The sequence below is a fragment of the Mustela lutreola genome, chromosome 1 (genome assembly GCF_030435805.1).
Source record: "Mustela lutreola isolate mMusLut2 chromosome 1, mMusLut2.pri, whole genome shotgun sequence".
Classification (NCBI taxonomy): domain Eukaryota; kingdom Metazoa; phylum Chordata; class Mammalia; order Carnivora; family Mustelidae; genus Mustela; species Mustela lutreola.
This window is the reverse complement of record NC_081290.1, coordinates 65,867,434-66,007,379: the sequence shown is the minus strand read 5'-3', so window position 1 is coordinate 66,007,379 and position 139,946 is coordinate 65,867,434. Positions and strand designations below refer to the sequence as shown.

Sequence of the window (139,946 nt, the reverse complement as noted above, 5' to 3'; positions counted from 1 at the left end):
TAAGCCCAGGCTGCAGAAAGAGAGAGTCCTTCCTCTTTTGTCTCCCTTCCAGCTGATTAAGAAGGGGTTTGGATTTGAGTACTGGGCCTTGTTACTAATCAGCCCCTTGGGACCTTGGGGTTCGGGTCTCTAAAGGGTTCAACAGCGTGGAGGGGCTGCCAAAGCAAACAAGAGAGAAATCCGTGCATCGTACCACTGTCTGCAGCCCATGGCCCGTGACAGTCACCTGGGAAGAGAAAGGACAGTGTGGTTAGGGGTGCAGACCCTGGTCATCCCGTCGTCCTGAGAATGCACACTACCCAGGGCAGGCCCCCGGGTTTGATGGAGCCCTGCTCCCCGCTCTGCAGCGGGGGAGCCTGGTTCCCAGGAGGTACAGTGATTTGCCTAAGGAAAGACACCCAGAGCATGGTGTGGGTGGCACCTGCCCCCACCCCAGCCATGTTTGTCAATCACTGTGGTGTATACACCCCCATGGGGGCCCTTTCAAGCTTCTAGCAGTTGAACAACTAGTTCTGGCAAAATTCCCGAATATTTAACCAGCCTTTCCTGGAGCCTGTACCGCACTTGGTTCTACCCCCACCAGTAACTCTGACCCCATGTTATTCAAAACCCTCAAGAGTCGATGGACACCAGCTCCCTGCCCCCTTCCAGAACACTCTGCAAGAGTTGTGTTCCACAGTCTCCTGAACTGGGGAGAGGAGAACCAGCACGGACAGTGCTCCTTGCAACTATGGGCTCCCACGACGGCCCGCCTCGAGACCCATGCAGGTGGGCCCAACAGTGAGAATGATGGGAAGGCAAGGAACACCAGGCTAACTCAGTGCCACCCGCCAAGTGCCCTCTTAGAAGGTCGAGAGGGCTCTCGGAGCTCCAAGAGTGGGGAACAGATCAGGACGGATGGAAATCAGCATGAGAGGGCCTTGGCCTGGCAGAAGCCTGGGGAGGACAGGCAGGGTGAATTGCAGGAGTGGGAAACAGGGGGAAGGGGTTGCAGAGGGGAGCCCAGAAGAAGGCAGAAACAGAGGGAAAAGCTTGTGTTCTTATCCTGTCCCCTCACACAAAACCCAGCCCTGATCCATGAGTCTGGGAAGGGTGGTGGCCTCATCTGGCGACACGCCATGAAATCTGGGTGCTGTGAGAACTTTCCTGAGAGGACAAATGTGAGCCCCAGAGCGGAAGCAGCTGGAGGGTGGGCTCAGGTCCTGTGGGCCCGGCCAGGCAGCTTCCCTCCTGCAGGACCCTCTGCACATGGTGTGCCCTCCACAGACGAGGCAACCACAGCCCCTGATCCTGCAGCAGACCGGCTCCCAGCGTCCTCCTGGGATGGAGACAAGGCACCCCCTCACCGCCTGGATTCCACTCTCAAAACTGGCAACTGAGAGAGATCTAGGCAATCGTTTGACTAGGTGCCAAGGCTCAGTGGGACAGGCCTGCTGCCTGGGGACCTGCTTTGCCTCCCTGCCTGAACAACACGGCAAGGGCCTCTGTTTCCTCGTTGCATGCGGGCTTTACTCTATGCATGTGGGAACAACATGAAGGTCCTACGGGACAACCCATGGTCAGTGCCCAGCACAGCTCCATTACTGTTACATTTTCTAACACCCCTGAGACCACAAGCCAAGGGTTCCAGGCTGTCCTATGTGGCTAAAAGCGATAGACAAGAGGGTAATTTTCCTAAAATAATTTTTCCTGAATAATTTTCCTAAGTTCTGCAGACTCTAATGCCAACAGAGGGCTGTTGTGTGCCCACCCACACCCACCTTGGACCCCTGGTGATGCGTGTTGGGATGAGCCCAGTGGCAGAGGGCAAGCTCGAGGGACCCCAAGCAGCAAAAGCCACCTGCTCCCCTAAGTGTGCAGGGGAGGGCGTTCCTGGGCACGCCACCCGACACTCTGAAGTCTCTAGGGTCTAATGTGATCACTGACCCGCGCCCACCATCCTCTGCAGCATGAGAAGGGCGTCAGGCTGAACCAATACTTGAGGGGAAAAAGGGAATCCCAGGAAAGCAACCCAGGACCCTGCTTGGAACAGCATGCTCGTCTCTGCAGCTAACGGCACCGAGTTAATGACAGGACAATGGGTCAAAGCATCATAACCGTGCAGGGTCCTGTGCACGGGTGTCTGTGTCCAATGCTGACTGCTCAGCCCCAGGGATAGATGTCGTGACTCAGAGGGTCTGCTCTGGAGCCCTAAACCTCCCTGACAGACGGCTGGGCTGGGGACCTCCAGCTCCTCTGCCCAGAGTGTAACAGAGCCCCCAAGCTGGTAGACAGACAGTGACCATCCCATACCACTAGAGGATGGCAACCTGAAATCAAAGGCTGGCCGGCTGGGCCCTTCCATGGGATCTGAAGGAGGGTCCTCCCTGCTTCTCCCAGCCTCCGGGACCCCAACAAACCCTAAACTTGTGGCTTCACGTCCATCATCACGTGTCCTTCCTGGTGGGTCTGAGTCCCAATCTGTTCCTCTCCTAAGGACACCCGTCATGGGATTTAAGGCCCACTCTGAGCTGGTGTTGACATCCTCATGCTCCTACTTTACCTGCAAAGCCCCACTTCCCAGCAAAGTCACAGCCACAGGTATGGGGACTCCATTATCTCTTGGTAGGGGAACACAATGACAAGAAACCAGCACCAGTGCATGCGCCTGGGGTGAGGTCGAGGGGGGCATTGCTGCTATGGCCACAGGGGGCCGCAGGTCCCACTGAGCACTCCCGGTGGCCAGTCCCTGCCCACACCTGCTGGATGGATGACGTCCTCACCAAACATCAGACTTAGTACTAAAAAAAGAATGCAAAATATCTCATTCATAGTTTTTATATGGCCCCTAGGCGAGTGGGCACCAAAACAAGAGACTGGCTTTCATAAAACTGGTTTTTCAGGTGAATTGCCCCTGTGCTTCATTCCCTCTCCAGTGTGACCACTGAAAAATGTAAAAGTGCCACGGGGCTGGCATCCTTGGGTTTAGAGACCCCGATCCAAAGGCTGAGGCTCTTTGATAGCTCGCACACGCCCGTTCCACCAGGTGACCACAAGGTGTCAGCATGTCTTCAACGAGGGGCCCAGCTGACCTGGGCTGGCCGGCTCCCTCCCCGCCCTCCCTCTTCAGCCCAGGTTAGATTGTTAGTCCCGAGCCAAGGAGACCAACATCTCTTCTAACAGATGAAAAACCTAAATGAGGCCAGAGAGGGTGCCCCATCTGCGCAAGGCTACATAGCAGAGAAGAGAGCCCAGGATTTGAACCCAGACCTGCCTGGGCCCTTGGAGCATGAACCTTGCCACGGCCCATAGGCTCGAGGTGGAGGCCTCAAATCAGGCAAGGGACAAGGGTGGAGGAGAGGGTCCAGGCTTGCCCTGAGGCTCTAGGATAGGTACAAAAGGGGCAGGGATAGTGGTCTCAGACAGAGCAGCGTGGACACCAACTGTCCAGTCCCCGCCAGCGCCAGCCTGCTGTCAGGAAAAGCCATTTGGCTTCTGTGGACCGCACGTGGTCCTCTGTCCGGAGGGAAGACCGGAATGGAGCAAGGATTTCTTCTGGAAACAGTCCCCAATGCCACCTCAGGGCCTCAGCCAGAGCTCCCCCCACCCTTGCCTCAAGGTGAGGAAGGAGTGGTCTGTGCCAGTCTCCAGGGGATAGCTGCCTTTCTCCCTCCGAAAAGGACAGGTTGGGGGGATTTCCTGGAGGAGGGGACCATGGTCCCTGAAAAGCCTGATTCTAGACATTTCCTGCAGGGGAAGGTCGATCCGTGACCCAGTGAGAGTTCAGTCCACATCCCGCCTGTGCACCTGTGCACACATGGGCACACACGTATGCACACACACACACATGCACATGCACACACACATGCACACGCACATGTGCACACTTACACACTCTGCCTGGGCCTTTCTGCAGCAATAAGAAGGAGGCAAGGGGTGAGGGCAAGGGCTGGAGTGGGTGGCGGTGAAAACCCAGATGGCGAGGGAAGAAAAAGGAAAGACTGGCATCGGTGCATTTGAGAGGGGCGTTTTCTCCTGGCACATGCACTTGGCTGTGCCACCATGTTCTCGGGTATCCCCAAACCCTGGCCTTTGAGAGATGTCCAGACCCTGAGCCCAAAGGGACCCCCACCTCCGGGGACAGATGTCTGCTGCTGATAAGGACCCTAAGCACAGGGGACTAGATGCACCGACAACTCTGAACATGAGGGGAAACTGAAGTCCGCTCCAGGAGGGGCCAGAGCCCAGGACTACAGGTCCCCAGCCTCCACACCACACTCTCAGGTGAGATCACACAGACAGGCACACCCCTAAGCCCTTTCCCAGAGCCCTCCAGGCACACCCACTCCCTCCCCAATGACCACGCCCCCTCCCAGAGGACTAAGCCCCTTCCCAGGCCCTCTGAGCCCATTTCCAGAGATAGTGTTGTCCACATCACTTGCCCAAGGTGGCAGGGAGGGGTTAAGAGTTTGCTGCCGCCCATAGCCTTCCCCATTCCTGGAAGGAACAGGGACCTTGGATAGCCTGCCCCCTGCAAAGTGCTGGCACCTGCTCCCTCTGACCTCACGGCAGGACACCCCACCCGCTGTGTTCTGTCCTGAGAAGGACTCCCCTGGACAGCGCACTGAGCCCCTCTGCTGTCCCAGCAGCCTGCTGCACTCTGCCCTGGGGTTCCAGAGTCCCTGTACCCCTAGAGCCTGATGCCCCCTTTCCAGCCCACCAGGACGTCCAAGGTCATGGGCGTGCGCAGGATGTGTTCAGGCCAGGGGTCGCTGGCCGCAGGAGAAAGTTCCGGCGCAGGGTGGGAAAGTTACCGGTGGTCCCCCGGGCGAGCGGGCACCCGGGCCGGGCGGCGGCGGCCAGCGCGGCGAGGAGCAGCAGCAGCAGCGGCGGCGGCGGGGGCGGCATGGTGGGCGGCGGGAGTGCTGCAGCGCAGTGATGTGGCACTCAGGCCGCGGGGCGAAGGCCGCTGGGCTCCCGCCCCCCAGGAGCGCAAGCGGAGTCGGGTTACAGCGCGGCCCACACTCTGCGCTGAGGGATGCCGATGGGAGGGAGCAAGCGGAGCAGCCCGCTTCCGGCCCAGGGCCCGCCCCCAAAGCGGGAGCCCCCACGGGGCTCGGTCTCCCTTGGCCCACCTGAGGCCCCAGGGGAGCTGACCCCTGCGGATCCCGCCGAGAAAACCCTCTTTCTGGACAGGGCGGGTCTGGGGGCCAGGTGCTGACCCGCTGGCTGTGCACCAGGCCAAGTCACTCCTCTGTCCCATGAGTGGAGGGAGGCGTGACCAGCACCCCCACCCACAGAGCCAGACTCTGGGGGTTCCAGAAGAGCCTGTGGGGGATGATTAGGGACAGGAAAGGCAGGAGGCTTCTGGATGTGCTTGGGCAGCTCCTCTCTTCCCAGGATGGGTCTCTGAGCCCTGGGGAGAAAGCCCTTCCTGGTTGTTCCAGCATAGCCTGGGGCAGGGAGCCTGGCTCCAGGGTCCTCAGGGAAATGTGGCCGGCCTCACTTGGCTCATCAGAGGGGGCAACAGACCAACCCAGCTGTGGCATAAAGTTTCATAGGGGTGACCCCCCCTTCTAGCAAAGGAGGCAAAGGCAATTGGGGGTGCTGAGATGGTCCAGTGCAGACAGCCCTGCCTGCGTGACCCCACAGCCTGGGTGTGTGGAAGGACTCCTTCCCACTATCCCCAGGCCATGACTGCATCGTCCACAGCCATCCTGGCAGGAAATCGAGGGGCCTGGGAGGAAGGAAGCCCAGTAGAGTGGCCCCAGAGTCCCCAACTCACTGTCTGTCTGCCCAGAGCCTCTCTGTCTTCCCGGGACCAGGACGGCTTTGGGATTCAGCCAATGCCTTTGAAGCACCCGGTCCATGGAGCTCAGCAGGTGCTGATTCTGCCGTCCAGATGTGCACACATCTGCCTGCCAGCCACTTGTCAGAGCGCACAGCTGCAGTCCAGCCCCTGGTGTGCTTGCACCCTGGGCCTGGGAACACTGCCCACTAGACACCTGGGTCCACATCCCAGCAGGGTTCCCTGGACCTGTCCCTCCCCTGCTAGGCCATCGGCCCAAATAATCGTTAGCATCCATGTGCCTTTATGGGACTCCTTTACCAACTGTCCTGGGCGGCCGGGAGGCCTGACCCTGTAGCCAGATACCACTCAGCCCCAAGACTTTGGACAAGCCCCTTAACCTGGAGTCCAGGACTTGACGTTGCCTTCTATGGGGTAAAAATTGGACAAGAGCTTCAATCCATCCGTGGTCCCAAGAACGAGCAGCTCACTCCCACTTATCAACTCGAGGTGCCCTTTTCTGCATCTGATGTCCCATGCCGCCCTCTGTCCACCCAGACCGCAGCTGGTCCTTCCAGAAGTCTCCGGGCTTGCTGCAGCCCAGGAGTTCCTTTGACTTTCCCGTCTGGGGTCTCCACTCCAAGCTGGGAGGGCGAATTCAGACCCCACCCTTCCTGAGTGCCAGCTGGTGGGAGCCCATTCTCAGGGAGGGTTTTGCCCTCCTCCCCCACGTGCCAGCGGAAGGCATGTGAGTCTCCTTGCTGTCCCCTCCCGCGGGCAGGTCAGGTTCTCACGGATGTTGAGCCTGCAGCCCCAGATGTGGCCAGATTTGTGTGGGCATCTCCTATTACAGCCTTCCATGTGGGTTTGTTTTTCTGTCTGAGTGGTATATAAAATAATGATACTGTTTCAAACCAGTGGTTTCTGAGATTTGGGAAAGAGATAGGGTCATGTTAAGCTATTGTTATTTTTAAGGACCCGGTGGGTAGAATTCAGTAATCCCCTCTGGGACCTACCTCTCTCCTCCCCCAGTTAAGTTGGCAGGAACTGTCTCTCACCCAAGGCCTCTTGTCCCAGGGAGGATGAGGTTACGATGCCACCAAGTGGTCTGGCAGGGCAAATAGTCAGGTTAACCCTTTCCCAGGGCCAAGGGCTGTTCAAGTCCTCCCTGGCCCCCAATCCCTGTCCTGCCCAGCTGCCCCTGGGACAACTGACCAAGAGGGGCAGGGCAGCATGTGGCTGGACCCAGGAGAACCAACAGGTGCAGACACAGCCTGAGCCTGCAAGAGCTTGGATGCTTGGGTGGGAGGAGGAATGCACAGGGTCAGCTTACAGCACAAGTCGCTGGGGGAGAAGCCTCGGGGTGTCATGGAGAGAACATGGACTCTGCCATCCGGCATAGGTCACTTCCCCAGGTGGCTCAACCCTAAGCCCGTGAGCCTGGAGACCTCCATGGAGAAGATGCTGTTGCCCATCTCAGGGTTCATGATGTGGGGAATCCCTCTGCAGCTGGAGATGGTTCCCTTGGCACCTTTCCTTTGGTGCCCAGCTGAAGGGTCCAGGCCCATGGACACAGCACCCAGACCCCACCCCTCCCCAAGCTTCTTCTGGGACAGCACTCATCCTCCTGAACTTAGGGGGCTTAACTCCTCCAGAGAGTTCTCTGGAACCTGCTGGGCGCTAGGGAGACATTCTCATCATGCAGCCCCAGGAGGACCTAGAGTTGCAACTCTGCAGGGTGGGAAGTGCTTCCTGCCCTGTGGGGTCTCAGGCCCTCTGGGAATCAGATGGGAGCTAGAGACCCCCACCCCCTGTCCCACGGAAGAGCATGTGTACTGTGCTGTTAGCCACTGGCTCGTGACCTGTGGCTCGTGATCTGGAAAAGCAGAGAGTTTGCAGGAGGACTGAACCCCCATGGGGTGAGTCTAGTCCCACTCTTCTCGGAAACCCAGCAGGGACCCACTTTCCTGGTAGTTAGACAGCTGGCTTCAGGCTGCTGCAAAGACAGCACTTTTCCCTTCGCAGAGAAACGAGAGACCTTTGAATAAAATGTTTATTGATTCACACAGCGCTTGGGACATGACACCATTTTGCAATACATTTATACGCACATGGAAAGGATCTTTCAAATATTAAAAAAAAAAAAAAACCGCATGCTAAAGGTGAAAGATAACATGGGGAGTGAGAGAATGTTCTAGAATGCCCAGCATGAACACTAATAGTGGCCCTTGCCCAGGAGGCATCTGTGCCTGAGTGGTTTTCTGGAAAATTCCCTGGTGGCTTCAGGGAAGGCAGAACATGAAAGAAACCTTCATCCCCTTCAATGAGTGTTGTCTTGTCCCAGCCATGGCATTTTCTAGGGGACAGGGTACATGTAGTCCTCCACATGGATTTAGGGCTTCCTGGTAAGTCTGTGATGGTGGGCTCCAGCCCAGCTGCCTGGCGTGCTTCTCCCCCCAAAGAGAGGTTCCCGGGAAGGAGAGAGGGTTCAACCTGCAGGTTCACAGCCTGGCTCTGAGTTACATGCAAGGCAACAGAGATAAATTTCTTTTTAGCAAGCACTTGGGGGTGCCCGGGGGACCCCAGGCTCCAGGCCCACGTGCCTCCTGTGAACCAGGTCAGTGAAGCCCAGCCACCCCCTGCCCCCCGCACCTGCAATGGCCAGCCCAAGGCTGGAATGTGGCTTTCCTCGAACTGCCTGGGTGGGTATTTTTTTAACTGCTTCCTAACCACATACTTAGTTATTATTATCCCTAAAAATAATTTGTTTCCTTTGAATTGCACTTTATAATTCTTAAGGACTTAAATATATCCTACTGGCAGGGAGGCATTGGAGAATTGGCCCAAAGCAGCCAAAGGACCCCTCCGGGGGGTGGGAAGAACTTGCCAAGCTGGGTACAGCAGGCTGTAGACTGTCCCTGCCGCCCCAGTGGGCCCCAAGGAGTCTGTGTGTGTGTCTGCAAGGAACGGGCTCAGGACCTGGGCTGGGGGAGCAGTGCTGTGGGCTCTGTGGCAACCCATGGGCAGGGACCTCCCAAGCATCCATCCTACCACGTGCTGGGCCCCATCCTGCAGCCCAGCCCCAGTTCTGCAGGGGACAGCTGGGGCCCAATGAGGAGAGCAAATGGCCATGGAGAGGGAATGGTGCCCATTCACCCCTCATACAACACGCCCCGATGGAGGACCTACAACACGTGCCATTCTAGTTTTGAGGCACGAACTGTAACAGATGCACACGCAGGTCCCGGACGCTGTCCTGTGGGCCAATCTTGTGACAGGGACTGGGATGTCCCCCTGCCACCGCCAGCCTGAGGGAAACCCCAGCCTCTCTTGGCTCCCCCCGGTGTGGAGCAGAGTGGCTGCCGTGGGAAGCAAGCCCCACTCTTAGCAGCCAGTTGGGATGCCGGCCAAGACCTACAGGAACTGCTGGTAGAGCTGGGGGTCCATGCAGAGGTTGGCCGTGGTCCTGCTAGAGCTCGGGTACTCGCTCAGGAACCCCCAGGGAGGGCTAATGGTGACAAAGGGCACACGCCCCACTAGCCTGTCTGGTGGATGAGCAGGTATTTTAGCAGCAGTGACCACGCCCACATACATACCTGGGCTCTAGAGGTTTGGAAGGCTCTAGAACTGCAGAGAGTACAGACAACAACCCTCACCAGCTAAGTGGCTCCGTGCACGCTCTCTGAGCCTTACGCATGTGTCTCCAGTGATGGGTGTTGGGGGCGGAGCTTGGGGACAGCACAGCCAGGTCAGCGTGCAGAAAGTCTTGCCTGGTGAGCACCTGCCACGTCAGACACAGGAACCAAATCAGAGCCTCAGGGCCCCTCCAGTGGCTGGTGATTTAAGCCGTGAGCGTTCCTACACAAGGGCTGTGCTATTGCTCCCGAAAGAGTCTCTCTCCCCCTGCAAGGCGGTGCTTTTGTTCTGGTCTTTTTGTAATTGCTGCAACTGTTTTCGAAATCTTTTCTCGGGAGTTGTTTTCAGAACTGTGACCCATTCTTAGATTCTTCCATGGACACCTTGAAGGTGGATTTAACCCGGTTAGAAATAGCACAGAGTCCCCCGAGCCCCGCCGTTGTGGTATGGAGGGTAAAGGAGCTGGGGATTTGGGGACTTTCCTCTTCTGGTGCTTGGTCTTCGGCCTTGGGTTGTATTGAGTCAAACGCTGGAGTGGATTAAGGTCCCAGGTGTTCAGTATACTCACCTCCAGGAGTCTGCAGTCGGGGGTGGGGATGGGGATGCAGAGGGACACAGACCCAAGGTGCTGCTCCCCCAAACTCAGTCCCTTCCTACCCCTCCCTCTCTGGAGACACCCACCTGTCCCCACTGACCTGCAGTTCCTGCCATCAGAACAAAGAGCCCAGTGAGGCGGGACTGAACCTGGCCCAAACCTGCCCAGGAGGTGCTCACCAAACACTGAGTGAGTGAACTAGAGGCACCCCTTCGTGAGCACTCCTGGCAATCTGAAGAGGTTCTCTTATCTTATGCACGGTTCCCACAAAGGGCTTGGGGACATGCATGACAGACAAGAGGGTGTGAGCTGCCCACGTCCCCCAAGTGCACACAGCAGAAACCGGCCTTCCAGTGTGTGCACTGAGGCTCTGCCTCTGCAGCTCTTCTTGCTGCACACGTGTGTGCCCATGCACACGCACATTCCCATATACACACAAAGGTCTCACAACCAATATGACATGAAAGTGAAAGCTAGCCATCGACATAGAGTGGCTGGGAAATCCAGGCTCCCTCATTACTCATTTCCAATCTCAAAGCAAACACTGAACCCAGGTCATTGGAAGGAGCTCTTGAAACTCCAGCATCTGCCTCTGCACGTGCACACACAAACACACACACACACACGTGTGCATATATATGCATGTGTGCACACAGACACTGTACCAGATCACTTTGCCGGCTCCCGGGAGAGCAGCACGATTGGCTCTGTCCACAACAGCACACATGAGACAACATAAGAACATGAGACTACTGGCCAGGCTTCATGGGATGAAGCATGATGACATCTATGGTCTGTGAGAGATCCATGCTGTGCTGGGGCCAGATGGGTGGGGCTGGGGCGCCAGGAGCCATGTGATTCCAAGGAGCTCTCAGCGGGAGCTTGACCGGGAGGATGGAGCTCGCCTCACTTGGCATGGACAATCTGGAAGCCTCCCCCACCCGTGGGAAGCCTGGGTGCCCTCCCAGTCATGCCTAACAACCCAAATGACCCGAGGGGGCGGACAGCCTGAACAGACAAGTCAACTGCCCAGGGCATCCTAGAGCTGCCAGTGGATGCTTGCTGGAACAAACCCAGGAGCCTGGCACCATGCCCAGTGCCCCCCTGCCCCTTGGGTGGGTGGCCTGGGCCAGAGGCTGAGGATCTTCAGCTCCTTCCAGGAGCCACTTCCCTCAGGTTGTCCTTCTGCTTCAACCCAAAATGGGGTGTGGGGACCGCCCGGGGAGGTTGACTCCAGCAGGAGCCTGGCCGCAGAAAGAGAGTGCCACGAACCCCAGAGGCAGGAACACAGACCCATCACACTGGGCCCCTTACATGTGGTCTCCCCCAGTCTCCTACAAGCTCCAGGTCAGGATCTCCAGGGAAAGGGATGGGAGGAAGAGCAAAGAAAACACTGACTCCGTGTGACAGTGGCCTTGGCCTGGCCCTTCCCCTAGCATCTCTGAATCCATGCCCAGGGGATGCTGAGTCTGAGTTCTGAGTTGATCCCAGACCACCTAACTGGCTCTAAAAGCTTCCTACAACTGAAAAGAGTCAGACCCTAGCCCAGAGACCCCACACTTGCCTGGCCCAGCCTCAGCCTCTGGAGAGGGGCAGCTTTCTCATTTACAGCAAGGGCGTGGGGCTGCTGCTGTCTCCGTCCCGGGGCCTTTGACAAGACCTCAGACGAGGCCCTGGCTGCCTCAGGTGCAGAGGAAGGGCAGCTTCCCTCCAGGTCCCCAGTGGGGAGACTTCAGAGGCCTGCCTGCCTGCCTGCCTGAGGTTGAACCCACTTCCCAGCAGCTCCCAGAACAGGGGCCTGAGGGCCCAGACCCACCGGGTCACAACTCATGAGGCAAAGCTGATGATGACAGACCCGCTGAAGAAGCCGATCTGCCTGGCAGCCTCGGGCGGGAGTACTTGTGCTCACTGAGGCAGCGCTGGGGGCACGGAACAGAGGACAGAAGTTAGGGCACCCGAGGGTGGGGGTTAGAGCTAGCACAGATCCGAGAGTCAGCGTGGGCAGCTTCCAGGGGGACGTCCAGGCCAGAGAGCCCAGGGACGAGAGAGAGGAAAGACAATGGAAAGAGCTGTTTTGTTCGTAAAGGTGACATAATGGAGGGCTGGAGACCTGGAAGGAAGGGACGATGCCCGCCTCCTCCATAAGCTGCTGCCCTCCCCGCCCCACTAGCTCTCTCTTTCCCGGGGATAGAGGGTCTAAGTCAGTCCTGCAGAGGCAGGAGCACAGCTGGATCCTCGAGGAGAGAGAGGACCTGTGTCCTAAGGCAGTAGACTGGTGGGGAGATGGGGGAGGGGGCAAGTCAGGGGAGGGAAGGTGGGAGAAGGAGAGTCCGTGGGCAAATGCATGGCAAGCCGTGAGAAGACAGAACCCGGCAGACCCTCCCCAAGACCTAGACCCCACAGCAGGGAAGGGCAGTGGGTAAACAGGGCAGGAACTGGAAGGAGTGTTCAGATCCACACCCATCTGTCCCAGAAGAGGAGTGACTGACTCCTCCCATGGTAGGGGGACAACATTTGTTTTTCCGGTGGCTCAGACCTCACAGCTGGTACAGAAGCTCACTGTGGACACAGGCTCCACAGTGACTCCACAGGCAAACACAGACACTAAGAAGCGCCTGGTCCTTCCAGCGTGTGGACTCACTGGGAGTCCAAAGAAGCAGGTGCAGAAACCCGGTAGCAGCGTGCAGGGGAAGGCACACAGTGACAGAAGCCCTGGGGCAGATGCTTTGCCCGCAGGCTTCTGGGAACTGGCCGCCAGTGGGGAGCGCAGGAGCTGGGTGCAGCCCTCTGGACTGGGTGGGGTGCAGGTGCAGGAGCAGCACAAGCACCTGCATGGGGACGATGTCGAGGCGCTGGCAGTGGCCCTGTGCCACCGGCAGCATCCTGAGCCTGGGGAGTCCGAGCACCAGGAGCAGCAGCACAAAGCCGGCAGCGTGGAGCTGGCAGGCCATCGGTGGGAGAAGCAAGCAGGACACGAGGTTCCCCTGTAGAGGAGCCATGAGCAGGAGAGCACTGCAAACAGGAAGGCCAATGACTGTCCCCACACCTAGGCCACCACCAGCCACTGTCCTGCACTCAGCACCTCTATGCTTGGTGTGGAGTTGGACTCCAGGAAGGTGTCCAGGAAGCCCACAGCCTGGTTCCGCTGGGCCCAGAAGACAGCCGCCAGCTCAGAGTGCTTAGCAGCATGAAGGGCCTGTCAGACGCTGCCAGCAGCTGGTGGCCCAGGGACAGGTTCACCAGGAAAGCGTCCAAGATGCACGGGCGCATGTGCAGCCGTCTCTCTAAGTGCCGCGGAACAGCCCCAGCGACACATTCAGCGGCGCTTTTCCCTGGGCCCTGGCGCTAGCGGCTGGCCAGGCTCCCAGGGAACAGTGGCGGCAGGTGCCCGCGCTCATGGTTCCACTCCAGGCGCAGGCGGGGAAAGTGGGGCGGCGGACGGGCGCGTTCTTGGAGTCCCAGAGATCCACCGCACACGATCAAGGAACCACGTTACGGAGCGCCGCGCGAAAAGCGGTGGCAAGCACGGGGTCCCCGGCAAGTACGCAGCCAAGCGCGCTGCGCTGCGGAGCTGGCGGGCGGGCGGAGCGCAACGCACAGTTCACTTCCTGTGGCGCTGTCCAGGGTGCTGAACGCGCTTGCCGTCCCCCTGCCAAGGGCCAAGTTGCCCGCAGCACCATCCCGCAGCGAACCTAGGGGGGAGGGGGAAGGGTCCTGGGGTCACGGAGTTATCTGCAGTCGCCACATGCAGCGGCTGGAGGAAGCTCCACGCCCTTCTGTCCCACACCAGGAGGGTCCTTACAAGGGTCACACCTCCTCCTAACTCCGGAGGAATCCGGAGCTTCCTGGCCCAGCTGAGATGCTTAAAAGCTGTCTGCTTGTCCCTAGTTGTGTTGCCTTTTTCAGCGCACCTCCCCCTCTGAGCTGGCACCAAACTGGAGTGATCCAGCAGTCTCAGGGCAAGGGGAAGCAGGAAAGCCAGCGGCTGAGGGGCAGGAAAGCCAGTGGCTAAGGGGCAGGGAACTGTGTTGGATGGGCAGACAGAGCTACAGGAAGAAAGCCCAGGTGCACCTGGGTGGAGGTGCCCTTTCCCAGCCCCAGTTCAGGGCCAGGGATTGGATCTCTTGTTTGCTGAACAAGAAGGGCAGCAAGAAATGGAAATGGCATGGGAAGAGAAATGAGGGAAGGAAGATGAAGAAGGAAAAGTAAAGAGGAAAGGAAGAAGAAAGGGAAGGAGAGGTAAGGGAGAGAAAAGCAAAGAGGAGGAGAGAAGGAAAGCGGGACAGCCTGGGAGGCATGACTCCCTGCTTGGTGCAGTATGGAACCCCGTTTGGAGGTGAGCTCTGCCTCTCCAGGTAGCTCTTGGAGGTCCTGGGAGATAGGGTCTGTCTCTCTCTCCCCCTTTGCTGCTGCCTTTGGGCTCCTGAACCTGTAGGAATCTTGCAACCCCTTCAGTGGCCAGTTGGCAGGACAAGAATGGAGGGAAGACACTTGGAAGCTGCCAATTTCTGGGAAGCTTTTTGGCAGCCCTGACATGAAAGGAGCCAGAAGGCAGTGGCCCTGCCCTGTCTTTCCCCACTCACCCACTCTCACTCAAAGGTTCTGCAAATCTAGCCCTCTCCCAGGGACAGAGTGTGGCTAGTGGGGAGGGGGATCACCTTCATGGGGGTTTCCCTGGTGCCATTGCTATAAGGACTGGAGAGAACACAGGTGGCTGGGGGAATAGGGTGGACAACCTGCACTGGTCCCCTCACCCCAGCCACATGGCCTTGGACAAGTCACTTCTTGGGTCTTCTTTTCTAATATGTATAACAGGGATATTAATAATTATCAATCACACCTGACTTATGTGGTTGCAATTAGGATTTAACTAATAAATATATAGAGAAGGCTTCAAACAGTGCCTGGCACGCAGTGAGTAGTCAGAGAAATGTCAGCCTTTAGCATGACTCCATTTTATAGTTGGGAACAGGGAAACTTAGATAAGTCAAGTGTCTCTTCCAACCTCACATAACTAGAAACCAGGGGCTCTAAGAACCAAACTCAGTCCTTCTAGCTCTGACCCAACCTCCCGTCACCCTTCCAAGTGACCTCCTACAGAGACGACATCACACCAATTCCAAGCCCAGTCTCCATCCTCCAAAGGCAGTGACTTCCTCTCTCACTCTCTCTCCCACTAAATGCATTCAAATCCAAGAGAAATTCTCATCAGATCAGACCTTGTCTGACACCAGAGCTGTAACAACAAAGCTGTCCCTCCTGACTTTCCTGGGAAGAGCAGGCAGGTTTACAACCCCAGATGTCACCTGGGGCAGTGAAGGTGGCCATGACAACATGGCCGCAGGGGCTCCCCCAGTCCCTCCAAGGCTCCTGAGTGGCCATCTGTGGATCAGCGGGTCAGTGGAGACATCAGATGCTCCGTGGGGAGACTTCAATCCAGCCTGTGATAGCAGCTCCTGTGCCCTTTGAACATCTCCAAGGAGAGACAGATTCCAGGCAGGTTGCTTGGGGGATCAAGAGCAGCATTCTGAGATATGAGTGCAGGAAAGCTTTGCCCATCGGTGTTACATAAAGGCAAGCCATCTGTTCACCCACAAGGATTTCTGGGTGCCCCACATGCATAACGGACTATGTCAGAGAGGACACAGACTGTGGAGATTAATAAGATTTGATCCTCACACTTTGATGAGCAGAGAGGAGATTGGACAACATAAGACCTGAAACACAAGCTCACTGACCACCTATAAGAAATAACGATTTTGGGGCGCCTGGGTGGCTCAGTCGGTTAAGCGTCTGCCTTTGACTCAGGTCATGATCCCAGGGTCCTGGGATGGAGCCCCACGTTGGATGGAGCCCCACGTTGGTCCTGGGATGGCAGCCCCTCTGCCTGCCGCTCTGCCTACTTGTGCTCTCTCTCTCTCTCTCTCTGTGTCAAATAAATAAATAAAATCTTTTTTAAAAAGAGAAATGATGATCTTATTTTTTTAAGATTTTATTTATTTATTTGAGAGAGAAAGTCAGTGAGGGCAGAGGGAGAGAGAGACAAGCACACTGATCACGCATGTCCGGAGCTGAAATCAAGAGTCAGGGGCTCAGCCCACCGAGCCAGCGGGGCCCTACTGATCTTATTCTTTTAAGACAAACGAATTGTTTCAATTATAATGAAATACTGTCACTTGTGAACCAACTCATTTCCACAAATGTGCCTTGGAAGTTTGTTATGTGCACTCAGGGAGGGGGAAAAACATGTGTAAGTAGAGAAAAGAGCAAGTACTAACTGAGGGTATTAAATTTTACCTAATTTTAAGCGTATTTCGTGATTGCGCTTATCTCTTTTAACTGTATTTAGCTCCACCACAGCCCCCGCCCCCGGGATGGGTATTCCTGGAGTAACTGGTACTCTGTTGATAAGATCACAGGGCTCAAACCCAGGGGGAAGGGGCAGCCCAGGCAGTGAGATCTGAGCCCTGAGGCTCTGGGGGACAAGAAGGAGTGCAAAACGCAAATATGGACCTCGATCCACCAGCATGGTCCCTCCAGTCCTCAGCCTTCCAGGCAAGCATCCCCAAGGAATAATCCGAAATATCAGGAAAAGTGCGGGGAAATGGAAGGCAGGAAAGAAAGAGAAGTGGAGGAATCAGTGCGCAGCAGGAAGCCAGCAAATCGTTACTAGGTCCCCCCAAGGCAGAGCGGGCTGCAGCGGTTCACAGGCGTCTGCAGGGCTCAGCCTAGTGTGTGCTGTTTGGTAGAAATCACAGGAAACATGTGGCCATCTCAGCCCTAAGCAATGCCTGGGAAAGCCAGGATGGGATGTGCCCACCCACCAGGGCGGTCAGAGACATGGTGGGATTATGAGCACCTGGGGTTCGTTCTGCTTCCTCATACTTTCCTATAACTCCCGCATTTGCTGTAGAAGCAGGAGCTGCGTGACAATAGGAAATCGCACAGGAAGAAAGGTCCCATTGAAATCCTCTGTCAAAACTCCACACGGTGTTGTCCCTTTTTCAGCCTAGACTCTGCCCTCCATGACCAACTGGTTGGTCGGCTTTGGAGCATCTTGGTTTTATAAAACTGTGGTAGACATGATTGTCCCTGGAAGGGTAGGCAGGGAGCAGAGAGAGGAAGACGTGAGTTGAAATTCCCCAGGCTTGCAGAGGGGTGGGTGACCGGATAGGCACGCCTTGGACACCACGCTCATCATCATAAATTAACTTTCCAGTCAGTTCTTTAGTGAAGCACAGAGGGTCCCAGGGCCCTGGGGAGATGGCATCTGTGCATGCAGGACAGAGATAGGAACAAGCCAGAAACCGGACATGACCCTGGTGGACAGAGGCTGTGGCAGAGAGAGACCCAGGGCTCCTCCAGGGCCCCCACGCAGCTCCTGACACAGCCTGGGTCTCCCCAAAGTCAGGACGACAAGACTCTGGCCAAGAAGGGGCAAGTACGAGATAAGTGGATAACGCAGACAGGTTGGTGGGAAGCTCATGGCTGTGGACCGTGACGGGGACAGATGTGAGGAAAGCTCAATGGCAGACTGTATGAGCTAGGTCTGTCCCCAGGGCTGTAGGACAACGGCTGAGGGCTGTGGTCGGCCCTACAGGGACTGTTTGGATCTTTGGTCTGGCGGCCCTGGAGGCTTTTGGGGTCTTAGCCTGTGCAGCCTGGGTTCCTGCTGTCCGGAGCTCTCGGCAGAGAAGAGCCCCATCCTGAGTGAGGAACCCGGAGATGGAGGAAGGAGAGTCTCAGAGAGGTCCCGGAGGTGGCCTGGCTCCCCTGCCTACATGGGCCGCCTCCATTGGTCCAGAGACCCCAGAGCCTTTAGACCACACGAAGCCCTTTGCCTGGTTTTTCCGCTGAAGTCCTTGAAAATCAGGGTTCCCTGCTCAGATGCCCCTGCTCTCCCATCCCACCCCTCCTCCTGCAAGAGGCAAAAGGAGAGCCTCCTCTTTCCTAAAACACAGGAACGGAAGGATTTCCGGCGGGGCTGACAACCTGACTCAGTGTCAGCCGGGGCCCAGTTTGTCTTCCGACAGCGGGCGAAGGCGCCGGGGAAGGAGGTTTCTGCTTTGGAGCCATTTGAGCCTGGGCTCAGATCCCTGCTCTCGGGCCCTTCCGAGCAGGGTGAACTTAGACTCTCTGAACCTCTGTCTCCTCATCTGTGAAACGGGAACATGACGGGAACACCCTGAATGTTCGTGTCTCCAAAAGTCAGGCGTGGAAACTCTACTGCCCAGGGAGGTGGCCTCAGGATGCGGGGCCTCTGGGAGGGGCTCAGGTCCTGGGGCGGAGCCTCTGCTGTATTGCACATTCATTGGCACAGCTAGTCCCACCCACCCTCCATCCGTCTCCCAGAGGCCCCGCCCCCTGAGGCCATCACTGGGGCGGTAGGGTTTCCACGCATGACTTTGGAGGAAAAGGACGTTCAGAATTGTGCTCCCAATTTATAGATGAGGGGACTGGCCTCAGGACGGCTCAGGGTTCCCTGCTCAGAAGGGACCGAGCCAGGATCTGAGCACAGATGATGAGCAGCCCCAGGCAGGGCTCAGCTTGGCAGGTAAGCCCCAGCCAGGTAAGCCCCAGCCCCCGCTTCCGATGGTAAAAGCGGGGACAGCGAATGCTCACGAGCTGCTCTTTCCACCTCTTCCTGGCGGTCCAGGGAGGTGAGGGGCCTGTCCCCGTGCTCCCTCTGCTCACACCTGTTCCCACAGGGCTTGCAGATCGTGACCAGGGGAAGGTGCAACAGAAATCACTTGAAAAATCGTTAATGCACTTTACAGACAACAGAAGGGTCTTCTTTTCCTTGTTTTGGCCCTGGACAAATCTAGTCCCAGAGAGGCCAGGGCACTGGCCTTGGCCCGCCTAGCAGGGAGGGGCCAAGTGCTTGGACCCTGGGGCCATGATGCCGGCATGGCAGGCCCCTCCACTGCTCTGTGCCTGGTGGCCAGATTAGGGGGATCCTGCTTGCAGCACAGTCCAAAGCTTGGCCCCAAGAAGAGACCTCAAATTCCCTACCACTTTGTACATCATGGATCCCCCTGTTCCTTCTGTGGTGGGCACGGCTAAGCAGCACCTGAAATCCTGAAGCCCTTCGCCAGGCAGATACAGGCCCCTGCCCCAGGCAGCAGCCCCCACTGGTGACAGAGACGGGCACAGGTCACGAGCCCCCAGAGTGTGATGCGTGGTGTCATCAGTGATCAGGACTGCAGGGGCTGCCTGAGGGGAATAAGCATCCAGCAGAACAGGTGAGCCTGGCTTAGACACTCGGTGCCTACGTGGCCTCGGACGGAAGGAACAATGGGCAAAAACTAATAGAAGCACAGGACAGGTGCTTCCTAACTGTGGGCGCCCTATTCCCTCCCCAAGCCCAAGGGCGAGCACAGGGAGAGGTCACCACCAGCACATCCCGAGGTGGCTTGCGTTGCTGGGTAGGGGCGGAGAGGGTGGGCTCCCCACGCCATGGGAGTCAGCAGTGGCCTGTGGATCCCTGGAAGAAGAAGGGCCGGCTCCCGCCTACTGCTGCATCACTGCCTCATCCATGGGGCCCAGCGGCCAGAGTCCAGGAGGGGCAGCCAACAGACCCCTGTGCCCAGTGAGGCCAGGGTTGGAGAGGAGCAAAGAGGGGTCCCCCAAGCTCTTAGAGGGGATCACATCTAAGCCAAGAGCTGTGCTCGGATGGTTAGCCAAGTGAAGACCATGGAATGTTCTCAGCAAAAGGGATCGTGTGCATGCAGGAAACTGAGAGGCACCCTACTTGGTAAGGAACTGGGCTTGATTCCCAAGGTGGGGGGCTCCTTGTGCTGCTCTCTGTTGCTGTGCTGGCAGGGCACAGGGCACAAGCTACCCCACTTGGCCCAGAGAGAAGACAGCAGACCCCAGCCTGGGCCCCAGCAGGGAAGGAAGGTCATGGGTCCCATTTCACAGATAGGAAGACTGAGGCCAGCGGCGGCCTCTTCCTTCCTCGAGTGGCTTCGTTTGGATTATATCGACTTTGAGGCAAGTCATTTCTTTGTTTTCATACCAGGAAGAACCCTCTTCAGATTGAAATTCCTTCCAGGAACCCTGCTTTCTGCTTCCTCAGGGAGAATGGTCAGGCCACCCCCATGCTGAGAAAGGAGGTTTCTCATCGCTGTCCCCAGTCCCCTGCACCACTCGTTCACCCCGGGCCTCACTCCTGGCCCTTTCAACCAGCCTGACGGGGAGGAACTCTCACAGGTGCTCTAAAGGAGAGAAAAGGTCAGGGCAGGGAGCTGGAATTGCCGAAAGGGGGACTGGGGGCTGTGACTGTACCGACGCCAGCAAACAGAGGAGGTGACACGTTGTTCCAGCCTCCCAGCGATTGCGGCTACACGGGGAAGAAAGACAACTGAGTTCTGCACCCTTAGCTGGGAATGCAGCTCCTGGAGATCAAGGAAGGTGGGCAGCTCCTGGAGATCAAGGAAGGTGCCCTACACTGTTGTGGGCACTAAAAAATAGGCTGATTCGTTAGCTGGGGGACCCACCGGGTTCCATTTGGGCAGGCTTGGATCTATGCACCTGAGAACCCAGATGTCCAGGCTTCTTATTGAGCTGATGAAACGGAGAAGACACATGAGATGGCGTAGCTCATGTTACGTAGGGTCTTACTCTGAACCCGTGTGTGTGCACGTACCTGCATGCGTGTGCTGATAGGTGTGGGTGTGGGCAGAGGGGTGTGGAGGTGAGCATGTGTGCAGGTAAGTGTGGAGGTGAGCACGTGTGTATGTGTGCATGGAAATGAGCGGGGTGCAGAGGTGCATGGAGATGAACGTGTGTGCAGGGGTGTGTGGAGAAGAGTGTGTGTGCAAGGGGGTGTGAGTGTGGAGGTGAGCGTGTGTGCAGAGGGGTGTGGTAGCGAGCGTGTGTACAGTTGTGCATGGAGGTGAGCATGTGTGGAGGGGGTGTGGAGGTGAGTGTGTGTGTGCAGGTGTACATGGAGGTAAATGTGTGTGCAGAGGTGTGTGAGTGTGGAGGTGAGTGTGTGTGCAGGGGCACGTGGAGGTGAGCGTGTGCATGTGGTGGGGGGTGACTTGTGCGCCCAGAGAAAACATGACATGACATTCACCAAAAGATTCAAGGTGGACTTCTCTAGGAACAGGATTTTTGGCCTGATTCCTAAACATCCTATGTGATCTCCTGCCTGTATCTTTCTCCTCATTGTGACGTGCATGTCCCATGTCAAAAAACAAAAACTGCTCTTTTCCAGAGACTCCGCCGCAAGGCTGCCCTCAGTGGAGCTGCAGGAACACATGTCAGCTGTTTGTGGTGTTGTCGGTCTGGAAGAGCAGCCAAGGTCCCGTCCACTGGGGTCTGCATTGTGAGGCTGGAGGACCCTCTTCCTGCAGCCTCCCTCCAGGGGGCAGCCCGGCCAGGGGTCCCAGCCACCCCATGCACAGGGGGAGTTCTGAGGAACATGTTAAAAATTCATAATTCAGCCCACACTGTAGAGACCCTCGGCAGGAGCAGGGATGGCCTCTCTGAGGAGGATCCAGAGGGACCAGACAGGGAGCAGACAGGGAGGGGGGCATGCTCTGCTGAAGGAAGTGACACGGCAGGGCGAGGGGCCTCGGGGGCTCGCGGACGACCCACAGGCCCAGACAGTGGCCTAGCAGTGTGTTCTTGTCTCTTTCGCAGGACACGTCACCCACAGCAACATTATTTGCTGTTTGTGGGTCACAAGTCTGGGTGGCGCTCACAGTCCTACATGGCGGGGATGCGACCCATATCGAGCCTAGTCCCCTCAGCATCCAGGGTCACTCTCAGGCCTGTCCCTGGGACCCTCTGCCTCCAGAGCCAGGAGCATGGCCCATTCCCACAAATAAGCCCTTTGGGAAGAAGGGATGTTCCTGATGAGGTCAGGCCCACCAGGATGCCCCTTTCGTTAAAGTCAGGTTCCCGGCCTCACCCGCATCCTGGGTGAGACGATGATCCCGGCATGCATGCAGGGGCAGGACCCAAGGCAGCCGCCCTCTGCCAGAACAGTTCTAAGCACTTAGCCCAGATTAGTAGGGCTGTGGTCAGTGGTCTCGGTGTCCACTTCCGGCCAGGCCAGCCAGAGCCTGAGGGCAGTGAGCCCAGAGATCAGCAGGGGGCATGGTTGCAAAGCCACTAGCCTCCAGGCCCGGCCGAGGAGACCACGGCCCAGCGCCCTCAGGGCTGACCGCCCGCAGTCCCAGGAGCACAGGGTTGCCTGAAAAGCTTCCAGGCCATCTATTTGCCACCCTTCCCTCGCTGGAGGCCCTCCCGGGAGGGGCAGCTAATGTAGGGAACAGCTGGTGGAGAGGCTCATCCGCCCTGGGCTTGGCCGCTGAGGTGTGGCAGCTTGGCTCTGGGCCGTGGGACCCAGGCCAGGCCCCAGCTCAGCAATCCTGGGATGCCACGGCGTGCCCTCGGCCACGCTGGATCCTGTCACTCCTTTCACAACTGAGAAACCAGGGCCTGAGGGTTCTAGACTCTTCGTGCATTTCTCCCTCGATCTTCACGTCCACTCTGGGAGAAAGGGGGTATCGTCTGCTCTCACAAACATGAGGAAACCAAGCCTTCACTCAGGTGAGTTAGGACAAGCTTCTGGGTCCCTGTTACATTCAGTCAACATGCGTGGACTGGGCACTGGCTCCAGGCTGGCCCCAGCTGGGCCTGGGGGCATGGATGCAGATGTGCTCTGGTCCCTGACGTCCATGGCCCACGGCGGTGACGCAGGCACAGCGGGGAGAGGGCAAGGGGGTGAAGGGGGCCCTCGGCCTCACAGATCCTGTTGCCTGCAGGCCACATGCAGAACACACTGGGAGTTTCCTGGGGACCCCCAGGGATCCACCTTTTCTCACACCCCCACCAGCCTGCATGGACCTGCCAGGAGTCTGACTGGCTGAGGCTTGACTCTGCCCAGTGGCCCTGCTCAGTTACCCATGCCCCCAACCCCCCTTGTCCCCTTGCATAGCTCTTCAGTCATGCTCACTGCGGTGGCTCCTCCCCCTCCTGCTCAGGATAGATGCAGGTCCTGTCTATCTCCTTGGACAACAGCCTTCACTTGGATGCCTCCAGGAATGGTAAGGTGACCCATCCCCTATTCTAATGTTTTGGACATTCTTCCTCTTAATCTCAGGTCTTTGTGTAGGCCATTCCCTCTGGCTGGAGTATTGTCCCTGCTCCACCCAGTGTCCACTGTTCAGGCTGGCTCTGACCCTTCTTCAGGTCTACTCTAGGAAATCTCAGATTCTTCCTCAGTCGGGGGGACATGTCCTCCAGGGACCCCAACAGTCCCATGCCCTGACTGTGATGTCACCACTACATAATTACCTGCTTACATTTGGGGTACCCCCTCTAAGCTCTGGGGGCAGGGACTATATCATGGCACCACCATGCCCCAATGCCAGGCCTTAAGCCACACCCTTGAAGTCCCCATTATTAACTCACATTCTCCCCAAGAAAGCCACACAGGAAGTCGTTATTCCCAGTGGGAAGAGAGCCAGCTTCCCTGTAGGTATCCCCCTCCCCAGTGGAGTGGACATCAGTAAGTCAGGGACAAAGCAGCTGCTGGCCGCCAGCAATGCTGTCCTTCCAGCCAGTGTACTGAACAATCCTTTACCACCCCAGCCTTATAGATAGAGTACTTGAGTCTCGGGTTTTTAGTTGATAATGGAAATCAGCAATCAGGATTTGGCTCAGCTAGATGGGAGAGAAAACCCAAACGAGCAGAGAAATAAGGAAGAGTTTTGTCTCTCCCATAGTAAAGTCCAGAGGGGGAACATCCAGGGCAGAGGCAATGGGCAGTCACAAGATCATCCAACCTTTGGTTCCGTCATCCTTACAGAGCAGCTTACATCTTCAAGGTCACCTCCTGGTCCAAAATTGCCACTGGAGCTCCAGCCATCACATACAAATTCCAGGCAGAAAGGAGAAGGAAGGGGAAGAAGGCAGAAGGGATATATACAAATAGCCCAGTCCCTTTGAACATTTCTCGGTAGCCTATCCAAGCAACTCCTGTCACCTCTCTTTGACCACTCTGGGTTACAAGGGAAGCTGGGACATGGAGTCTTCCAATGAGCGCATTACCACTAGGCTGATTGCTCACCCTTTTGCTCTCAGCCTCATCCCTGCTCTGTATCATGGGGACATTTCTCAGGCTCCCAGGCCAGGTGGCCTTCAGGTAGGCTCTAGCGGTGGGAGATGTGGCTGGGGGAGGGGAGAAGCAGACTATCTGCTCTTTCCAGGGTCACGTGGGATCTCTGGACCCCTGCAGGAACAGCTGTAACAGCCTCGGTGCTGGTCCCAGCGGGCCATGTCTGCAGAACTCCACCAGTAGGCATGGACATGGGCTCAGCCACCGGAGCGAGCAGCCCTGATCTCAGGGCATCAAGCTCCTGCCACTTGCTCCCCCAGCCTTTACAGCACCCAGTGACCAGCACCTTGTATTAGATCCCGTCTGAAGGACCTGGATGGGCTTCTGTTTTCCAGACCAACAGTGGCAGGGGATGAAATCAGTTTGTATTGGGAAGAAATCGGAACAGCAGGCAGTGAACGGGCAACTTTCAGTGTCCTCCAGCCGCACTGGGGAAACAGGGTCCCCACACCCAGCGCCCTGCAGTCCCCATTCTGACTCACTGCCTTATTAGGACAGGAGGCCGCACATTGCATTTCATTTTGTTCAATTTATGGCTGGACCTAAAACAAGCAGTTTCCCTACCGTCGCAATTTCTGGTGTTCTGTGTGCTCACAGACTCTCAGGCCACTGCCCCTGCCCATGATAAAGGAGGCAAGAAAAGGAAAAGCTTTTCCCAGGCTCGTCGGCAGAGAAGGTGGCTCGGGCTTGGGAATGCCATCCCCGCAGTGAATTAACCAAGAACAGAGAAGTTTGTTTCTTCACAAGATGCCAGGCTGTGTAATCAGGCTCTGGGTTACCAACAGATTTTGAACATATCATAAGAAACCTCTACCTTCCGAGAAGATCTCCGATTGCCTGTAGATCCTTGGAAACCCCACAGCCAGCCCAAACAGAAGGGGGACTGTTTAATTGGTTGGATGCTCCCAGGAGTAACTGTCACCTGCCCATCAATCAGGCAGTGCCAGCACAAGCTGAGCTCTCTGCCCTGCTGCCCATTGAGGGACAGGCTGCAACCCTTGGTAACTGCACTGCTAGGTTCTTCTGCTACCTCCAAGGTAGGGGTGGTGAACCCACAACACATTTGGACTCAGACGTGCAGGCTGGACATGGGGTGGGGGACACGGGGCGCCTTGTCATCATCACCCGGCCACCTCCCCCTGCCAGGTGGGGGAGCACAAGAGAGAAGCTGAGTAAGAGGGAATTGCAGGGGAATTAGGGAATGAAGGACTGCTTGTGAGAGCCGCATTAGATAACTGCCGGTGCCTTCCCGTGCCCCGGGCCTCCTGCTTCCAAAGGTGCAGCAGGCCCAGTGGGGGCTGTTTGCCAACGTTGGGCCCAGGGCCATGCTGCCTTCAATACCGGGATTTCTTGAGGGTCTGGAAGAGCAGCTGGGGACCTTTTCTGGAAGGGGTCCGTTCAGCCATTTATCCTGCCGTTCAATACCCCGTGTTGGGTCCCCGGGGCAAAGTAGGGTGCAGGAAGGGCACAGACTAGGTGCTCCCCTGTTCAGCAGTGGGGTTCCGGGTGCCTGTTCCATGGGGCTGTTGATTGGACGAATGACAAAACCTCCCATTCCTACAGGGGTGTTTACCATCTGGGCCTGCACATCAGCTGTGCTCAACACGCCGACAGAACACAGCCTAATCTGAGATGAGCAGGTGGTCTGGGGGCAGAAGCTGGGCCGGGGGGGGGGCAAGCAGCACAAGGCCCAGCTGGAAGACAAGGTCCTAAGGTGTGGGCGGGCCACCTGACTCCCCTCCCTGGGTGGTGTGCTGGCAAGCCTGTTCCCAGGAAAACCAAGAATGAAGAGCCCTGATCTGTAGCCCTTGTCAGTTTCCTTGGCGCAAACCCAGCTCCCTTGGCTGATTCCGAGCTGGGGGTCATTTAACAGTTCCTCCCCGTGTTCCTCAGGACTTAGCATCTGTCCTCTAGAAGATGAAGGCCATGCCCCCAGCAGCATCCCCAGCCATTTGTCCAGACCATCCGTCCACCCGACCCCCCAACTCTGTGACACACAGCCCTCATGCATCCTCAGCAGCCAGGCTCCTAGCTGCCTCCAGAAGGCTTTTCCAAACCATGAGATGTCCCAGATTCCTCGAGGGGCCCATGTCACCAGAGGGCTGGGACCTCTGCTCAGGGCAGGACCTCCCCCCCAGAGGAGACTGTTTCCTTTGTGTCCCTCCTGGGTCCAACGGAAGGAGGAGATGCACCTGCACCAAGTCCCCCATGCTGTCCCAGGCCCCAGGTTGCACCCTCGCTCTCAGAGCCCATTTCACAGGTCAGGAAGTAGAGGCTCCCAGGAGTGAAGGGTGTCCACTTGGCCTTGATGGCAAAGCCAGGATCCCAGCCTGGGGCTCAGGGTCTTTCCTGCACCCCTCCGCCTCCCAGAGGGAGAGGAGAGCAGAGCCTGGGAGTGAGTGGTCCAGTTCTGGAGCGTAGCCAAGATGCACCCCATCCTGACCGCCCAGCCCACGGGCTCAGCCAGTCCCACAGTTCGACCCAGCCACCCCACCAGGCAGCTACCTCCACTCTGGGCTGCTTGGTCTCAGCAGTCGCTTAGGTTTCCACTATCATGCTGCCACCCCTGCCCTGACAAGGGTCCCCAGACAGTCAAAGCCCCCGTGTCCGCCACAGGCCAGAGCCTGTTGGGGGCAGCCCTGTTGAGCTACCTGCTTCCAGCTATTTCTGTTATGACCAAAGCCCTGGATGGCTCCCGGAAGCCCTCCTGGCTGAAGGTCAGCTTCCCTGACTCTGGGTGTCTGTGGAGAAGAGGGACCTGTGGCACAGATGCCAGGGCAGCAGGGGTCTCATTGGACACATCGCCCAGGGTTTACGGGCTCCATTGAGACTTTAGTTCTCCCTCACAAGCCAAGAGGCAGTGTTGCTGTGTGAGTGACCTGTTTGAAAAGTGTCACAGAGAGACAGGGCTCAGGGGAGCAGGGAGGATGACAGCGAGGCGAGAGTGGGGAGCAGGGCCTCATGGGCAGGCACAGCCGCAGTGAGAGGTCGGGAGGCTGGCTGCAGGATGTCTAGGAGTAGAGCCGGACGCTGTCGTGAGGATTGGGAATCGCGCGAAGCCACGAGCAGGTAGTGGGCTGCTGTCCGAACGTCCACTCAATCCCCCCGCTGCGCCCCAGGAAAGGGTTACCACTCTTGCGATCCACACAAGGCTTCGGGACAATTTCAGCCCCTCAGTCTGCAGGCCTACCTCCTTTGCTGTGACCTAGGCTGGTGGCCTGCTGCTGGGACACACCCAGCATGACCCCATGGAAGTAGGACAGGAGAGGAATCCAGACTCCTGGCACTGTGACCTCCATGTCAGCCACGGCAGGTGCCTAGGGTCTGACCTGGACATTGAGCCTGGAACCCCCACTGCCCAGCCTCAACCTCCAACATTCTCTCTGCCTGGCTCCTGCTGGGTGTCCTTTCAGGCCTCACGTGCTGGCCCTCAAATCCCCGGGACCCTGTCGCCGCCTGCCCACCCAGCACGTCTCCCCCTCCCACCGGCCTCCCCCTGAATGTGTTCTGGGCTGGACTGTTTACAAGGGCAGGTTTGCTGCAGCAGGGCTCCTAGAGGCCAGTGCTTCCAGAGGTTGGTGCTCCGGGAGGGCTGTTCTCCTGGAGGGCAGTGCTCCCTGAGGTCAGCGGCCACGCCTGCTCCCCTAGCCCAGGGCACCCCACAGAGCTGCACTAGGGCTGGCTCATTGAGCTCCAACCGTGGAAACTGCCCACTGCTTCTGTGCAGAAAGGGACAGAAGGCCTTGGAGCATCTCTGCTTGGCCATTGAAGAGTCACCTGAACCGCTGTCCATAGCTTGTTATTGAATTCCAACACAATTAACGAACAGCATTGTGTTCGTTTCCGGTGGACAATATGACGACTCGATTCTGTACATCGCCCCGTGCTCACCACCAGTGTGCTCTCCAGTCCCCACCACCTCTTTCAGCCACTTCCCTGCCCACTGTCCTTCTGGTGACCATCTGCTTGCTCTCTTTAGGTAAGAGTCTATTTCTTGGTTTGGGTCATTTTTCTCTTTGTTCATCTGTTTTGTTTCTTAAATTCCACAGATGAGTGAAATCACATGGTCTTTGTCTTTCTATGATTAACTTATTTCGCTTAGAATAATACCCTCTAGATCCATCCACATTGTTGCAAATGGCAAGATTTCATTCTTTTTGATGGATGTGTAATAGTCCACTGTGTGTGTATATACCACATCTTCTTTATCTATTCATCTGTTGATAGACATCTGGGCTCTTCCCTTATCTTGGCTATTGTAGATAATGCTGCTATAAATATAGGGGTGCATCTGTATTTTCAAATTAGTGTGTTAATGTTCTTTGCATAAATACCCAGTAATAGAATTGCTGGGTCATAGGGCTGCTCTATTTTTAATATTTTGAGGAAACTTTGTACTGTTTTCCAGAGTGGTTGCACCAGCTTGCATTCCCACCAACATTGCATGAGGGTTCCACTTTCTCCACATCCTCGCCAACATTTGTTGTTTCTTGTGTTTTTTATTTTAGCCATTCTGACTGGTGTGAGGTGGTATCTCATTGTGGTTTTGATTTGTATTTCCCTGATGCCGAGGGATGTTGAACACTTGTTCATATGTTTGCTGGCCATCTGGATGTCTTCTTTGGAGAAATGCCTGTTTGATACCTTCTGCCCATTTTTTAATTTGTTAAAAAATGATTATTTATTTTGGGGGTGTCGAGTTGTATCAGTTCTTTATGTGTTTTGGATATTAACTCTCTCTGGATATATCCATTGTAAATATCTTCTCCCATTCAGTATGCTGCCTTTTTGTTTTGTTGATTGTTTCCTTTGCCATGCAGTAGTTTCTATTTCGATGTGATCCCAACAGCCTGACTAGAGACAGAGGTCACATACCTCAGTGGTGGCCCTACCCCACAAGCCATGCTGCACTGGGGTTGGAACCTGCCATACGGTGAAAGCACATGGCCAGTCCTCCTGTCTGGCCCACTTCCTCCTAGTACCCACCTGACACAGTTCCCAACATCTGGTTTGCCTCAAGCATTGTTCTCAATTCCTCCGACAACCCATTGGGACAGGGATGCTCTGAGCCATCTCATGGGCTTGTCCTTGGTGCTGCCTGACCCCAAGACCCCTGTGTCCTTGAGCAAGGCACTCCCCTCCAGGTGGGGATGTGAGCTGGGCTGGACGCCCCTGTCCTGCCTGCCCAGCATCCAGCCCACAGCTCAGGCCAGACTTTACCTGGTGACTCATCCTCGCCATTGGCTACTACCTTGGTGGGGTATGGGTCAGGGACCTCCTCTTCCCTGCCTGGCAGAGAGGGCTCACAAGACCAAAGCCAGGTTACTCGCTGCTCTCCCAGGGTACTCGCTACTCCCGGATCTACAAAACACTGTGCACTCATAGTGAAACTGTCTCAGAAGTCACACTGAGTCACTCCCACCCCTGGGGTCCCACTCCAGCCCCGCCCTCCCACCCTCTTCAAAGCGGGGATCCTTAGCATCTTCCTGGCTTCTGTTAATGTCTTGATATGCTTCTAGTACATTCCACTTTGACTTAAGTTTTCCGGAGCAATTCCCACTATTTGTATTTTTTAAAAGATTTTATTTTTATTTATTTGATAGACGGAGAGAGAGGCAGGCAGAGGGAGAGGGAGAAGCAGATTCCCCACTGAGCAAGGAGCCTGATGCGGACCTTAATTCCAGGACCCTGGGATCATGACCTGAGCTGAAGGCACTTAACCGGTCATGATGTCTTCTCTGTGGGGTCTGTAGCTCTCATTTCAGCTTGCTCAACACCTCACATTGGGCTTGGACCTGTAGCTGCCAGAGAATGTGCCTTCTCCAGAGAAAAGGAGGGGGAGTAGGGCTTTTGTTGTGCCTCAGAGCCCTTGCCAGCACAACCACAGTCCTCAGGGGGGAAAGTCGGCCCTGAAAAAAGATGAGGAAGTAACAGCCTCCCTTTCCTCCCTATCCCCCTGCCTACTGCTCAGGCCTGGTCCCTGGCCCTGCTCCTAGAGGCTCCATGGGGAGGTGGTCCTGGGGAGCCCCAGAGGGATGGGGAAAGGCCCAGCCCAGAGCCTCTCTGTGGCCTTAAGCTCAGCTGCAGTCAGGGCCCACCCATCTGTTCAAGTCTCATCAACCATGATGCATCTCCACACACCTGACTACACAGACTTTCCTCTTTCCTGTTCTCAGCTGAACAACTTCTCTGTCAGGACCTTCCAAATGCAGTCCACCTGCAGAGATGGTACTGTCTTAACCAGCACCCAGGGAGGGAGGGGCCAAGGCAAGTGGCTGGTGGGTCTGAACAAAACAGAAAAGCTAGAAATTGGCCCCAGACACTCAGGTTCCAAAACCATTAACCTTAACTAACTCCCATGGATGAGGGAGCCATGGGACCCAGGAAGCAGCAGAGCCAGTCCAGGAGGGGAGCAAACACAGTTGCAGAAACCTGCAGTACAGCAGACCTGAGGGGCAACCTAGGCAGGGTGGAGCTGTAGGTAGAAGGCCCTAGGAAAGAGGTTTTTAAAAATGACCAGGAGGTAACCTGATACACTTGGCCACAGTGTAGGGAGTTTAGGGATAAGTTAGTGATAAGTACGTGAAAAAGCAAGCAAATGAAAAATACAAGGCAAGCGCCAACTCCAGGCAAGCGAGAAGGCTGGAAAGTCAATATAATCATGGCCTATTTCATGTCCATAGGTGAGGGGCATTTTCTAGGTCATCACACCAACAACACTGAACACTGGCTAAGCCAAAACTGTGCCGCAACTTCTGGGAGAGGACGTAGAAGGGAGGGAAAAGAAGAAAAATACCCCTCTTCCATAGGAGGAAGCCAGGAATAGTGTCTACAGTTAGGAAACTGAGAAATAGCAGCACTTTTCAAGTGGGGGAAGGAAGATGCCATGGCAGACACACAGCCAATTTTGCCAATACCCAGCAAGACTGAACATTTTGTGAGATTTTTACCAAGAAAAGCATCAATATTTTCCATAAACAGGGTGTTTCATTTTCCCTGTTTGGATGCTCTGAAGCCCCAAGAAGGAAGATGTGTCCTAAGGGCGCCAGACTAAAGTCAATAAAGAAATGGACAGTCTTAGCCATGAGCACAGCTTTCCTGGGGCCTCTGGAACGTTCTTCCCAGCATCCAGAGAGCCATGGCCAAGGGTGTGGACACCTGGGGACCATGGCAGGGCTTGGTCGTGAGAAGTTGGGTCTGGACCTGCTTCCTGATGACCCTAGTCTCAGAAGCAGACCTGAGAATTGGCCCCTCCCACAAACCGAGACCCTGCCTCATCCCACCTATCCAGGTTGCCCCTAGTAGGAGAAGACAGGTGGCAAGCTCAGAAGAGGCTCCCAGCTCCTGGACCTCACAACTGGGTGGAGGGTGTGGGTGAAGCAGTATGGGGAGTGGAAGAAACGTTTGCAGGTGGGCAGACCTGGGTCTAGCCCTGGCCCTGCTGGGGGCTGCCATGGGTCCCAGGCAACACTACTTCCTTCTGAGCCTCTTCTTTTCCTGATGTGTTATGGGTGCCCCCCAGGAAGCTACAGAGGACTGGAAGGGCTCGTATGGGTAAAGCCAAGCCAGTCCATGAGGAGCACGCAGCCTTTACATCTCTGCATCTTGGGTCCATCACGTTTCTGAGTTTGGCATCTGGAGGAACTTGGCAAATGTCTAATAAGCGAATGAATGGACAGGTGAGTGAATGAATGAAGGGCTAGAACCAGGCAGCCAGGCTCCTGGTCCAGGAATCTTAATGACATCCTTGTTGCTACCTCAGAAAGAACCTCCAAGTGGCTTTCACTTCTTTGATTGTGAAATTCTGTAATTTCAATGAGCACCATCCTTCAGAAATTGCCAGAAGGAAGCCAGTGCTCCCTGGCCCTCAGCATTTCCCTTGCACTATATGGCTGACTGCATCCAGCTAACTCCAATCTGAGAAGTGTGGGAAGATGCATGAGTTGTCAGTGTTCTGGATGAATCATCTGAGACCCTAGGTTGGAAGTGGGCAGAGCTCGCAAAGGCCCCAAGTCTACGGGCCCTGAGCACCACAAGCCATCCTGCTGTTGCGGTCCCCGCCCTTCTCTCTGCTCAAGGCCAGGAACCGGCTGAGGATTCACTCCTGCACTGAGGGTCTCCCAGCCAGCTGCTAGCACAGAGCGTGCTTCTGCTGCCTGGCCTCCCTGCCTGCCATGGAGGGGGTCTTTGCCTGGTGCTTGTGCCCATAGCCTCCTCTGCTTGAGGAGGAGAGAACCTCCCTGTTTCTCTTCTGTGTCATGTTTTCCACAAATAGGTCTTTCACTACACTCTTCAGAATATACGGAGGTTTCAGGATTGGCTAGGTGCCTGTCTGTCCCTTCTCCTTTAGGCCCATGACCGTGCTGTCCACACAGAACTCGCTGGGGATTTTCCCACTGGCCCTGTTCTTCCTTTCACCATTTTTACCTTTTTTTTTTTTTTAAGATTTTATTTATTTATTTATTTATTTATTTATTTATTTGACAGATCACAAGTAGGCAGAGAGGCAGGCAGAGAGAGAGGAAAAGAAGCAGGCTCCCTGCTGGGCAGAAAGCCCGATGTGGGGCTCGATCCCAGGACCCTGGGATCATGACCTGAGCTGAAGGCAGAGGCTTTAACCCACTGAGCCACCCAGGCACCCCCCCATTTTTACCTTCTTATAACCTACAAGTTTGACCATGTATCCAAATTCTTTTCCAACTCATGTTGAACAACTACACAGAAAATCTTGCCTCCTTCTGTCCTGGGACCTTGGTGTCAGTCTGTTGCCAAGAGATTCCTTGAGGGATTAACTCGGGCTTATCTTATCTTTTTTCCTTCTCCCATTTTCATATTTTATTTCTTCTTTACAAGCTGCTCTTACATCCCATGGCCAGTGACTTGTTTAGAGTCGTATTAGCAATCAGACCCCTGATCCTCATCTATCAGAGCACACATTGGGTCTCACTTTCCTGGGAGCTCAGCTGGGGGCCAGGCAGGGGCTGGCATCAGCAGTCACCAGGGGTCCCGGGCTTGGTGATGTGTGTGTCAACACCCAGCTGGTGGAGGGAGTGAGAGGGATACACACAGCTCTTTCCAGCTGCTCAGGCCCGACTTCCTGGAGCTTTCTTGTGCAAAGGGCAAGGAAGGCAGAGTCTGGCAGTGCAGCTTGCAAACCCAGCTCTGCCATTGTGAATCACTCCCTTAGATTCTCTTGAGCCTTGGTTTTCTAAGTGTTCTTCAGTAAAGACTGCAGACCCTGAGAAGTGATAGGGATGGAGAGTGTGAACTATGGTCACATGTGACTGAGTGCCATGTGGGCATGGGGAGGGGGCCAGGGAGAGAAGAGTGGATGGGTTGGAGGGAGAGGAGGGGAGAGAGGATTTGTGATGGGTGGGGTGGGAGGGAACAGATCCCTCTGGAAAGAGTCAGAAGCTCAGCCTGTCTCAGAAGTCCCACAGGTTGGGCTGCCGGAGGGAAGGAGAGGTGACAGGAAGGTAGGGAGTTTTCAGTCGGGGAAGGAGCAGCTTCTGGGGTTGGGCACCTGGCTGAGGGAGGTGGAGGGAGAAGGGGGTGCTGCAGAGGGGAGAGTGCCAGGCACCAGACCCCCATCTGTGCTGGCCTCTTGGGCTGTTTCCTGCTGTCTCCCAGGTGACAGGATCCACTGCACTAACAACAGGCCCCAGGAGCCCACAGGTGTCCCTCTCCCAGTCCAAGGAACCTAAGTCTCTGGAGCAAGAGACAAAGCTGATTGCTTGGTGTCCTGTCCTCCCACAGTCTGGCCCGCACTCAGCGTAGCTCCAGGAGATGTGCAGCAGGTCAGGCAAACCCAGACTGAAGAGAGGGCCCCTGAGAACCAGAAAGCCCCCAGAGACATCATAAAGAGGAAGGAGCTTGGATTCTGACACCAGGGGCTGTTCCTGAACCCCCAGGCCCACTCCTGAGCTGCTTATGTGTGCATCTGTGTAGACAGTGTGCTAGGACTGAGGACTTGGCTGAGTGGAGACCACCTCTCCAGACCCAGACTGGCCACTGGGTGGTGCACGCAGGACAAGTCACGTCCAAGACTGGAAACGGAGCCCGTGTTAAAGATATTAAACCTTGACCCAAAGAAACCGTGGGAGACTGTGGGCTGGACCCAGCTAGATCCATCCCCAGTTACTACAAAAATATGGACATTCTTCATAATATTTAAACAAGACCCAGAGTCATATAACGTAATACTCTAAATGTCCAGGATGTAATCCAGAAGTACATGGCATACGAAGAACCAGGAAAATTTCAATTTGGTGGGAGAAGATCACCAGCAGACAGGAAAGCCATGAAGACTCAGATATCAGCACTATGACAACTTGAAGGCAGGATCACAAAACTAACCCAGGAAGAAAGCATGAACAGGACTGAAATGAAAGAAATGATTTTTTTTCTTTTAAATCTCAGCAAAGAAAGACAAGATGTAAAGAGGAACCAAATGAAAAAAGTAAGGCTGAAAAATACAGGAATCAAAATTTAAAACTCATTGTAGGGGCTCGATGGTCAGAGAGAAATGACAGAAGAAGAAGCTGGCGAATTTGGAAATGGAGCAACAGAAATTACCCAGTATGAACAGAAGAGAACAAAAGAGGTTAAAAAAATGATTACAAAATCCAACGCCCTTTCATGAGAATAACACCCAACAAACTGGGCACAGGAAGGAACTTCCACCACCTGATAAAGGGCATCCACAGAACGGTCACCCACAGTGACCATCACACCTAACAGTGATAGGCTGGCTGCTTCCCTGAAGATCAGGCCACTTCCATTCAAGGTTGTACAAGGGCTCTAGCCAGGCAATGCAAGGAAATTACAGGCTCCAGTTTGCAAAGGAAGAAGTAAAAGTCTCAGTTGACGTGTGACATGAACTTATGTAGAGAAAACCCCAAGAAATAAATAAAAGCAGAGCTAAATAAACAGGAAGACATCGCGTGTGCCTGGACTGGATGGCTTTGCTATTTTGTTCCAAAGGCAATATTCCCCAGACAGAGCTACGACTTCTGGGAAATCCCTATCAAAAGTCCAATTGCAGAGATGGATACGCTGGTTCTAAAATTCATCTGGAATGGAAAGGGAGCCCAAATAGCCAAAGAACTCAGAAAAGGGAGAACAAAGCTGGAGGAGGCACGTCCCTGATTTCCAAACCGACTAACAAGCTAGCTTCATTGAAATGCTGCAGGGCTGACGTCACGATAGACACAAAGCCGGGCACACGCCTACATAGCTGGGGCCAGCTGATCTTCTACATGGCTGGTGAAACTATTCAATGGGGAAAGAACTGTCTTTTTAATAAATGGTGGCTGGACAATTGTATAATCCATGTGCAAAAAAAATCATAAATTGGGACCCCTACCTCACACCATATATAAAAATTAATTCAAAATTAATTAGAAGACTTTAAGGTAAAGGCTAAACTATTGAACCCTGGGGAGGAAACACAGGTGTAAGACTTTGTGAACTCTGATTTGACAAGTTTCTTAGCTATAGAAGCAAAGCACAAGCAATAAAATAAAGACTAGATCAATTGGACTTCATCAAAATTAAAGACATCCACTGCAAAGCATATTCCCAAGAAAGTGAAAAAGAAAAAAACCCACACAGAATGGGACAGACTATTTGCAAATCATGTATCTGATCAGAGTCTGGTGCCTAGATTATAACAATAAAAACACCAATGATCCAATTTCGACACGAAATAAGATCTGAACGGACACTTCTCCAAAGAAGACATATGGAGGGCCAGTCGGCCCATGAGAAGGTACTCACGTCCCTTGTCACGGGGGACATGTGGAAGCTCACACAGCATTACTCCCTGTAGCTAGGTGGGGGAAGCAGCACGCATGTGCACCAACCCACGGACAGAGCTTTTAAGTGTGATGCGTCTGTACAAGGGAATGCTTCTTAGCCACTGGAAGGACACGGGCTGCGGCCTTGAGGACTCCAAGGGGCTCCAAGGAAGAAGCTGGGCACTACAGGCCATGTGTCCCTGGTCTCGTCCACCGGCAATGTCCACACCAGGCAGATCCACAGAGACAGAAGTCAGACAAGGGGCTCCAACTCTGGGAGAGGGGGCTGGGGTGGTGGATCACAGGTATGACATTTCTTTCTGGGGTGGGGACAAATGTTCTGGAAGCAGACTGCTGACGGCTGCCCAACACAAGGAATGTACTAAAAACCATTACACTGTACATGTTCCAACAGTTTAAAGGGTGATTTGTGTTACATGAGATTCGTCTCAACAAAAAGTGTAATTTAAAAAAGAGAATTAGGGGTGCCTGGGTGGTTCAGTAGGTTAAAGTCTCTGCCTTCAGCTCAGGTCATGATCCCAGGGTCCTGGGATCGAGCCCCGCACTGGGCTCTCTGCTTTCTGCTTCCTCCTCTCTCTCTCTGCCTGCCTCTCTGCCTACTTGTGATCTCTCTGTCAAATAAATAAATAAAATCTTAAAAAAAAAAAAGAGAGAGAGAGAGAGAGAATTAGTGGTTCAGTCGGTTAAGTGTTTGGCTCTTCATTCTGGCTCTGGTCGTGATCTCAGGGTCATGAGATTGAGGCCCAGATCGGGCTCTCTGCTCAGCAGGGAGTCTGCTTGAGACTCTCCCTCCCTCCCTCTGCCCCTGCTCCTCCCTCCCTGTATGTGCACAAGTTCTCGTTCTCTCTGCCTCTAAAATAAATAAATCTTTAGAAAAATAAAAAGAAAAAAAGAAAGATGTGAGTACCACTTTGGAGACCTGGGGAAGAGCAGAAGGTCTCAGGTGTGATGGGAGAGGGGCTGGCAGGCGTCTGGAGGAACAGCGGCTGACAACTTGCCACACTGGGCGAAGGACACCCATGTGAAACAAGGCACATGTCCTCCCCTGGTTGAACGGAAAACCAGCCGGACCATGTCCCCGGACATCGCCCACCAGCGACAAATGGGAATGGCCCCAAGGGTCTCACGACGGTGAAGGAAGCTGCCCTCCAAGGCCCACTTTCTTCTCAGGCGAACTTCACGGAAGCTGCTGTGAAAAATTTGCCGTGTCTCATTCCACTCACATGATGTCCTAGGAGGACAGAGCCACCGGCGTGGGGTGGGTGTGTGGGGGGCATGGGGGCAGGCGTGAGTGCCGCGGACAGGGTCCCCCATGGCATCTGAAGGGTTTCTTTGGGGGGCGGGCTGGTGCACTCACACAAATCCACACGCATGTTAAAACCCACAACACCTGCACCCAAACAGCCACATGGCCTGTGCGAGAATTTGGAAAACAAAACATATAAACTTAACAACAAAATTTTCATAACAACCCAGGCTCAGAGAAGAGACGCCCCTGGGACCCAGATCAAGAAAAAGTGGGCGGTCCTCCTGGTCAATATTTCGTCCTAGGAAACATCATTTACACACACAGGGGACTGCGCAGGTCCAGAAGCCTGGCCTCCGCACCCACGGAGTCAGGTTGCTGCATCCCAGAGCACAGAGCAGAGCACAGAGCAGCTCCCAGAGCACAGAGGCCCAGACACACAGCCACACGCATGCAAACACACTCACACATGCATACACTCGCATGCATACACATTCACATGTATACTCACATGTGCACATGTACACGCACGTGTGCACACACGCATAGTCATGCACGCGCACACGGTCTCATTTGCTGGGACGTCACTTTTGTGACGTGGCTGCAGAGGGCTTTCCCTGGGGTGAGGGGAATGAGGGGGAGCTGGGCTGGGTTGGGGGGAAAATGGAATCTCTAAGCACAACCCAGTGCCTCGCCCACAAAGCCACCCCCAGCCCCCGCAGCCACAGGCTCTCTGCACGCCTGTTTCCTCAGCTCCAAAACTGGGAACAGAAAGTCAAGACAGAAAGAGGAGGTGTCCAGGCCGCAGCACCCAGAGGACGAGTATCAAGCCTCGGTGCCTGTCCTCACTGCGCCGTGCACCCTCACGCCCCCCAGGGGCAGCTAGACGTGACTCGCAGGAGCCTGGTCCCCACCCCTTCGCGTGCGTGCGTGTCTGCACAGAGCTGCGGGTCTGGCATGAAGAGGAGGGCTGCGTTCCAGTTCCCTGGCAGTGGTTTCTCCCCTAGCGGTCTGCAGATGAGGAAGCATCTCGCAGAGGACCATGTCCAGGGTCAGTGGGGGTGGGGCTCCCTGGATGTCGCCCCCCCTGTGCTGCCTGGGGCTCCCTAAAGAATGAAGTCTATCCCAGGGGCAGCCACGTAGACACAGCCCGAGCAGGGGTGAGTGGCAGGCAGATGGAGGCCCGCCCCAAATGTATGCCACGTTGGGTGACACTGGCGCAGCACCACCACCCTGCGCACACTCCCCCAAGCACGCCTTCCCAGCGCTGACCTTGCTCCTCCCTGGAGGGCTTGGCCTCGCCCGTGAAAGAGGAGTCCAGATGGGCTGACATCCCAGGAACACAAACCTTCCTTCCTCTGAAACTTGGAATATTTGAGATTCCACAGGATGCCCCAATGAACTTTTCCAGAAATATTTCCTGAGCAGCAAATTCTTCACCCTCCTTTGAAATGCGTCTTCCTTCTGCCCTGCTTTTCTGCTGCCCTTTGCCAATTCCATGGCCCAGAAACCTCTCCGGTTCACAGGGAGGCCTGCGTGCTTTTCAACTGCCTTTACTGGAGGGCCCTCGATGAAAGGCTGAGTTTTTAACCTCTGTCAGTCCCGGGGCCTCTATGGAAATGGATTCTGAAGGTGTTACCCACAAAGCACCTCCCACTAGAAGCCCTCCTGATTACCACCCAACCCTGGGGCAGAGACCTGGCTAGAGACCTGAATTGCCCTCTCCCTTCTCCTCCTCTTGGCCACCTCCTATTCATCCCTCAATACACAGCTGTGTTCTCACGGCTACCAGGCAGACTTCTCCCAGGCCAGGCCTGTCTTTGGTGCCTCCTCTGGGCTCCCCCAGCCTCTCTTCTCCCCTCTGTCACAGCAGAAACCACCCAAAAAAACCATCCAACAAACTGGGGTCAGTCAATACAGTTCAAAACCCTGCTTCTCTTTTACTGGGTGACCTTAGGGAGGTTCCTTAACCTCTCTGAGTTCAGTTTCCTTGTCTATAGAACAAGAAGCTAATATAGCCTCTAAGGATGTCTCAGGTGTTCAGTAAGGTTATCTTTACAAGCTTCCTGGCACTGTAGAAGGACGCTGTCGCTGACCATTGTCGCGGCTGCTGTGTTGGCCGTGGACGTGTGGCCGTCTCTCGGCTCCCCGGCTTCCCCGCTGCACCCAGTGCTCCTGGGGTCAGGAACCGAGTGTGGCCTGTGGGGCTGTTTGCATCTGCTGAGCAGAGCGCAACTGCGCTGCCCGGAGACAAGTCTAGGACACGGGGAGGATTGCTGGAAGGAAGAGCAGCTTGGACTTGGCGGGGAAACGGGGCTCCGGTCCACGTGGCCACCCCATTCCTTCCAGAGCATTCCTTTTCACAGTGGAAAGTCAGCCCTGGCAACCTCCCCTGCCGGAGGTGGAGGCACAAACACCGGCCAGGAGAGGGCTCCTCCAGATAGGCTGGGGAACATCTCAACTGCATCCTGGCCCAGCGTGCTCTCCAGCCCACTGCAGCCACCCAGACCCCAGCACGCGGGATGGGACTGCTCAGTGTGGGAGGCCAGGCACGCGCCGGGGACACAGCCAAGCAGGCTCTACAGGGGGGACCCAGACCAGGTACTTTCACTCCTGAAAGTCAAAACGAGGAGGTTGAAGACCTCTTTAACCCTTGCTGTGTCCAGCCCTCAACAAGACGTGGAGGGGTTGAGGGGGGCAGGGATTGAAGACCCAGCCCCTGCCGTCCAGCTGGAATACCACCCACGTCCTGCCTGTGATCCCATCGCTAAGATGGGAGCCGACGGGGCACAGGGGGCCCCCAAAGGGGTCCATCCTCCTCACCTGCACACCAGGGGCTGCCCTACCCCCGGCCTGCCACCCCACCCAGCCCTTTGTGTCGAAGGCAGGGTATCCTATGGCAAGGAGCCTGTCTATGAATGCACATGGTCCTTCCGTTCACTCTTTCTGGGCCTCAATTTCCTCATCTGCACAATGGGGAAATGAACATTACCCACCTCGCAGGGATGGTGTGTTGATTATCTCTGGGAGCAAAGAAGTCTTAATTAACTGTGCGTTTTTGCCCTGTCCGAGATCTGTTGCAGCCAAGCCAGAGACCAAGGAATCAGGCAGAGGAGAATGGAAATGCATTATTAGCTTGTTGGTTAGAAGAGAACAAAAGGTTGGATTCAGAAGAAGGTAGCTTGATTGTGCAGCAATAATCACTTCCTAATGGCAGGCCCTGGGCTTAGGCTGCTGCCCGGCCAGCAACAGCAGGGACCCCCAGCAAGCCTCCGCTACCAGCTGTCCCCAAGCCTGGCAGCTGGGAGGAGCCACCACCCTGCACACCTGGAGTGGCCAGAGGGTGCAGAAACTGCCTGGGTGTGAGGTGTCCTCCCTCGAGGAAGGATGCTGTCCTCTGGAGGGGGCCCAGCGATGCTGGAGGCCAGAGCCCAAGAGGATCCAGGAAAAGTCCCTCCTTAGGATCCTGGGTGTGGGAAGCTGCATTCTGCCACCCTTGTCCCGTCCATATATTTACACACACGGACAGGGTGTAGACAGAACCAGCTGGGGACTTGGGGCACAGTGACGGCTAGCTGTCATAGCGCTGGCCACTGGTAATTTGTCAAGCCTAAGTGCATGTGTGCCAGGGATGGGGCTAGAAGCTGGGACACAGGGGTCCTGCCACCTGGGCCTCCAGCCCCTGTGCTCCCAGCTGGGGGTATCCGGTGAGCCAGCAGCTTCCTACACCCCAGTTCCCTGCAGGGTCCTTGAAGGGATGCTGTGAGATAGTGCACAGCCCCATGAGCATCCCTTCTTTTTCCCCTACCTCGTCCAGTCCCCGGTCCCAGAGAATGGTGGGTGTTTGCAGATGTCTTCGATCTAGAGGAAGCTCCCCTCCACTCCTAGTCCGCTGAGAGTTTTTACCAAAAATAGGAACTGGTTTTGTAAAAGGTTTTTTAGCTTCTATTGAGATGATCCTGTGGTTTTTTTTTTTTTTTTCATGTTTTGCTTGTTAATGTGGTAAATTACTCTGATTGCTTTTTTAATGTTAAACCGACCTTGCGTACCTGGCATAAATTTGCTTCGGTTGTATTAACCTATTTACATATTATGGGATTCAACTTGCAAAATTTTGATTAAAGATTGACACCTACATTTATAATAGAGATTAGCTTCCAGGCGTCTTCTTCAGACGTGAGGTCGGCTGGGACCCCGGATCCTCCTGTTTCTGCTTTGGCGTACTCCGTGTGCTGTGCTGTGTGTGTCTTCAGAGTCACAGTGCAACTGCTACAGCTCCAACTAGCAGATCTGCATTCCAACCAAGAGGAAGGGAACAGGAAAAATTTGAAGGGGCGAGCACCTGGGGTCTGCCTCCCCCCATCATCCCTTAAGGAACATTCCTAGAGAACCCCTGGACCATGTCCACCTCCCCCTCATTGGCCCATGCCTGCAGCTCCAGCTGACCCTGCTCTTCCCCCCAGCCTGTCTGCCGGGGTCACCCCAAGCCCACCCCTTCTCCAGCTCAGCTCCACACCTGACGCCTCACCTCCCCACCAGAGGAAGCCTGGCTTCTTCCCTAATCAAGGTTCCCCATCACTTCACACATGGGGAAATAGAGGCCTCCAAAGATGGGGGCCCACCCAGGGGCACTCACAAAGTTAGTGACCCAGCAGGGCAACCAGGCCAGCCAGAGCCCTTGTAGGCACATTCCATCTGGCTCTCTGAAGATGACATTTGTAGGGGATGATGGATGTCTCTAGGACCACCCAGAGAGTTGTCCCATGGCCAGTGTGCCAGGCGCCCTGAGCCCTCCGGAAATACGGTTATTGTCTTACTTATAGTGAACACTCTCTTTCCCTCCCCACATGTTTCTCTGACCTGACGCAGACCAGATGTGGCTCTGAGCCTCGGCTTCTGTGAAGGTTCCTTTTATCTTCCCAGAAAGCACTGTCTGCCCTGCTGGGCTCTGGGAGTGCAGCCAGGCCACCTACCTCCTCCTCACCTGGGGCACACTAGGACACAAAATGGGACCTGAGGGCAAATGACATGATAGCATGGGCAGGATCCACCCCACACCCCTTGTCAGGGTTGCAAAGAACCAAAGGAAGCCTTTGATGCATCCGGGGCTGCCCTGTCTCCTGCCACCTCCTGCCCATTTGAGAGATGGGCAGCCTGAGGTCCTGGCTGGTGTGGCCAAAGGGGCCTGACTACGAAGCCAGCTATGAGAAGGGCCACCTGCCCCTGATGGTGCTCTCCTGGGCCTGGCTGTCCCTCCAGAGCCCTCACTCCCCCAGCCATCTCCCCTCTTGGGTTAAGGACCCCCAGTAGGCCCTCTGCCCCCTGCTGCCCTTACATGTGACTGAAGCCAGGTTGGCAGAATCAGAGCCCTTGCAAACGCCAGCCAGTGCAGAGAAAGGGTGCTTTCAAGGCAAAAAGTTTCCTGAATACGACTCAGTTCTTGGAAGTCACTTTTTCCTTCTCAGTCTGAGGAGAGGAAAGCAGCTCCCTGGGGGCCTGTTCTCCCTTGCTTCCTGCCAGAAGCCTATGCCTCGTGGAAACCCAGAGAGCATGGGCTGCCTCCCAGGCCAGGCCTGCTGCTGACGTGGCCTTGAGCCTGGGCCACCATGAGAGAACTCAGGAATCTTGCAAGAAGCCCCTGCTGAGAAGGGGCCATTTAGACCCAACTGCCTAGCCCCTTGCGGCTGGCCCCCAATAGATCATCTTGGGGAGCTTTCTGGGCAGGGGGCTGACCTGCCCCTACTCTCATTTGGCCCTTCAGCCCACAGATTTCCACCCCAGAGCTCCCCAACAGCCCTGCGAGCCCCTCCTTCCTTCCCTGGAAAGCCCAGAGGAACTGCCTTGGGCACCCACCTGGTACAGGTCAGAGCAGAAGAGTCTGACCCCAGTTACCCAGGAGTGCGTGGCTCAGCCCACAGCCTATACTCCTATGCAGGCTGCTCCCTCCTGTAGTGGAAGACAGGCTCAGCGAAGGGGCACGGCCCAGCAGACTGTCCACATCAGGGGACTCAGGGCACCTGGCCTGTGTACAGGTCTCATGTGGGGACTCAGAGGCCCAGGCTCTGCACACAGAGGGTTGGTGACGGGGCTGGGACATGCCTGCCACTGCCTCTAGGGTAGGAGGCCCCGCACTGCCCTTCCACATGGGGAAAGAGCCGCACCAGGGTCTGGATTCAACACGCCACAATCCCCACCGGAGAGAAATGAGTTTTGAAATAAATTTCTGGGTGGAATCAGAGCTCTGGGAAACCTTCAAAAACTTCCTGGGTCTACTGGAGGCTTCTGTCCTGTCTACCCTGTCCAATGGCTTCCTGCTCCCTTTGTCCTGAAAACCTGAAATAATTCAGGGGCTCCAGATTCAGCACCAATGCTGCCCCACGGACGGCTGCCTGGTGATTGTGACCAATCACTGAGGGCATGGCGCTTTGTCTTGTCTTTGTCTTGAAGTGGGGGGCGGCACCTGCATGGAGAAGAGGCTCGGTCTGCATGCCAGTCCCTCGCTCCGGGTTTAAAGATTTTTTTTTTTTTAAATTTCTTTATTTGACAGACAGAGATCACAAGCAGGCAGAGAGGAGGGCAGAGAGAGAAGAGGAAGCAGGCTCCCTGCTGAGCAGAGAGCCCGATGCGGGGCTCAATCCCAGGATCATGACCCAAGCAGAAGGCAGAGGCTTAACCACTGTGCCACCCAGGTGCCCTCGCCCAGGGTTTAAACTCAGCTCTGAAGAGACGCCCAGGGTTTAAACTCAGCTCTGAAGAGAGCAGACTCCAGAAATGGTGTGCGGGTAGTGCTGGTCACACTGTTACAAGGTTAAAATGTCGCAAATGCCCTTCAGGACCTCCAGGCAGGATCATACAGCCGGCAGGCAGGATCATACAGCCGGCAGCCAGGGAGCATGGAGCACGTGGGATGTCTGTGGTTCAACAAGCCTCTTGTAGGAAGGAAGGATGGACAGATGGGTGGTGTGTGACCAGGCAGGCCAGCTGCTCCCCTTGGTCTCCGAGTCTTCGTTTGTCCAGTGGAAGGGACTGCCTTGTTCACAGCACTGTCATGAGTGTTGAGCGAGAGGATGAGTGGGTCGGACTCAGTGGGGCAGCTGGGACACTGTGGGGCAGACTCACACTCAGCAGCGGGGTGGGGACCCCCGCCCCGTGTGCGGGTTTTTGCTCCCCGCCCCCCCCAAGGCCGGCCACAGCCCCCAGGAGAGAGCAGGGTGAGGCCCTGGCCTCGCACCTCCTGCAGGGGGCAGAGGGGTGGGGGGGGAATCCCAGCCCCGCACATGACGGCCAGTCACACAGCTTAACTCAGCACCGCTGCGCGGGCGACCCAGTAACCTGTCCCTTGGGAAACAGACAGACACATAGGTACACACATGTGAGGATAAAGAGAATCCTGCACTGAAGTATGTAAGCATGTGTGTATGTGTGTTCTTCTATAAAGGTAAAGTAGATATACACATCTATGCAATGCTTGATACAAGCCTAATATGCATGTGTGTATATGCATGTACACGTATGTTTATGTAAAGACATTAATTAATTTAATAAAAATATTTTATAATTTCATAATATAAATTATACTTACAATAAAAATATATTCATTATTTGTGCATAAAGGACTATGATAACATAGTCTTTTCTATAAATCTGTACATTGATAGATTCACACAAATGTATGTCCAGACACATGCAGACAAGAACCGGTAAGAAACATACACATTGGAGACACAGCGTCCTGCCTCCCTGACGGACCCTCAACAAGGGGCCCCTGGGTATCTAAATGTCTTTTGATTCTTTATCTAGAAAGTAAAACAAGAACCCCCTCGAATTCTAGCAAAGGGCAGCACAAAACGTAGTTAAAAATGGCCCAATCCATCTCATCGTTTCCAATAAAACCTAAGTTTATGTGTAACAATCCTCATCAGAATTAATTTCCCACGCACTTCCATTGTTTCGATCCACTTGGTTCTAATGACAAACGTAGGGATAACTAAATCCAAAAGATGATGTAAATAAAGCCTTCACATATAAAGAAGGATTGTAGAAATTTTCTTTTTTGATCTGTTTCAATTTACATGATTACATTTGTAACAGAGCAGCTTTGAGGATGGCGAGGCAGAACCGCACCGTTTCCAATTCAGCAACTGGGGTCTAGACATCACAGACTCAGGTGTGTACTTTCCTAGAGTGGATAATAATCAACCACATTTGTTTAAATGCCAACATTAAAAACCAAGCTTATTTGGCCATTCATCGCCATTTAAACTTGGGGTGACAGTGTGGAGACAGCCGTTCAACACTCACTTGGGGGACAGGCAAGAGGAAGAGAGGGAGCGCCCTGTCCCCAGCCCAGCCTGGCCACCCCTCTGGAAACTCCCACCTGGCCCCAGGAGCCCCAGGCCAGGTGGCCTCCTTTGGGGAGGGCACGTGGAGATGGAAAGGGAAGTCAGACCCCATTTGGTCTGGGGGGACCCAGACCCTCGGGGGACCCAGACCCTCGGGGACATGAAACCGGAAACCCTGCAGATACATGCCCCCTTCACTCCAGGCACATGGGGACAGCACTCTGCGCTCCTAGGAATGGGACGTCTGAGGTTCTAAAGGCCCTTTTTTGGAGATGAAGGAGCCCAGATCCCCCTTCACTTTCATCTCTGCCTGGAAATGACCTTCTCTCTGAGTGGCAGGGGAGGGTCCAGGCAGCAGAACACATAGCAGTCAATCGGGAGTGGGCTCTCAGGTGGCCCACCCAGAAGGGGTTCCTGGCCTCTGTGGGAGGCTGGCACAGTGGGTGTTAAAGTCTCTTCTCATCTCCCCTGCCCCGCCCCGAGCCCCGGGCTGTTTTCCTAGAGTTTGTCTCGTTAAGAGTATCTTTTCTTCTGTATGATTATTGATGGTTTGCAGGATCCTGTCCCTTATAGTAACAACCAAACCCAGAGCCAGGACCACCGACTACTGTACCTGTACGCCCTCCTCCCCACCAGCGAGACAGTCCGAGAGTGAGCCGCCCACCCAGACGCCCAGGCCCATGCTCTTGTAAGCAGACATCCCAGGAAGGATCCCCACCTGTACATGCGTGTGGCAGGGGCAGTGGGGAGGGGCCCATCCTCCACCCACTGCCCTGGCCAGATCCTCAACATCCTTGTCCAAGACGAGGTCTCTGCGCCATGAGCTGGAGCTGTGGCCCACACCCCAGGGCCTCTGTATGGTCACTGCTGGCCAGTGTTCTACGGCGGGGATCACTCCTGACCTGCCTGGCCTCTTCAGGAGGGAGCGCTGTGCCCTGCCCGGGAATACTTCAGCGTTCCCCTAATGCATCTTTCTGATGGAGTTAGCCACATCCATGGAAAATGTAGGATGGACTGAGCATGTCCGCAGTATGTGTGACCACATTATCATCATGTCCCACCCCCCTGAATATGCAACAGTCTTAAGGACCCAGAAACAGGCCACATTCCTCTTTAGAGCTTCTGTATCTGACATGACACTGGGGTCACAGTCGGCACTCAGCAAATGGGGGGTGGATGGATAAATGGAAGCATGGATAAACACATGGGTGGGCGGGTGGACGTGGGGTGGGTGGGGGATGGGTGGGCGGGTGGACGAGGGATGGGTGGGGGATGGGTGGGCAGGTGGACGAGGGATGGGTGGCTGCAGGAAAGGGATGAGGGATGGGTGGCTGCAGGAAAGGGAGGAAGACAGGACGGGTGGTCGGATGGGTGAGCCATGGAGCAAGCCGGCAGTGAAGGCTGAGCACGCCTGGGGTAAAGATAAAGGAGAATGAGGGCAACAGTGCACACATCCTCTTCACAAGAACGAAGTCCATTTATTTGCTAACTGATGGGAAATAACAGGAGGTTTGATGTGGAAACAGACTCGTGGACCCCCTTGGGTGCAGCCCACCCAACCAAAAAAGCCTGTGGGAGGGGTGTGTCTGGCCTCGGTCCCTCCAGACCCCAGGATCTGCAGGGGCCTGAATGCGGGTCTTAATGGAGACCCCTGGAGGCCATCGGTCCTTGGGGAATGGATTCTGAGGGCCACTGTGCTCCCCCACTCTGAGGAGACACACTCCATCCTTCCAGGACCAACCCACCCTGCTCCCTTATTCTGATGGCTGTCCTGGAGGGTCTTCATGATGCTCTCCGAAATGGTCTTTCACCTGCATTGCCAGTGAGCACCTGCGGGCATCCCACATTGACCCGGACACAGGGAGCCTCCATTCTCCGTTCCACGCCCCCAGGCTCCCCTGGTGTCTCCGTGGGGCTCCAGACGGAAACATTGCAGGGCCTAGAGGTGTCCTCCAAGACATGTCCCACGCCCCTTCCACCACCACCACCGCAGGGATGGCAGGGGACTGCGGACGTCCCTGGAGGTCAGAGGTGAGTGTGAAGCCAGAGGTCTGGTTCTGGCCCCAGTTGTGCGGCTAAGTTCCTGCACTTAGCTTTGGGCTGTCCCTTCTTCCGCAAGATGGGGGTACTGACGCCATGTCAGGGGTTCACGGTGACATGTCAGGGCCTCAATCGAAGTAGAACAAAGTGTTCACCAGGGCAACAGCACTCCTTTCAGAAGCTCAGAGCTTGTCCTGAGGTGTGTGCTCCCAACCCCTAAGACCTTGACCTCTAGAATGGAAGGACTGCCCCAGGTCCAAAACCTGACCAGCCTGTCCCCAAGTCTCAAAGTTCCGCCTGCCAGGTCCCACCCAGTGTCTGCAGCTGACCCTTCGAAGAGAGGCAGGAGTCCAGGGTCAGAGCCAGTGCCCTCCAACCAGTCCCAAACAGGCCCCAGGGAGGGGTTCAGCTCCCCTCCCCCACAGCCCATGTCAGCAGATACTGAGACTTTTATCTGGTGCCAGAGAGAGACTTCTAGCAGCATCTTGGTGCAGAGTGACCCCACAGGGTAAATGGGGCCAACCAGGGGCTGTACTTCCAATTTGAGCAACTCCCTGCATTCAAGTCAGACGAAAGCCTTCTTGCGCATCCAAATCCTTGAGGGAAATGACCATGCTGAGGGAGGGCTGTTAAGATCCTGTTAAGACCCGGCTTCCCCATGGAGGGTGCTGCCTCCCAGTCGGGAGCTCCAATGTTGGGCACACACCCTTCATGTACTCATCTCTCTGAGCCCGGGATTCTGCACCCGTGAGAGGGGATCAGACACACCGCCATAGGGGAGACCCTGGGTGTCCTGACCAGAGCTCTCCTCCCCCAGCAGCAGGGGGGCTGGCTGACTCACAAGTTTCCCTTCAGAGGAAAACTGCCTTCTGTCAGCGCCTCCTCTGAGGGCCGGCCCCACCCCAACCCGGAGCACATGCAGGCATGCGCAGATGGCTCCTTTCACTCTCCAGAGACCCTGGGTGGGGGGGCGGGGACCAGGCTGCTTCCAACAGAGACCCTGCCTCATCCTGAGAGCATCCCCAGCAAATCCTGAAGCCACAATCCTTGCCTCAGGCTCTGCTTCTAGGGGACCTGGGTGCAGAAAGAGCCAACCCCTGTCCAGGGTCTCCCCCATGCCTTCTGCCACAGCCAGCCCAGATGCTGCAGCCCTTAGTCGTCCTTTCTCTTGGGAGGGGCCTGGGGGCACCTGCCTTTGCCCCTGCTCTTTCATGAGGGAGGGCACCTCAGCATCATGCAGAAACCCAGCTCCAATGGCTAGAGTGGGATTGAAGATCCTATTGTGTTTTCAGGTTACTCGAGAGCTGCGATTACAGAATCTCAAATTTATCTGTGCTCTGTTTTCTGATTTCCATGGAAACGCCACAGGCTCTCTGTCATCAGCTGTGGGAGGAGTGGCTGGCTGGGTGCTCCCAGGCCCTGCCCCTGCCAGCCCTTTGGGGGAGCGTGGTGCAAGGAGAGGCCAGGCAGGGAAAGGGGTGGAAAGCAGGTGTCACCCAAGGACACCCCTGCTTTACAGGCGAACACTTTGAGGCTCAGGGAGGGGAACAGACTTGTCCCCGAGTGCAGTCTCAGGACCCACTGGGAACAGGACTCTGGGGACACGTCGTCAGATGCGTGCAGCCATCACCTCATGTTAGGGCCGATGTCCCCGAGTCCTCATTGCAGCAACCACACGGCCACAGTAGGGTCAGCTGGACCCTGGTGGCTGTGATCACACACTTGAGGGACAGGCTCCGTGAGCGGCTGCCTGCACGTGGAGGTAGCTCGGAGTGGCCCTCAGCTTGGTCAGGCTTCCCCTCGGGCTGGGGAGTCGGTTGAGATGCGGCCAGGAGTTCCTGTCCATCCCACAAGGCCAACAACGACCAGCTGGCTGGTGATGGCACAACTGCTGGGACTGTCCCCTGCCTGCCTCTCCCAGCCCCAGTTCTCGCCCCAGGGCTGCTTTGGAGTCCTGTGTGGACAGAGCAGATGCCCCCGACTCCTGAGAGTGTGCTGGGCCCAGCGTTTTCGGGACTAGACCTCCACCTCCTGGAGGATCCAAACTGGGGGCCAACGGTGCAGACCGTGGACATGCGGGCTCGTTCTCGGGCCCTCAGGGCCTGCGTGCTTCTGTTCACTGACCAACAGCCCTGCTTCAGGTTCTGAGTGGAGTGGACAAGGGCGGAACCCCAGACCCCCAGGCAGGGGGCACCTCACCCCCCAAGTTAACTCTTCCTGGATGTTGTAACAGACATGAACTCTAGTTTAGCCAAAAGAGAAAGGAGAGAGAGAGAGAGAGAGAGAGAGAGAGAGAGAGAGAGAGAGAGAGAGAGAAGGGAAGGAGGGAGATGGTGTCACAGAACCCACAGCCAAGCATGGCTAGGGAGCTCAGGGACCTTCTAGAACCAGGCAGTATAGGAGCCTATGGGACTCTGTTTATCACTTATGCTTCTCTCAGGGATTTGGCCTGGTCCATTCTAGGTGGAATCACAGGACAGAGTAAATCCCCACCCACGTGACCCCAGGGTTTCTGTCCAGCCAGGCCGGGTCCCTCTGTTGTGACTGTGTGGGCGAGGCATGCGGTGGAGAGACTGCCACTGGGTCCCGGAGCAGGCGGTGCCCCTGGGACAGCAGGGGGTGGAGGGGAGTGGAGGGCGGGGCCCCCCACAGGCCCAGGCCAGGCTGGGGGAGTCGGCATGGCCACAGGTGTCTATAGCGAAGTGGGTTCCAATGGGGAAGCTTTCTCTGGCTGGTCTCAAGGGAAGGCTGGCCACGATGTACTGGGGGGCTCCACGGAGGCAGCCCTGGCCCACCAGCCTCAGCCAGGCCCTCGGTGAGCCCAGACGGAGGGCAGGCTGCCTGGCTGACCAGGCAGCACTTCTCTTATGGAGCAAGATGGAGCTTGAGCTGTGGTTTTTATTCCTGCCAAGAAACGGCTCCTAGTCCTCCACGCTGGGCCTCCGCGGAGCCTGGCGGGGGGGTGGGCGCCAAACAGGCGAGGATCCACAGAGGAAGTGCACACGCAGCACTTGGCCGGCCCACAGGGACCCCCGGGCTGAGGGAGGGACCCCAGGATGGAGCAGAGCCAGCCCTGAGGTTACATCGGGTGAGTTGGCGTGGAGTCTGGAGCCGTGCCCTGGCCGAGCCCCGGCTGGCTCCGGAGAACCGTCCTGACTCCCTTCCAGCCTGGGCAGCAGGGCTGCGGGCTCTGTAGCTAGCACCAAGGTCTGGCGATTCCACAGGCTGGTTAGGAAACCGGGTGTTCCAGGCAATGCTCTCTGGGGTCCCCGAGGGTTTGTTTCACCACTTGGCTGGAGGACCTCTTTGCACTGAGCTCTCAGCGGGGTCCAGCATCAGGGGTGCCCCTCCTGGAGCTGTGGGACACCCCCCCATGGCTCCAGATCTCAGGGAGGCCCTAGGACATCGCGGGGACCCCATATCTTCATCTGGGACCCACGAGAGCAGGAAGAGCCCTTTCTCCTTCCCGTTCCATGTGCACTCCAGCGAGACAGCCCAGATCCAGCGCTGGGCTGCCATTCACTGTGTGGCCTTGGGCAAGTGTCTCAGCCTCTCTGGGTCTCTGATTCCTCCTCAGTGTAAAGACTGCAGGTGAGGACACCCTCTCTTGGGGGTTGTGTGAGGATGAAAGGCAACCCAAGGCAGGGGACCGGGTACATGTTTCCTGCCTCTCTGACCCCGTGACTTCAGGCCTCCCTCTACTGCCTCTCCAGGGCCACAAAGAAAGCCCAGGAGGGTTTCTGTCCACCACCCCTTTTACAGGTGAGAAAGCGCCAACCAGTGCTCCACCCAGGAGAGCAGCCCACGACCCACATGTACAGGGCGGACGAGTGCAGGTAGCAGAGGTCACTCCGGGGGCACGCCCTCTGCTCCTCTCCAGGGCCCCGCACATCCCTTCTCATGTGGACCACAAACTCTGCCCCTCTTGGCTTGGATCTCCACCTGAGTGAGTCTGGTGCTTTGGGCCGCTCCCTGGTTCAGGTCCTCAGGTGGGTCCCTTCGGGCACAGTTGGGGCAGAAGTGCTCCCTTCCAGGGGCTGTGGGCTGGCAGGTCTCACATTGTGATTTATAGTATGAAATATATATTTGGTCTTCATCCATCCTGGCACAAAGCCCCCAAAACTCTTGGGATCTCTCAAGTTCTGACAGTGACAAAAGTGTCTTGTTGTGTGAATGAGGTGACCTTTGAAAATTCCCCTGAGGTCCCACGGGGCTTGTTGCCAGGGAAACCAATCACGAGATTGGAGGGGGGTCCAACTCAGTATCCCCCTCAAGCCTCAAGGGCACAGGGGCTGGAGACTGAGGCCCAGGAGCAAGGCCAGGGATTGGATTAGTCAGGCTCGTGGGCACGTGGGCGAGCATCAGGGCCAGTGACCGCGCGGGTGTGCAGGGACGGGATGGCGCTTACATGGGGAGCCTCTCTCCCATCTGGGGGCTCTGAGCGATGTCCTCTTATCACAAATCAGTGACCCCCATACACGACACACTGGCCCAGGCTCCACAATGTCCTCTAGCCAATGGTCAAACCCGAGGAGGGGGCTGTGGGACCCCTGGATCCACAGGCAGGCGGTCAGAGTGCGGGTGACTGTGGGGTCTTAAGTGGGGAGGGTGGCCTCGTGGGACTGAGCCCTTCCCCGTGGGGCCTGAAGGCACCTCCAGGAGGAGTGAGTTGGGACTAAGTTCAACTGGGGGCGATCTCAGCCAGGGTCCATGGAGAACTGAGCTAATTGCTCGGTAGTACAGGAAACAAAACCTCCACTGGTCAGCCTGGGAGGTGGGTGGAGTGGTCGCTCGTGTCAACTTATGGAAGGGATCGGGGCGGGGAGGGGACAGCCTGCAGCCTGGGGCAGGGGGACATAGCCACGGAATCTGGGACCCAGGTCAAGCCGCACCACTGCTGATGGCTGAGGAAGCAGAGACCCAGCAGAAGCTGGTCACCAGGACCCATACAGGCCTAGGAGCATGTGTCTGCAAGGATGAGGACCAAAAGGCTTGTGCCCACCCACACTGGGGCACACATACCAGCGGCCCCGATGCCCCTGGCCTTCCTCGAGCATGGGCAGGACCTGCTCCTCACATATCACCAATGGGGTCCCTGGGGGGATGGGTGCCGCTCCCAGTCACGGGGCACGGCACTGAAAGAGGTCAAGCCGGGCTCTCTGCCTTGCTGGCTCTCAAGAAGCAAGTGGCCCCATCCGGAACTTGCCTCCTCGAGCCAAGCAAGGGCAGCCTCTGGCCAACAGCCGGCAAAGAATGGGGTGCTGTCAATAACCTCAGGCTTTAACACACAGATTCTTCCCCAGCCAAGCCTGAGCAGAGACCCCATCCCCTGCTGACTTGTGTGCAGCCTGGTGTGGTCCCGAGTGGACGACTCCTGCCACAGCTGACCCGGGGCTCCTGGGAGGGGACACATAAGTCCTGCTCTAGGCTGCTTGGTTCATGGCTCCCAGCCGTAGATAAAAGACAGACAGAGGGGTCCTTATTGTCCACCTGACCCGTCTGTGGGAAACACGCAGGCGTGGTCAACCAGTGCCACAGAGAGAAGTCAGGCATGTGCCCCGAAGTCATGAGGACCCTCCAGGGATACACTCAGGACTCAGGGAGTGTGTTGTAAAAACACGCCCGTTAGCCTTTGTGGCCAACAGACAGGACTCTGAATTTTCAAGGTTGAACCATTTTGGAGAAGACCATGGCAGACTTATCAGAACAGCCGGATTCTCTCTCTGAAGACAGCGTCAAGAACCCCTCTGTGGACACAGTGCTGTGTAAAGACCCAGTGGTGTTTCCCTCTAGGAGAGGTGGGAAACCCGGATGTCCGGCCTGGGGCTGTCCCACTGGCACCCAGAACCTGGGCAGGGGGCCTAACCCATGCGGCCTTCTGAAGCCCAGGATGGGGGAGAGCTTTGCCTGAAACCACATTGCAAGTTGGAAGCACGAAAGGGAGGAGACTCCAAGTCTCCACAGCCGGGTTTCACGCGGTCTATAGCTCCGCCCAAACACCTCCATTCCCAGACAGACTCTAAATCAAGAGGCATTCTGGAGTTCATACCCCCAAAAAATATCAGCCGGGAAAATCATCACCCAGCATCCCTGCCAGAAAATCCTGCAGCTTCCACTTACACACCCCTGGCGACAGGATGCTCACTACCCAAAGGCAGTGTGTTCTACTTCTCATCAGTAGATAGCCCAAAATTGTTTTATGGACTGGGCAGAAATCTGCCCCCATTCGCGTTCCTGAATTCCGTGAAGTCTCACAGTGGAGGGTGGCACAGAACACGCCATTTTGTCCTCCACTTGAGGCCCCTGGGATGGCCACTTCTCCCCGAGCTGAGCTCCTCCACCTAGCCCCAGCTACTCCTCCTCAGCACGGCTGCCTCCCCAGCCCCTCCCCAGCCCTCAGAATGCCCCCCTGAGCTGCCATGAAGGGTCAGGTCAGCAAGGGAGCAAAGAAGGAGCACCTTCCAGAGGGCTGGATTCCTCTGGGTTTGGAGACGTAGGAACTTGCCAAGCAGAGGGAGGAGCTTTTCCAGGCAGAGAGAAGAGCATGTGAAAAGGCGTGGAAATGCAGCATTTCCCTCCCCAACCCACACCACTGGACAAGTCAATCGCAGCTGCTGAGCTTGAAGGTTCCGCCTCAGGGGTTCTGTGAGCAGGCCCGCAGAAGCCCCATAATCTGCATTTCCGAGACTCCCAGGCCAGGCCCACACTGTGTGTCAGATCACACTTGGAGCAGCAAAGAAAGGACTGCAGCTCTCTGCATGTGTGGCCATGTAAATTTGAATCATAATTACTGAAGCTAGAGGGGCCGTTCCTCAGCTACAATGGCCACATTTCCAGTGGCTGGTGACCAGGCCGGCACACTGGACAGTATAGCTTGTGGGTATCCCCACCGTTGCAGAAGCTCACAGAGGGCCAACTCTACCAACAACAACTAGAAACCTGGTGCAAACATGTCTGAAGGCATCAGACAATGATCAGAATCAGGTGTGATGAGGGGAGGGGTATATCCCTGACAGAAGGGGTGCACATGGAGTGATGTACATTAAAGACACTATCTGGACCACGCAGCGCATGGGGGCAGAGATCAGGCAGAAAGCTGTGGTCTTACCACCCCAAGGAGTACATGCATGGGGTTTAGGGCTGCCAAAATAACTGGAAATTGAGGGGAAATCACCCCACAATCTGCATATGAACTCCCCTGAAACCCTGGTGGGAGCAGGCCAGAAGACCAAGAGGATCTGGATGGGAACTGGACATGCAGCTGAGCAAGGCTCATGCGTGCCTGTATGTCACGGGGGACACTGTGTGGGATTCAAGTCCTACAACTGCCCCCTGAAATCCCAGAAAGGCCCATCTTAGCAGGAAGGCCTGTCCCAGGACTGGAAGGTGGGCAAACCAGAAACAGATTGGCCTTAACAAAGCCTGATGCCCAGCCTCCACCAAGTCAAAGAGATTCACTGACAAATTAAACAGGCACTAAAACAAAACTCAGTACTCTTTGTAGGAAGACAACAGAGTTCAGGATCCTATGACACATCACCCACAATATCCATTATACAATAACAGCAAAAAAAAATTCTCGTCATATGAGAAATAGGAAAATGTGACTCAAGGTCAAGAGAAAAAACAGTCAATAAAAACAGACCTGGAGATGGCCCAAATGTTGGGACTGGCCAGAAAGGACTTTAACCCTGATGGACAGAAACTAAAGAAATGGGAAGTTTCAGAAGTTCAGAGTTGTTTTTTTTAAACAAACAAACAAACAAACAAACAAAACAAAAACTACGATATCTGAAATTTTGAAAAAATATATATCATTGAATGGGGTTAACAGTATATTGGATGCAACACAAGAAAGGACTAACAACTTAGAGACCAGTTAAGATAGAAGTTATCCAAACTGAGACACGTGTTAGAAAAAGGTTAAAAAGTAAACAGACTCAGTGACCAGGAGAGGTGGTGTCAAATGACCGGAAATACACACACTGGAATTCTAGCATCAGACACTGAGAGGAACAGAAAGAGCTGTACGGAATATTGGCTGACTTCCCCCCCTCCCCAAACTTGATAAAAAACAGCAACCCAGGGATTTAGAAAGCAAACCCATGCAAGATAAATAAAAGAAAATCACATCTCATGCACGTTACCATAACAGCTGAGAACCACAGATAGGGAAAAAATTCTAAAAATTAGCCACAGATGGAGCATTTGTTGCATACAGGGGTACAACAATGAAAACCACAGTTAACCTCTTACCAGAAACCTGGGCCAGAAAAAGATGGAATGACATCTTCAAAGAGCTAAAAGAAACACACTGTCAAGCCAGAATGTTATATGCAACTATAAAATACCTTTCAAGGGGCGCCTGGGTAGCTCAGTTGTTAAGTGTCTGCCTTTAGCTCAGGTCATGATCCCAGGGTTCTGGGATGGAGCCCCACATCAGACTCCCTGTTCATCAGCTCCCTCTCCTTCTGCTGCTCTGCTGCTCGTGCTCTATCACTTTCTCTGCCAAATAAATAAAATCTTTAAAAAAAAATACTTTTCAAAAATGAGGACCAAAAAAAATGTCATTTTTCAGGCAAACTAAAGATAGATGACTAGATAACCAGCAGACTCTTGCTGCAAGAAATGCTAAAGGAAGATCGTCAGGCTGCAAGGAAGTGATACCAGACGGAAACTGGTATGGACAGGAAGGAATGTGAAATACAAGAAATAGTAAATATGTGGGTAAATATAAAATTTTTTCCTTTTAATGTTTAAAAGTTAATGGACTGTTTCAGGCAACAGCAACAACACTGTGCTCCTAGGTTTACAACATGAGAAATAAAATGCCTGATTACAACAGCACAAAGAACAGGAGGCATGTAAATGGCATGACGTCACTGGGGAGGCTTCTGCCTATTCTAGAAGTGGCTTTAATATTGATCAAAGGTAGACAGTGACATGTGAAGGACATGAACTGTAAATCCCGACCAGACATTAGAAATGCAATGTAAGGGACGGTAGAGTGCATGCCAGTTTGTGACTCTTCCGGGAGCCCCTCTTGCCCTGCTCCCCCCAGCCCGGCCACCCAGGATGGCCTCTCTCTTCCTGGAATCCAGCCTGTCACTGCCAGGACACGGGGCCCTGCTCCAGCACTCCTGCCAGTCCAGCACCCCTTGGCCATTCTGGAAGGAACCACCTCCATTCCCAGTGCCAGCTCAGGGCATGGCCCACCAGAGGGGCTTTGTTAAGTGTTTGCTAAACACCTGGCCCAGGGAGATCTTTCCACTTTCACTCAGGGTGCGGCTCCTTCCCCCCACCCACAGTGTTCTCCAGCTGTCCAGCAGCACCCCAGCCATACTGGCCTTCTAGTGCCCCCTTCCCTGCACCATGTGGACGGCTCAGGGGGGAGACCATGGAATCACTCAAGTTGGCAGATGCTCCGCAGCCCCTCACCTGGATAAATCATTGAGCAAGAGTGGGGCTGGAGGCCAGCCACAAAGGTTGCTGTGGCCTCTTTGGATTAAAAGTCCCTAGACTGCTAATTACCCAAGAAGCCCTGGAGGCCAGGTCCTCTGGGAGCAACAAAGGCCAGATGGATTACTGTGTGGTTTCAAGTAGCCTCCCAGTTGTGGCCCTGAGTGATTCACCTCCATTCATTAGAGGAGCCACCAGGATGAAGGGCCCAAAGGTCTGGGGTTTGATGCGCCACCACGACTGACACACAGGAGCCAGGGGGCCAAGCTCCTGCTGGGAGCCTGGCCAGCAGAGCCCTCAACAGCTGCTCTCATGTCTTCCGCTGTTTCCAGACGTCTCGCAGACAAGGATGCTTCAGCACCGACACGGGGAGGCCAGCAGCACGAGCCCTAACTAGCAGATGAGATGCCAGTACCTGAGCAGTTAGGCCCCCAGGTGCCCCCTCCAGTCAAGGACCTTGCTAAGGATGAGCCTCCTGGAAGAAGCCAGAGCCAGGTTGGAACCCTGCTCCCAGTAGCTACTCACCATGACTTTGTGCAAGTCACCTGGCCTGAGGGACAGCCTGCTCGCTGTGGCACTGGGTCACTGATGCACGACAGCGTGGCAGGGTTTAAGCACAACAGTGGGTATACTCTGTCATCAAGAGCAACAGGGCTGGAGGCACCAAGGGGCCTTGCCAAAGCTGTGTGTCCCCACTGGACCCAGGGCCATGAGGACGGTGTACCAGGTCATGCCAAACAACCATGAAAACCGTTGCGGGGATTAGAGCCAGGTGACAAGAAGTCAACCAGGAGCTGGGAGACCCACCATTCACCTGACTTAAATATGTTTCTAATGAGCTGCCTCTCCCTGACCACAAAGCCCATGAGAAACCCCCCAGGGAGGTGCCGGCCCACTCTGAGCTCTCAGCCTCTCCAGGCTGGGCTGTCCCCCTGACACAGGGTCCTCCTGCGGGGGCCCTGGGTCAGTTTGCTGTGGCAGCTGTGCCCCTGCGTGGTGGCCCTCAGTGGGTAGTGGAAAAGAGAAGCACAGTGTCACCTTCCAATCCCCTTTGAGGGGGTGACAGGTCTAACAGGGAGAGGTAAGTGGGGGTCATCTCAGAGGTGGGAGTGGACCCCTGCTGGCCAGGGGGCACAGAGCAGGTAGAGGAGGGCAGAGAGGCTAGAGGCCACTCCCCTGTCCATGCCCCCAGGACCCTCCCTCGGGGACTCTTTGTCACTCCCATCCTGTAGACTCCAGCCACACAATCCTGTGGACATGTGTGCTGTGATGCCGTAAGAGTGGAACACTAGATGCAACAGTGACCTCTGGGCAGGGACACGGTGCCGGTGGCCGTTAAGAAGGGGTACCTGCAACCAAGAAAGGTCCGGGTGACACGGCTTAGTGGGCCACTTCTGCTGCCCAGAGTGGCACGCAGGGAGTCTCTGAGGCAGGGCATGTCCTCCTGCAGCACAGCACCCAGCCTGGCAGGACCCTTGGCCACCCGCCTTGGGACAGGCATAACCCGGGGGCACCTAGGAGAGCTGAGGTCATCCAACACCCACCCCTGATCCTAGCCAAGATGCGTGTTTTTCAGGGCAAAGCATCCACCTCAAGACTTTGTGGGGCCGCTCATTTCCCCAAGGGCCAGCCTACCCACTCTAAGACGAGCAGCTCCAGGGCTTGCGAAAGGGACAGGCGCACAGCCTGCAGGTCCAGGCTGCTGTGGCCACCATAGTAGCTCACCCTCAGTTGGAAAGTGAAGTGGACACATGTGGGCTACCAGAGCCTGGCCACCGGCAGCTGTGCGCCCTCAAAGGCCAGTCCCAGGGCTCCCACTTCATCCCTTAGAAGGGGCTCGGAGGGAAGGGGAGGTTGCCCCAGGTCTGAGCCCAAGGCAGGGCTTGTCTTGCGGGGAATCGTCCCAGAGGCATCAGGCAGCAAGTGCACAGGAGACCTCCACTCACCGGTGTCACGCCGATGAAGACCCCTGGTGGCTGTAGCTGAGGTCAGAGGCAGGGAGGCCGCAGCCCCAGCATGGGCTAACCCAGCTCATGGCCACCATGAGAAGCCGGGGACTTTCTCCTTCTGCTCAGCCAGCCACAGTTGCCCACACCAGGCATCCCCCACAAACATGGCCAGAGGGGCCTCTGCACCAGGCCCCCCACCTCATGGCTCAGAGCAGCTCCATGTGCACCGGTCATGCCAATCGTAGCCCAAGGGGCACCACAGCGGCCACTGGCACCAGGACTTTTTGCCGGGAGCCTCCTGCAGGGAAGAGGCTGGGGGTGAGGAGGACCACGCCCACCACACTGGGTGAGGGAGGCAGGCACAGCACATCCGCAGGCCCCACCTGGCTGCGGCTGGTCAGGCACTCCCGTGCTGCACCGAGCGGTGGCGCCTCTCAGGGAAAGGGAAAAGTTCATTCTCATGGTAACGAGCAAAGCGAGAATACCCACACCGCGGAATACGCACTGCGGAAGTCACCAGGGCATGCCATGCAGAAAATGAAGGGCAGGACAATGCACATCGACGTGACCTTTCATGTAAAACTGAAAAAATAATTTCAAACAGAAACACACAGGGGATTTTTTTTTTTCTCCAGAACAAAAAGATCCGCTGGCAGCACTTCTGGGAGGTCTAGTAGAGAGGGACGGCAAGGGGGTTTCCGCTTTCTGTGATCTTTAGATTTTCTGGCCTTGTTGGGTATCACTTAGGATTTTCTTTCCTATCACCTAGTACGACCTAGCTGAAGACATGACAGGACCGGCTGTGCTCCTGGGGTGAGCTCGCTCTCAGCCACGAGTCTAGCGAGCACGAGCCAAGCTCCCGAGAGAAGCTCCCGAGAGGGGCCAGATGGTCCCAGGCACTTCCTCACCTTCAAGACAATGAGATGTTCCAAGTGCTCCTGTGCTCTTTCTGGAATAAAGATGCTAAGCACAGGTGTGACCCCGTTTACAACACAGCACCAGCACTGACTCAGGGGCGGATGCAGGAGGGACACCAGCTTCTGCAGCGTCTGGTGTGCATGTAACTAACAGGCCACATTACAGGGGAATCCAGAGGAAGTCACCCGAACCTGCAGAGTCTGCAGTCCCCAAGGGAGCCAGGGTGTGCCCCTCGCACATGGCGGAAGCAGCTCACAGAACTGGCTTCTTCCTCTTGGGTGTCTGGGGCGGCCGCAGCTCTGCTGGCCCGTGGGCAAACGGGCAGCTGTCCGAAGGCAGAACACAGCCATCGGGGTGGTGACTGTAGAACCAGCACATGCGGGTCTTGAAAGCTTCCGAGCAGAGTCTTCGCTTTGCTTCCGAGTGCAGCTGCCTCTGTAGCTTCTTTTCTCTCCAGTCGCGAATGTGAACTCTCCCGTTCACAACTGTGTTTGGAACAAGGAGAAGACATGGCCCAGTCATTCTCCTCCAAGTCCACCAACTCACCAAGGCCTGGGGCTGCAGGCCCCTGACACCAGCCGTCCACGCCTGAAGGGTGAGCACCGTGGAGGCCGAACCTGGAGCCTTGGCCTGGTGGGGCGGACATGGGGGTGGGAGGGAAGGCCCGAGGGAACAGGCAAGGAGCAAGCTGGGGGAGGCTGGGGGAGCCTGGAAGGACCAGCGCCAGGGGTCTGGGGTCTTCAGGAGGCACACGCTGAACACCTGGGGCTGGGGCAATGAGCGGCAGGGGGTGCTGCTGACAAGATCCAGGCTGCAACCACGGACAAGTGCCTGGGGCTGCACTAGGACGGGCCTATGGGCAGTGACCGAGGGCCTGGGAGACCACGGTGTAAGAGCCACATGTGGTCCCAGGCTCAGGTGCAGCCGCAGTGGCGGCTATGGAGAGCCTCACCTCTGCATCAAAGAGAGAACAAGCAAAGCTCCCTTCCAGGCAGGTGAAGAGGAGGGTTTACTGGTGCCCAGCAAAGTCAGAGCCCCCAAACGCAAACAGTGTGGGGAGGGATACAGCAGCCCCATTGGCAGGGTGGGGGCTGCCACAGGACACAGGGACTGGGGAGTGGTACAGCCCCAGTGGCTGCCCGGGCCCCCCACTGGCCTGCCTCCTGAGCCAGCCACCCCCATTAAGGCCCAGACTCCACCCAGGCGTTCACCTGGCCATCTGACCCCCAGAAGCCAGCAACTCCACCGAAACATGGCCAAAGCAGCCACATCCATTCTGGTTTTCCCTGGAAGCTGTAAGGCCACCCGGAGACAGACACGCTCAGGGAGAAAGAAAGGAAGCTTAGTGAATAAATCTGGCTCTCCAGCTTCTAATGAGAACTTGAAAGCACAAACTAAAGCTTGGAGTTTGCTTTCAAACAGCCTCGTGTTGTGGCAATAATGAGACTGTCTCTGTGGACTGCCATTTATTAAACATTTTCCATTAAGGCAAGGAAAGGAGCTGCAGAGAGGCGCCTCACAGACGGAGGGCCACATGGACAGCTTGCTCCCCCACGGAGCTGGCCTCCTGCACTGCTCCCCACAAGGCCGACGCCCAGCTTCCTTAGTATGAGAGCTCAGGTCAGGGGAATATCACTAGGTTCCACTTGATGTCCCTGCAGAAGGACGTGGCCCTGAAGTGTGTCCCGAAAGAGCCCCGAGGTGAGACTCCCACCAGGCACCTTTGGTGTGTGCCCAAAAATGCAAGGAGCCCTCGGCCTGGTCCAAAGCCTCCATAGGGGTCCCCACCCGAGGAGAGGCTGGCCTTCAGCAGGCTGTCACAGTGGTCTCGTGAGTTAAATGGGCACCTCGTCACGTTTCTGGAGCAACACCTGCAGGGCCAGGGGACAGGGGGCCCAGGCACCAATGACAGAGGACCAGCCCTGGCAGAGAAGGTTTTTCCCGAGCTCTCCCGTGACACACTCCTGTGCACCCCCAGGTCCCAGGGAAGCTCCTGCAGTGCCCCTCCTGACACCCCCAGCTCCCATCCTGGGGAGGCCTGGGCCAGGCACCTGCACCCACTCCAGCCGGCCGGCTCACAGGTCAGAGCACCAGCGGGCCTTCCCAACCACTGTGGGAAACACACTCCCAATCCTACGGTGGAATCACAGGATTCTCCTCCCAAACTACTTTCCCTCCCACAATCACTACAGGCAATTTACCAGAACAGTGCCCCATGCTCAGGTTCTGATCAGATGTGACCTGGGTTGCCAGGCCAGCAATCTCTAACCAGGAGAGACTTTAAACAAGTCCCCACGTGAGAGGCAGCCACAGGTTCATCATGGCCAGCACAGAGTGACGGCACCTCAGGCACAGACCACTCGGCTACGGCCCCACCAAGCCCCTGCCCCCAGCACGCACCCACCCGGGCACTGGCCCATCCCCACAAGGTGCTCGGCTCTGGCAAAACTGAGGGCATCCAAAATCGCTCCAACCTCCTTGGCCCTGTAAACACGACCAGAAACTAGAGGCTCTTGTTTCAAACACCCTGGGAGATAAGAGCACACTCCGAGCATAGTTTTTGCAGACCGTGAGCAGAATGTTTACTCAGTGCTCAGGCCCTGAGCTGCCTACTCAGATGTGTTTCCAAAAATAAATGTGCTCCCCCTCCCCCGCCATGTGAACTGCATAGAAAAGCAGTCACATACATGCATATTTATAGTAGGGGGAAAAAAGCTACGATATCACAAAGTCAAATAGAAAGCCATGCTGGGAAAACAGAAGGGCAGCCCTTCTGGGTTGCAGCGGGTGTTTTCACGGACAAAGAGCGTGTGAGACGGAGAGCAAAGCCCAGGTAGCCATGCCAAAGCTGGAGTACAGCAGGAACTGCAGGTTCAGGAAGGCCGCTCCCGCCCCCCAGTGGCTCCACTCCCCAGCAGGAGGCATGACGGCCCACACCCCAGCCTCTGCAGCCACTCAAAACATGGAAACTCCAATTCAGTTTACAGGGCTCAATGCCATCATAGGCACTGCCCCGAGAAGACCAGGTTTAAATGAAAACAAAGTCTATCACTACCAAGGGTACCTGCGCCACCCAAAGGCTCGGTAAGCCTGCACACCTGAGCTCTCCCATGCACGCGTGGAGGGAGCCATGTGCATCCAAGCTCTGCTGTCCCCATGTGGGACAGCTCTCCTGTGCATGTGTGTGTGTATGTGGGGGGACTGTGTATACCTGAGCTCTCCCTTGCACACGTGGGTGGCTGCACACACCCAAGCTCTCCCATGCACACATGGGGAGGGGCATGAGCACCCGAGCTCTCCCATGTGCACATGGGAGCCATGTGCACCTGAGCTCTCCCGTGCACACATGCAGGCCTTGCTCACCTGAGCTCTCTTGTGCATGTGTGGGAGCCATGCGCACCTGAGCTCTCATGTGTCACGTGCACACACTGGCAGGGAAGATAAGGTGACAGCGCCCAACTCCCTTAGCTTTATAGGCTGGGAGTGGACAGATGCGCTCCATCGGCCATGGCCACTTGCCCCAAGTCATTGCCCAACCACTCTTCTCAGCAGCAGCAGCACCAGGGTGGGGGTGTGGGGACTGACCCAAAGGAGCGTCACTCAGCAGCTGCAGGGTGGCCCCAGGGGCGCAGGAGCAGCCCCTGCCGGTGGGGTCTTCTCCGGACCCCACGTTCTCAGCACATTTTCAGGCACCATCACCCAGAACCCACCACCTGTACGCCCTGCACCCACCTCCCAGAAAGAAGAGGTACTCAGCACCAGCCCATAGCTGGCCTTCCTGGGCCACCTCCCAGTGGAAACAAAATCAAGTGTGCTTCCCCAGATGCAGTCTGAAGGAGCCAGATGCTGTGCTGTGGGGGGACTTGCACTGGGCCCTGCCCTTGACCCTTGAGGCCCCCGATGTGGCAGAGAGCGGGTGCACAGATGGTGACCCCACAGCTGGCCTAGAGCTGGTCACAAAGGTGTCACTATTCCCCTGCCATCACGGAGGCCCAAGCCCTCCTTGCAACCACAGGAGGCTGCAGGCCACGCCCTCTCACTGCGCCCCAATTCCGCTTCTTCCCAGCACAGACCTTTAACAAAGGCTGTTCCTCATCCTCTTTACCAAGTCCTGGCCCAGAGATCATGTCCCCAGCATGGCCCTCCCGCCCCCCACCCTGTGGGAGGGTAGGCCTCCCTGCACATCACGACTCCGGTGGACACACACCTATGGCACGACGGTGATACCAGACACCAGGGGCTCTAAAGCCCCTCGCTGATGTACTCAGGGGTGATCGTGGGCAGGCTGGGATTCACTCTACAATACTTTCACAAAGAAAAGGGGGAGAGGAGCTCCAAGAGGGAAACAGGACAAACGGCTGACCGCGCTCTAAGTAAAGGAACCTCCACTTTCTACCCCGGTCCCCGTGTGAGTATCTGTTCTGCGTCCCCCTCCCCACCAGCCTGGCCAAGAGCAGACTGAGTGAAAGGGCACAGGTTCCTGGGCCCCTCTATACCACCTGGCTATCCTGGAAGCGTGGAGCATGGGGCAGGATGGGATTGAGAGCTTTGCTCCCAAGGGCCCGGGGCAGACACACAGGGCAGGGCAATGACCGGCATCGGGGCTCCCTCCTCTAACTGCTGGGAGCTCAGGATGCTTCCAGAATGCAGGCAGCCGAGGGCCAACACAAGTAACAACCCCTCCCCCACAAAGTCCTTTAGTGACACCCAGCCGGGAGGTTTTCAGACTTGCTCTTCCTTCCATGTGAGGCATGAGCACATCCCGGACAGGGGTAAGGCCAGACCTGGCCAGGGGTGCCATGCCTATGGGGGCTGGACTGGAGAAAATTGGACAAGAGGCATGGCCAACATCCCTTCCTGGTGGAAGGCACTCGGAGAGCAAAAGCTAGGCATGGGCAGGGGGGCTCTATCCTCTCTCTCTCCCACTTTCCTAGGTACCTAAATCTCCTCTAAAGCAAACTTCACTCAGGAGCACCTGGGTGCTTGGTTGAATTTCTGACTCTTGGTTTCAGCTCAGGTCATGATCTCAGGGTCCTGGGATCAAGCCCCACATCAGGCTCCGCACTCAGTTCTCTCCCTCTGCCCTTCCCCTCAGATCACTCGTATGCGCACACTCCAAAATAAATCAATCTTTTAAAAAATTTAAAGGAAAAATAAAGCAAACTTCACTTAATAGAAAAAGCAGGGACAGGGATGGCAGAATCTGTGGGGAAGAACCTTCTGATTCAGGAAATCTAGGCGTGTCCTCCACATCTGAGGAATGAGTGTGTTTCCGGGCTTGATCCCTTACCTTCAAACACCTGATGGTTGTTTCTGAGCAGCGTCTGCAGGCCTCCACACTCCCGCTTCAACCTCTGCAGTGTCTCCCCAGCCAGCTCATGGGCCACTTCCGCCAAGGAGAGGCTTCCTGTGGAAACCGGGTTTCCCCAACATAAAGGTCAATGGAGACCTTAAACAGGCATGATGCCTATTGCCCAGAGACAGTGCCAGCTCCTCTGTCCCGGCCCCTCACTCATGTCAGTAAGAGGAGCCGTAAGATTGACTGTGGCTCTGAGGCCACGCCACATGGAGTGGGAAAAACATGGCTGAGCCACCACCCCTGGGGATGCCAGGGACGTCCCACCCGCCAGGCCCTGTACCTGGGCTCTTGCGTCCGCCCACCCGACGACTGCGCAGGCCAGCAAAGACAGCCCTTCCTTCCAGACAGGGAAAATCAGTGCCGCCGTGCGGCCCGGCCCAACGCCCAGGGGAGCAGCCGTGCTGTACCTGGGATTCCATCTACAGAGCCAGCCACCTCAAACCAGTTCCGAGAGCAAGCGGGCCGTCTAAGGAGAAGGCTGAAACCCTTGCAGAGGGCCTCCCCTGCCCCTCCTGGGTCCGGCCCTGCTCCAGCTGCTGGCTATGGTGCTCATACACACAGCTGCATACGGCCTCCCCCTGGATGCTCATCCTCGGCCGTGTGTGTGTCCTGACCCAGCTGTGAGGGCAGGGGCCACCTCCTCCCACCCTGTGCCCCCTGCAGAGATCACTCAGGGCCTGGAGACAGACCTGTGCCTATGTCACACAGGGGCAGGCTGCGGAGGGGTCACTAAACTCCAGCAACCAGAAGGTGAGAAGACCACCCGAGGGCAGGAACCTATGGGCTAAGAGGCCAAGGGCACAGGTCCACCCCACTGGAGCACCTCAGGCCAGCCCCAGACACCGAGACTCATGTGGCACAATGGCCCCCCCAGCTCTGCAGGGGTCTCCACCGGGCAGGCAGGCCTGAGACCTGAGACCTGACGATCAGAGCCACCCACTATCTATATCGGACCCAAGAAGACCCAGGTGGTTACCGCTGGGAAAGTGCCGTCCCAAGCACAGGCATGGATCTCCTGAACTCAATCACTCCTGGGTCTGAAGGTCGAACTCCCCATTTTCAGATACACACACACGTCTCTGAGGCACCTGCCTGCCTACTTCAGGGACTCCTGGCCCCTCGAGGCCCCACTGGAAACCCCCCACCCAGCTTGCCTTCCTCTTTACTCAGGCCCCACCTCAGTAGGGCACAGCAGGAAGTGGGGCACCAACCCACAGAACAGGCCATAGCACCTAGTTACATGGGTGGTCAGCCACCCGCAGTGGGGGCTCTGGCAGAGGCTGCCAGCACATCCCTAGAGAGGCCCTTCGGTCAGACGCCACCAGAGTCAGTGATCCATAGGGAAGGGGAGCTGCTCCACAGCCCTGCCCTGTGGCACGTACACCAGAGCCGTGGAAGCTCTGGGCAGGACGACGTCACCGGTGGGGGAAAACAGGCTCGCCGCCTGCTCCTGGGCCTCCACTCACAGGCAGCCAGGCAGCAGCCCCAGACAGGCTGAGGTAAGGCTCCCCCGGATCCTCCAATGACTCCAACTCAGAGGCAGTCTCAGGCGCTGCCCAGCCCAGCCAGCTCCACAGCGCCCTCTGGTGCCGCCGCGCAGGAAAGAAACCAGCTTGGATGGGGCAGCAGCCTAGGACTGGAAACACTCACTTTACAAAAATAACGGAAGCCCACACTTGGTTCCCTATCTCTCCTGAACACCACTGATTTCAGCACGTTACTTATCCCAGGAGGACAATCAGATACAACTGTCTCCCTTTCACCACGTCTGAGTTTTGCACTTGGGGGATTTCAAAGAGAACCAGGTTATCTGACTACGTCTCCCAAGTGTTACCCTATTGTCAAGGCGACAGTGTGCTTTCCTGGCATTCAGGACTGTTTTCCATTTGGATGACCCCTATAAACTGAAAATAAAGAGCTCCACCCCCTGAGGCTTGGACAATTCTGTGAAGGTGAACTAAAAGTCTGAACACCATCCCTCTGCCCTCAGTGCCTTCCTCCGAAGGAATGGAGTCCTGCACATTAATGGGAACTGTAGGGAAACCTTTAAACAATCAGTGTCGGTGGCCCATTCATCCTCGATGTCCCTTTAAAATACACGTAATTAAAAACAACCACACAGTTTCAAGTTGGTCCTAAAGGAGAGCTGAGCCACCACCTGAAAGCCAGCAGGCATGTGGCTGCCGGGGGCCTACCTCCTCGGTTCCAGGCCTTGGAGCTGCTGCTGGAAGCGCTTCCTGTGTTTAACTGCTCTCCATTCAACAGCAAATGTGCCACTTGCAAAACCACTTGGTCAATAAAATCTCGAGGAAGGGTGGCACAGTTCCTCACGCGCTCAGCTTTCTCTCTAGGCTGAAATCCAGACAGCCAGAGTTGGTCGGCCCGGATCTCCGCCCTTCCTGTGGCAGCCCCGGTGTCCAAGGTCTGGTGCCCGTCAGGGTGACCTGCGTGTCCCACTGTGGCCCGGGGTGGAAGAGGGACAGACACCTCATTGGGTGGGCTCACGGGGCGGCCCCGCCTGCTGTTAATGTACTGGGTTCTCTGCTCATCCATGGAAACTTCTCCAGCAGGTGGGTATGTTCTGGATTTCCCGATGAGACAAACCTGTGTGTGTAAAACAGCAGGGTATATCACCAGGCTCCTACAGCATGGCCTGGTTTCCACTTAACTCTCTTGTTCTGCAGCACAAATTAAAAGCTTTAGACATTTATCATGAAAGAAATGCTTACTTTAGGAACCAGTATCAATAAAAATGTCCAGAATAATCCAAGAGCAAAAGCCCACGAAGAATCTCAAGGCTCAGACTTTGAGGGCCCTAACACACATGTAACAACAGAGCCCCCCACTGACCTTACGGCTGTGCCTGCTCTGAACACTTCACTTGTGGGAGCCTTCGTGTGACCCCAAGCATGGACGCTGCTGGGAAGCCAGACGTCTCCTAGGACCTAGGACGTCCTTCTGGACACCTGGTCCGATGAGGGGGGGCATGTGGCCCCTGCAGAGTACCTGGGGCAGCAGGAATGCTCTCTTTGAGCTTTCTCCTCTATACAGCTCAGAGGAAGGCGGCCACACAGGCATCCCCGGGGCAAGTGAGGCTGGTCTGGCGCCACCGCCCTAGGTACAGCATCTCTCAACGTCCTCCCCGGGTGAGAGCTACAAAACCAGCTTACAGGCAATAAAAGCAAGCATCAGAGCCACCCCTCACTACACTCCAGCTCTGCCACCTGCTCCCTATGTGATCGTGGGCAGGTGAAGTAACATTGCTGTGTGGGGACAAATGTGCCAGGTGCCCCCATTGAACAGTATGATGTGTGCACACCTGCTCTCGTATCTGCCCCCCAGTCCACAGGGTTACAAGCAAGCTGAGGCTCAGAGAGAAGCAGGGTACGTGCCCTCCAGCAAGAAAATGGAAAGACTAGTGCAAAAACCCAAACTGGGACCCTTGTATGCACATGACCCAAATCTCAGCGGTTCCCGGTGGGACTTGCTGACATGAGGGCACTTATGAGAATGACACCGTGGCTCAAAAACACAGGCCCAAAGGAAGCTTTCAGAGTGATCTGAGTGGTGACTGCACAGGCAGCAATGATGTACCCGAGGCCCCGGGGGCCCCACTCACCGCCACCACTGGGTGCCCACAACGAAGGCGCCGTGTTATCGCCTCCCCTCCGGAAACACAGGGACACAGGTACGGTTTGCAATGTGTGTGACAGTTCGCGGTGAGCAGGGGGCAGAGCCAAGAGCTCACCTCATATATGTCTTGGGTCCTTCTCACCATATCAAGCAATTAAGCAATCAAGCTTCTAATTGGGATATGATGGGTTTTTGTGTTTTGCTGGTCAAAAAAGCACACTGACAGCCACAGAGTCTGACAAAAGGAAGCTACCAGAGATTATCACAAACTGGTGGCTCAGAGGGTGAGCGGGAAGGCTACCCAGTCCACTCTGACCCCCCCCGGCGGGGAGGTCACACTTGCTGTTTTCACAGACTGGGCAAGGGCCAAAGGAGAAAATGGGACTCATGTGGAACTTCTGAACCAGACTTCAATTTGGGCCAGTCACTGGGGAACCCAAGGAGTCGGTACTCAGAGCGGGCAGCCACAGACAATACTCGGGCCACCGCTATATAAGTCAGGCTGACGCCTACTCTGGGCAGGTACCCGAGGGCCATGTGCAATTTCTGGGAAGGAAATGAAGACTTGGCCAGGGTCCTGCAAAGCCACGACGGGAGGGGCCGTGGGTACAGAATGAGCCCTCCGACGCCCACCTGTGGCTGAGACACTGAGATCAGCACAGGCAGCTTCTGGAACGCATCCAGTGTTGAACACCAGCAGCCCTTTTGGTTCTGTGATGCGACCCTCAGCCCCCGCATCCAGATGCCAGCACCCCACCGAAGACGGCGAGCCCATGGTGACCAGAACGCACCCTTTTGGTTGACGGGATGCGCAGGCAGTCCTCCTCGACGTGAAACCCGCAGGCCAGTCCCACTTCTGTGACGAAATCAAGGTACTCTCGGTACTGAGTCTTCCTGCTCTGCCTCCGGGAGTACTTCCCAGTGAAGTCAAAGAAGCAGCAGGGAAGGACAAAGAAACGGCAGCCATAGGAGGACCTTCAAAATCAATCCACCAAAACCGAAAGAAGATTCAGCAGGAGAACCATGTGGCTATCATGCCTTGGAATAAGACATGTGTGCTGGCAGCTGCTCATGTTTTCTGATGAGAACATGAATAACAGCTCTCCCTAATTCAGTTTCTAGAAACAATGCAGCATGCCATACTTTCTTCATAAAACATGAATCTAATTACTTTCATAAAAACTTGCTCCCTCGCAGCTGTTCTCCTCAACTGCAACATAAGACTTCCAGAAGCACGTGAGGCTTCAGACGGGAGGGCGGGAGCTCAGAGGCAGGCACGGCAAAGACTAAGACGTGCTCCTTGACCTACATTACCCTTGGAGAGCCAGGGCAGTTCCAAAGACCCTGGATGGCAGACCATAGCCACAGAACATTCGAGGCGACATCTCCTGAGCCAGAAGGGCCGCCACCCCACATGCAGTCCCTGGGCTGAGAGAGAAATATTGTTCCAAGGGTCACCTTGTCCACAGACTTTTCCTTTGTAGACCGGCCCTCACTGTCAGAAAACAACTTCCAAGAAAACACGACCTGTCTCCACACCGGCTAAAAACACCACCAAAGTCCTTGGTTTTCATCAGCGCTGTTGAGCAGAATGCCGTGAACCACATTTGGGAGCTGATCTTCTCCAGCCAGGCAGAATTCAGCCCCGGCCTGATACGCTCGACACATCATCCTTCCGACAATCTGAGCCAGCTCCATTTCCGGTGTCCAACAGCCACTGGTGGCCAGATGCGGACAGAGAGGGCACTCAAACCTCCCCTGCCATCCACCCTGCCGCCCAGGCCACCTGCTCACCGGGCTGCAATGACGGGTACCCACGGCGTCAGTTCATCGGAATGGTTACCAATCAACCAATCAACGTCAGGGAAAAGGGTCTTATCACTTGGGGTGATTGCACCTTCCTGAGAAAAAAAACACAAAACAAGACCGTGTGTTCAGTAAAGCAGCACAGAGCTCCCGAAGCAAGGCCGGCTTGCTGGGCATGGTCTCAGCCCCACCCCGGAGCCTTGGGGACACCGGGCGGGCACCTAAACATAGGGCTGCATCTGCTCCAGAGGGCGTGAAACCCAGCGGCTTCCAGCATCATCGCTAGAGAAACCAACCATGCCCTCTGAGTGTTCATCTCTTTCTGATCCGTACAAATGCACTTCTGTACGTCAACATACAAGGAGCTGCAAGAGGTGGGGCAAAGGAACCGTTTCCACACTCCAGAACATCAGAGCCACGGAGGGCTTTAAGAACAAGTGAACAGAACACAACAGGTCTGAAGTTGATCTAAGTGTGTAACGTAATGCATCACGCAACCTCACTCCTGCCGATCAACGTCACAAAGCACGCCCACGGCAGCACAGGGAAAGGTAAGAGACCAGAGCAGCTCACACACAGCAGAAGCCTCTGCTATCATGTGATATTTTTTACAAAATATTTTATTTATTTATTTGACAGAGAAAGACACAGCGAGAGAGGGAACACAAGCAGGGGGAGTGGGAGTGGAAGCAGCAAGCTTCCCGTGGAGCAGGGAGCCCGATGAGGGGCTCGATCCCAGGACTCTGGGATCATGACCTGAGCTGAAGGTAGAGGCTTAACCCACTGAGCCACCCACGCACCCCCATGCGAGGTTTTGTAAACACTCAGACACCAAGTAAAAACCCACTCCACAGGTAGGTTAACCATTCTGATAATTCCTATCATTAAGCTGAAAGCAGCTTGATTTTATGACTTAAGAACAGTCATTATGAATGACTGAAGTCAGGTTCCAACAGTGGGTCTGTCGGTAAAAACCGGAAAGATAGAGAGAAAGGACATTATACAACCACTCAAAACCCTACTCTTGAAGCCCCAAGGGAAGCAAGTGCAGCTGCCATTCCTTCATCAAAACAAACAGAGAAGACACTAGGACAACCCCATTTCCAAGGCCATTCCGTAGGACAACAAAAACCATGGGTCTTGTGCAGACGTGATGTAAATGAAAGTAGAATTTAAACTCCACGATCTTTCTGATTCTTACATAAGCATCTGGGCTTCTACTTACACACATACTAAAACACCGAAAACAGTACATGTCAACAAGCATATGTGTCATTTAAAAGCAGGAAAAACAAACCTTTTACAATATTCTCTATTCCCACCCCATCTAGATTTAAAGTTGCTTATTTCTCTTTAACAGCCTGCATGAATTAAAACACAATTTACAGCTGCTGTTATTTAAGACAAGTGGTTTTGCTTACAATCAAATGAGGATTTGGAAAGAAGCTGGAAACTCATGCTCAGCTTTTGACCATGCAGAGAAAGACAACCAGCCACAGAAGCAGCCGTGAACTCCCTTCCACGAATCTTTTTTATTTTTTGCGATATTATTCTCAACTTTAGAAGAAAGTGAGGCAGAAGGGATAAAAAGAGTCTCAGAGTCTAACTACTTACAGATGAAGTGGCAGAGCTGAGATTTGTTTCCCAAGAGCAGCGGGCAGAGTGGGGGCTACAAGAGTGGCTGTGACGCCCGTAGGCTTCCGGGACAACCACGTGCCTTGTGACGTCTGTGTGCTCTTACACTGTCCACAGCAAAAAGTGAACACAAGACGTCCCATCAGCACTCTGCCACCTGGGAGGACAATCTGCATCCTAGTCACACCCTGCGTATAACTACAGGACCAAGGTCCTGAGGGCCACCAGGGCGGCAGAGCCCCGTTGGGTGGAGGGAGGAGCTGTGTGTGCAGACCCTTGCCGCTGAGCCCTCCGCTGGCCGACTTGGAGGCCTTGACTGGACCCCAACTCCATAAACACTGAACACCAGACCTGACGTGGGACTGCTGCTCAGGGGGCCGGTCACTTCCTCCCTTGGGGAGACACTCCTCTCTGACTGGTACCAGGACAAATGAGCTAATCCTGAGCAAGGTTGCGGGGACCTGGGTTCACTGTGGCCTGAGGGTCATGGGCTCTGGAAGTCAGACCACTAGATGGCCCATAGGAAATGTGCGTGGCCCAGCTCTGTAGCTCCATGGGGCATCTGCACACCTGTGGCCCCACCTCGGTCCAGCTGCATTTTACCTTCCTCTCCTGGGCTCCTCGGCACCTGCCCTCTTGCTGGGAGGCCCTGCCGGCCACCCCCACACACAGCACAACCCAGACCCACAGCAGACCCCTCACCCCCCTCAGCGTGTACCACACCTGCCACCCTGAACCCGCTCTGTATGCATGGGTGCACAGCCTCCCATCACTGTCAAAATATCAGCACCTGAGAATACCTGGCAGGTTGAGGGCACTCAAGTATTTGGTAAATATGCAAACCTCTACTTTTTCTCCTGTTTTTTTTTTTTTGGGGGGGGGGTGCATCTCTTATAGCATTCCAAACTCTCCTTGAAAGTGTATTTGAGGAAAAACCTTTCTGAAAAGCATTATGACAACATCATCCAAAACATCTCAAGTTTGGCCTATGACAAATTTTTTTTTAAGTGGACTAAGACTGATGCACAAGGATTTACACAGTGTGACTTGTCCTCTGAAAAAACCACTGAGAACAGGAGGTGAGCCAAGAAGCAGGGTGCGTGTGTCCTGGCCTCCAAGAACAGTGGGCATGATGGGGGACCAACAGCTCGCACTGCTCGAGGACTAGCTAACATGCACGAGGCAGCTGGAAAGGTCAGCGCCGGGCACGCTCATGAAAACAATTGCCCCAGGGGGCAAGCACACCAAGAGCAGACAAATGAACACGGTCGGTACCTCCAAGCAAGTCTGTGGTCCATACATGTCCCAGATTTTTCTTCTCCGGACATCGATCCCTCTGCCTGGGTGCTAGAAGAATTTCAGAATGCAAAGGTCAACGTCAGTACATCATAATAAATGAGCAAGAATGCATTAAACTCTGCAGGGTGAGTCGGCAGCGTGAAGTGCGGGATCCCTGATGGTACCCACAGCTTCTCTTCTCAGCGACTGAGGAAGGTCAGATCCCGAGGGCTGCTGAGGGTCACCAGGAGTCTTCACCAAGGGGAAAGACAGTCGAGGCATGGGAACGGGTTCAAGGCCAAAGGCCCAGAAGACACACCTGGACACAGAGCTCCCTCTCATGGCCCAGAGTCAGGCCCAACCCCAGTGTACCCGCCCCTTCAGCTGGCCAGCCAATGAGGCCTGTCCCCCTGCAGCGGCTTCGCCCCCAGGATGCATGCCCGTGCCCATAGGCTCCCGCAGGGCAGCCATGCTCGTTTCCAAGTTGGGAGGAGAGAAGAGGTGCACAAGGTGCCCCGGCCTTACCTACCAGCCTGAAGGTCACCGCCCAATGTGCTAACACGCCCTACCCCAGACAACTTGTTTACAGCTATTACTGTCACAAACTCATTTTTTAACAAAGCAAATAAGAAGTATTACAACAACCCCATTTTAAGTCCTACAGCTGTGCACAGAGCGCCTTTCCCACAGGGCAGAATGCCACAGAAGTCAGTGGGGGTCACGGGGTGATAGTCACCTCCCACAGTGACTCCGAGGGAAGGCTGGACACCAGCTGGAAGCACAGAACTGGGAAGCTCATGGCTCACACTGAATCACTTGCTCTAAGCGACAGGGGCTGTTCTATCGCATCCCGCCTTTACCACATGGATCTGACACACCCCTGTCGCCAGTGCATACCATAGCGGGAATGTAATGGCCTCTACATGGGGATTCCAGCTTCTGGAGGACAGAACCCACCGCCGCTCCTTCCCCTTCTAGTGCCCTGACATGTCTCATTCCCCAAAGAGCACCCGACGGCCAAAACAGCCTTGCTGTGCGAAGTCGTCCCTAGGCACACCCACATGAGCCCTGTTCCAACCAACAGGATGGCCATCCTCTCCCCGAGCCACACAGGCCCCCACTCTCCTCAGTCCCAGCCCAACAGCCGGGCAGACTCTGGTTCAGCTCGAACCAGCAGTGAAAAACATCAAGGACCCTTGTCCTGGTCTGGGAGACACTTGGAAAAGGCACTAGGTGGGCCATGGGAGCGCCCTTACCCCCTCGGTGCTCAGGATATGGACGAGGAGACCGTTCCCGCATCCTAAGTCAATAAAGGACTGCTTGGCGGTCAAGCCCAGTTCAGCTCTTTCTTCTTCCCACAAAATCTAAGTTAAAATAATAATAATAATAATAATAATCAGTACCTCATTCATTCCCTCTAAGAATAACTCAAGACACAAACTCTGCATGAGTTATAAATCGCGTTTCCAGGACAGGTGGCCAGTCCTTGTCTGTGGCCCTGGGTCTGTGCAGGTGACACACAGGTGAGCAGAGGGGCTGCCCTCTGGGGTACCTCGGGGGTCTCGAGGCCGCCTGTCCCAGCAAGAGACCACATGGAAGTGGTCCTCTCCAGGTAAGAGCTTCACAGGCTACTGCTGGGTCCTCATGCCTTTTCTCTGTTCTTCTGGGCTATACCTTCAGATGAAAGGGAATGAGAAATCATCTGGGCCAAACATGTGCTAGATAGGAGAGTCAAGACAATTCCATCAAGGGCACACCCAAATTCCGGGGCTAGCAAGCTAGCCAAGGATGGACCCAGGAGTGGAGGGCAAGTGCATGTCACAGGGGGCCTGTCAGAAGCTCGAGTGGTGCCGTGGGCCCGTGGTGAAGGGGTGCTGGAAATGCCCAGCTGAGCTAGAGCCCCTGCGGGTTGGCTTCACAGCTCAGGCGTGCTCCTCTCCCACAGTCAGACGAGAGTCCATGCCACCAAGCCTGCACGTAGGCTTATGGATTTAATGACTGTTGCTCCCCACCAGCGGCGGAGAGCACGCCGCCCCCACCGCAGAGGGGCTTAGGCAACTGGACGCGCGCTTACCAGCAGGTATGCAGCAATAGCCACATCTTCATACACAAACTTCTCAGGATCGGTTACTTCGGGCCACACCTAAAACATTTTCCAGGGCATATGTAACTGTTCGCTCGTCACCCTGCCATTTCACGACACGTTAAGTAGCTGCATCAGCCTAAGTCAAATGAGACTAACCAGGCAGGAAAGTTGTAAAAAAACGTTCATTCCAAAGGCAGACACAAATAAAGGCTCTCTTACGGTAAGAGCATAACATAAAGACACACCAAATCTTTACTGCACGTGCATCACGGGACACGGCAAGAGCACTGCAGTCCATGGCAGGACTTTGCAACAGAAATGACGGATGAGGCTGTTTAGATGAGGCCACATCAAGGAGAATGCTCAGCTCTCCTTTTCCATCGTTCCTGTAGATGAGGAAGAGGAACAAGGAACCCCAGACGAGGAAAGCAAAGGGCTCAGGAAGCCGGGCCCAGCTGTCTGGTCTGTGGGCGCCTGGCTGTCATTTGTCAGGGGTGGCCCGCAGCAGGGGGTCCCCATTTCCCTCTCCGGAAAGCTAAAGCCTCCGCGGCCACATGGGACAACGAGCAGGTGCTCCGAAAGCACCGGCCGCTCAGACATAACGCCTCACTGCCCACACAGGCCACATGCAGAACAGACAGCTGGCAAAAGAGGAAAAACCCAAGACAAGGCAACACGTTCTGATGTCCATGTCTAGTCATGGGGGATTAAACAGGTCAGGCTCTCTCACTAAGGACAATTTCAAAGGCTGGAATAATAGATGAAGTCCTTTCCGGAAGTAAATGAATAGTTAGGAAGATAATGAAGGCCTCTCGGGCCAGAATCTGGAAGTGAAGGGGCCACCAGCTTTGTCGGCCAGGCTAGGACCCACACACTACAGCAAGAATGAAAGGGCACAGTCTCTAGCCTGTGACCTTTGGAATGTTCTGTTATACGATGATAGGTAACTGAGAAAAAAAACCACACACACATCTGGGTGCCTGGTGGCTCAGTCGGTTAAGAATCTGATTCCTGATCTTGGCTCAGGTCTTGTTCTCAGATTCATCAGATTGAGCCCCACATCAGGCTCTGTGCTGAACATTCTCTCTCTCAAGATTCTCTCCCTCTACAACCCTCCTCAAAACAAAACAAAACAAAATGCAGAACACACACACACACATACACACAAATGACAAATCATGGTTCCTTCCAGAAAGAGGGCCATACGTGGGCAAGACTACAAAAGAAGTTCAGCTACGTTAGGGAAACTTTATTTCTTCCTCTGGATGTGAGCACAGAGGTTTGCTGTTACTTTCCCTTTACATCTTAAATATAAAGTTAAGGACGTGTTCTGAAATTAACCTTCTTTCTGCAAGTATATGCTTTTTATACTTTAATTTTTCATATCTTTTCTTTAAACAGGTTTACGTTTACATAAGGAAATGTGGCAATTTCAGAACTAATATCCAATTATTTTCAATTAAGTACTTTGCTTTTATTTGCTTGCGAAAAAATTAGCCATGTGCAAAAAAAAAAAAAAAGAAGAAAGAAAAGATCCTTTTCCATGCGTCAACAGTTTCAGAGTTTGCATCCCTATCTATGTCAAAATACAGCCTACAATGCAGGCCCTTAAGTGGCGTTGTTTTGACTTGAGATCTGTGTCTGCATACATCACAAAGTTTACCGGAAAATGGCTCTTCCTGGCATAATTTGGTCAATGTCCCCTCATCTAAAGGAGGGAATCACCAATGTTTCCCCAGTTACCTTGACCATGTCTTTATACTTCTCCTTAAGCATCTGGTATGTTTTGCTGTACTTGATGATGGAAATGAGGGACAGGGTGCTTTTAAATCCGCTCTTCTTGCTCTCCACAGACCACCGGGCCAACCTGGCCAGCAGCTCTTCTCCCAGCCAGGCAGGCTGGGGATAAACAATGCCATCTGAATGCCATCTTTCTGGACAGAAAATTAAAATAGATATGAACCTTTAAAAATAAGAGAAATATGAATAAGCAGAGCTGGTTTCAATTCTTATTTTTAAATTAAATATTTACCAAAAGAGAGGACATGTTAAGACAGCTATAAGTATAAATTATTTGATCTGAAACCCAACAATTGGGAACTAGTGGCAGAACTTTCAACAAATAGAGAAAAATACATTTTTTCTAAGAGCAGAAAGAATTCTTTTCTTACAAATGCTATTAAAAATGTATTTACCCGGGGGCACCTGGGTGGCTCAGTGGGTTAAAGCCTCTGCCTTCGGCTCAGGTCATGATCCCAGGATCCTGGGATCGAGCCCCACATCAGACTCTCTACTCATCGGTGAGTCTGCTTCCCCTCCTCTCTCTCTGCCTGCTTCTCTGCTTGCTTGTACTCTATCTCTCTGTCAAATAAATTAAAAAAAAAAAAAAAATCTTAAAAAATGTATTTACCCATCCTATGAAGCCTGTCCAAAGGATGGACATGTAACAGAACTCCTCCTACTGTCTGCTTCACGCACTGATTAGCTGCCTTCCAGATGTCTCAGAATTCTCCTAACACTGTGTTTTTATGTATTTTCACACATGCAACTCAAGTGTGAGTACACTGGCTCACCAAATACTTCCCGGCCAGAAAGCGGAGCGCTCAGCCCCACAGCTAAGGATGACCACAGTCCCCATGTAGCTCAGGGCTGTGTGCGCTGTGTGTCTCCACCCACTGCTACCTGCCCCATGCCAGGCACACAGCGGGACCTCTCTGTCCGTGTGTTGAATAAGCGAGTAAAAGCTCACCCCCATAGACTCAGATCATAAGACACTGTCTGAGGCCATGATTCAGGCAGACCAATAAGGGGAGAATGTCTAGTCTGTCGGGTGTGGAAAGGCTATAAAAAGGTGGTGTTCCACAGCAGCCCTAAGACAAGAGGAGGCGTGGGGGACAAGGGTGCATAGGGGTCAAGGACAAGTGGGGGGCGAGGGTGAGAGGTCAGGTGCTCTGACTAGAACTAGGGCTGTCACGCTTTTAGCCACCGTGAGCCCTGGAGACACATCTCACCCCCTTTAAGTAACAGGCTCCAACTGTGCACTGAGAGGCACACCTTGGGAAGCTCACGCTGCAGGAAGAGCCTGGGAAGGACTCAGGCTGCCCCCTTCTACCCGTCCCTTCACCCTTTACCTGGGAAGCTCCTTGCTGGGGTAGGCACACCCTGTCAGACCCCTCCCCTGCTCGTCCTTGGGCCTCGGGCTCTTCTCCCAGGTGTCCCCCAGAGTCCCCATGGCCTACTTGCCCACCCGCTCAGGGCTTACCTGAAATGCTCCCTCCTCACGGGCACTGCCCACCCAATCTGTGTGGACATGACATGACACCGCCTTTGATACCGAGGGGCCTTGGGGACACAGACATGGTTCCCCTGCTTTCCGGCCCTGCATGGTCCTCAGCACCAGGTGGTGGCAGAGCGAGTTTGTGTGTGTGGCGCTGCTCCCGGCCCCCTGTGGAGCATGAGATGGGACAGGCACACACCGACACCACTGTGATGACAGAAGACCATGAGGAGCGCAGTGCACTACTGATGCAACCCTGTCAAGTCCCATTTCCCTTGTGCTCAGCACCTGGCCCAAGTGCCCAAAGGGATGTAAGGGACAGCTGCCTAGGGGCTCGAAGACAGGATATGCCAACCCGGAATGATGGGAGCAGGCAGCTGAGTCCGAGCCCTGAGTCCGTGAGCAAAGAATGGAACTGCCATGCATGGAAACATGCCATCGTGCTGCTACGACCATGCCATGCTGGGTGCCTGCACAGCAGCCCTGAGCGCAGGCCTTCAGGGGCTACCTGCCAGCTCTGCCATCAGCGCCCCCCACCCAGTGACTGCCACAGGAAACACGCTGTCCCCCAGGTGCCTGCTCCCAGTCCCCACTCTCCAACACAAGCACATGGAGGAAGGGCCCGGGGCCAGGTCCCTCGGGCAGTCTCTAGATAATTCTAAGAGTCTTCAGCCAGGCTCTAAGTCTTGCTATCAAGCTTCTATGCCTACAACAGGTCTCTTTGAAGCCTAGGCCCTCCTCAGAAGTTCAAGAATTATTAAACCCATCACACAGGTAAGGAGACTGAGGGCCAGAGGCCACGTACCCAGGGTCACACTGCTAGTGGGCAAACCCAGGTATATCTGCCTGCATAAGCAGGCTCTTCCCGCAGTATTCCCCTGCTTTATACAAGGCCACGTGCCAAGCCCAGTCTGATTCAACAGCACAATCCCCAAGGTTGTTCTGAAAGTACAGACCAGACATGGCTCTTAGGAAAACAGCAGCAGCAGCAGCGTGATGAAGTGAATGTATCCTTCCTCTGACTTTTCCATTTAAAAAACATCAAAGGGAAGTAAACCAAGTTTCACACTTGCAGTACAGGCCCAAAGCGACATGGAACGAAGGGGGCTACTGAACTACCACTTTCGGGATAAGAACCACTGACTACCCAATACATACAGAACGTGAGCCTCAGGAAGGAAGCTATCCTCACTCCCCATTCCCAAGTTATAAGAAAGAAAATAATAAGGGGATTTGCGATTACTCAATTAGGCTAAACCTATGTGCTACTCATCACCCTGGCTACGTGGACTGGGCAGAATACAGACTCAGGCCAGGTGCCGAAAAGAACCAAGACACGCCATGGAAAGGGCACCTAGAAACAGGAAACACATTCCCAACCCCCTTCACTGCCAAAGGGCACCTTCATCTATCTCTTCAATGACCCTGAGTCCTGCAGCTCCCCAGACATGGGACAGAAACCATACAGCTCTGGAAGAGGACTCCATTCTGGAGCTCTTACCATTCCTCCTGGCTCTGACTGAGCCGGATTTGATACACGTTGCTCGTCTCAACCTTTACATTCCCACTATCATCTTCTTCCAAAGGTAAAAAAGTTACAGTTCCATTGAGGACATCTGGGGGAAAAAAAGACAGGGATAATCCAGTAAAACTGCTCGGTTCAGTGTTTTCTAGAAGCAGTACTAAGAAGAGTCATGACTCAGGCCGACTTTGCTCTCCCAGGGCTTCCCTCCTCCCCACCCCACCCCACTCCCCCTTTATCACAGCATCCAGGAGGACAGACACGTTTGATGTCCTATTCACTGCTGCATCCCAGGCCCACACAGCAGACACGCTCAGCAGCAGCTGAAGGGAGAAAGCCCCAGTTGAGGACCACTGCCTCTCCCTCATAGGGAAGCCAATCTGGGAGTGCAGACGTCTACATCTGAAGCCCTCGGGGGCACTGACTCACCAACCTCTGTCTGGTAGAGGGGAAATGGAGATCAAACACAGGAGACAGAAACTGGAAGAGGTCCTAAATTTGTGTGGACATAACAGATGAAAAGAGCGCCTCCCAGCAGAGGGGACACGTGGGAAGAGCCTTGCAGAGGCAGAGAGGCAGACAGCGCTGGGAAGTGGGAGTGGGAGGGAAGGCGCCTACAGCAATTTGGTGTTGTGGAATGTGGTCCCACAGCCTCTCGAAGGCAACTGGCACCCAAATGCCCCAGGCTGTGTCTCTGCCATGTGACAAGGCACAGAGGGTCTCTGCAGATGTGACGAGGCTACAAACCTCAGGAAAGGGAGTACTTGGGATTAAACAGGTGGCTCAGGTCAGTCACAGGGGCCCAGATAAGCTGAAAACTTTCTCCAGCTGGAGGCAGAAAAGGAGGATGCAAGCATGAGAAGGACTGGACACCACTGTGGGCTCTGAGAAACCCCGATGGAGGCCTCCAGCAGCTGCTCATCTCTTCCCCTGCTAAACTCCTATCCATCACTCAACACAGGGAACGCCTTCACCTTCTCCTTCAGGCATTCCAGACCCCTCCCAACAATGACCCCATTCTCTACACTAGAAATACATATTTCTATACGTCCCTTCAAAAAACAGTAAAAAAAAAAAATTTTTTTACAACCTTCCTAGGACACTGCAAAGGTACTGACATAGTAACCGTGTGTGCCTCTTCACTGATCTGAGGTTCAACAAATGCTTTTTCATCTAACTGCATCCTGTGCCAAAGATTCTCTCTCTGACCCAACTCCAGCCCGCCTCCTCTGCGCCCCGTCTCAACGAGGCTCCAACCTGGCCTAGAAGCTTCACTCAACCCTGACACGGCTCCTAATAGCTCAAGGCTGCAGCCCTAGAATGACCCAAGCCTCCCCCAAAGCTGCCAGGACCGTATCTGCCCTGACTTGAAGGTGGGTCCCGCGCCTCCGCGTCCCGGCGTCGGGGGGAGGAGCCTAGGTTCCAGGAGCCCGCTGAGAAATCCCGCTTCGGTGAATTTCCACCTCCCTCGTTCCGCCCGTCACCACGAGACAGGCTCCTACCTTGCACGACTAGTTCTCTCCTCGGGACAGCAAGCGGGCAGCGAGGGCCTGTTTTCGGGATGAGGGTTCTGAGAACCACGGCGAGCTCGCTCGGCGCCTCCGGCTGAGATGCCGCCGCGGGCCCGCTAAGGAAGGCCAGCAGCTCTGGATGGCCGCCGTCGAGGCTCTGAGAGAAAGCGTCCCAGAGAGAATCCAGATCCGAGGCAGGGAACTCGCTCTCCCCGACTCCAGCCTCGCCGGCCGGCCCGGAACCCCCTGCGAGCCGAGCCGCGGCGGCCGCTTCCCTTTGCGGGTTCTCCCTTTGCCCGTGCCGGGGCTGCGATTCCCCGGGCCCGCGAATCGCGGTGCCCCGCGCCGGGCCTGTAGTCTGCCCGGGACCCAGGCCCTCGCCGGGGGAGCGAGGACGGGGTCCCGCAGCGGCCCGGGGCAACGCCACACTCCGCCGGGCCTCCAGACGGACGCCACACAGCCGTTTGTTGGCCACCTGCGGCCTCTCCAGCCACACGGCCACCGCCGCCCAGAAGCCCCCCGGGAGTAGCGCACCCGGGTCGCGCACAGCAGCCCGGCCCACCTCCGCCATGGTTAGCCCGCGCCCAGCGCTGCGCGACTACGGCGTGCCGCTACGACGCACGGGCGGCGCAGCCTGCGACGTCACGGGGCGGGGCGATCACTCAGCCCCGAGGCGTTCCCGCGCGTTACGCAGTGTCGCTCACGCTGGCATCTCCGGGGCGGCCCGCGCGGCGCGTGCTCCTTGCAGGGGCGCGTCCTCCCTGGGCTCCGACGACAGCCCTGGCGGCAGCGTGTGGACACTGCGTCGGGCTCGCCAGGGCCGGGGCGTCTGTGGCGGATGCAAAGAGTTGGCCGAGGTCCGGGCAGCGCGGGCCTGTGGTCCGCGTGCGTCGGGTGGCCTCTGTCGCCGGTGTGTCTCCTGGAGGCCCGGGGCGGGTGGCAGGGCAGGCCCTGCCAGGCTGAGTCTGCAGGAACTGTGCTATGCCCCAAACTCCGGGAGCCTTTATCTATTGGTACCCTGGCCCCACTGCTGGGGCTCCTCTCACCCCCTCCAACAGTCGCTGCGGAGTGCAGGAGAAGCGCGTGATCTCTGGGAGAGCAGAGCGTGCTCCGGGTCTGTGCAGTCAGAGCAGCCTGCACGAGCGCTGGAGCCCCAGACACACCTGTTGACGCCCTCGCTGGGTCTTGGACCGCGTGGTTCTTGTTTATGCTGTTTGTAGGTTCCACCTTACAAAGGGAAGAGCCAGTTACTTTGCTTCCAAAACTAGTTTATTCAGGAATCGCAGAGAAATCTCGAGCTATGGTGAGCCATAGACAGGTCTGAAGAGACGGAGGAAAGGTCAGCTTCTCTTGGATTTTAGGAGGAAACTGGGGATGGAGAAGACCGGGAGTTTGAGGTTGGGCAGTTTCTCCTTGGCGGCAAGCGTGCTTCATGCCCTGTTGCGGGGGTGGGGAGGGACCTTCCTTCTTCGTCTTAAAAGGAGATGGAATTCGTGTGAAAAATGCCCTCTCTTGTCCCAAATAATTCTTTCTGCAGGTGATGCCAGCTGTAGTGAGTGGTACTTATGTGAGCGCTCCCCCTTCAAGGGTTCCCAACTCTTATTTATTTATTCATTAGAGAGAGAGAGAGGATGAGCAGGAGGGGCAGAGGGAAAGAATCTCAAGCAGACTCCAGTTGGAGTATGGAGCCCATACAGGGCTCAGTTTCACACCCCTGACATCATGACCTGAGCTGAAATCAAGAATTGGATAAAACAGAGAGAACCCCTCAGGCACTCCCCCAACACACACTTTAAATGAGGCTGTTTCTCTTCCTCTTTCCTAAGGGCTGCTATGAGGATTCACCACACAGTGAGGGGCATGGAACAACAGAAATTCATTCTCTCATGGTTCTGGAGGCCCCGAGAGGGAACACTTCTTGCCTCTTTGGTTTCTGATGGTTGCCGGCAATTGTTGGCATCACTGGACTGTAGCCACATAACTTGCCTCCATGGTCACACACTTTCTTCGAGTCTCTTCTACAAAGCCCCTATTTCCAAATAAGGCCACAGGTATAGTGGGTTGGGACTTGGACCTGTTTTTTTAAGGGGGGGACAGAATTCATCCCCCAACTCTGTCCAAAGGGGCCTGGTTAGAGCAGCCAAAAGACAAGTAACGACAAACTTTCCAGTTGCTAATATATATGTGGGGGGGGGGGCACCTGAGCCAAGTGTGGAGAATGCAGAGCTGAATGCAGCCACTTGAGCAAACTTCAGGCCAATGGCAGAGGCAGACATCTAAGACATGGTTTTAAAACATGAAAAATGGGGTGCCTGGGTGGCTCAGTGAGTTAAAGCCTCTGCCTTCGGCTCAGGTCATGATCTCAGGGTCCTGGGATCAAGTCCCACATCTGGCTCTCTGCTCAGCAGGGAGCCTGCTTCCTCCTCTCTCTCTGCCTGCCTCTCTGCCTACTTGTGATCCCTCTCTGTCAAATAAATAAATAAAATCTTAAAAAAAAAACCATGAAAAGTGCAACACTCAATACAGGGTTGCGGGTTCAGAGGCTTCGGGCTTCAGAGGTTACAGAAAGAGGGAAGTTCCTCAGGCTCAGTGTTCTACACTGAGTGTTATACACCCCTCTGGGGGTGTGGGGGCTTTAGCTTGTCCTGACATTGGTTGATGGGTCCCTGCTGCCCTGCTGTGTGTCACAGGAGTGCAGGAGAGAGAGAGGATGCAGCAGAAACCTGGAGGCCTAGGGCTCTGGGGTGAGAGGTCATGAAGCCAGAAGACAATGCCTAGAGGGGGCTGGAAAATTCCAGTTGGCAGTGGGTGGGAATCCTTGTGTAAAAGTTTGTCGGCTCCTTGCTGGAACAAGAACAGATTTCACCCACCTCTTGGCTCGTACCTCCAAAGTCTGGATTACTCATCACCAAAGCCCTAACCTTAGTTTTTGGCACAGAGGAGCTACCTAGTTAATTACTGAGTGGGCGTGGAAGGGAGCGAGGAGTGGGTGAGGAAGGAAGGATGGGGATAGAGAGAGACAAATGGCCAAAGCCAGGCAGGAAACTTGAGTAATAACAATGTGTTCAAATCATTGCACTGACCAGTGACGGCCAATAGAGCAAAGGGCTAAAGATGAGCAAGGTCAAATGGGGTGGAGTGGAGAGATGTCAAAATGATCAAGAATGGGTGGATGGGGACTGCTGCAGAGGACTGCCAGTTCTTTGTCAGTGATGTCACCGCAAGAGCTCTTGGCCTCCCCTGCTGTTTGTACCTGCTCCACTGCCTCTCCTGGAAGTCTTACCAGGAAGTATCTCACAAAACCTGCACAAAACCAAGATCCCCTTCTTCTCCCCCTAAATTTCTCCCCTCTCTGCCGGTCTCAGAGGCATCTCTATCCACCCAGATCCCAGCAGGACAACCCAAACTTGAGTGTGACCCCTTCCTCTCTTCCTACCTCACCGCCATCCAAGAAGTTTCAGAGATCACCTAGTCCTACCCAGAGATGTCTAAAGCACACTCCTTGTCAGACTCGAGTCAAGCAGTGTCCTAAGGCCAGAGGGGAAACAGTGTGGGGTGCTGGGGGGCTGGCAAGCAAAGACCAGAAGGTGGGTTGTAGGAAAGCTGGGGTCAGAGTTGGGAAGAGTAGTCCTGAACCCAGTCATCTGTGCAGGGATCCAGTGGAGAGATGAAGGAATAAGACCGAAGCTGGCTATGAGCCAGCTCCGAGCAGCCTGAAGGGTTGCACCGACCTGTGAAGCAGAGGGCTGGGTGGAGAGAGAGCGAGCGGGGAGCCTCTGCTTTGTGTGTGCCCACCACCCCACGAGATACAGAACCAACAGCACAAAGTCATCCCCCACCCCTGCACCAGCTGCCTGCCACAGGCCTTCCCACCTCTCACCTGCACCAGTTCACCTGTTCCTCCGTCTTTACTTCTAGCCTGCCCGCCAGTACCTGCTCCCCACCTCTGCACTGGACTGCAGTGATTTCCAAATGGAAAGATGTTTATCTGATATCAATAAAACATGTGAACCCAAATAATTTTCTAGTAGTCATTATTTTGGGAGAAACTGATCTAAAGGTGTGAATTATTACTCTATAGTTCATTCATTTTATAAAAGATTCTCAAAAGTATATCCATTTGAAAAACAGTGGCATGTACTTTTATCAGACCAGTAATTTTTATAAAGATTTATTTATTTGAGAGATAGAGAGAATGAGCAAGAGGGGAGAGGGAGACAAAATCTCAAACAGATTCCATACTGAGCATGGAGCTAGACATGGAGCTCGATCTCATGACCCTGAAATCACAACCTGAGCCAAAACCAAGAGTTAATTGCTCAACTGACTGTGCCACCCAGGCGCCTTATTAGACCATTATTTTCTATTTGATTTTCAGGCCTTCCTGGGTGCTCCTGTGGACTCAGGGACCCCTTGTAATGATGCAGACCTGTGGCTGGAAACAGTGCCTGGTGGAGAATTAATTCTGTTGGCTTAGCATGGTAGATTCAGGGTCGTAGCCGGTCATGCAGACTTTCCCTTCTGCTTCTGCAACAGGAAGAACCCCCTGATACTGAGTCTGGGAACACAGGGGAAGGTCCTACAGGACCAGCCAAGAGGTCCCTTGGCTTCGCACAGGACAGAAATCAAAGGCAAGCCAGAGAAAGTGAGAACGGAGTTTACTGGAATAGCATGAGTGACAGAGACGAGCGGATGAAATGTCTGGGAGACTCAGAAAGGAAATGAGAATGAGCCTCTTCCTCACTTTGGTTTAGGGGTTTATACTGGAAAAGGGCTCAGGGTACTGTTCCCCCAGGAATCCAGGGTAGCGTCAGTCAAAGGAGATTGTTGGGTGAATGACAAATGTCATTCTGGTGGGCGCCTGGGTGGCTCAGTGGGTTAAAGCCTTTGCCTTCAGCTCAGGTCATGATCCCTGGGTCCTGGGATCGAGCCCCGCATCAGACTCTCTGCTTGGCAGATAGCCTGCTTCCCCCTCTTTCTCTGCCTGCTTCTCTGCCTACTTGTGATATCTGTCTGTCAAATGAATAAATAAAATCTTTTTTAAAAAATGTAATTCTGTACATAACCAAAGGTGGGAATACTGAAGCCAGCATCAGCGGAGGCTTGCTTGGAGATAATGTCCTGGAACAAGTTTGGGACCCAGCTTTTCTTAGATGTTATCAGGTGTTGGGGACCTAGGACAAAACTCAGAGGATGATTCACTTTCTTGCTTCTCCCCATGAAATGGGAACATAGCTTTGTTGGCTCATTCAGAGGCAAAATGCGGAACGTGAGTAAACGGGACCCAGCTGAGGAACTGCGGAGAGGGAACCTTTCTGAAATGGAGTCCTGTCAGTTCCCCTACCTCAGTGTTCCCAATGCTGAGTCCGTTTTCAATGAGAATCACAAGTGTGACAATGTGCAGCCATGGAACAAAGGAGAAGATATTTCAGAGTGGAATGGGAACAGAGAGAGACTTCCCAAATATCAGCCAAGCATTGCCACACAGTTCTCCCTCGGGTGTTAGGGGTTCAAAAGGCAAGCTGGGGGCAAACCCCAAGCTAACACCCCCAAACCTCCCCCAGGTGGGAGATGTGTGACATTCCTTAAGCACTTCTGGCTGCTGGAGAACAAAGGAAGGGGAAAAACCCAAAGGGTTGACTGATACAGATCACAGTCCCACAGGACATGCATCTCCATGAGTTTGGAATTGTCTCAACGATTTATAAGGAAAAAAGCAGTCTTATCCATAGCAGACCTCCAGAAATCATAGAGTCAATTTCCTGGGACCCTAATATCACCCTCCTTCCATAGGATAAGAAATCTTATATAATCACCCACTGCACACAACCCCAGTGCAGCTCTCTCTGCACATGGGTCCTGTCCCCAAGCTTTAATAAAAACACCTTTTTACATCAAAAACATCTTAAGAATTCTTTCTTGACCATTTTCTCCAAACCCCAACTATCCCAAATTATTTGCCCCACAACGTGGGGCTTCGAGTCCTTTCGTCAGGACTCTGAGCCATGGTGCAAATTTGGTGAGTACTTCCTCTCTTCTTCCTTTGCTCTCATTCCAGGGGCATTTCAGAGAGTGTGGTCTTATTGGAACATGTTCATGCTCATTGGTTAGGCTCCAATGCTCTAGCTAAAGGCTGATCTACAGCGCTGCCTTTGGCTGGAAGTTGGTACCCTGGCCAGGATGGTAATAAGACCTAGAAACTCGGTGCCCTCTCTTCATTCCTGACCTTACACAAAGCTGTCTGTCTTGGGCACAGGAGAGCACCTAAGTCCCAATCTTGACTCCCATGTGAGGTCTCCTCCTCCTCCATCCCTTTCCCATCTCTGGTCTAGTTGCTTCTGACCGTGGGAACTCCACTGGGAGCCCGCTGAAACCAGTACGCAATGGAATTAAAATCCAACCCAGGACCAAGAAGCTGACATGTAAGTTGACTATATGTGTTGGAATGTTACTTAGACTATGATGGATTTCTATCTTTACTGTCTTCTGTCAATGTCCTCTACTAACTATTTAAATTACAAAATTGGGTAATTTCCCCCTTGGAAAACCTTTCTAGGGTTCTCCAATGGTTAACAACTGCGGGTTTTTCGAGGCAAGGTAAAATAGGGCACGGCCTTCAAGACAAGGCATGGAGTCCTGGTCCATGCCCTGGCTCCCACTTTGCAGTCTAGAAAACGATGAGGAAGCAAGGGGTTGCTTGCCTTCCTCCTACATGGCCTTTGAGGGCAGGCAGTGATAATAGCCATTCCATCTGAGGGATGCTTCAGGTCACTTTGACACCAGGAATCTCTGACGTATCTTTTGTGGGATGCCACCTAGGAGTTGGGGGAGGGTTTCTTGGCTAATGGGCCTTCTCTCTTCTTCAGTTCCCTGGACTCTCCATTGGAATGCTTTTTAATTTAATGCACTGGAATGATTTCAGGTTGCAAAATTTAAGAAAGTACTGATCTCCTGTAACACTGCATGGCCTCGGTAGGATCTGTCCCCTAGATCTCTCCTGCAGGAAGGGAACAGGGCAGATGGATGGAGGTACTCCAGATCCAGGGCTTCAGGGTCCTAACTCAGGACCCTGACCTAAGTGCCTCCTGCGGAACATGTTTGTTCACTTAACCAGGCCAATAAACTCTCTCCTGAAAGATTAAATAATAATTATTAAAATGGGCTTCCTCCTGACAGATCCCGGGATGGAGGAAACAGGCCCTCCCTAAGGAAGGGGAAGTTGACCCTCTCACTCTGCTTCCTCCTAACAGATGTGGGGGTTTCCCGTTCATCCAACTCCTGGGTTAATGTCTAGACTAACTGGAGCCACATAGAATGAGTTTGCAAGTTTTCCTTCCATTTCTATTTTTTGAAACAGCTTCAGTAGAGTACATATTAATTCTTCTTTAAATGGTTGGTAGAATTCCCCTGGGAAGCCATCTGGCCCTGGACTCTTGTTTCTTGGAGAGGTTTTTGATTAGTGTTCCAATTTCCTCGCTGGTTTTTGGTCTGTTCAAATTGCCTGCCTCTTCCTGTTTCAGTCTTGGGAATTTATAAGTTTCCAGGGATGTATCCATTTCTTCCAGATTTCCTAATATGTTGACATATAGATGCTGGTGATATGTTCTCACAATTGTCTCTATTTCCTTGGTATTGGTTGCGATCTCTGATCTTTCATTCACAATTGTTTTAATTTGGGTCCTTTCTCTATTCTTTTGGGTCAGTCTGACCAGAGGTTTATTGATCTTATTAATTCTTTCAAAGAACCAGCTTCTACTTTTGTTGATCTGTTCTATTATTCTTCCGGTTTTTGTTTCATTGATTCCGGCTCTGATCTTTATTATTTCTCTTCTCCTGCTTGGTTTAGGCTTTATTTGCCATTCTTCCTCCAGGTCCTTTAAGTGTAAGGCTAGCTTGTATATTTGGGATTTTTCTAATTTTTTGAGAGAGACTTGTATGGCTATGTATTTCTCTCTAAGAACCGCCTTTGCAGTATCCCAAAAGTTTTGAACCAATGTTTTTCATACTCATTAGTTTGCATGAATTGTTTAACTTCTTTAATTTCCTGGCTGACCCATTCATTCTTTAGCAGGATGTTCTTTAACCTCCAAGTGTTTGAGTTCCTTCCAAATTTCTTCTTGTGATTGAGTTCCAGTTTCAAAGCACTGTGTTCTGAAAATATGTAGGGAATAATCTCAGTGACCCAGTATGTGGTCTATTCTGGAGAAAGTTCCATGTGAGCCCAAGAAGAATGAATATTGGGTTACCACCTTACACCAGCTAGACTGGCTAAAATTAACAAGACAGGACACAATAGGTGTTGGTGAGATGTGGAGAGACAGGAACCCTCCTACACTGCTGTTGGGAAGCTGGTACAGCCACTCTGGAAAGCAGTAAGGAAGTTCCTCAATACATTAGAAATAGAGCTACCCTAGGACCCGGCAATTGCACTACTGGTTATTTATACCAAAGATACAGATGTAGGGAGAAGAATGGGCATATACACTTCAGTGTTCATAGCAGCAATATCCACAATAGCTGAACTGTGGAAGGAACCAAGATGTCCTTCAATGGACGAATGGATAAAGAAGATGTGGTTCATATATACAATGGAATATTACTCAGCCATTAGGAAGGATGAATACCTACCATTTTCATCGACATGGATGGAACTGGAGGGGATTATGCTGAGTGAAATAAGCCAAGCAGAGAAAGACGGTTACCATATGGTGTCACTCATTTGTGGAACATAAGGAATAGCACAGAGGACCACAGGGGAAGGGAGGGAAAACAGAAAGCGAAGAAATCAGAGAAGGAGACAAACCATGAGATATTCTGGACTCTGGGAAACAAAGTGAGGGTTGCAGAAAGGACAGGGGGTGAAGGGATGGGGTAACTGGATGAAAAGCAATAAGAACATGTGAAGAGCACTGAGTGTTTTATGCAACTGATGAATCATTGAACACCACATCAAAAACAACTGATGTACTGGGGCACCTGGGAGGTTCAGTGGGTTAAGCCTCTGCCTTCGGCTCAGGTCATGATCTCAGGGTCCTGGATTTGAGCCCCACATTGGGCTCTCTGCTCAGCGTGGAGCCTACTTCCCCCTCTCTCTCTGCCTGCTTCTCTGCCTACTTGTGATCCCTCTCTCTCTGTCAAATAATAATAAAAAAAAATCTTGAAAAAAAACTGATGTACTGTATGTTGGCTAATTGGACTCAATATAAAAGTAACAGGAGGGGCGCCTGGGTGGCTCACTCTGAGCTCAGAATGGGGAAACCTCTTCCTCTGCCTCAGGCAGCACCTCACCTTTTCTGCTCCCCCACAACCCAGTGTTCCTCCTGTTGTGACACAACCTTGAGTGTGGCTTACATACCTGTTTCCTAACCATCTGGGTGCTTCTGGCACCATTGGCCTCTCCTCCTAACCTCACTGTCCAGAAGGGAAAAGTAACCACTTGGACCTAACACTGTCCACTTCAGATTTCCCCACTGGTGCACCAGGTACCACTTGACAACGGGGAAGAAATTTATGGACTTTTCAGTGGACCTGGGTCGAACTAACTTGTATGTGAAATATAAATATAAACTAACTTGTATGTGAAATAACTTGTAGTTTGTTGGTTTAATTAAGATAGACACTTCTTTAGAGTTATCAGCATTTAATAAGAAACTTCTATTCTACCAAGATTTACTGACGGTCCAATAAGCTCGTGCTATCTCTGCAGCAATTTGTTAGAAAAAAGATGATTTAAAGGGGTGCCTGGGTGGCTCAGTGGGTTAAAGCCTCTGCCTTTGGCTCAGGTCATGATCCCAGGGTACTGGGGTTGAGCCCCGCAATGGGCTCTCTGCTCAGCAGGGAGCCTGCTTCCTCCTCTCTCTCTCTCTCTCTCTGCCTCTCTGCCTACCTGTGATCTCTGTCAAATAAATAAGTAAAAATCTTTTAAAAATGAGTTAAAATGATGGTTAATTTCATCTATCTCAAGATGTTCATGGGTCATTGTTAAGATAGCTTTCAATGTCTTTGGTAACCTGAAACTTTAAAGTGTTGCTCGGATGGTAAATGAGATTGAAATTGTTGGATATCTACATCTCTTCTACATAGGATGGAGTGCTAAAGCACTGATTACTGGGTGTAGGTTTGTGCTTTGGACTGCTTATTGCAGAAAAACTAAGGATATTTGGGTCCAGTGCTAAATATGCTTTGTGTTTTCTCTAAAGGTTGTACTATGAAAAAACATGTTTTAAATTATAAATTATAAAATATATTTATATTTATACATTTCAGATCTAAATAATTATGGCATAACAGTTCACAATTGATTACACTTAGTTTTCATGGGAGACTAAGGCTTCTAAGAGTAAAAATTCAGCTAAATGTAATGAAGATTGATTTTTAAAGAAGGGCATAGGTCAAAATAGGAGTAAATAAAAATGTTGTAGAAGGCTTATGAAGGAAAATCTTTGGAATTTTATGTGCTGTCAGGACTAAGACTGAAATGAATGGATTTTAAAAAATTTTTTTGAAGATTTTATTTATTTATTTGACAGAGAGAGATCACAAGTAGGCAGAGAGGCAAGCAGAGAGAGAGGGGGAAGCAGGCTCCCCGCTGAGCAGAGAGCCCAATGTGAGGCTCAATCGCAGGACCTTGAGAGGCTTAACCCACTGAGCCACCCAGGAGCCCCTGAAATGAATGGATTTTAAACTTTAAATTCTGGTATAAGACTGAAATTCTGCTTTTCTCTCTCTTTAAAAAGACCTCGGTGTTTTTTTTTTTTGTTTTGTTTTTTTAATGTCTGCCCAGAAAACCAAGTTTTCTATATTTTGTCTTTATCGGGTTTTTAATTAATCAATTAAAACTCTTCATTCAACATTAAAGGAGCTGAGTTTTGCTAACAACCATATAACCCAACATACTTGTCTTTGAAGTCTCTCATTGCCACCTTAGTTAAATAATTAAATTTTAAGTTTTATAATGATCTGTAATCCTATTTAGGCATGTGATTTGTAACTTTCTGAGGGTTTTAACAAACTTGCCCCATTCCCTGCCATAACAGATGATCCTTTTTGCTCAAGGAGACTCCCATATGTTATCAACTCCAGATACAGCTGCCTCAGCCTTTCCTAACTCCTATTCATTCCTCAACTGAGCAATCTTAACCCATAGGTAGGGACACATCTCCCATCTCCACCCCCATCCAGCAGGATGCTGCTCCAGAAGATGACACCGAGCCCCCAGCAATCTTAAAGATTTAAGGGTCAAATCTGTTCAGGGGCGAAAATGATGAGGGAAACAAAGGTGAGGGAAACGTAGCTTAAATTAAATATTACAGCTTGCAGCCCACGGACTCTTGAAACCTATAGAGCATGGCCCTTCCCAAGGAACTCAGGGCTGCCTTAGTGCCCTAATGTTTACATTTTATTAAAGACGAAAAGTAACCTGACCTTAGCAATGGCTATCCCCTCAAGGTCCTGAAAGCCTTGCTCCCCAATTCCTTATGGTATCCCTAACACACACTAATTAAAAAGTATATAATGAGCCACTTCTCACGACCCCAGTGCAGCTCTTTCTACCCACAGGTCTTGTCCCATGCTTTAATAAAAACACCTTTTTGCACCAAAGACCCTTCAAAAATTCTTTCTTAGCTGTTTGCTCACAAATCCAAAACTTCCAGATTTCATCAAGAGGCGTCTTAAACTTCATGCATCCCAAAAACTGAACTTGTCTTCCTGTGACCACAGTGTCAATCTCTCAGATCCCTTTAAACGGAAACCTTCTGACTTGGTCTTCCTTGCTCTTCTTGTGGTAAATTGCCAGATCCAGTTGCTTCTGATGTGATCTGATGCAGTGTGGGGTCTGGAAGTGAGTGGTCCAGAAAGAATTCTTGAGATGTTTTGGGTTAAAAAAAAAAAAGTGGCATTATCAAAGCACAGGGACAGGACCCACAGGCAGAAACAGGTGCTCTGGGGGAGTGAGGAATAATTGTTTATACAGCTTTGGGTTGGGAGGGGCAGACATAAACTAAGTTTTCGACAGGATTTTCACATTTTTTAAAAAAAAATTTTATTTTTTCAGTGTTCCAAGATTGATTGTTTATGCACCACACCCAGTGCTCCATTCATTACGTGCCCTCCATAATACCCACCACCAGGCTCACCCAAACTTCCCACCGCCTCGCCCCCCGCTCCCCTCCAAAACCCTGTTTGTTTCTCAGAGTCCACAGTCTCTCATGGTCTATCTCCCTCTCCGATTTCCCCCAACTCACTTCTCTTCTCCATCTCCCCATGTCCTCCGTGTTATTCCTTATGCTCCACAAGTAAGTGAAACCATATGATAATTGACTCTCTCTGCTTGACTTATTTCACTCAGCATAATCTCCTCCAGTACCTTCCATGCTGATACAAAAGTTGGATATTCATCCTTTCTGATGGAGGCATAATATTCTATTGTATATATGGACCATATCTTCTCTTTCCATTTCTCTGTTGAAGGGCATCTTGGTTCTTTCCACAGTTTTGCGATTGTGGCCATTGCTGCTATGAACATTGGGGTACATATGGCCCTTCTTTTCACTACATCTGTATCTTTGGGGTAAATACCCAGTAGTGCAATTGCAGGGTCATAGGGTAACTCTATTTTTAATTTCTTAAGAAATCTCCACACTGTTTCCCAAAGTGGCTGCACAAACATGCAAGTTGGTGCAAGATTTTCACATGTTAAAGAAGACTGTCAGGGGCACCTAGGTGGCACATTTGGCAAGCTTCTGCCTTTGGCTCAAGTCATGACCCCAGAGTCCTGGGATAGAGGTTCCCCCACCCCTTGCTCAGCGGGGAGCCTACTTCTCCCTCTGCCTGCGGCACCCCCTGCTTGTGGTCTCTCCTTCTCTCTCGGACAAATAAATAAAATCTTAAAAAATAAATAAATAAAAAAGGAAGACGACGGCGACGACGGCTGTTTATCCGTCATAAGGTGGGTCCACCAGAGAAAGGCGGACCCTGCCTGCCTGGAGTGTCTGCAACTGGCGGCGGGAGGCCACGGACTTTCATCTTCGTCTCCTCTGTTGTCCGCGCGTTTCGGGGGAAGGGGCCGGCTCAGTCTGGAGCCTCCACACAGCCCGAGACAGAGCTGGGGAGCAGGGGTTTAGGTTTGCGGGTCTGGAGCCCCCACACAGCGCGAGACAGGGCTGGGGAGCGGTGTTTAGGTTTGCAACTGCTCTTGGAAATAGCAGCGCGGCAGCGGGCAGCTGGTCCAGCCCCGGCAGGACTGCGGGGTCGAAGACTGCCCGGCGAGGGGGCCAGGGAGCAGCCGCCTGGGGGCCTGGGAGGGACTGGGTAGTAGCACCGCTCGCAAATATCGCTGAGCACGGGGTGCAGCAGCTCCGACCCACGGTTCTGTTGCCCTGGCTCCGGAGGGGGCCCAGGAATCAGCATACCGAGCAAACACCCCAAGACCCGCACACAGAGTGCATAAGGAGACCCACCCGCCCACAAGGCAGGTTCTCCCCAAGCGCACCTCGCGTCTCCCAGGCAACGGGCCGGCGGCGCGCTGTGATGACGTCGACGGGCGGACGGTGGCCGGGAGGCGTGCGGCGCTGTCAACCTGCCTATCTGGGCGGTGCTCGCCTTTGGATGTCTGTCTTGCCCCAGAGGACATTCGTCGGGCGTCTGCTGTGTGCGCTGGACGGTGTGGGGACCCAGCGACCAGGAGGGACGGCGAAATTCAAGGTCGGGTCCGTGGGGCCGGGGGCCCAGCGGCGCGGGCGGCGCCGGCGGCTCAGGGGCGGGGGGCCTACCGGGAGGGGTGGGCGTGGGGGGGTGGCTTGTGCAAAGGCCCCGTGGCACACCGGTTCCCTGCCAGAGCTGCTGGGGGCGAGACTGCCGGCGCCTGGACCTGGCAGATCAACTGGAGAGACAGTCTGAGGAGGTCAGACATTGTCCCCCAAGGTAGCCACAGAGCTGTCACCTAAAGGGAGAATGATCAGTCTGCATTTTAGTCACCTCTCTGCTGCTGAGAGGAAAACTGACTAAAGGCGGCTGTAGCTATTGTAATGATGTCTTGCGGCGAGACTGCTCCAGGGCCCCCTGGGAACTGCAGCAGACTAGACACTAGACACTAGACTAGCATGACCGTGGGGTCACCCTAACACACAGAGGGGTAAAGTGACTGGCTAAGTGCTCCCAACTCAGAAGTGCTAATGTTGGTGTCTCACGCCAGGCATTCTGGCATCAGACTCCTTGGTCACCACGGCGAGACCATTATGTAGTTATGTGGGTGACCTCATGTGGCATGGAGTCCTAGGGGCCTCCCTGGCTGCTTAGGATCTTGGGATTTGAGGTTGGGTGTGCTAACAGCTGTGGATCTCAGGCAACTTCTTCCATCTTACAGGCTTCCATTCACTCACCTGCTGAGAGCACTTCAGATTGTAAGCAGCGCTGAGATCATGTAGCTGCTTAACATTCACCTACAGTCAGGGATTGCTCGATGATTGGACAGTCTTGTCATCGGTTTAATAGTTGTGGAGGGAAGAAAGGATTCAGTAGGTGTTAGAGAGCTGCAGTTGGGGGCTTGGTAACCAATGAGTTCTGGGGGCAGAGAAGGGAATTCCAGCATGGCACTCAGGCTTATTGCTCCGGTAACCCAGGGCTGCGGAGCCCTGGGTTGGACCATTCAGAGCTCGAGGGCTTCTAGATTGTGTGTGTGTGTGGTGGCGGGGGATGGGGGAGGTTTCCCAGGAAACTGCTGACTGACCTTGCAGACCTGTAGGGTCCTGTCTGGGGGCCCTTGATGCATCGGGGACAATGTCAGCAGGTGATGAAGAGTGAGTGTGGCTGAGACTGAGAGTCTGCAGGGAGCTCGAGGGGAGCAGGAAGGGACACCTGGTGTGGTGTCCTGGACCTCAGGGAGGGAGCATGATGGGTGACCAGGATGCATCGAGGGCACGGAAGTCCAGAAAGATAAGAATTCCCCTTGGACTTCATAGCTTGCATTTTTGGAGCACTGGAATTCTGCTAAGAGTGTGGCTTACCTTTAGAAAAGTCTTGTTTGGTTGAGACATAACACACTATACAATCCATCCACAGCCATCCAGTGTGGTGCGACCACCACTACTTTTTATTTCCAGAATGCCTTCATCACTCCAGAAGAAATCTTGGCCCCATTAGGAGTCATTCCCCAGCTGCTGGAAGCCGCCAGTCTGCTTTCTCTGTGTATTTGCCCACACTGAACGTTTTGTTAAAGCAGGCTCATGCAATATGTGATCTTTGGTGTGTGACTTCTGTCACTTGACCTAGCACTGTCAAGGTTCATCCAGTGATATTTTATTGTATGGATAAACTACATTTTGTTTATGCATTCGTCAGTTGTTGGACATAGGGTTGTTTCCACTTTGGGGGAGTTATAAATAATGCCATGATGAACATTCGTGCACAAAGTTTTATGTGGCTATTTCTTTCCATTTTTCTTGGGTGGGTACCTGTGAGTGGAGTTGCTGGGTCATGTGGTGGCTGTGTAGCTGAGCTTTTGAAGAACCATCAGACTTTCCCAAAATGGTTGTGCCCTTTTGCCTTTGCACCAGCAAGGAACGAGGGTATGAGGTTTCCACTGTCTGCACGTTCTGTCTCTGCACTTTCTCATCAATGCATGTTACTGGCTGTCATTTTGATCCTGGACATCATAAGGGAGGTGAGGTGGTGTCCCATCATGGTTTCGGTTTGCCCTCCTGGATGGCTAATGACGCTGAGCATCTCTTCACATGCTCCTTGGCCATCTGTCTATCCTTGGAGAAACCTCTATTTGAGGCCTTTAAATTGGGCTATTTGGCTTTACTATTAAGATTCTTAATATAGTCTGGAAGCAACTCCCTTATCAATAAATGATTTGCAAAACCTTCCTTTCTCTGGGTTGCCTTTTCACTCACTCATGGGTATTCTTTACAGCAAAAGTTTTTGATTTTGATGAAGTTTAATCAATCTACTTTTATTGCTTGTGCTTCTGATGCCGTGTCCAGGAAGGTGTGATCTCACTAAAGGTAGTGAAGGTTTAGTCCTACCTTACCTTCTTTGAGGTTTTAGTGTTAGATCCTACATTGAGGTGTGTGTGTGTGTGTGTGTGTGTGTGTGTGTGTGTGTAAAGAGTGGGCCCTTATTCCTTTGCACGTGGACATTGGGGACCCCCAACACCAGTTGAGAAAACTGCTCCTTCCTCAGGATATTGTTCGGGCACCCTGGCCAAAGGCAGCTGACCCTACATATTAGGGTTTGCTGCTGGACTCTCAGCTCTCCCATCAATTTGCATACATCTGTCTTCACATGGTGCCATATCAGTCCCTTTGCGTCAGGTTTGGACATCAGGCAGAATGGATTCTCCAACTTTGTTCTTTTTGAGGAGGTTTTGACGATTCTGGGTTCCTTACATTTCCGGTATATTTTAGGATCAGCTTTTTAATTCCTGCTGGGGAAAAAAAAAAGCCAGCTGGGATTTCGATGGGGATGACATTGGCTCTGTAGATGAGTTGGCGAATGTCAGTATTTTAACAGTGTTTAGTCCTTCTGACTCGTGAACAAGGGATGTCTCTCCATTTATTGAGGCCTCAGGTTTCTTTAAAAAACGCTTTGTAGTTTTCAGAGTATAAGTTTTGCATTTCTTTCACTGAATCTGTTTCTCTGTATTTTATTATTTTTGATGCTGTCATAAATTGAATTTTTTCTTCATTTCATTTTTGAGTTGTTTGTGGTGAGTGTATAGAAATTGAGTTGAGTTTTGCATATTGATTTTGTACCCTGTAAATTGGCTGAGCTAACTGATTCTAGTCGTTTTTTAGTGGGTTCCTTGGGATTTTCTGTATACATGATCGTATCATCTGTAGACAAGAGATGGGTTTCTAATCCAGATGCCTTTGATTTCATTTTCCTGCACGACAGCACTGGCTGGAGCATCCAGTAGTGTGTTGATGGGAAGAGGCAAAGTGGACACCTATGTCTTGTTGCTGGTATTCGGAGAAGGGCACTCAGTCTTATTAACATGTGATAAGAGCTATGGGCGTTTCATAGACACCCTTTTTAGGTGAAGGGCATACACTCCTGATTGTTCAGAATTTCTGCTATAAAAGATCGTAGGATTTTGTCAAACGCTTTTTTCTGCATCCTTTGACACGATCATACATTTTTGTCCTTATCATGTTGGCATGGCATATTACATTAATTGACTTTATTTCTTTCTTTTCTATTCTTTTGGGGTTTTTTGTTGTTTAGAGAGAAAGAGAGAAATGGGGAAGGGCAGAGAGAGAGATAGAGGACCCCCCCCCCCCAGTGAGATTCTGTACTTAGCTGGGTCCTGACTTGGGGCTCAGTCTCACAACCCTAAGATCCTGAGCTGAAATCAAGAGTCTGACACTCAACTGACCGTACCAGCCACATGCCTTCTGATTGACTTTGTCCTGTTGAGCTGTGTGTAGTTTCCTGGGGGCACAGGTCCTTGTCCTAGTGTGCAATCTTTCTCCGGTGGGGCTGGATTCAGTCTGCAGGACTTACCGAGGAGATGTGCCCCTGTGTTCATAAGGGACGTTGGCCTGTCGTCCTCCTTTCCCGAGATGTCTTTGGTTTGGGGTTCCAGGTGCCACTGGCTTTATGGGGTACCTTATGGCAGTGTTCCCTGTGCTTCTGTTTCTTGGGAGACTTTGTAGATAACTGGTATGTTTCTTTAACTGTTCGGTGGAATTCTTAGTGGAAGCCCCGTGGCTCGTCTTTGTTGGGAATTTGTTGGTTCTCCCCTAGTGTCCGTGTCTGCTGTAGGTCTGCTCAGATTTCCTGCCCCCTCGCACTTGCCTTGGGGGGAGTGCATCCCCTCTGCGCCTTTCCCCTCTCGTGCAGACACACACAAGTTCTTTTGTCCAGTGTTCAAGCCCCCATTGCTTCTCAGCAGTACTGAGCAGCCAAACTCAGAGCCCCGTGTCTGAGACTGTTTCCACACTCAGCAGAAACAGACCCAGGTTCCTGGAGGTGTTAAAGATTCGGCTGGGTGGGCAGGGGATGGTCCATGCTTGGGACCGCACTCTGCTGCTCTTCCTCTAGGTCTGGGTTCACCAGCCCTTCCTGTCCTGGGCCTTGATGAGCCAGGGCACTGTGGAAAAGGAGCCAGTCCTCTCAGAAAATTCCAGAATGAGTCTTTGGTCAAGAGGGCTGGGTTGCAGGGTACCTGCTTTGTTGGTGGTAAGCCAGATGTCTGTTTGTGAAGAAAGTTCAGGACAAAAGTCTGTGTTCAAAGGCTCTCCAGCAGATGACCCACATCCAGATGGGTGGGAAGGGGACCTTTGCTCCTGTCCTATGTGGCCAGAGTGGACCAGTCAGCAGTGGCCAGACTCTAGAGGGAGGGTTCCTGGGTCATGAGGTGTGGCTGGGCCTTGAGGGACAGATCTGGTGGCCCTGAGAGCGTGAGGTGTCCTTGGGCCAAGCGGTAGCTCACGGAGCCTCTGGTCTCAGCTGCCCGGGGTTGCCCACTGTGACTGCCTCCTCACCCTGTCTTCGGGGAAGGTAGACGTGAGGTTTGTATGGTCATTCTCTCTTGCTGGCCCTTTGGGAGTCCGTTTGCTCCTCTCCTCCTTGCTGCATGGCATGCCCGCACTGTGGCTCGGGTAGGTGAACTGGCCAGCTCACCGGCTCAGGTTGTCTGTCTCCTGCAGGCTGATACCCCAAGATGGCGCCCCCATCAGAAGGTGGCGCTGACGCCTTGCTGCCAGATCTCCCCAAGGGGCCCCTGCAGGCCTACCGCTCCCGCGCCTCCTTCTGCTGGAAGGAGCTGGCGCTGTTCCTGGAAGGCGAGGACGTGCTGCGTCTGAAGGTAAGGCAAGCTGTCAGAGGGCTGAGCCGAGCTCTGCGGCTGTGCTGGGTGTCTGCTTCATGGGCACAGGCCGTCTGGTCCCTCTGGGCGAGCCTCACTGCCACCCCTGAAGGACCACAGCCTGGTTCACCTTCTGAGGCCTTGGGTCCCTGTGCTCATGGCCAGAACAACTTCCATCTGTCCCTGGGGGGCTGGGCTGGACCATGTCCCGGGGGGTTGGTGGCCTTGAAAAGAGCCATAGTCAGAGCATGGTGAGGGCTGACCTTTGCCTCCAAGTGGGGCACTCCCCGTCTCCTGCATTTCCAGAAGACCATCTTCTCGACTTTGGAGAATGACCCGCTCTTTGCTCATTTGGGGGAAGAGCTGTGCCTGGAGAAGTGCCGGGAGCTGAACTTCCTCCGTTGCCAGCGCCTCTTGGAGCTTAGCTTCCTCTCCATGGAAGACATGGTGGCGAGCCCCCTGTTGGTCCAGACGCTCATCGCCAGTCTGGGCATGTATGACTGGTCCCTGGGCATCAAGTTCTTGCTGCACATGCTGGTGAGTGGGTGGTGAGGAGGGCAGAGGATTGCACCTTCCCTGCCTCACATGGAGCAGAGGACCCCCCGCCCCCACACACACACCATTGCACCACCCCAGGCCCAGACGAGGTTGAGGCACAGAGAGAGAAGGTCCTCATTCATGTGAATGACACACGGCCTGTGGGACGTGGACGGTGCCCGTGGGCTGTGCTGCTGGCCAGCATTTGCTGCCTTATAGATGGCGATGTGAGCATTTGGGGAAGTGTTTCTTTTAAGAGAGTTCTAAATAAAAATATAGGAAACAAAAATGGAGATGAGAACATGTGGGCATGATGATTTAGGGAGAAGTCCTGCTGTTCTCAGCTGTCTGTGCAAATTGGCGAGAATTTGCATAGTCCTTGGGGAGAACGCCATGCAAACTAAAGCCTCATAAGAAGAGGAGATTTGGGGGACACCTGGGAGGCTTAGTGAACTAAAGCCTCTGCTTTCAGCTCAGATCATGATCTCAGGGTCCTGGGATGAAGCCCCGCATCGGGCTCTCTGCTCAGTAGGGAGCCTGCTTCTCCCTCTCTCTCTGCCTGCCTGTCTGCCTATTTGTGATCACTCTCTCTCTCTCTCTCTCTCTCTCTGTCAAATAAATAAATAAATAATCTTAGAAAAAAAAAAAAAGAAGAGGAGGTTTGGGGCTTTTTTTGCTTTATGCCAACACCTCCCCCCAAAAAGCCCCCACAAAAAGCAAAACAGGCAGGGAAAGGGAGGCAGGTCAGAGACAATCCTGGGGCTCCCACTGCCGGAGCACGGTAGAGGTGATGACGTGTCCCCAGCCTTGGTAGACACACGGTCCTCTGTGGGGCTCTGATGGGAAGCTGGGCTCGCCCGCCTGTCCTGTACCCTCGTCCCTCCTCTCCCCCTCCGCTCCTGTCTCCCTGTCCATCCATCCCCTCGGGATTTCCCTTGGGTGTCTTAGGTGCTCCTGCTTAACTTAAACGTGAACTGCTTGGGCCAGGGACTCAGGAATCACCCCAGCCATGGGCATTACAGTGCCTGCCTCCCCCAATGCCCCAGAGCAGGATGCTTTAACTTGCCTCTGTTTGCGTGACTATTTTGTACTTCCAGACTTTTGGATCAGCGATTTACAGCTCTGGTTCTGAAAGACATTTAAAATACCTTCCAAAGATCTTCAACATGGAGGTGAGTTGAGAGCCCCAGAGGCATGAGCCCATATTCTTCTCCCTGTGTACCCCAAGCACAGGAGGTGGGTCCCCGGGAGCTGCATATTCCCTGGCACTTGGTGGGTTTAGCATGAGGCTCTCAAAATGAAGCCTTCTGTTTTCTTCCGTTCCCGGGAGCAGTTCCTGGCTCTGCGTTGCCCGGGCGAGTAGCCCACTGTCCCCACAGGCTGGGGCCGTGGTGTCCCGCATGTCCCTGTGACTCCGTAAGACCCCAGCTGGTTGGGTCGGGGGTGGGGACTTGGAGCTTTGGATTCTAGTTTAGTCCTTCCGGAAGGATGGTGGCGGGACCCCAAAGAATCTCTCTTGCCTTAACCCTGTTTCTTGCTTTGATATTAGATTTTCGGCTGCTTTGCGGTGACCGAGCTCAGTCATGGCAGTAATGCCAAGGCCGTCCGAACAACAGCTCACTATGACCCCACAACTGAGGTAGGTAATCATATTCCTGTCAGTCTCACAGCCTCAAGCCTGCGTAACATGGGGTCCCTACACTCCGAGATCTGTCTTTGTGCATGTGTGCTTCTCACGTGCACCCTGAGATCGTCCCCCTGCCAAGTGTCAGCTTGGAACATGGGGGGGCTCATCTCTTTGTTCACTAGGCAGCCTGTCGGTGTTGGGTTCGCAAATCTTCAAGCTGCCCACGCTTTCTAAAATGAACAGTGCAAACAGGGTTCTTCGTGACCCTGGTCCCTTTCTAGCTGACCCTTCCCCATCAGTGGCCAGGCTCCACTGGCCAGGGGCCTTCCCTGTCCACTCCTGCCCCCACATCTGGCTCCTTGGGCCGTGTGGCCAGTGAGCACCGTCAGCTGCTGCCTGGTGCCTTCCACTGGTGCATGTGTTATTCTCAGCACTGGGCCCTCACAGGCTGTGTCCTTGCTGTCAGGGAGCAGACACTCTAGGCTGTAGTCGGTGGGGGACAGATGTCAGCTAATGGAGTCATGATTTATCAGGTGGTCAGCTCTATGGACAGAAGGGAGGGCAGGAAGAGAATGGGGTGCATGGGTCAGGCAGCTTCTTCTCTCTGTGACCTCCGTACCCTGCTACTCCCGTCGCTGGGGTCAGTCTCCTCCGCTTCTCTGAGGACCATGCCCTCTGCTGCCCTTCCCACACCTGGTCTGGTGTTTCAGGAGCCCTCCGCCTTCCCTGTGTTGGGAGCATAGTTTGGAAGAGTCTGTATAAAGGAAAGTAAAGCCCTGTGCTCCTGTATTTGTTCTTCACTCATTCATTCTTCAGCAACGTGGGCCAGGTGCATATTGCACAGAGCCACAGACCTGAGGGGAGCCCCTGGCAGGCAAAGCAGGGCCAAGGGAGAGGTGTTCCTGGCCTGGCATGGACGGCCCTCCATGGCAGAGTCGGGCAGAGAGAGAGCTGCTCGGCCACGGCCCCCTTTGGCTTTCTAGCCATCGGATACCTTTCTCTGAGCCCAAGTTCTTCTTGGCCTGGCCTGGTCTCTTCACTCTGCACTCTGGCACTGTTGGCTCTTCTTGCTAAGTGGGGAGGCGGGGTGAAGCCTGGTTCTGACCCACTGCCTGTTGGCAGGGGCCTGCGGGGTGGCCTGGTTCTGACCCACTGCCTGTTGGCATCTGCACCTAAGTGACCAGCAGAGCATGATGTCAGAGCAGGGGGGGATCGGGAGCCTGGGGCCCTTTGTGGGCTGCTGGTCAGGTGCCCATGTCAACGACAGGTGTTTTTTGAGCACCTAGTATGTGCCAGGCCCTGCTTTAAGAGATGGGGCACCTAGCAGTGAGCACGACAGATCAGCCCCTGCTCTGGGGGTTCACCAATGCTGGAGGGGAGACAGGGACAGAGCAAAGAGAGCTGTGAGTGTCGGGTACTGTGGAGACACCGAAGGGATGGGGTAGTGTGCCTGCACAGGGAGGACATCTGCAGAGATGATGGGCTGGGACTGAGGGAAGGCTTTGGGCAGACATGGATGGACAGAGTGGCGGTGCCGTGGCCCTGAGGGAGCCCCCATCCCTCCCGTGGAGGACAGGTGGCGAGTGGAGGTGTCCCTGCCGTCCCGAGCAGTGGCCAGCTGAGGGACAGTGATGTGTGGTGGCACTATGGAGAGGGGAGCTATAGGCAGGACTGGCAGGCCTGCCCCTGCCCCCACTTTTCTTGAGCGGGGTCTCTGCATCTGGAAGGGGGTCACCAGGGCCCTCGGAGTTGATAACCCCACATACACAGCTGGGCCAAGCAAGGACTTCCCTGTGCGCTTGTCTCAGCTGCCCACCCACAGGGAGAGGGAGACTGCCCACTGTGGCCAGTCCAACGCTGGCTCTGCCCAGCTAGCCCAGGTCTCCCAGCCTGCCTCTGAGCCTGCCCCCAGCCCATTTCACTCCCAGCCTGGCCCCCCACATGGCCTGTCTCCTGTCTCACTGAGTGCCCGGCAAGCCTCCCAGCTCCTGCCTTGATCCGTGGGCTCATTCACTCTGATGTTTCAAGAGTCTGCCTTGTGCTCCTGGACACATGGCCCTCATGAGCTCATGGGTTGGGGACACCGTGGAAGGGGAAATGGTAGTGCTCATGAGGGGTGAGGAAGGAGCACAGCCGAGGAGGGCCTCTGATTCAAGGCTGTAGCCAGGGAAGGCGCCCTGAGGGAGTGAGGCATGGTGCTAAGCAGGTGGGGTGCTGGCCAGCTGCCGGAATAGTGGGCATATATGTTATTGTCTGACGTGACTCTTCATTTTCCACAAACGTGTCTGCATTAAGTTATGGGACCCAGAGATACACTGTGTTTAAAAACAGGGCTTCCTTGGGGTACCTGGGTTGCTCAGTCAGCTAGCTAAGTGTCTTCCTTCGGCTCAAGTCATCATCTCAGGGTCCTGGGATCGAGCCCCACATTAGGCTCAGTGGGGAGTCTGCTTCTCCTTCTGCCTGCTGCTCCCCTTGCTTGTGCTCTCTCTCTCCCCCCTCTCTCTAACAAATAAATAAACAAAATATTTAAAAAAATGTAAAACAGGGCTCCCTGCTCCAGAAAGGAGCTAAAATGTTCAGTTGCTTCTACTCTTAGGACTTTTGAACAGAGAACGAACGTTGAGTCCATTGGAAAGGGAAGGAAGGTCTATGTGTGCTTCAGTTGTTCATTATAACTTTGGTTACAACTTTATGATTATTACCTTTTTTTGGTGCAGGAATTCATCATACATACCCCTGACTTTGAAGCTGCCAAATTCTGGGTTGGCAACATGGGCAAGACGGCGACACACGCCGTGGTGTTCGCTCAGCTGTACACGCCAGGGGGCCAGTGCCACGGCCTGCATTCCTTCGTGGTGCAGGTGAGTGGATGCTGGCGGGGCGGCTCCGGCCACGGATGTGTAACCAAGTCTGAAGGCACCTTCGTCACTGCTGGGTGCTGGGGTGCTCCTGGCTTCCAGTGAGCACAGCCCGAGGGGAAGGAGAACCCCGCCTTGTGCGCATGGGACAGCCCATCCGCCCCCAAGAGGGCATTATCCAGCCCCCAATGTCAAGGGTGCTGGGGTCCTTCCACCCGGTCTAGACCCGAGATCACCGTGGGAGAATCTTTCCATCCTTCTGGTGGCCACATCCCTGTGTTTTCAGCTGCTTGTCACAAACCTGGGCTTCCCAGCCGCACCATCCTGTGGTTCTGACCCAATGGGTGTGAGGTGGGCTCCAGTGCTTCTGGGAGGTCCGACGTGGGGGCCTTGATGTAGCCTGTTCCTGAATTACAAGTGGGAAGCTACAGCCAGGGTCTGCCCGGGACCTGCTTGCTCCCGAACCCCCTCCCCAGCCCCTGGCAGTTGCTGGATCTCTCTGCCGCCATGAGTTTGCCTGCGGGATGTTGCATGTGGATGAGAACTACAGCAATGAGCTTTCCTGTCTGGCTACCTGTATGTAGTACGGTTCTGAAGTCAGCCCATACCGTGTCAGTGCCGGGAGTGCCGCACCTCTGAAGGCTGAGGTACCCTTGTGTGGACTGGGCCACAGTGTGTGTATCCACTTGCCTCCTGAGGGACGTTCGGGTGGTTTTCATCTTTTGGCTATCGTGAACAGTGCTGTGTGCGCTCACGAGCAGGTGTCCGTTTGAACCCCTGTTTCTCTACTTCGGGGTAGAGACACCCGGGAGGGGACTTGCTGAGTCCTACGGCGATGCTGTGCTTAACTCCCTGAGGCGTCGCTATACTGCTTTCCACAGTCCCCACCAATCCGTATTCCCGTCCGCACCACCGTGTGAGGCTCCCAGCTCTTCAGACCCTCCAGAGGCGTGTTTTCCTTTGTGTGCTGCTGGGCATGGGTTCATGTTTGCTGGGTTCTTGATTGCATTTTCGTAATGGCCATGATATTGGGCTTCTCTTCGTGTGTCAGCTGGCCGCTCGTGTATTCTCTTTGGAGAAATGTCTGTTCAGGTCTTTCGCCCCGTGGAGCTGGCTCCAGCAGTGAGGTGGCCACCATCCCTCTGGAGGCTGGGACAGCCATTGAGCCTGGTCAGGGAGCGGGCTGGGCTTCACCAGGTTGGTCCTAGCCTGGTTAACAGGGCGGAAATGAGGGACGCTGTCAGTCACCCATTGCAACCTGGCCCATTGCCGCCGGGTCCTTGCTTGCCTTCCCACGCTGCTTACTACAGGCTGTGGCTCACGATCCTCCCGTCACGTGACCGGGCCATCGTCCATCAGTGCCTCTCCATCTGGCTCTGAATCGGTGATTTGTCTTCTTATTGTTGAATCCCGTGTGCTGGAGACTAACCCTCATCCGATAGATGATTTTCTCTCATTCCACCTGTTGTCTTTCTATTTTCTTGTTTGTGTCCTTTGCGGCACCAAGGGTTTTAATTTCAGTGAAGTCTGGTTGCTTCCTGTCCCCCTTGTTGTTCGTGTCCCTATTCTCAACTCACATTTGAGCCATTGAAGCCCAGGAGTCACTTCTCATGACCCCAGGCTGTCATACGCTGCTTCGGTGAGTACAGGTGTGTCCCTGAAGGGATCTTCTGATGGAGACTGGGCTAGTATTCACTTTGTTGAGGGTTTCCGGCCCTTTAGGCAAGAGAACAGGGGTGTTTCACTCTCCGGCGGGACTGTGTCACCCCTCCATCCAGCAGGGCGTTTCCATGTGCCTAGTGTGCACCAAGCAAGGGCTCGTGGGTGGCAAGCGTCCCCGTCCTTATGGAGGAGGGGAGCATGAAATGAGGACTCACCAAGCCAATCAGAGGTGCAGTGCCTGCTACAGGCAGTGGCCGATCTGGTGAAGGGCGGAGGTTTTTCACAGGTTCGGTCTCTCACGTCAGTCAGGTTGGCGGAGCTCAGAAATTAGACACAGACACAGCTACTCCTGTTTGCAATCGGCATGACGTTGACTCGCTCTGTTCGTTGGTCCGCTCCCTTTCCACGACTAGGAGGTTAGTCGGTATTGGTGGCAGCTGCGTGGTCATGGATTTTCATGGGAATCTGGACTTGTGCCCGCTCTATTTTTGTCTGCGATTCCTTGAAAAGCACCTACCTGTTTTCTTCCACGTTCACCTCCTTTCCAGTTTTTTTTCATTTCAAAATGTTATGAGAAGTTAGATCCTAATCTTCACTGGGATTTAATGAAAGCTGAGAAAGGGGGAAAGAGCATTTACATTTGGACATCAGCCCTTGCTCTCATCTGAGATATCCCTCTCATGACATTCAGTCGGATTCGATGGTCGTTTCCCCAGAATAAACGAAAGCAAGCCGTTCTGCAAATAGCTAAACTCGTAAGAGTGCGCACTCACAGTTTCCTTGAAGTAGAGTTTCTTGCCCTGTGCTGTGGACCTCTGGGCTGTGTGAGCCTCTCGTGGGGCCAAGCTGTGTAAGGTGGGTGTGCTCCACCCGCTGTTTGCTCAGGATGCCCTCCAAGATGGACAGCCAGAGGGTCTATGATAGGACATCCGGCCCTGGCAGCGAGGGGCAGTGCGGGCTCCCACCTGGTTGGGAGTCACTAGCATACTGGTGGTCTCGGGTGCAGCCCCGTGTCCCTGGCTTAGGGCCCCCGTGGTGAGGTGAGGAACCACCTGCTAGCCACACCTGCAGTGTCTGGGAAGGTAGCTCCATGGAACCCAGCTTTGGGGGCAGAGATCTATAGGACTGATCTCAGGCAGCATCTCCTCTGGCTCGCATGCCGGCCTCCTAGCACTGCTGCAGTGACACAAGACCACAGAGCCGGAGGCCAGATGTCTGACCTCAGTGTGGGCAGCTCCCCACCCCCAGGCTCCAGGGGACAGTCTACTCCTGCCTCGTCCCACTGCTGGTGGCTGCCGAGTCACTGGGCCTGTGGCTACATCGTCTGTCTCTTCCAGGACACGTCATTGGATTTGGGGCCTGCCTGGGTCATCTGGGAGGACCTCATCTCCAGATCCTTTGCTTAATTACAGTTGCGAAGGCCCTAGCCCCAAATAAGGTCACGTTTTTGAAGGACATGGTTTCCACCCACAGATACAGGAAGGGAGCCTGGGGCTCAGTCACTGGGGGTTTTTAACACTTTTGTTTTCATTTCTGTGAGGTCCTAATGGTTGCCCTTGGTTGTTTTTTGTGTGTTGTGCAGATTCGGGACCCCAAGACTCTTCTTCCCATGCCGGGGGTGATGGTTGGCGACATGGGGAAGAAGCTGGGGCTGAACGGTGTGGACAATGGGTGAGTGTGCGCCCTGACCTCTGTGGTCACTTTGCTCCCTGTGGGGTTGCTGCTCGATCCCTGCTGATGTCGGCCTGTGAGCCAGGTCCCTCAGTGCTGTCCCCAGCTCTCCTAGACTCTTGTGGGGGAGGGGACACACAGTGGGACGCACACCTCACCTGCCCCTTGAGAGCTGTGCCTCACATGTCCCATGTCACACAGACCTGTGTTACACACAACCTGTCACACACCCCATGTCTCACACACACACACATCCTGACACACACACCCGTGTAACACACCCTACATCACACATACCCCATATCACACACTCTTACGTGACACATACCCTATGTCACACGTACTCTCTGTCTCACATACATTGTTTGACACATGCTGTGTCACACAAACACATCATGTCACATACTGTCTCCCACATCCGTGTCACACATGCACACCGTGTCACATGCGTCTTAACACACACACCCTGTGTCGTGCCCACGTCCTGTGGCCTGGCCGCCACCTATTTCTGGAACAGCTTTTGTGGTCTGCACCTCAAAAGAGGTGCATGTAGTTTGGCTTTTAGTTAGACTCAAGTGATTCTTTTCACAAGTATCAACACGCTTGGCCTTGTTCTACCTCCTTGTAGTAGGAATGGATGAATGTTTTCCATTCCTTAGAAAGGGTGCTTAGAGTTTCCAGAGTCGGGCCTGCAGAAGCATTCCTCAGCCTCCAAGTGGTAAGTCGGAACAGTCCAGGGTGCCGGCACCCAGTCTCTTCTTGAACAGGGGACATCTATGAATGCTGCCTGGGGGACCCCACTGTGGCCAGGCCAAGTGCCCCATGGAGGCCCAGGCACAGTGGTCACTCCTCAACAGGGCCTCGATGCTCTCTGTGGGCCTGCGGAAGAGCCGGTCCATAGCTGACCTTCATTTCATACCTGGGCGGGTGGCCTGCAGGGGTTGGCCTCTTGCCTGGATGCTGGTGGGGGCCTGGCAGCCAGCTGAGCTTTCCTCCCTTGCAGATCCTCTCGGGGCTTCCCAGGGAGTTTGGGAGGTGCTGCGCCAGCCCGCTCTGTGCCCCACCCCAGGTCTGTGCTCCTCCCTGGGGGTCTGGACAGGTGCACTGCACCTCTCCTCCAAGGCTGGCCTGGCCCCAGGATGTGGTGGGGAGATCAGTGGTACCCAGGGAACAGTGTCTCGCTTGCTGTCCACGTACTGCATGGCCCTCAGTAGGCATCTCCCAGGAGTCACACCCAGTAGCCATTATTAAATGGTCTGTAAGACCCACAGAAACTGCCAAGGAGGAGGTGGCCTGGTGAGAGTGTGGACAGTGGGCCATGGCCTCCCTGTAGTGGTGCAAGGATCCACCCATACCTGCTGCAGGCAGGGTGAGAGGACAATCATGATGGACCTCTGGAGGAGGCGGTGGTGCCCTGAGGGCTGCTGGCACAGGGATCACAGGAGAGCTGGGCTTGTTTAAGGGTCATGGCAGGTGCCATGTGGCTGGAGGCTAGGGAGTAGGGGGTGGCTGGCAGGGTCGAAGGGACTTGTGCAGTTGTCGCCGTTCTGATCAGCGGTCTGGAAGGGCCTGTGCTGCTATGCACACCACGGGCTGAACAGGCGGGTCTGCAGAGAGCCCAGGGGTGACTGTCGCTGTGAACCTGACCAGAGGCGGTGGAGGCTGAGTGAACATGGATGGCAAGGACAGGGAGGTCAAGACCCTGCTTGGGCAGAGCTCACACCCAGCTTTGATGGGTACTTGGCCCTGTCTTAGGAGGAACCACCGTTTGAGCAGGAGCTGGTGTGAGCCAAGAGGGGCTGCTCCCCTCTTGGGCTTGGTGACACTGTGCTTTCAGCTGTGACCTCCCATGGGCCAGAGCGCATTCGGATGACTCTGGAAGTGATTGGCCATCAGACAAGTCATGTGGGAACTGTCAGTATTTCTAAGATGGTTTGGAGCTGTGGTTTGGTTTATGTAGCATCCGTTTCTCTGTGTGGTAGTCTTGTCCTGCAGACGATCGTGAAATGGGTTTTCCCAGCCCAACACAGCTAACACCTTTGATTACTAACACACAGGGGTCTATGACAGTGTGTGAGTGAGCCTCTCATTTTAGTTTTTCAAAAGAAATGAGTTTATGTGCCTTCGAGCCCCAATGTGATAACACAGTTCTTTTGTTGGACATGTGAGTTTTCAGACCTTAGTTTGCTGGTTTTTCACATCGTCTTGTGGATCCTGGTATGAGTCTGAAGGCTGAGAACCAGATTCTGGTCTTTAAATAAATCAGTTCCCCCCTTTTCTGTTGACTCCCCAGCTTCATCCCAGCAGCATGAGGCCCCTGGCCCCGTGGTTACCAGTACACAGTCATTTGCTTCCACACAGAACCCTGCCACGAACACGCCACATTGTTTTCCCAAACCTACTTTTTAGATAGAAAAATGTTTTGAAATTTCCTGTCTCTGGTGTTTCCTCCCTTTTTTTCTGGGGCGGGGGGAATTGTGGCCCTTTTAACTTTCCTTTGCTTTTATTTGACTGGGTTTCTGGAGGGAGAGGAGAGGAGCCCCGTTTAACCAGAGGTCCTGCTGTCTCTCCACACAGATTTGCCATGTTCCACAAAGTTCGAATTCCTCGCCAAGACCTCCTGAACCGGACTGGAGACGTCACCCCTGAGGGTACCTATGTCACGCCCTTTAAGGTACAGGGATCCACACAGAACTCTGCCTGGGCTTGCACAGAGACCCGACACCCATGCTGGGTTGGCCGGGGGAGAACCCCTGTTGGTTCAGGCTCCAGTGCCACCAACAAGGAAGGTGGCACTTGGGTCGGATGCACCCCAAGGGTCCTGGGCATGACAGATAGTGGCCAAAAACTACCCATGGATGTCCACTCCTCTGCCCAACCCCCAGCTCTCCAGGATTAGGGAGGATGTCCCTTGCTGGTGCTATTTCCCTGAAGGGCTTAAGGGCCTAGGTCGCATGGTGGACCATTCCAAATGGGGGTGACCGTGTTCTCTTGAGTCTGGGGCTCACCACATCCCCAAATTCTTTGAGGGTTAGAGCCGCGATGGCCACAGCCCACATTGGAGCAGGTGGTCAACTCCCAGTTCTGAGCTCGAAGTCAGGGTGGCCACACCCCCAGCAACACGTGAGCCTCAGAGGCCTGGATCTGATGACACGTACTGCCTGACCGGAGCCGGAACCACAGGGTGGGAAGCAAGCATGATGGGGACACTAGGGGTGAGGAGAGAAGTTGGCAATATGGAACCAAGTCTCTTCCCAATGGGATGTAGCATCGGCTGTTCATTAGAAGCTGGTAGGAAGACGAGGGCGCAGAAGGCACATGCTGGAGGGGACGAGCATAGCGTGGGTTGGCCTGGAGGCTGGAGAGCCTGAGTGAGGAGTGTCCAGGGGCGCAGGAGAGGCTGAGGTGAAGTGAGAGGAGGGGAAGGCGGCAGCAGAGATGGGGAGCATCTCACAAAGGGAGGAAAGACCCGATGGGGGGCCATGGAGCACGCTGCAGAGAAATGGAAACATTTCACAGAGAAACTTCTGAGACCTTCCAGAGAGGGGATGCGGCTCAGACTCTCCTGGGGCGGGGGGCTCCCCGAGCCTTATGATTTCCCTAGTGATGCTATCACAAACCATTGTGCCCTTGTGGGGATATCCCAACTGTTCTCTGCATTTGCCGGCATTTGCAAGGGCACGTAACTTGGGAAGAAAACCCCAGATAATAAAAGAAGTGAAGGCAGGAGAGGCAGCAACAGGTGAGGAAGGTCAGGATGGCTGGGTGAGTTCAGGCTGGTAGCACCCAGGCCACTGCTGCCATGGAAAATCATGCCTGGGGCCCTGAGGCCGGCGGCCGGAGAGTCACCCAGGTGCATGTGAGGTCCATCGTAAGAGAACACAGACCTTGACCGTCACTGTCCTCAGCAAGGTTGTCCTTCCTGGAGGGGAGGCATTCCAGGGGAATGGGGGTCACGGGAATAGGACGTTGGCACCAGCAGCAGCCCCTCGGACTGGGGCCCGGAGTGGACTCATGCGGCTTGGTCCCCTTCATCCAGGGCCCATGCCTCTGTAGCAGAGCCTGCCCCCCAGGGGCTCCTGCCATCGCCGTCTGTGACTCAGGCCCCGTGGCATGGCAGCCCTGGCCTGGAATTCTGGGTTGGGGGTGCACCGGGGCTGGTCCAGGCAGGTGAGCTCTGTGGCCACTGTGGGAGTCACCTGGCTTCATGGCCCCATGAGTCTGTCCCCGAGGCCGCCAGGCTACCTGGTGGCCTTCACCACGTGCCTTCTTCCCATAGGACGACAAACAGCGTTTCGGGGCGTCCCTGGGCACCTTGTCCTTCGGCCGGGTCACCATCGTGGGCATGTCCATTGTGAACTTAAAGTTGGCTGTCTCCATCGCGCTCCGTTTCTCAGCCACCCGCTGTCAGTTTGGGCCCACAGATGGGGAGGAAGTCCCGGTGCTCGAGTATCAGATGCAGGTACGGGTTTGGCACGTCTGGGGCTGCACTCCCAGGTCACTCGCAACATTCCCGGGACGGGACCCTCGTGGGAATAATCGGCCACAGCAGCTGGGCCTCCAGGCTATTCCTAGTGATGTCACTCAGGGGAGCAGGAGGGGCCCTTGTCCTGCCCGTTGTCAGGGGACAGGCCCCCTGGGATGGCCAAGGGGGGGACCTGGTCGGGAACACCAAAAAGCGGCTTGGCTCCTGGCAGAGGGAGATAAATTGTATCCTGGGAGTGCTCAGGGTGCTGGTGGGTTACCAGCGTTTCACCCCACGCCTGGCCCTCACGCTGCCTGAGCTCTGAGACGTCCTGACACTTTCTTCCACACATGCTGGGCCTTCTCACTCCTTTACATGCTTGGCCTTCAAATTTCTTCACACATCTGGGCCTTCACAGTAACTCCTCTCCTCGGCCTCATGACTTCCTCACAGGCCTTCCTCACACACCCAGGCTTCATCCCTTCCTCGAACACCCGGGCTCTGGGATTTCCTCACACACCCGGCCTTCACCCCTTTCTTGTATACCTGGGCTCCAGGACGCCCAGCCTTCACCCCTCCTCACATGTTTGGCTTTCTCCCAGTGGGCTGGGGTTGCCATTCCCTTGAGGGGGTTCCTGTCTGAGTTCAGCAGCAAGTCTGACCCAGTCTTGGGCCAAGTTCTGTGTAAGCACAGGTGCATTCGAGTGAGAGCTGGAGGGAATCATAATAGAGTCCCAGCTTCTTCTAACATTTCTTACCATGGCTGTGAGCCGGTTTTAATAATTAATAAAAGAGGAGAAGTAGAATATCGGGGTCATGACTGGGCACATGTCATCCCCTCCAGCGCGGGTCCCATGGCCTCTGTGAGCTCAGTGCCCCTGACTGTCTGGATGTTGAGGGTGGTCAGCGGTCGGAGAGCCTGCTCGAGCCACAGGCTTGGGCTCCTCACCCCGCTCCCCACTACTATCTGTGTGCCCTCGGGCAGGGTACTGAGCCTCTCTGTGTTCTGAGTTCTGGCTCTCTTATTAATAAATTAGAGTTGCTCACACTTCCTTCTGGGCTGCTTGTGAGGAATAAATACGTTAGTCCATGGGAAGCAGCTGGAGGGGTGTCTGGGTCTCGGCACTCAGTAAGGAATAGATGGTGGCCATGTCAATGGTGGTGGTGACAGCTTCCCAGGTCCTTTCTTGCTTTTTCCTCTATCCCCCTTCCATCCATGCAGCGGTGTGCGTGCAACAGACCCCCCCTCCCTGCCTTGGGGGGACTTCTAGCTCCCTGTGAGCCTCAGTTTCCCCATCTGGCTGGAAAGGGATCACTTGATCCCTGGTAGGTCCACAAAGCATGAACTATCAGCACAGGGGGCTGGTTTCCATAGTTGCAGATGGGCTGAGAGTCTCTGCTCCAGTCACCGTGTGCTGAGATGGGGAGCACGGTGCCCAGGGGTCGCACCTGTGGGCAAGACTGGGCAAGACTGTGGGCAGGTAGGGAGGGACCAGGTGGGTTGGAAGCACACCAGCCAGTGGGGGGGCCTTCCTGGTAAGCGTGGCTGCAACTGCAAGGTCCTGTTCCCGACCTGTTGCCCCTGGTCTCTCCTCTGGGCCTCATCGCCATTGGCCATCAGGAGGGGTATGGGAAGGAGGCTCCCAGCAAGGATGTGTGATATGTTAACGTGGGGTTGGTTATCAGGAGGGGTGCGGGAGGGGGGCTCCCTGTTAGGACGTGTGACATGTTAACACGAGTGTCTTGTTGATTGTAGCAGTGGCGCTTGCTTCCCTATCTGGCCGCCATCTACGCCTTGGACCACTTCTCGAAATTGCTCTTCCTGGACCTGGCAGAACTGCAGCAAGGCCTCGCGGGGACTGACCACAGTGCCAGGCAGGTGAGCTCCCGTGCTCTTTTCTCTGTGGGCTTTACTGTTCCTAACTCTTACGAAGGCCGAACAGCACAGCCCTCAGCCTGTCTTTCAAAACATCTGTCCATCCGTGGCAGCCCTCTGGGGTTCTGAGATGCCCCCCGAGTTGTGGCCGCCTGCCTGGGCCTCCCAGAATCCTTGCCGTGATCTGGGCAATTGGGGTGCTGTCCGTGTTCCCGGGTAGCAAGGATGTGCCAACATGACTCCACTCCGGGCCGCGGGTCTCCTTCTCCTTTCGAGAACGCGATGACTTTACCAAATTCTCATTACCGGCCCCTCAGTGGATTTCATGGTTCTGATCCTTCCGTAAACAACCCTGTCAAGGCCTGAATCCAGCTGATGGGATTCGAACTGACCACCAAGGATTTGTGCCGCAAGTGAGCGTCCATGGGGCTCAGCTTCGACAGTCATCCTTGGCAGATCTCTGTGTAAACAGTTTGCAGCTGCCTTTTCGTGGCCCCTCAGTTGCCTCCTGGGCGTGAGCAAAATGGGAATCACGAGGAACGTGTTTGAAAACAGACTTGAAATACTGCAGATTGATGTTACATACAATCCCCTAGAAAGCCTGGATTGCATTAGCACGTTTTGGAATATTCAGCACAAACACCCAGGAAGTCAGGGGGTGCTGGGGGGTGTGGAGACAGCCAGTAGGCTGCGCTGCTCGGCAACACACGGGTCCTCGGGAATCAGGGATTAAATATGTTTTTCCCCAGCATGAGTCACCGAGACCTTTGCCAGCTGACACTGGACTCATTCTCCTGTTAATAACGTTATAAAGCGTAAGCATGCTTTATTCTCTCTGAAACTCTGCGGTTTCACGGAGGCATGCCAGGACCTAAAAGTGGCCCTTATTTCATGTTGAAAATACTGGTAGAAGGGATCGTCTTCTTTAGCAGGCGTGTGTTTGTCTCGTTCTCTAAATTCTTTCTGTTAAACGTTCGGTGGAAGCAGAAGGGTATCTGTAACATCCATAAGGCCCAGAGACACTGGCCAAGGATAGCCTTACAGAGTCGACTGCAAATCATCATCCCCTGCACAGTCTCCTGCGAGCTTGTCCCCGCCCGCCCCCATCCTCAGAGAGGGGGCCCTGTCTCCACCTCCTGTTTGATTTCTTGCTTTTCTTTCTGCCATCAGATTCTGCCTGGTTTCAGGTTCAGAAGCGTCCCCTACACTGAGTTGAAATGTTTATGTTTCGCGCTCTATGCCTGCGATCATCCTCACGCCCCTGGAGTTTATTTGCTGCACAGAGCTCTGGTCCATCTGTTTCCACGGCTGTGAAACCATCTGTACGCCAGTGTGTCCACTCTGAGATGAACCCCCCCCCCCTTTTGAAGCTAAAATTGGGTTTCTTTCTTTCTCCTGCAGCTGTCAGGTGTCTTAGATTGGACTGCAGGGGACACAAGACTTTGACGCTAGGGCTGAAGTGACCTCTGACCTCCAGTGTTGGAGCCTCTTTTCACCTGTTCTTGTTGGATTTCCTCTCCCAAGGCCGAGCTCGGACGTGAGATCCACGCCTTGGCGTCGGCGGGCAAGCCACTGGCCTCATGGACCGCCCAGCGGGGAATTCAGGAATGCCGGGAGGCATGTGGAGGACATGGCTATCTGGCTGGTAGGTTTTGAAGTGTGTGATGGTTTTCAGTCCACAGCCCTGCTTTTGGCTACCACCTGCCAGCCAAAGTCGGCAATCGCCGGTTTTTGTGAATAAAGTTTTATCAGAGTGTAACCACACCTAATCACCTGTTCGTGAATTTTCTGTGGCCGTGTTCGCATGACATGCAGGGTCAAGTCGTCTTTGTCAAGCCTAAAATGTTCCCTGGCTGGCCTTTCCCAAAGCAGCTTTGCCACCCCCCTGCCCTAGACAAAGGCTTCCACTCACTGCTGCCTCCTGTTCTAGGGTCTCCTTCTGGGGTAACGGGTGGTGGGGAGGCTGTGTGACGGAGCCCGCCAGCCCCCCAGTGGAACGTCGATTATCTGAATCTGTGCGTTTTTGTTGTCACTCTTTGCTTAATGACTTGGCATTAATCCGGCACCACGCTTTGTCCCGCCGAAAAATTCTTCAACTTAGAAAAAGACGGTTTGCTTTGGCAGTGGCCCTTGTTTGGGCAGCTGGTGTGTGGTTAAGAGAGTGAGCAGCTGAGGGCCTGCGACCAAGGCCTTCTCTGCCACCCGCTGGCTGCACAGCCCGGCTAGTTAGCCAGCCTCACTTGGCCTCAGTTTCCTTGCCTGTAGCCTGGGGACAATTGTGGTGCATAACAATGATTGTTCCCAACGTGGTCACATGAGTGAGTGCGCGTTAAGTGCTCCCTGCGGTGGTAGATGTGTGGCAGGTGGCCAGTGACTTCTGTTGGCGGTTATTGTTGAAGCGTTTAGTATTATTGTAGTTGCCGCTGTTATTTGCAAACATCCTGTGTGCGAGTGTTCAATAATTGGTAAAATCTAATTAGTCCAAGCAGACCAACACATGCGTTCCAAACAACGAAATTGGCAGAAACCTTGCTTTCGGCTAATGACCCCACAAGCATTTTAGGCTCTTGCCAACTTTGATCATCTCGGTGATGGTCTGTGGACAATTATGTGTTTTCAACAAGGACCTGCCCCAGGTGCTTGTCATGTCAGGGCCAGGAGTGGCTCCTTGGCTCCCACCACGTGGTGCCTCCCCATTACCCACGGACCAGGGGGTGACCATGCCTGCGTCCAAGTTGCTTACATATCTCATCCTCTGTGCAACGTTCCATACTTTCTGTTTGTTGTCACAGCTCAGAGAGACGCAATAAATAGTTCGCTTTGTTGGGCTTTGACTAGAATACAGAATGGAGTCGGGCAGCCCCTCAGAGGACATAAACAACCGAGTCAGGTGTTGTGAGTACAAACGCTGGGCTGAAACCAGCAAGGCTGGGCTCAGTGGGGTAGATGTGATGGGCTGGTCTGGGTTTAATATCAACTGTGACCTGTTCCTTAGTAGTCATGCCTGGTTGCTTCGGTAGACTGGTCTGTGGCAGGGAGCAGTGGGTCGGGGGGTGGAAATGATCAGCATGTCCCAGGTGACCACAAGCCCCAGGGCTGCTGCAGGATGTCTCACACCCTCTCGGACTGTGCTCTCAGCAGTGTGAGCCTGGGACTCCCACTCCTCTAACTCCTGGCTCATCCTGTCCCACCCAGCCTCCCATGTGGAGAACATTCTTCACCAGAGGAAGGAGACCCAGATAAGAGGTTCTAGAAGGCATACCTTATAAAAAATTTGAAGGAATCAGGGCCCTTCACTGGTAGGAGAGACAAAAGAACGGAGAGTTCTCTTGAGATATTTGAAAAATTTATTTTTCATTTTTTAATTTTTTATGTATTTTTTTAAAGGTTTTATTTATTTGCCAGAGAGAGAGAGAGAGAGCGAGAGCAAGCAAGTACACACAAGCAGGCAGAGAGGCAGGCAGAGGCAGTGAGAGAAGCAGGTTCCCCGCCGAGCAAGGAGCCCGATGCGGGACTCGATCCCATGACCCCGGGATCATGACCCAAGCCAAAGGCAGCGGCTTAACCCACTGAGCCACCCAGGCGCCCTATTTAAAAATTTTTTAAAGATTATTTGTTTTGAGAGAGAGCACGCAGAAGCAGGAGGGGCAGAGGGAGAAGGAGAGACAAACCCAAGCAGACTCAGTTCTGAGCATGGAGCCCGAGGTGGGGCTAGATCTCAAAGCCTGAGATCGTGTCCTGAGCCAAAATCCAGGGTCCAACACTCGACCAATGGCACCACCCAGGTGCCCGAGATATATGAAATTTCTTGTGTGAAAAGATGAACTCGCCACAGGGTAGGCAGGTGCCCTGCAGCATGCGTCAGTGACCCCCATGCCTGGGATCTGGCGTTTGACCGTGTGAAGCTTGGTGTCCACAGGGAAGAGGGACATGCGGGTGACACGGGGCGTTTCTCAGTGTTCCTGCTTGCCAGCGCCATGGGGTCAGTGGCTGGGAAGAACAGCTGCGGGAGGCGTGGGTGGTGCTAGGCAGCCTGGGAGTCCTGTGTCTCGGTGCTGGGGCTCCCGGGGAGTGGCGTGGGTCCTGCCCCTACATGCACTGGAAGTGACGAGGTGCACGGCTTCCTTGTAGTGAACCGGCTGGGTGACCTCCGGAATGACAATGACCCTAACTGCACGTACGAAGGGGACAACAACGTCCTGCTACAGCAGACCAGCAGCTACCTGCTCAGCCTGCTGGCTCGCCACATCCAAGGTGAGGCCCCCCGCACTCATGGGAGAGTGGTCGGCCCGCACACGCTGGCCCCATGAGGCGGTCCCTGTGTCTGCAGGAGGACCTGCGTTCTGAAGCATGACTGACCGGCGTCGGGGGCACCCAGCATGGTGGGGTGGGTGGTCACTCCAGGGCCTGATGTGCTCGCAGGTGGTGCTCGCATCGAGAGCCCTCTGAGGACAGTGGACTTTCTGGAAGCCTACCGCGATATCCTTGGTCGGAGGTTCACATGCCCGAGCGTCGACAGCTGCTTGGACTCTGCAGGTGAGCATATCGTCTCCCCGTTTGCCTCCTGCCGCGATCCCCCTGCCTGCTGTGCAGCAAGGTGGGCCGTGGTGGGCCCTGCATTCATCCAGACCTCCCCCTCCTGGGTGTGGTGCTGAGTTAGGCGTCAACTCTCCCCAAGGATGGAGAGGGAGGGGCTCTGTGTCCTGTCCCTGCCTCACTGGGCGGCTGGTCTCCAGCCTGCCGGCTGCTCCTGAAACTGAGCTGTCTTCACAAGAACCCGAGGTCCTCCCACTCAGGGCCTTTGCACATGCTAGCCTCGCTGGCCTCACTTCTGTGGCCCCTGGCCCATGGCACATTCACTCTTCTCAGCCCTGAGAGGCTCAGCTCAGCAGCAGTCAGCACAGGGCTCTGTGCTTATCGTGCTTGGCCATGATTGTTGAGTGCCCCTGTAATCCAGGGCATGGGAAGCCCTTGACTCAGAGCAAGAGAGCCGCTCACTTACTTGGGTCTGTGTGTTCATTGTTTTGATTCACTCTTGAATGTTATTTTGGAGAAAAGGCCACTCCAGCTGCTCTGGGAACAGAGGGACACAGGAGAAGAGGGTACCCCGGATGGGGCAGCAGCAGTGGAGGAGGGGGGCTAGTGCTGCCAGGACCTGGGTGGGGCAGCTTGGGGGGGATGGGGCTCGCTCAGGTGCCGGTCCCATCCGGGGGTCCTCTCCCTCTGCTCCTGCCCCAAGCCTGCACCCTCACCTCCCCTGAGCCCCTGCAGCCACAGCTGGAACATCACTCATCTCACTGCCATCTGACCCGTGAGCCCCGAGGGCATGTGCTTCACGTGGGTTTCCATACCCCCTGGAGACTGCCCCTGTGGGCACATGTCCCAGTGGGCCAGGCAGGAGCCTCCCTTGTACGGAGCCCCCCAGGGACCTGCCAGTGTGGGCCCCACCGGGAGAGTGAGGGGGTGCCCCTTCCCCACCCCAGCCTGCTGGCTGCACCCGGGAAGAGCCGCATCCACTCTTTCAGGCTCTCGTGGGGACATGGGAACTCACATCGTGGGGTGCTTTGCACTGTGCTGAGCTCTGCATCCATGCTCAGGATCCACTGGCCGCCGTGGTACACTCAACAACCCGCACCCTCTTCTCCATCATGGAAGGCACCACAAGGATGTCCCTTGTTCCTCTGAACACCTTTGGCATGGGAGGGGGGCAGCTGGTCTGGATCAGGAGACCACAGAGCCAGTGTCCCCTGGGGTCTGGGGGCCTAGAGCCCGTGGCTTCCCAGTGTCACCTGCTGTGGGTGCCAAGGGCACCCGCCTCACTCTCCGCCCAGCCACATACCCTGCTCCCATCTGGCCAGGTGGCACCAGCGGTCGGAGCAAGACTAGAACTCAGGCAGGGCTGATGTCCCAGCTGCTTCCTCCATCATTATCTTCATCCAGGAAGCTTCTGCCCACAAGTGCTTGCTTTCTTGGTGGTCACCACAGTCTGTCACAGTTTTCCCAATGACAGCCCCCTGACAGGTCCTCTCCAGCCTTTGTCAAGTGCCCATGGGACCTGGGACCCACCTGAAGGTCTATTTCAGATGGTTTCAGAGCACCCCAACCAACCGTTGCTGCAGAAAACACTAGAAAATGAGCTCATGCTTCTCATACCATCAATCTAACCAGCATTTTTTCCCCTAAAACCATTACCTGCTCCAAACCAAAGAACAAACAAACCATCTGGCAGCTCCTGGCCACGCGGGGTGCTCTGCTCTGGCGCCTCCCTTGTGGACACTATGCACGTGGACCCCATCTGTGCGGTGGCCACAGGACACAGGCCAGGCTGCGTCATCTGTTTTTCCTGTGAGTGCCCTGGTTTTTGCAAGATCCAACAAAGTGAAAACATCTTCTGGAGGGAAAAAAAATGGAATAAGAACTCCAGCAGTGCAAATGACACTGAATGCCGACGTCACTGTCCACGCGGATGAAGGAACTGGTGGCACGGGACTGGCTCCTCGTCTCTGGGGCCTGTGGTCCTCCGAGCCCATGTGTCAGCCCTGGCCTCTACCCATGGGATCTGCCGTAAGGACGATGTGAAATCTTTACAAGCCTCGCACTCTGTGGGACCAGAGATGGCAGCTCTCAGTACCGCGCATAGGCCTGTTGGGAAGGTCTGAGGGTTTTCATTCAGGGGACAAGTCGTTTATCTGGGGAGGGAGCGGGGGGCATGGTCCCTGTCTTTGGCTATCTCTGGGTTTCCTTCAATTCTCACTCAAGCGTGCGTGCTGAGGATGGGCCTCACAGATGTTCCTGTGTGTTTGAGATCCGTACTGTCACTTGGCAACATGAGGCCCGTTTGTTTTCCTCAAGCTGGCTGATTTGCAAAAACAGTCAACGATTGTGGTTCACCATGTGTGGTGCTGACAGCTATGTGCGTGTACAGTGTAGTGGGCTCAAGTCGCATCCTGTTCCCTGGGGAACTTGGGCTCTGAAGTCGGCATGACCTAGGGCTCGATAGTGAACCTTTCTGAGCCTCAGTTTCCCCTGTAGTACATGGAGGTGGGGATGTGGTCAGCCCCATGTGGAGCCTAGTAGGGCCTGGGCTGTGGTTCACTCTTGCCAGGGGCTGGCTGCCAGGTACCAGAGGCTGGCCGCCAGGTGCTAAGGGGGCCACCACTCTGAGCACCCCCGCAAGCACGACACACACAGGGAGAGCTTAGCTGTTTCCCTGGCAGTCAGCTCCGTGGCAGGTCTTGCACCTTTGGAGGAGGTCGTGTGGGGACATCTAGCCACACAGGAGTGTGAGGGTGTGGGAACACAGACAGACAGCAGGCAACACCCAGACCTGGGCCGTGCCAGCCAGGGAGCTGGGGCCAGTCGTCCCCGCCTTGTTTTTTGGGCACACCAAGGTTGAAGAGCTCTGCTTTAGAGGGGGAGATCACCCAGAAAATGGGCCCCGGGTGGGGGCAGCCTGGGAAGGAGAGGGGCAGGGTAGAAGGCCGGGGAGGTGGTTGGAGGGGGCTGGCCAGCCTTGAGGGGCTCCCTGAAGCACCTGGGCATCAGGGTGAAGAGGTAGGAGGACGCTGTGAGTTCAGGTGTCATTTGTGGAGTCTGGTGCTCTGCGGACATGGATGAGGCCCAGGAACCCCAGGACTGGGAGGTGGGGCAGGAGCGGCAGGTCTAGGGACCACTGGAATGCTATGGCAGTGACCCCTGGGGCATGTGGGAATCCGTAGTGACACTGAGGGGGCACACCATGTCCCAGCAGATGAACACGTGAGCACCAGCCAGAACCAGCAACTCTCCCAAACAAGGCACTCTCCCCAAAGCTGGCTCTGTGGCCCCCTGGCCTCTGGGTACCGCAATAGTGCAGAACATGGGGTGCCTTCCGGGTGCCTCCACGTCTGTGTCTCACAGGCTCTTCCCCAAAATGGCCCCATGCTCTCAAGCTGCCCGTCCTGGGGGAGTGCTCGCAGGCTGCGGGTGCTTCATTGTTACTGTCATTTTTCTGTTTCTTGTTTTCAAGTCCCCCTGGCGGCGTACGAGTGGTTGGTTTGTTACCTGCTCCGTGAGAGTCATCAGAAATTAATGCAGGAGAAAAGATCAGGAAGCAATGACTTTGAAGCAAGAAACAACAGTCAGGTATATCTGTTTTGAAAATTGCTTTTTTAATTCGCTTGGAATTCCTGTGCTGCCACGGCCTCGGTGAGCCGCCTGTCGTGGTGGTAGCAGCCAAGCCCTCTGGCCCCTGTGACCTTAGGACCGTGGCCACCCTGTGCCTTGGTGAGCTGCAAGGACCTTAATGGATGGTGGGTGTTGTGTTCAGAGTGTCTGGTGGCATCTGGACGCCGCCAGAGCCGTCACGGTGGGACCGGGGACACTGGGCCATGGGACCCCAGCCCTGGTCCCTCCCAGCCGACCAGCGGCTGCTCGGTAACTCACACTTGGCTCTCTCAGGACATTACCACCCTTCTCAGGGAGCCTGGGTGGGAATGGCCCCAGGATGGCTTTGGTTGTCAGGCTTAGACAGGGCTGAACCCACTGTGGAAACGCAGCCCACTCTAAGATGCCTCCTGTCATCTGGATCTGGGCTCTGGTGACCCATATATCCTGTCTATCTGGAGTGATGGCTGTTGCTTGGGAGAGCATGGATAAAGGAAACATAAGTTTCTAGAACTGGTGGTGTTCCTTCTCCGCGGCCTGGTTTTGTGAGGCTCGTCTCATGCCCTCTGAGAACTCAGCATCCACGTCTGCCCATCTCCCCTGAATGAACTCTAGCCCTCCTATTATGCTGTGATGGGCGGCCTCAGCACTGGGGTAGATGTGGCCAGGAGCGAAGCCAGTGGCGTCTCCTGGGACCTGCTAGACACACCTGACCCATCTTGACTGGAAAGGCCTGGATTGAGAACTCGAACCCAGGCCTTACAGGAATTCAGCAGGAGGCCCGGTCAGTAAACTTGATTTCAGTGCTATGGTAACCAAAGTAGGGAGTATGGTAATGATCTTCCAGAATGGCTGGGGCCGCTGTAGCCTTAGTCCCTTGGACACTGATGGGAGTGGATTAGCTTGTCCCATGTCACCCCATTCCCTGCCTGTTAGGGAGTAGAAACGGAGGGCCCCCTGGAGTCACAAGCCAAGGCCCCAAAGAAATGGAGGGCACAAGAGGCTCCCATTCCCACTGCATCCAAATCCTGGAGAGCTGCCTGGAGGTGGCTGTGGGTCTTGGTGCTGTCCTTCTGCACCCCTGCCAGCTGGCCCATGCCCAGAGCCCTGATGACGGACCTCAGGCAGGGGCTCAGCTGTTTTAGAAATAATTCCCCTTTAGACCTCTGTTAAAGCCCACTGTGGCAGCGCATTCAGTATGCCGCTCAACAGGAAAGGACAGGAGAGGCCAGCTGAGCTGGGATCTGGATCTTGGAGCCTGCTAAGAGCCAGCCCTAGGTCAGCTCTCATGGCCTGGGTTGGATGCTCATGTGTGCCCTGGGAGAACACAGCCTCTTCCCATACGGTGCCCTGAGCAGCAACCCCAGGCACAAGAGGAAATACTCAGAGAATGTGTGGGTAGCCTTGGTGTGGGACGTGCCTTCTTGAGATGGGAAATCAGAAGCTGTAAAAGATAGAAAGTAGTCAGATGTGACTGTGTAAACGCTCCTCATTTCTGTAAACAAAGTCAGGTGATGGGCTGCAGACTGGGGAAGCATGTGTAGCAGGATGAGCAGGGTGTCCCGGCGGAGAAGAGTCCCTGGCCAGGGAACCAGCCACTGGCACAGCAGCTGCTGAGCATATCCCGGGGACATGTGGGGGAAGGATGGTGTCTGGCAGGTCGTGGGGGCATGAGCTGCTGTGTCCTCTGGAGCAGTCAGTGGCTGCTTGCGTGGAAATATGGAGCGAGCGGACTCTCACTTGGTGGGGGCGGGGCATTTATCCCTATCCCCTCCCCCCACCCCTGGAACAGCTGCCCCTTGCTCTGTGCCTCCTGCAAGCGGGCCACACACAGTAAGTTCTTTAAAAAGAAGAGAGATGTGTTTATTGCCTCTTTTGGCTGAGTAGTACCCTCCCATGTTCAAAGGAAGAATGTGTAATAAGGTGAACGGTGGGGCCCCGAACCCCCAGAGCCCCGTACTCCCTGTCCAGAGCTGTCAACCTCGGAAGGCAGATGTGCCGTGTTCTCCTCCCCTCACCGCACCCGGGTCTCCTGACGTGGGTCATTTCCTGCTGTCTTCTCTGATGGATCGGGCAATCAGGGCCAAGAGAGATGCCTGGGGTCACCCAGCTCAGCTGTGCTGGGGCCGGCCTGGAACCCAGTGCCATCCCTGGGGCCTGGTCCTCTTCCGTGAACTGAGGTCTGAACATGGGCACTGAGGAGTTCGTTTTCTGCCTGGAGTGTCGATGATTTACTGACGTGCAGATATCCTCAGGAATTAGAGCACAGCAGGACCCAATAGCTGCATCTGATGGTTTAGGGCTTCATGGGGGTGGAGGCTCATGGGAGGGGAAGGAGCTGGGAGTAGGGGCTGGCCCTTGGGGCTCTCCGCATGTGACTGCCCTGCCCTCGAGCGCTCGCACTCCACAAGCAGCAGTCCCAGGTTTGCTGCAGCTGCAGACAACTGACCCCAGGCCACATTAGATCCCCCAAGGGGACAGGTTAACATCTTGGCACTGGAGGGTCAGCGGACTCCGCAGGAGCCTAAAGATAGGTCTGTGGCCTCACTGTCTGTCCCTGCCTGGCAGAGCCTTGGCTCTGTCCAGAGGCTCCACCCAGACCCATCCATGCGTCCTGTACGCTGTCTGCTGCTCAGCAGTACCCCACCTCTGCCCACAAAGATGTCCATCGCACCCCTGAGTTCTGACAACCAGAGACGCAAGCCAGGGGCAGGTGTAGTCACAGCTCCGGGACGCGCCACGGGACAGCTCATCAGTGCAGGTCAGGCCCCACGCGCACTCTTCTCATTAGAACAAATCCAGTAAAATGACACGGTAGAGACAGAAGAAAACCTAATGAAGCTGCTGATACTCAATGGGATCTGGAGGAGCAGGTGAGAAAGGAAACACTGGGACCAGAGGACCTGCCATGACCTCCTGCTCCCACAAACAGCGGGCATCAAAACTCCTGGAAATGTAGGCTGGCTGGGAACGGTACGCGTCAGAGCTGCAGGGAGCCGCCCTGGCTTCGGGTGGATACATGAGTGGGACAGAAGACAGGTTTCCTCCATGGCCTGGGGAGGAGTGCAGCCATGCCTGGAGTGGCCGGGGGCTCGTGGAGCACCATCACTGTGCGTGCAGTGCAGGAGAGGACTGCCGTGTGCCCTCACACCTCCTGCGGCAGGGCCTGGCATGGTTGTCCCTGGGCATGTTGGGTGGGGCCAAGCTGAGAGCAGTCATCAGGCTTTCCCAGGTCATGGAGCGCACACATGCTGGCCTTGGCCTTCTCTCGGTGCTGGCCTTCTCCTGATGTTTGCGCACAGGCAATTCTCATGCCCTGCCCCCTTCGTGCCTGGCTTCCCTTGGTGTCATTGTCCCGCCCGGGGCCTTGCGCTGGAGCGCCCACCTTGGTCTGTGTTCCTGATGGTTTCTGCCCCTGCCCCCTGCCCCAGGCTGGAACTGCGGCCCTGGCTGTTGGCTCACAGGAGCTGGTGGCTCCATGTTGTGTTCTGTTCTAAGGTGTACTACTGCCGTCCCCTGGCCCTCGCATTCCTGGAGCTCACTGTGGTGCGGCGGTTCCACGAGTACACACACCAGCCCCACGTGCCGCCTGGGCTGCGGGCCGTGCTGGGCCGCCTCAGTGCCCTCTACGCCCTGTGGTCCCTGAGCCAGCACACAGCCCTGCTCTACCAAGGTGAGGCCCCTGCGGAGGGCACCTGATCCCGCCCTGGATCCCAGCCGCATCTTCTTTAGGAGGCCTGGCTTTCCTTCTGAGTCCTTACCTCCACTGCTTTCCTTGAGCATTCCTCATGGGCTGGAGGAGCCTGGGGGCAGATGAGGATTCCAGATTCCATGGGAGGGAAAGTGGTGTTAGGACAGGACAACATTTGCCTTTCGTCCAGGGTCCCCTTGAAGTCTATTTCCTGTTCAGAGAATATTTCCAGGAGGCCCACGTTAGTCAGGCAGGGAGCTGGTCTATGGCAAGCTGAAGCCCATGCCTCCCAGCCCATGGGGCCCAGATAGACACAAGCCCAAGCTGCTAGGAGGCACCCTCAGGAAGGTCCAGCCTGAGGACCCAGGAGGGCTTCCTGAAGGAGGTGGTTTGGGGGCTGATTCCCAGCAGATTGGTGAAAAATGTGATAAGCTTGAGTCTGTTTCCATTATTGTCCTTCTAAGGAGCATCTTTAGACTGTTTTCCCTCATCTCCCCCCAAACACACTAATGATATAGATGGGCTGTGTATCTGTTCACATCCTGTGTGTCTATCACAGCTTTCTGAGAAGTGAGACCATTTGTCCTACTCCCCTTGCCAAGAACTAGTCTCCCTGCTTAGGGATGGTGTTGCCCTGTGGAGGCAGTGAGAGCAAATGGCTAGATTTACAAGGGAAGAGCAGGCTTCGAACCTAGGGAGTGGCAGTGTGCAAGACAGGGGACTGGGCACTAAAAAGTGACAATTCTGAGGGATGGACAGTTTCCTTCACAAAAATCCAACAAAAGATTCTATAGCAAATGTGCGCTCAAATGCTCAGGCCACAGCCTTGGGCCCCATGAGATGCCACGGCAAACCTACTGTGGTGGTGTGATGGTGGAGGTGATGGTGGTTGTGGTGGTGATGGTGATAATGATGGTGATGATGGTGATGGTGATGATGGTGATGGTGATGATGGTGATGGTGGTGATGATGGTGATGGTGGTGATGATGATGGTCATGATGGTGGTGGTGGTGATGATGGTGGTGATGGTGGAGGTAATGATGATGATGATGGTGATGGTGATGATGATAGCGATGATGGGTGATGATGGCGGTGGTGGTGATGATGGTGAAGGTAGGGGTAATGGTGATAACAGTGGTGGAGGTGATAATGGTGATGATGGTGGTGATGGTGGTGGTGGGGGTAGTGGTGGTTGAGGATGTCTCCTGGCCTGACTGTGGCCTCCTGGCACATGCACAGTGATGGGAAAGGGGCACGGGAACCTGGCCCTGGCCAGCATGTTCCTGCAGTGGGGAGAGCTCATACAAAGCACCTGGGGGCTAAGGTGGACATAGGGTACCAGACCCCATTGTAACCAGTGCTGTGCTTACAGGTGGCTATTTCTCTGGTGAGCGAGCTGGTAAAATGATCCAGAATGCCATCCTGGAACTGTGCTCAAAGGTGAGCAGTGATCACTCTTGTGTCATCACGATTCCCCCACATTATGTGTAACTGCTGCAGGGTGACACACATCTTTGCTTTGCGCACACATGTGTCTATGCAATGCTGAACAAGAACAGGAAGATGACAGAAAAATACGCCGATGTCAGGGGTCTTAGGCAAAGAGTCATTTTTAGGGATCATCTTAGAGTCCACACTCTGTAATACACTTTTCACAGCCACCCTGGTAATTCTCTCAAGCTTCCCAAGGGATTCAGCCTCCAGTTTAAACTCATCTCATGGTGTTTTTCTTGTGTGGGGGATTCTTTCATCTTTGTCCCCAGAAAGGTCATGTGGGCCAAACCCCGACTCTGCGCCCTCGTGGTGCTCTGTCCAGGGAGCCTTTCTACAGGGGCAGACATGGCCAGAGCTGTGCCATCCCATTGGTCACTGCAGCCCCCACAGCTGTTGGCCATGGACATGTGCCCATGTGACCGAGGGTATTTGTCTTTGATTTTCACCCACTTACACTTAAAAGGCCACCCATCCTGGTGCTGCCAGACTGGGTGACCATCCTTAGCAGAGTCATCTCTCCTCTCGATGGTGGGAAATCATTTTATCAGATGTCTCAAATGACCAGCGACCTGCCACTTCCTTTCTCCCTCTCAGAGCTCAGAGTCGATGTGGTTCCAGGCAGCCCCCTGATTGGTTCTAAACCTCCCCCATTCTCAGCTCGCCAGTGGCCATCCCTTGGTCTCCCGACATTCTGGGTCGGTGTGCGTCCGTGACAGTGCCACACCCATGTGCGGCCATGCGTACTTCCTGTCCAAACCCATGACTGGAGGGTTTCCTAGGTGTGTTCCCCTTGCTCTCAAACAGCTGCATCCCTGGGGACCTGTGCCTCGTGGCTGGGGGCCTGGGCAGGCTGGTGCTTACACACACAGTCATATAGCTGAAACATCCTGTCCATCCGCCACCAGGGAGGCCCAGGTCCTTGCTGCCATTCCAGGGGCTCTGGCCCAGACAGGTGGAGGGGGCGGGGTGCTCATCCCGCAGTTTACTCGTGCATTATCTGTGGGTGCACTGGTGCAACCACGGCAGAGGTGGCCACTGAGCCAGACCATTTCCTGCTGTCACATGGTAGGTGTGCCGGCCCCTGTCTGGACAAAGGCCTTGCTCTGCGGACAGTTACATCTGAGGTGGGTGCACTTGTTCATCAGGAGCCAAGGGGCAGAGGGCACGTGGCTGCAGAGCAAGGGGCCAGGTACACTCACGAGCAGCACCCAAACCTCAAGCTGTGCTCCCCCCTCTCTTGGATGGACTGGCTTAGTCCTGGCTGGCCAGTTGCTTTCCCTCTGCGTTGCCAAAACTGTCCCACCCCAGGACTCCAGTTGGTGCACCCGGGGGCCGCATCACAATTATTTTAAGAAAAAATCCTTTTGCATTTCAAGAACGTTCTTGGGAGTCTTACATAAATTTCACGTGTCCTATTGGAGAACTGCTTGCACGAGGGAATGGGGACATCCTCGAGCCACCGTGCACCCAACAGTCCTCGTAGCGCGGCTTTCCCAGATGCCTGTAAACACCACCCCGGCACATTTTTTCTGGACGTGCTCTCCTCCGCTGGAATGGCAGCTGCCCGGAGTAGGCGGATTCACACACGAATCTGAGGACGCTTGCCCCGTTAGTGAGCTGCTGAGCTGCTTTTACAAGCAGCTCCCTCCTTGAGAAACAGTTAACGCACTGGAAGTTGTGAGTGATTAGCAACATGGAGAAAATATTCAGACACGCACCGAGGGAGTCTGTGATGCAGGCCAGCGGGAAGATAATGCATTAGTAACCAAGCCTCACATGCGTCTGCTAGGGTTACCGTTGCTAGCGGGTCATTGCTAGCGGGTTGTAGCAACAAACGGCCAATGCTCTGTTTCTCGGCAGTCGCCATGGAGACTCCTGGGGGTTGCCAAGAGAATGAACTTTGTTTTCCCACAGCTGAAAGACGATGCTGTTGCCCTGGTGGACGTGATCGCCCCTCCCGACTTTGTCCTAGACTCACCGATTGGCAGAGCCGACGGCGAGGTGAGTCCCCCCAGGGCCAGGGGCTGCTGGCAGTTACTGCTGGGTGGAGATGATGGCATGGGCCAGGGATGTTGATGCTCTCAGGCAGCAGCAGAGGGAGCGGCCAGGAGTGGGGGCTGGTTTGGGGAGGGTTAGCTGCACCCCAGCCTACCTTTCTTCCAGATGTTGGCTGGCAGCCCCGCCCTCACAGGCCCAGGGTGCTGGGGTCAGCACAGGCCCATGCTGAGTGCTGGGCCTTCCAGCCGTCCCCCTGCTCTCACAAACCCCAGGGGCCCTTCCCAGCGCTGGGTCTTCCTGACCTCTCGCAGCGCTGGCTCCTGACTCTTTCCATCCACTGACCACTCATCCCTGGTGTTTTTGCTTCCAGCAGCCCCCTCTTGGCTCCCCAATCTCCCTTGCCCCACCATGCTCCATCCAGAATGACTGCTTCAAGTGATCTTGTCAGACTGCCCCCTGCTGAGCCTCCCACCAACGTCCCTCATCCCCACACCCCTAGCCTACGCGACCTGACCTCCAAGGTCATTTTATGCTGTGCTCCTCCTGCCTGCTGGACTCCAGCCTCACTGTCCCCCTCTATTCTTTGATGACAGTAGGCTTTCCCACCACAGGACCTTTGCACCTGCTGTTCGCTCTGCCTGGAGCACTTCCATCCATTGCATCTAAGCAGAAGGCTGCCTCTCAGCTCTTCTCTGAGGCGGGTGCCCCCACTTTGTCCTGCCATCTCACCCTACAGTGCTCATTCCTGAGCCCACCCTTGTCCCTACATGCTGTGTCCTCAGCTCCTCCCAGCTGTGTCCTCAGCTCCACCCCCTACAGGCTGTTCAAGGCCATGTTTTTGTGCGGAAAAACCCACTTTCCACTCAAGCTGTGTTTCATTGGAGACCGAATGTGAGGGGACAGGAGCCTTCCATGCATACTCAGGGGAACAGACTTCTCCTGGGCAGGGGGTAGGCACCCCGACCATGGCCAGTCTCAGGCCACACTTGGGCTTGGGATGGTGTACTGGGCCCTAGGGTGGATAGGACAGAAGAAGTCTCCAGGCTGGCATGAGGACAGTATCATCCTTGGAGGCCTGCTGTCCTCTGGCCTGTCCCACACGGTGTCTGTTACACACATGCTTTGCCACGGAGAAACCCAACACCCAGGGAAGCCAGGTGGCCTGTCCACAGCTGCCCAGCCAGGAAGCAGCAGAGCCGGGATGTGGGTATAGACCTACCACCTGGAGAGAAGACAGGAGACTGGACCTCAGTCCCCAGTGTGGTCAGGGCCCCAGTGAGCACCCGCAGGAGGACATGCCAGTAAGGCTGCAGGAGGGGGGCTGAGCTGCCCTTGGGGGCATGACCAGGATGCAGGTTGGCAGGCAATGAGGAGGACCTGGACACAGTGTCATGTGAGGCCCCGAGCCCCCGGGAGAGTTAGTGGGTACAGAAGGAGCCAGGGCAGCTGACTCACTGGGCCCCTTGTGTGCCCTGTAGAGACAACCCCACTCCAGGTAGGACAGTGGCTGGTGCGCAGGGGCCGTCCCTGTGCTGTGGGCTCCTTCCGGCTCTGGAGTCCACCGTGTACTCCTGAGGCCCCGCCTGGCAGGAAGGTATATACAGCACACAGTTTGACCAGACGCTGCTGGGTGAGAAGTGCAATTTAAGGGAACATGCAGCTGCCAGAGGCTAAGACGGCCATTCCCTGAAGCATCAGGCTCCAAATTGCAATATGTAACCTGTGTGAAGAAAGTGGGCCTGAGTGTGCCTGGCGGGGCCCAGGAGTGCACTCAGCAGGCGCAGGGACACTGGCTTCTTTGAAGTAAGGAGAGCCCGGCTGACTCAGTGGTCGAGCGTGTGAGTCTTGATCTCCGGTTGTGAGTTCAAGCCCCATGGCGGGTGTGGAGCCCACTTAAAAAAGAAAAAAAAAAAAAAAAAAAAGCTGAATTTGTCAAGGCCAGCCAGGGACACAGGAGGCCCCTTCCCTCGCTCCGTGGACTGGAGACCTGCCAGCCTGTGTGCCACGTTTGGGGCAGATGGAGAACCCCAGCAATGCGCATGGCCTTCTGCCCATATAGACGCTGCTCTGCTTTTCCCACGGGGCAGCCCGGTGGAAAGGGTTTGGTGTGAGCTGCTGGAGGAGGTGGTCTGCCAGCCTAGCTGCTGAGGGAGAGGGCACGCTTCAGAGCAGACAGCCAGCGCTCCCTGCGGAGCCCGTGTGGGCCTCCCCCTACAAGAGTCCCCAGAGGAAAGGACGCATCCAAAGCTGTCGTCATAAATTGTTTTAAAGTATTACATGTTTCCAGTTGTTTTCCATGAGGAAAAAAGATTGATGTAAATGAAATCATCTTAAAATTTTCTAAGAAGTGACAAGAGGATTTTCTGTGTTTTCAGCAAAAAGTGTGTATGAGGGGCTCAGCAACTCCGTCCTCGGCTCTGTGAGGAACCTTGTTTATTACCCATGTATGTGCTTATTTCTTGTAGCTCTATAAAAACCTCTGGACTGCTGTCCTTCTGGAAAGCAAAGTGCTGGAGAGGCCATCGTGGTGGGCGGAGTTTTCCATCAGGAAGCCCAGCATGGGAAATTTGAAACCAAAGCTATAGTCACATCACACACTCAGCTGAATCTAAGTGAGCTGATCCTGCTGGCAAAGACGGTGACCTCAAATCCTAGTTCCATATGATGCTGGAAACACCGCTGCTTTCTGAACATACCCGTACTCGTCCTGCACTGGCCTCTCCCCCCACCGCCCGGGGACGGCTCCCCAACACGGTGCCGGGAGGACGCCTCTGCCAGATTTGCTGTGTGCAGAGAAAATCCATGTGATCACCTCTCTTCCTGATGGTCTGTTTTTTTGGTAATGAGGACATCGCACATGCTGTGTTCACATGCCCGAGAGGAGGCCGCGTGCTCATAATCAGGGCATTTCTGGGCCAATGGTCTTCCGCCTCCTGAGACTTCTTACAAAGCTCTGCTTCACTAAGTGCTTAATAATGCCAATCTGATTCTTTGTTAACTGGTTTGACTTTATCATGGAATTAAATCCTATTTTAAGCTTACCTGAATGCTGTACTTTGAGATTTCTAAGGAGAAGAAAATCTATTTTATGGGGAAATCCAGGTTTCCACCAAGGAAACGTTTCCAAAGAAAATAAACGCATCACACAGGTCTGGTCAGTTTAAGATCCTGAGCTGCCAGCTGCATACATGTTCCTTCATTCTGATTAGAGGCTCTTGGCAGGATACCTAGTGCTGCTTGGCGGTTTTCAGAGGAATTGTTTGCATTGTCACGCCTGTCCTTTGGGAACAACGGACGGCAGCTAGCACACCCTCCGGCCTGCTGGCCTCTGATGTCGTTTGTGAAGCCAGCACATGGCCATCAGGCACTATTTCAGGAATGTAGAAACCATCAAAGAGGAAAATGTCACAGCTCCACTCTTGAGTGATAATGACTGCTTACGTATCATTTCCTTTGGGACCAGAGGTCACAGAAGGGGGTTCATGGTTGTCCTGGGTTCATACCGGTTTTGACCCATGCTGCTCTGAGGCCGGAAAGATGACCGTCTTGTCCCCACTGGTCAGAGCCCAGTGGAGAGCTCATCCCGTCTTCTGGTGGCATGCTGCGGCACCCCATTCCTGAAGCCCTCTGTGTGCTTTTATACTCCTGTATGTGTGCAATTTTCCTGTGTGTGCGATTTTCCTAACAGAGCCTGGGGCCATCCTCTAGACCCTTTTTCAGGCTGAAGGGCACTTCTTAGGCACTTCTTGTGTCAAGCAGCATGGACATACAAGCTTAACAAGCCTCCTGAGGGATATGGAGATTTAGAGTTTCTGCCCAGAGTAGCTCTGTGCATGGGTCAGCTCCTGGAAGCCGGGGCATCCAGACCAGTGCCTTGGGGGCGGGGCTTGTGATACCAACACCAAGTCAGAGGTGAAACAGCCTGATGGACAAGCACAGGGTGAGAGCCGGGCAGAGCCAGATGGTGCCCATGATGAAACAGCATGAACGACAGAATCTGCTTCACTCTGCCCTTGTCAGCATTGTCACAGGCTAGCAAGGAAGGCACAGAACGCAGGCCTGGCCCACAGACGGCCGCTGCTTGAGAGGTCTCCACATTATCACACTCCTCCCAGGAAGGCACCTGCCTTTTTGCTCTGTTACCCTTCCCAGTGGTGTCCAGTCTGGGGCTCTCTGGGCAGATATGCTCTTCCCTACTGAGGCTGAACATGTCTTCCCAACTATTTATGGGCTATCTCTATGTGCTCAGGATGATTGCCACTTATCGCTTTTTGCCTAATGGAGACTTTGGGCGTCACAATATTTTTGTTGATTTTAAAAATACTCTTTATATACTAAGAATAATAAACCTGGGACATATGTAGTATCTATCACTTTTCTTTGTTTATCCTTCGCCTTTTGATTGTATTAATTTTTTTCTTTTTGATTTAACATGAAGTTTAAAATAGAATTTGAAATCTTATATAAAATTAAGAACCTTTCCTGCTTTGCCCTTTGAGGTCGTGCTTGGAATGTTCTCTCCCATACTGGGATTATTTCTACCTATCTGTTTCTTCCAGCGTGCATTGCCAGTGCTTTGTTGACCAGGAATTGACTTCAAGATACAGCGCAAGGTAGGGATCCCGGTGGCTGGCCCTAACCAGAAGTGCCATTTGCAGCAAATGCCAGAATCACGGATGTTCCTGGGCCCATTTCTGCCTTTTTCTATTTTATTGTCTTTTCTCACATTAGCTCCTATGATTTCCATGAGTGTGGCTTTCATACTTTCTGGTATCCTTTGAAGCAGACAAAACCTCTCTCATCTTTTGAAAAAAATTTCTTAGGTGTGCAAACTTTGGTATTATTTTGTCAAATTCAGTGCCCTCCCTTCCCCAGATTAATGAAAGATTCTTTGGAATTTGTGGGTTTGGTTTAATCTATCGATTACTATCAGAATTTAGATCTTTATGGTGAGTAGTCTCTCCATCTAAGACCATTTTTCCATGTTGTTTTTAATAAGCTTCCTTGCTCTGGTGTATTTACTTTGTAAATGATCACTTAAAAAAAAAAACCTTAGTTATAATAGTCTTACATTGATTCTCTTGGGTGTTCCTTATATGTCATTGGCAAATAGTGATGGTTTGGCCATTATCAAAACTTTTACCAGTCATTTAGCCTTCCTGGCTAATGTCTACTGGTCTTGCCAGAACAGTCTCCTTACAGCTGACAGTGAGCGCCTCTGTCCAGTCTCAGACACTCAGACATTGCCTTCAGTGGTTTGCATTGATGTGATGTTGTATGGGGGATCGATTGCTAAGAGAGACAAAGGCAGGGGACCAAGCCAAGGACCTTCTCTCTGGGCCGCACACACAGGCATGTGCTTGTGCCTGGAACTCTGACTCCCCAAGGACAAAGGCTGTGGAGTGGGAGTCCTCCTCTGCGTGCAGACCAGGAGCCAGGCTCCCGGGGCTCTATGGGGCTGGCTGGGCGGATATGAATGGAAACCACTGGAGCATAAAGAAGACAGTAAAAACCCACCCAAACCCCATCATCATCCTTGAGAGCCCACTAACATCTTGGGATCAAGGTCTTCCTCGTAGCCGCTAAGGTTCTTGGTGGCCGTTGGGCCCTCTGTTATCATGGGCCATGTTATTGACATTTGGGGAACGTCCCTTTTGATGTGCCTGACCTCAGCTCTAGTCACCTTTCCCAAGTCTATTTTTATCCCCTACAAAAGACTGAAGGTGATCTTGCCCTTGGGACCACCCCTTCCACAAAGTCAGTGACCACCCAGCACCCAGCCACACCAGGCCCCACACAAGGCTGTGCATCTCTGTTACAAGGTCCCTTTCTGTATAACTTGGCTCATGCAGCTGTTTGAACATTCCCCAGACTCAGCGGGGAGTGTGCCCTGCCAGACGGTGGGCCCCATCTGATTCTTTTTTTTTTTCTTTTAAGATTTTATTTTTATTATTTATTTGATGGACAGATCACAAGTAGGCAGAGAGGCAGGCAGAGAGAAGAAGGGAAACAGGCTCCCTGTTGAGCAAAGAGCCCGACGTGGGGCTCAATCCCAGGACCCTGGGATTATGACCTGAGCCGAAGGCAGAGGTTTAACCCACTGAGCCACCTAGGTGCCCCAGTGGGCCCTATCTGAAGACAACAGGAGGCCACCCAGTTTTGGGCATTGGCATCCAGGTGCGTGAGCTACCAGCTGCCTAACCGCCCATGACCACAAGCTGGGCCGACAGGCTGACATGGAGCCCCAGTGCCAAACCAGCCCCTGGGCATCCACAGAACGGCTCAGCCGGGTGGCTCCTGACTACACTTGCGGGAGGTCCACTCTCCATGAGGAGCAGGAGAATGCCGGCCGCCTCCGGACTGGGGACTCCTGGCCACATGGGGCTGCCCAGTGAGCCTATGCGGCCCTGGATTGCTTTCATGTTTAGTCACAGCCCCTTGCCATCCCTGAAAACTGATTATCTGGGGACTTTGTTGGGCTGTGGGCATTGGTCCTGAGTCCAGGAGGTCAGGAAGTCTCAGGAGGACCCCCATTCCTACCAGCTGCTGGGAAAGCTCCCCCACCCTATTTCCCTTCCAGTGCAAAGACTGACCTCAGCTGGTCCTGTCTTGCTAGATGGCCCAGAGGCCCAGGGAGGTGGCTCTGCTTCGTGATGCCCAGAGGAAGGCAGTGCTGGTCCCATGAAAGGGCGCAGGAGCAGTTACTCCCCTCACACACTTGCTCCCGGGAGTAGGTTTGCCAGTCTGTTGAGCAAGGAGGCCTGTGGTGTTCACAAGAGAAAACTCGACTAGGGTCTTACAGAGGCCAGAGGCTTGGGGTGAGAAAACCAGACGTGAGACTCGCCCCCAGGTGTGTGTTCCAGGTGCCCCAATGGCATTTGCAAACATTGCTGACCTCTCCCAAAATTCTTTATCTTCACTCCAGAGTGAGGCTTGTAAAAACAAAATACGTTTTTAAGAATATGTCCTTAGGTCATCATCCATAAAAACCCTGGCCTGACATTCTTTTTTTTTTTTTTTTTTTTTAATTTATTTGACAGAGAGAGATCACAAGTAGGCAGAGAGGCAGGCAGAGAGAGAGAGAGAGAAGGAAGCAGGCTCCCTGCCAAGCAGAGAGCCCGATGCGGAACTCGATCCCAGAACCCTGAGATCATGACCTGAGCTGAAAGCAGAGGCTTAACCCACTGAGCCACCCAGGTGCCCCCTGGCCTGACATTCTTCCTGGCAGCCTGGAGAGGTGGCTGGCCGCCCCTGGAGAGGACCAGCTTTGGTTCAAGTCCTCTGTGGTTGGTCGCTGGCTGTGAGGCCTGGGGCACATTTCTTAACTTCCCTAAAGCTGTTTGTTCCTTCCTAAGTTGAGATACCTGTTTGCTGGTTTGCAGGAGCTGATAGAGGCAGTATGTCATGTGGGAGGGCCCACGGCGCACTGACCGGGACTCTTGTGGCCGGGCCTAGGACTCTGCATTTCTTTCAGCACAGTGGGCGGTTGTGATGTGCAGAGTCTGAGGACTCCCACCTCTGTTATGGGCCCGAATTCTGGGGAGAACGGAGGTGGGTCAGTGGCCTTAGGGACAGGTGAAGTACCATCCCATGGCCCCTTAAAAAGATGCCAAGATGAGGAATGACCATGTGTGGTCCCACCAGCTGCCCACAGGTGCCCAAAGGCCAGCCCCGCTCTTGGCCTCCAGTCCTTCCATCTCAAAAGAGGGTCTTTTCCAGGGACCAGACCGTCCACAGCAGGAATTTCTTGTGGCTGCAGGCTGGCCCTTCTCTGTGGACCCTGGGCCTGCACAGATGGCCACCCCTTGGCTCTTTGTATCTGTGTGTGTACCCTCAACACCCAGCCATCAAGGGCCAGGGACCTGGGGGATGGTTCACTCCACCCTTGGGTGCTGCCTGCTGCCGGCTGCCCACATGGGTTTCTAACCCCAGGATGGCCACCGGGCCCCATACCCAAGTCTGGCTCTTTCTGTGTCATTCCTTGGTGCTTCTGTGTGGACGTGGGTGTAGTGTTGGCAGGAGATGCACTTCCCACTCACGTCACAGCTACACTGGCCCAGCACTTTCCCTGCCCAGCTAGCACCCTTTGGCCACAAGGAATTTCATGACATTCCTCTGTTATCATGTCATATCCCAGATTCCCTGGATAGCCCTGCTTGGTTTGTGGTCAGTCTTCCCACCAGTCTGGAACCTTGTTGAAGTCAGGGATTGGGCCTGAATCCTCTGCGGTCTTCAGCACCCAGCACAAGGCCACTCATGGGAAGTGTTTGGCAAGCACTGAAGGGAGGCATAGATGGATGGGTGGGTGGATGGATGGATGGACGGGTAAGTGGGTGGATGGATAGGTGGATGAATGGACAGACAGATAAAAGAATTAAATGAAAAAGATAAATGAGTAAATACATGTGAAGAAATGAATTAATGAATGAGTAAAAGAAAGGTTTGGGTGCGTCTAGATATTGCAGAGTGAAGGATGACCATTTGGGCCCCAAGATTCTTAGTGATGGCCTTGAGAGCTATGGTCTCATCACTGTGTTGAGTAGGGCTGCTTACCATATGAGACATTGTCTTTCCTGTCACTATATTGGGCTTGTGCTGTCCCCTCAGCCTCTGTGCTAGCTCCCTCCCCACCCCTGCCACCTTTCCAGGTCCAGTGCCGGCTACAGCTCCCAGTTAGCCCCTCTGGGGGGGCTGTCTCCTCTCTGTACCCCTGTGACCAGGGACGGGAGTCCTGTTGAGGTCCTTCCTCATGGGACCCCGCCTGTGTGGTGATGGGTGAGGGATTGGTGAGCAGAGGGATGGATGCATCCCTTACCCTGAGGACAGAGGGAGTCCCATGTCCCTCAGGCACACCATGTGGACAGCTTTGAAACTAACATGGAGCGGTAAGACTAGACAGAGCTCGGGAGCCAGCAAAAAAAAAAAAACCATTTTTCATCTTGCAGTGTCACTGCAGCTAAAATTCTTTAAAAATCACCACACGGAAAAAAAAAGCTCGAGCCGCTATTCTCATCCAGTCCCATTCCATGAACACATGTTTCCAGTGATGCTCACTAGCCTGTTACAGTGACTGGGGGTGGTTTTAAGGCACGTGT

At 54.4% G+C, this 139,946-nt stretch overlaps 4 protein-coding genes across 9 annotated transcripts in view; 1 reads left to right on the top strand and 3 right to left on the bottom strand.

Moving 5' to 3' along the window:
* The window catches only part of CPZ (carboxypeptidase Z), a 22,527-nt gene extending 17,485 nt beyond the window's left edge, over positions 1 to 5,042 (bottom strand). For 2 of the 3 annotated variants that reach the window (XM_059166231.1, XM_059166238.1), the window contains exons 1-2: positions 4,794 to 5,042; positions 194 to 226 (exon numbers count right to left, since the gene is read on the bottom strand). In XM_059166231.1, coding sequence (XP_059022214.1) covers positions 194 to 226; positions 4,794 to 4,887 — 127 coding nt within the window. In that variant the 5' untranslated portion in view covers positions 4,888 to 5,042. The remainder of the gene's footprint in view (positions 1 to 193; positions 227 to 4,793) is intronic. The other variant, XM_059166248.1, reaches the window with a different exon arrangement.
* A 4,139-nt stretch (positions 5,043 to 9,181) lies between these two features.
* On the bottom strand, positions 9,182 to 13,268 carry GPR78 (G protein-coupled receptor 78). Its single transcript, XM_059151978.1, is given in 5 exon segments — positions 9,182 to 9,312; positions 9,461 to 9,548; positions 12,827 to 12,982; positions 13,054 to 13,139; positions 13,142 to 13,268. Coding segments are annotated over 5 exon segments (588 nt in total).
* Positions 13,269 to 59,546: 46,278 nt separating this feature from the next.
* Positions 59,547 to 82,622, bottom strand: TRMT44 (tRNA methyltransferase 44 homolog). Of its 2 annotated transcripts, XM_059166210.1 has the most exons (11): positions 82,004 to 82,622; positions 80,481 to 80,595; positions 77,446 to 77,665; positions 75,691 to 75,759; positions 74,873 to 74,980; positions 73,614 to 73,685; positions 70,692 to 70,798; positions 69,689 to 69,872; positions 67,460 to 67,868; positions 65,196 to 65,312; positions 59,547 to 60,390 (listed from the first exon to the last, which is right to left on the bottom strand). In XM_059166210.1, the coding sequence occupies exons 1-11, from the start codon at positions 82,581 to 82,583 to the stop codon at positions 60,158 to 60,160; spliced, it is 2,214 nt and encodes a 737-aa protein (XP_059022193.1). In that variant the 5' UTR covers positions 82,584 to 82,622; the 3' UTR covers positions 59,547 to 60,157. The 2 variants fall into 2 exon arrangements, with proteins under 2 accessions (XP_059022193.1, XP_059022202.1); XM_059166219.1 differs by lacking the exons at positions 69,689 to 69,872; positions 70,692 to 70,798.
* A 12,931-nt stretch (positions 82,623 to 95,553) lies between these two features.
* Positions 95,554 to 133,892, top strand: ACOX3 (acyl-CoA oxidase 3, pristanoyl). Of its 3 annotated transcripts, none has more exons than XM_059166181.1 (18): positions 95,558 to 95,716; positions 100,669 to 100,826; positions 101,133 to 101,363; positions 102,461 to 102,535; positions 102,913 to 103,002; positions 105,708 to 105,851; positions 109,093 to 109,181; positions 111,759 to 111,855; positions 113,461 to 113,643; positions 115,403 to 115,525; positions 117,047 to 117,167; positions 119,654 to 119,776; positions 119,945 to 120,058; positions 123,531 to 123,646; positions 127,166 to 127,340; positions 128,732 to 128,799; positions 130,768 to 130,854; positions 133,317 to 133,892. In XM_059166181.1, the coding sequence occupies exons 2-18, from the start codon at positions 100,683 to 100,685 to the stop codon at positions 133,434 to 133,436; spliced, it is 2,100 nt and encodes a 699-aa protein (XP_059022164.1). In that variant the 5' UTR covers positions 95,558 to 95,716; positions 100,669 to 100,682; the 3' UTR covers positions 133,437 to 133,892. The 3 variants fall into 3 exon arrangements, with proteins under 3 accessions (XP_059022180.1, XP_059022164.1, XP_059022173.1); XM_059166190.1 differs by lacking the exon at positions 95,558 to 95,716 and adding an exon at positions 100,401 to 100,530; XM_059166197.1 differs by lacking the exons at positions 123,531 to 123,646; positions 127,166 to 127,340; positions 128,732 to 128,799; positions 130,768 to 130,854; positions 133,317 to 133,892 and adding an exon at positions 121,731 to 122,412 and having other exon boundaries at positions 95,554 to 95,716.
* Positions 133,893 to 139,946: the final 6,054 nt, after the last annotated feature.

Coding starts and splice junctions, on each gene's coding strand:
- TRMT44 (XM_059166210.1), bottom strand. CDS start 82,583: ATGGCGGAGGTGGGCCGGGCTGCTGTGCGCGACCCGGGTGCGCTACTC. Junction 69,873..70,691: donor GTACCCGTCATTGCAGCCCG/GTGAGCAGGTGG, acceptor TTGATTTTGAAG/GTCCTCCTATGGCTGCCGTT. Junction 60,391..65,195: donor CAACCATCAGGTGTTTGAAG/GTAAGGGATCAA, acceptor TTCCAAACACAG/TTGTGAACGGGAGAGTTCAC.
- ACOX3 (XM_059166181.1), top strand. CDS start 100,683: ATGGCGCCCCCATCAGAAGGTGGCGCTGACGCCTTGCTGCCAGATCTC. Junction 100,827..101,132: donor AGGACGTGCTGCGTCTGAAG/GTAAGGCAAGCT, acceptor CTGCATTTCCAG/AAGACCATCTTCTCGACTTT. Junction 123,647..127,165: donor AAGCAAGAAACAACAGTCAG/GTATATCTGTTT, acceptor TTCTGTTCTAAG/GTGTACTACTGCCGTCCCCT.